Source organism: Cryptomeria japonica, chromosome 3, assembly GCF_030272615.1.
Source record: "Cryptomeria japonica chromosome 3, Sugi_1.0, whole genome shotgun sequence".
NCBI classification, from domain to species: domain Eukaryota; kingdom Viridiplantae; phylum Streptophyta; class Pinopsida; order Cupressales; family Cupressaceae; genus Cryptomeria; species Cryptomeria japonica.
Window position 1 is genome coordinate 983694086 of NC_081407.1, and position 144179 is coordinate 983838264.

The 144179-nt window shown below is 37.3% G+C and overlaps 1 protein-coding gene across 3 annotated transcripts; it reads right to left on the reverse strand.

Annotated features, from left to right (window-relative positions):
• Positions 1-7180: 7180 nt before the first annotated feature.
• Positions 7181-117083, reverse strand: LOC131076201 (uncharacterized). 3 transcript variants are annotated; one of them, XM_058013256.2, is made up of 14 exons: positions 116530-117064; positions 116345-116454; positions 76744-76806; positions 76349-76563; positions 76051-76155; positions 75828-75958; positions 75028-75601; positions 74472-74537; positions 74017-74093; positions 67905-68189; positions 53163-53517; positions 52871-53023; positions 7971-8492; positions 7181-7623 (listed from the first exon to the last, which is right to left on the reverse strand). In XM_058013256.2, exons 2-14 carry the CDS (start codon positions 116355-116357, stop codon positions 7450-7452), a joined length of 2733 nt encoding a protein of 910 aa, XP_057869239.1. In that variant the 5' UTR covers positions 116358-116454; positions 116530-117064; the 3' UTR covers positions 7181-7449. The 3 variants fall into 3 exon arrangements, with proteins under 3 accessions (XP_057869239.1, XP_057869238.1, XP_057869240.1); XM_058013255.2 differs by having other exon boundaries at positions 76349-76577; XM_058013257.2 differs by lacking the exons at positions 7181-7623; positions 7971-8492 and adding an exon at positions 9124-9472 and having other exon boundaries at positions 76349-76577; positions 116530-117083.
• Between the last annotated feature and the right edge of the window lie 27096 nt (positions 117084-144179).

The window sequence follows — 144179 nt, forward strand, 5'->3', positions numbered from 1 at the left end:
TGTATCTCGATGAAGAAACCCAATCAAATATTCACAATCATAGATGCAAAACTTAGCGAATTTTTTTGCCCATGAGTAATTACAAGTTTAACTCGAAGAGAAACTCGCCCGAGTTTTTGAGAAAAACTCGCTTGATTTTTTGAGAAAAAATCATTGGATTTTTGGCGGATTTTTCCGAAAAACTCAGAGTACAAAAAAAACTCAAGTGTAGTTGCATAAAAGGCCCAATACGTCAAAACTCAACTTTTTATTCGATTTTTTGGCTTCTATTTGCTCCTCTAGAGGCTTGGGATGTGTTTGGAAAGTGTTTGCAGGGTGATTGCAGCTAATTGGAGCTTAAAATTGAGATTTGAAGAGGATTTGGTGTGAATATGAAGAGAAAATTAGATTTTCGGGTAGGGTTTCTGATTTTCTTTTTTTAACATTTTGGTTTATTTTGCTACTTCGAAGTTCAACAAAAAACATCAATGTCATTAGGTAAACAATCTAAATCAAATTTAGATTGCAAACAACAAGATTTTCCACCATTTTTTCTAATTTTTTCATTATTTTCACAATTTTTCAAAGTTTCAAACCCTACCAATTTTTTTTAGTTTGAATCTTTTTCTTCTATAAAATGTTTAGAATCTTATATTAGATTAATTTTTTACTAATTTTATCTAATGTATAATTATTTAAAATAATTTTGTTTGTTCGTTAATTTTTTAATTAAAATATTAACAACTTGTACTTGGTATTTGTATGTGTAGGTTAATATATAATGGCAAATAGAGAAGTTGAAGCTTCAGGTTCAAGGTTGGCGCCTCCACTGTCATTTGTAGGCACTCATCCTAAAAGAGCTAGAGACCCCTCTTAGAAGTATGGCTATCAAGGACCGAAAGTTGGTTTTGTTTTTTGCATAAAATGTGAAAGAATATTTCATGGAGGCATAAACTACCTCAAATACCACCTTGCAGGTATCAATAAGCATGATGTAAGTGGTTGTCCTAAGACCACTAAAGAAATAAAAAAAGATGAGTGTCATACTCATAATTCCAGAAGAGAGAAATTTGCAAAGGGAGAGATCAAAGCTAACCATGCAAGTAGCCATAGTTTCTTCTCAACGTGCTTTAATCAACCTTGAAGCAGATGATCAAGAACTTCAAAGCATAGTGGGCTCTCTTTGTGGCCCACATATCCCCAAATCCACCACCATGATGGGCACAACTTTAGCTGCTTCTAGTAAAGCATCAACACTTGTAGCACCATCATCGTCAACTCCTATAGATAATTATTTTGTGCACAAGAACACACCTAGAGCACAATCATCATTGGAGGCAACTAGGTGGAATAGGGAGGCACGTGAGCATGAAAATATTGCATGTGCTGATTTTTGGCATTTTAATAACATCCCTTTCAATGTAGCAAATAATCCTTATTGGTTTAATTTGATTACTACATTGACAATTATAGGAAAAGGCTACAAGGAACCTTCTTGCACAAACTTGAGTGGGAGGTTAGTAACTTAGTTCAGTTGATTAAAAAATTTGATAACTTATGTTGACTTTTTAAATTTTAGTTGAATTTAAGTTATTTTTTCTTTAAAGATTAAAATTGTAGGTTTCTTATGAATGCAACTGAGAGGGCAAAAGAAGTGGTGGAAGAGCAAAAAAATGTTTGAAAAAATATGGCTGCACTATTCTTTCTAATGGGTGAATGGATGGGAAAAACCGCACTATAATTAATTTTTTGGTTACTTGCAAAAATAATGTGGTTTTCTTGAAATCAGTGGATGCCTCCCATGTAGTGAAAAATGAAGAAAATTTGGCTCGAATGTTGGAGCGAGTTGTCATGGAGATTGGAATCGAAAATGTGGTGCAGATCAAAACTGATAATGTAGCAACATATGTGGCCATTGGTAGAATCCTCCAAGAGAAATACTCCAATTTTTTGTGCACCTTGTGCAGCACATGCCCATGACCTTCTTTTGGAGGACATAGGCAAACTTGATTGGATGACACTAGTTGTAGAGAATGGAAGGAGAATCACAAAATACATCTACAATCACCTTTGGGTTCTTAACTTGATGAGAGAGTACATACAAGGGAAAGATTTGGTAAGATCGGGTATCACAAGGTTTGCAACGATTTTCTTAACATTGCAAAGCATTTTTGGTTCATTGATGGCTTTGAAACAAATGTTTGTGAGTCAAGCATGGCTAGACCTAATCTATTAAAATAAACCTAAAGGAGTGTTGCATGCATAGTCTTCAACAACCTATTTGCACAAAAAAAATTAAGAGATTGTGAAGGTAATTTCAAAAGTTCAAATTTAAATTCAAAATGAATATTTAACTTTTTAATTCAAGTTTTTTTATTATAAATGTGTAACTTTAATCTTTTTGCATTTTTAAATTGTAGGTGTCAAAGCCCTTCATTAGAGTTCTTCGCTTGGTAGATGGAGAACAAACACCAATGGAGTATCTTTATGAGGCCATGGATAAGGCCAATGAGGCTATCAAAAGTTATTATGAAGGGATCCCATATGGGAAATTATTGATAGGAGGTGGAACAATCAACTCCACCAACCTATCCATGTAGCAAGATACTTCCTCAACCCTCGATTTTTCTAATCGAATTCCTTCTCAAATCCTAGTGGAGAGGTTATAAAGGGCCTCATTGCATGCATTCAAAATCTGACACGCGATCTTGAGGTGAGAGAATTATGGCTGCATTGGATGATTATACAAAAAAAGGGGTAAGCTCCTCTCTTCAATGGCTAAGTGAAGAAAAACCACTCAAACACTAGGTGTAATATTTGAAGTCTTTCACATGCATCTTGATCTTACAAGTTACAACTATTGATAATTTGATCAAATATGTTTTGACTTTGCTTTCTAGCTCTTCAATATTTTATTTGTGTAGTCTTAGTGGAGAAATTGAGGTGGAAATGCCCCAAATATGCAAAAAAAATTCCCTTCACATCTTATGCCAACCTTGTAGAGCATTCAATTGTGAGTGCAATTGGAGCTTATTCGAGGCCATCCACACGAAGAAGAGGAATAAATTAGCCCAAAAACGCCTCAATGGCCTTGTCTTTGTTCAATATAATCTTCAGTTGCACAAAAGGAAGGTAGAAGAAACGTTATCCTCAACAGCTCCAATTGATTTGGATGATATAGATCATTACGATGATTGGACAGCACAGGAGCAGCCTCCATTGTTTACCGATTAAGACATTTATGATTTGGAGACGTAGGCAACGGAGGCGGAGGGTGGATTTGGATTCGCCTTGGATGACATTAAGGAGCATGAGGAGGTTGACAATGATGAGGAGGATTCATTGCTAGTGCCAACAACATTTGCATATAGGATGGAGGTTGACCCACATCCTGTCATGCTAAGTAAGGTGGCAAAGCCATAGCGGACAACTACAACTAGAGATACCTCTCCCCTATTTTTTACTAGAGCTAGGAAGAGGAAGATGTAAAATGTTTTGATGTAGTGTTTACTTTTAGTTTTATAAAGATAATTTACTATATTCATTTTGTTTTAGACTATCAGACATCAACATTCTACATGAAGATGTGATTTTGTACTCAATTTGCATTTAAATCAATCAAATATAACTAGACTCAACTTGTTTCTTTTATGTGCTCATTTATTTAACTCATTAGATGCATTTCCTCATTGAATTTTACAAAAAAAAATGTTTCAAATGAAATTTAAGTAGTTTTTTAAATGGTTGAGTTTTTTGGATTTTCAAGCCTTCATGAATTTTTGCTTAAGTCCCAGTTTTTCAACTATGTTCACAATCATTGATCCTCCTTGTAGCTCGCATTTATGGAATTCCATGTTGAAGAGTAGACCAATAATTATAGATCATTTGTCCTCGAACGTAAGCAATGGTAATTCTACATTATTTTGGTTTGATTCATGGAACGGTATAAATCGCTTGCTGAATTGCTAGGGATATAAACAAATATCAATGCAATGAGGGAGGCATACAGGAATTGTGTTAGTGATTATAATTACAGGAGACGCCAACAAGATGAGTTTCTCATGGAAAAGCTTTAATCTCAGCAACTCATGGATCCAATATTATCTAAGTAAGGAACTGTCAAACAAACAGAACTATCATGTTAACAAACAGAGAAGATGAATTGATATAGGGTGGTGCTAAATCGAGAAGAACTTCACTTAGGTTATGATTTGCAAAAGTAGGAGATTCAACAACGTTGGTCCTCTGAGTTTTATTGGAGACCTGATGTCCTTCTAAAGGCCAATGCATTTGTGTGGGCTACGCCCCATTATCGCATTTTAACCAAGGACAGACTCATTAATGTGTGGTTTTTTGGCCCTTATTGCTACCTTCTATACGAAAACAAGAAGAAACAACAAATCATTTATTCCTGCAATGTCCCATTGTGTAGGAATGTTGGCTATGGATGTGTCAGAGGCTAAATTGGCATGACCACCTCCCCTCCAAGATTGATGATTTGTTCCAATGTTGGCCCAAGATGAAAAAAGGGTCTTTGTGGGGTGGTTTATAGTTGGAGACTCCTGCCATTTGATTATATGGCAATTGTGAAAAGAAAGAAATGCAAGAATTTTAAGGAAAAAATCACTCATAGAAAGGATTATCAATAAGATCATTTCTAGGATTCGTGAACATCAAAACACGAGTAAGAACCGAAAAAAAAAAAAAAAAAGGGAAAATTTTCCACATGGGATGATCACATCATGAGCGCCTGGTCACTATTGAAAGTTCTCGCCCATTCTCATCAACCTTGTGAACACAGGTCTAAAAGGAAGATGGCTAAATGGACTACCTCCACTAGTGGAAGACTAAAATTAAGTTTTTACACTTAGGAGATCCTAGGGCCTCAGACCGAATAACTTGCAATTAGAAGCATACCTTCTCAAAAGACGAATAACTGGAAGAGATAAATGTAGGTTGAACAAATTTAAGATTGATATTGAAGGGAATTTACAACTTGTAATTAGAGGTGTATCTTTTCAAAAGACCAATAACTAGAAGAGACAAATGTGGATTGAACAAATTCAAGATTCATAAGGAAAAAGCATCAATAGCTGTTATAGTTCCAATAACCATTGACTTCTTGTGCACTCAACCCTTCAATTACTAACTTCAAAGAAATCAAAAAAATTATAATTAAAAGTTCATTAATAAATTTTACATGTACCAATAGTCATCCACTTTTTAACATTTTTGGACCACAATTGACTCATTTGTGCAAGACTACTAATGCATTTATACACCACTACTAGGGCATTTGTACATAAGTATTGGCAATTTTAAGTTTACAATTATTGGACATTTTTAAGTAGGTATCACGCGACACTTTGAAATGTGGAATTTTTTTATCCTTGTGTGCATCATGGATCCCACAGCTTGCATCCTTACTACCCAAAAGTCAGAACAATAGTTATAAGAAGTTAAGTCGCATATAGAGACAACAAAAAAAATCATCTAAATCCGATGTACCGTTTAAGATCTGTAGGTGCACGAAATTAGCTATAACAACTATTGATACACTTCCCTTGTTAAAAGAGATTCACAACTTACAATTATAGACGAACCTTCCCGAAACACCAATATACCTTCCCGAAACACCAATAACTGGAATAGACAATACGGGGAACAAATCCCCACAGATCAAGTTGGCGAGTACACAATTTCACATGTATACAAAAAGCCAATAACATGGCAGGTTTTCTATCTAAACAAGGGATTAATCAGAAATATAGTATCAAAATTTTGAACACCGTAAACTCTTGGAACAGTTTGGCTTCAAAAATTGACAGGGAGAAATCTTCTCCGAACGAATCGCAATAGGAAGAAATCACAATCTCCTACAGATAATCTCGCCTTTACTGATCTTCCCAAGACGCAATATGGACCATACAATTCCAAAGCCCTTTGAATCCTCGTGCTCGTTCTATTTAAACAAAAAAGTTATATGGAGACTCCGCAAGATGGCCAAACGATTAGTCATTCCGAGTTGCGTATGTGACTGCAACTCTAGCAATGTTGACGAACAGCTTCTCAATTGATTCAAAAACGGAATGCAATGCCATTAACGTTATCGTGTAGCCTTCATCTAGAACTGCATGCGCATATCCATAATGTTGCATTGTTGGAGATGTTTATCCACAACATACTCGAAACGATCGGAACGACAAGTGGGCAATATCTGCAATATATCGATATGTCCTCCCAAAGTTCCAAGGAGAGTGTCATTGCTGCAATAAGCAAAGACTCATTATCCGTTCTAGTTGGAGGCATGATATGCATCTCCACAGCAAAGGAGAAAAAATGACATGAAACAGGCAATAACCCCATGAGAGATGGGCCTAGACAAGAATATGGAGACGTTCTTTTTCTTTCAGGCCCACCCACCAAGATAATCTTATCTCCCTCCAACAGATTGAGAGACTACAAGAATGATCGCAGGGCTCCAATTCCTGTTGCACCAATGAGTCTTGAATTTGTAGCTATATATTTTTTTAATGCATTTTAATATAATGTCATGCATTGAAATATAAAGTAATCTTATGGCCTCACATTTTATCATGCATCAGTCATTATGCCGATAGGCATTATACAATTGTGTGTAAGAATGGTGTATATAAGTATGGTAAACAGTCTTTTGTTATCTTTTCTTTCTATTTTTAAGTGGATTGAATTTATGTTTATAACTATAAAAATAAAAATAAATAAAAAATGAAAAAAAGTTTTCTATAATAAAATTTTTTTAAATTTATTTATTTTTATCTATTTTTTCTGTTGGGATTTTCTTTTAATTTGTTTTTATTAATATTTGTTAATAAATGTATGAAAAGCAAAAATAATATTTTATTTATTTTCTCGTCTCAATTACCACTCACTCTGTGTTTAATTGATCAATCAATTTTCTCTATCTCCATGATGCAATCAATTAACTTTGTAACCATCTCAATCTAATATTACAATAATAATAATATCATAAATTATAATATATATAATAATAATATATTTTAAACAGCTTTTTTGGTTTAATCAAGAGTTTAATAAAAATATTAAAATATTAATATCTTAATAACAATTTAATATTAATTACAATATAATAATTTTTAAATGCAATAATGGCTTTTTTTTACTCTAATAAATTACAGACTACTTTCAGAAATCGGGAAGGTGAAAAAAAAAATTAATATCATTGGGCTGTACAAATTTTTTTATCTCAAGCTATTTTAATTGTTCAATGCTCATGTATTCATAGTGAACTTTCTTTCTTTTTTCTATTGTTTGGAAGTGACTAATCCAATCAAATCAATAAATTTGGGAGGGTATGAAAATGAGGTCTCATGTAAAATACAATGCTTTGGTATTCAGAAAAATAGCATAAGAGACTATACTGAACTCCCACATCATGCGTTTCTTTCTCCTGAGAAAGGGCCAGTACTCTCAAGGCCTTCTGAAAGCTGAGGCTGCACCCATTATAATTGCTACAACAATCCCCAAACCAGCACCCATTGTTCCCGCTATGGCTGTATCACTTATTCTGTAAGAATTGGCCACAACTACTGCCTCCCTTTTTTCCTTTTCCTCTTCAATCAACAATCTCTCTTTTGCAAGTTCCTGATAACATAATCCAGAAAAACACTGATAACTAACAGCTAAAAGAATGCAAACAATCTAAACTTTGGGGAGACTGCATTACTAAGAAAAACACTGATAACTCAAAAATTAAAACAAATGATCCTAAAGTGTAATATAAAAGATCAATAGCTTCAATTGATTAGAGCTTCTGGAAAAAAAAAATGTCTTCAATTTTACATCAACATATCAGATTATACTCCATGATCCATCATGGAGATGATGGACAAAGGACAACTTTTACACATTGTTTTCCAGAAGCTCTATTCAACTGAATCTCATGGACTGAAAACTTATTGTTTAAATTAATAGCTTTCAAGACATAATACCTCGAAGGCATAATCCTCTTGGCTGATAAGAACTTTGTGTATTATTTTCCGCAAGGTATTCACTCCTTCAACTGGTAAGATAATTTCTTTCTTCCGGAAAGGCATTTGGACAAGATTCATAGGAGCTTGAATCAACCGCTGTGCTGCCCCTTGGATCATCCTTAATGCGCATGATTCAGTTCCAGTTCCATAAACTGCATAGGCACATGAATTAAGAATCGCAGACATGTTTGAGGGTAATCCGTAAATTTCAATAACAGCACTTGCTCCTGACATTCGTTGATCTGCACTAACAGCATATTTGTTTGTGATGGCAAGGACCCATGGAATACCAGCAGCAGTAACTTCATCCATAAGCAACAGAAGTGCAGGACGGGGACGGGTGGCATTCACTCTGTGATGCAGATGAGGTATCTTGTGTGCAAGGTTATGGACAAGGACAACAAGATCAATCTTCTTGTCGAGTTCACCTCGACCAAAAGAAAGCTCCTTTTTCAGCCGACTAACCTCCCCAGGTAAATCCTGTGATCAACAATGACCATCACTTACATACGAATAATTTTTTTATTACATAAATACTCTAGTCAAAAAAAATTAAGGAAATGATCATGCATTCCCTGTCTTTTGATAACCATAGTATCAACAATAATCATCACTTACATACCAATGAAGCTTTCGATTATATAAAATCTTTAGTTAACACATTTATATAGATCAATTTTTAGAAGTCATGAAACGATCATGCACTTCCTGTTTGTTAATTACCATATTATCATATGCCAGAAATGTAAGAACCACCAAAAGGAGAACATATTGCAGATAATCAAACATTTATTAACAAATCTATAATCTATTTTCATTTTACATAAAAATTAAAAAACAAAACTATATAACAGCATTATAATAAAATGAACTTCATCAACACTAAGGTAATTACGGTTATTATGTATTATAAGAGGGCGGTGGGGGAATTGGGCATACATTGGAATGTGTGTGTGCTTATTTTCTAATGAGCAAGTTACGTTGGTTGTAACTTTTATAAGTTAATTATGTTATTAGACATTATAATTGTATAAGCCATTACAAAAATAGAAACAATATACAATTTCATACATTAATATGTTATGACATTATGTATAACATCCCCCCTTAATGAATAATACTACAGACAACTCTAAGCTTGTCTTGAAATTCTACAAAGCTATCACAAGCAAGTGATTTAGCAATCTATCAGCAATCTGCTCCTATGAGGCACAATGGTGAAGACAAATATTCTCATTATTAATCAACTGACAATCATAGTGATGATGAACCTCAATGTGTTTGGTATTGGTATAATATACCAACTCCTTCACCAACTTCAAAACACTCTTAACTTTCACAGTATAGTGAATTTGGTGTGTTTGGATCTACCTGCAAATCATGGAGTAGACATAACCAAACTGCTTCACAACCTGCACTAGGCACTGTCTTGAACTGTTTTCTTTGCCATGAAATAGCTCCTGAATTCATATAAAAACCATAGCTAGTAGTCAAATCTTTTTGTGTCAACATAACCAGCCCAATTAGAGTCTGTATCTAACAACTTGAACTCTAAAGACTTCTGATACACGATGCCACAATCAAGAGTATCTAACATATCAGCAGACTTGCTTTGCTGCTTACCAGTGAACTGATGGCAGTTGTAACAAGAACCGAGAAAGATGGCTAACAAAAAATCAAAAATCCAGTTGGGTGGATGAGAAATTGATCAAACCATGCATCAAGCGCCCAAATGCTAATTCATTGATGGTTAGTGAATCAGTGAGCACTAAAAATCTAAACCCAACCTCCATAGAGGTGTAGAAAAATGAAAAAATCTACCATCTTGAATTTCTATCAAAGATTTTTGGCATATTTCATTTGAGGAACAAAGATTGCACGATCAAGTTGTCAAAACTGTATACCTGAGAAATTGTAAAGAAGGCTAAAATATCTCATGTCAAAAGATGAGTATAAATCTGATTTGACCTATTCAATTGCATTGGCCCCACTATTGGTAATGGCTATATCATCAACATAGACAATGAGAATCACAATATCACCACCGTCTCTTTTGACCAGAGATTCAGATCAAAGAAACTTCTAAATCCATAATCTCGTAAGTATAAATCAATTCTGAATCCATACAAGAATTTGATCAGCTAGCACACCAAATGTTCTCCTTGTCCCTAGAACCATTCTGCGTCTACTAAATAAACATCCTCGCCTAGATCCTCGTTCAAGAAAATGCTATTCACATGCATCTAATACACTTCCCATCCAAAGAAGACTGCAATCAAGAGTGCTAACCAAAAAGTGAGCAGTTTGACAATAGGTGCAAAAATCTCTTCATAATTGATTCCTTCTTGTTGCAAATAGCCTTTGACAACCAAATGAGCCTCATAATTATCCAAAGTACCATCTGCTTTGCATTTCACTTTATAAACACATTTGTGTGCAATGTGTTTGCTAGCCTGAAGCAACTCCAACAACACCTAAGTATGATTCTTTGTCAAGCTCCATACTCAGCTTCCATGGTTGCTTCCCACTCTAGTCTTCCTTTTGCTTCACTAAAAGTGGTTGATTCGTTTCACCTAAAAAAAGGCTAATGAGAGAACAATTTTTTTATGCTTTTTAGTACCAAGAAAGTACTTTCTTGACCTAATGGAGAGTACATTTAATTGGATGAGATCGTCTTCTTGCATAATCCTGCAATGTGATTTAGTACAACTTGGTTTTCTGTTATTGACGTTAAGGTTTCAAACAATCAGCTTGATCCATACCAAACAAATGAAACTGATACAGTTGGAGTGAAGAAACAATATGCCATAGTTTCAAAGTGCCATTTACTTTGCATTTCACCTTATAAACCCATTTGCATCCAACGTGTTGCTTACTTGGAGACAACTTCGCTAGTGCCCACATATGACTCTTCATCAATGTACCATATTCAACCTTCATGTCTTCTTCCCACTCTAGTTTACATTCTGCTTCAGCAAAAGTAATTGTATTCACCTAATATAAGGCTAGTGAAAGAGCAAAGTCCATGTGTTCTTTAGAACCAGTTAATCTTCTCCCACATTCTTAAGTTTCTTCATTATTGAGGTTGAGGTGTTCAACCAAAGCATCGCCCTGATCCATATTAGGCAAATAAAAATGATGTGGAGTTGAAGATGAAGAAACATTATCCCATTGTATATCCCCACTAGAACTCAAGGCTTCTAGTGTCATCGGATCAAGATGCAGCAAAGAAACAACACTCAACTAGTACCAATCATATTATTTGGTACCACGTGCCTGTTATAACTATCAGTACTATCTAAACAAATATGAAAGATTGATAAAGTGATTTGACGCCAAAGATACTACCCAATGGATAGACACTCATAGTAGACTAGATGTGCTAAGGCAGATGCATAACTATTAATGGCATGTCAAAGTGTAGATGACCAAGCAAAGAAGAGGAATAGAACAAATTAAACATTTCGATGAAAATCACAATGCGGTATTTTATCAGGCAGTTGTCCAATACATGATCTAAGAGGTAAGATGTATTGAATGCCTAAGATATCGTCATGTCTACTAAGTTGAATGTTTTTTCATTGTCTTATGTGTAATATGTATACATAAAGAATGGTAGTATATAATCTAATACATGAGGTGGGTGAAGATGCAGTTGGGCAGTTGCAAGATTGCCTGCAACTCTTAAGTATGTTGGCTTCATTGATGAGATTCCTCTATGCATCATTATTTCAAATGGTGCTGCAACTGCCTATAGAAGACGAAGCATGTCCAAAAATATACCACCGATTGTGTCTAGAAAGATTGGAGATGAGTTAGACTGTCACATTAAATTACTGGCATGTGCTCTTCAATGACAATGTTGTTGATGAAACCATGAAAGCCTAATGTTAACATTGATGAAGTTACGCACTCCTAATAGTCCCAAATCCTCTTGGATAACTTAGTCTCCTTTATTTGCACATCCCTACTAGCTATGGATTTGTTAATAATAACATCAATAATATTGTGAGCTATTGATTGCTCACTATATCCAACACATTACAATTTCCCAATCTCAGTATCCAACTTATTTCTTTGTGGTCTAGAGCCGCAGTATAACCAGTTAAAACAAAAATATGGAGATGTTTCTGTTGGCATTTGATGCTGTTCCGGTGATGCTCCGGTGAAGACTGGTGATATCTGATACATGTAGATCCTTAGGAGTTGTCATTGATGGCAACTCAGCTTTCTGATCTTATCTGGTATGGAGTTTTGGTTAACCGGATGTCTTGAATAAGTTTTTTGGTATCAAGTCTGCCCGGTGAAGCTCAGTGTACAGTTTTGTGGGCATTTCTCATTTCCGGTGAAGCAGATTTTGGTTTCGGTGATCAGGGTTAGTTGGTCGAGTATCAAAAGCAGATTATCATGCAAATTCACCCTTCAGTATTGCTTCCTAAGCTTTTTTGAAGATCCGGTATCCAGTAGAGCAGTAAAACAGCATTATCTTCATTATTATTGGTGTAATGTGTGGTCTGCATTTCTTGGATAGATTTCGGTGATTGGTGATGTGTTTGAGATAATTGGCAAGACCTATAGGAAGTGTGTGAACATGTATTTTGGGTCTGGAATATGTTTTGGAAAGGATTTGAGCCGACTTGCAGCATTACACGTTTCATATTTTGATATTTTGTGAAGCCGACTTGTAGGAGATCAAATTTGCTAGTGCGGATATATAAGATCGACTTGGTTAATGCATTTGGTTGAGGATATGATGTGTGTGATGATTTTGAAACGATTGAGCACAGTGTCACGTGCGCACCTTGAGTTTTGTTGATCCAGTAATCAGTATCAGGGCAGAACAGAGCAGTTTATTAGAACAGTGCAGTGGATCACTTTGTGCCTAACCAGAACTGTTATTTGGCATGGTCAGATGCTTTTATTTAGTTCATTACTCATTGTAATCATTATCTATTAGCCTGTAAAGCAGTGAGCCTTCCTTCGGGGCTGTAGCCCTGTTTTTGTAACTAAGCAGTGAGCTCTAGGCAATGTGCCTGAATGCAAGTGTATTCCCGTTTTTGTAATATTGTTTTGCTACTGGCCATAGTGGAATGATATTGTGGGTTCAAATTCCACCGTGGTTTTTCCCTTTTCGGGTTTCCACGTAAAAATATAGGTGTTATGGTTATGTACTTGATTGCTTTGTGTTTTTGCATTTCAGTTTCTTATTTGTGCATCCGGTTGATTAAGAATAAGATTAACAAATCTCTAAATACCGGAACACTGAACACGGTCAACATACTTCCAAAGTGGGTACAACCCTTGTCTTCCTCCACGTGACATTTTGAATGCTCAATATGAATAAAAATTAAAAAATTTAAAACAAAAGAATATTAGATTTTTATTTTTTTTCTTACTGCTCAATATTCATACTTCAGTATATTAAGATCGGACATTCATAGTTAATAATATTAACTGTGAATGTAGTATATTAAGATCAAACATTCATAGTTAATAATATTAATTGTGAATGTTTGATACTGATACACTCACATTCACAGTATATAATAAATTAATAATTTAATTATTAATATTATAAATGCATGTTGATATAAAATAAAAATATAAAGTTAAACAATACAAATTAGAAACAGTACTTCGAAATTTGACGGAACCCAAAAAAATGCCAAAAACACAGACTATGAAACGTAGAAAAATAAAATTCGAAATTTTTTAAAGTATATTGTGAAAAATAAAAAATCGATGAAACCCAACAAAATGCCAAAAACGCAAACGAAACCCAGCAAAAACGGTGAAAAATTAAATATTTAAACGGCGAAATGGAAGGCGAAATGAAAAAACCCTGTTGTTTGCTGCAAATAGTAAACGGTAAACCCTATTGTTGGCTGCAAATCGACGAAACTCGTGTTTACACAACGCAAATATGTTCGCGTGATGCAAATTTGTGCTCGTGGCTGCAACCCGTGTTCTCGCGACGAAAATCTGTTCGCGTTAGGTTTTCTTTGACTTTTTGGCTGTCGTATGTGTTATGACGTCACGACTTTTAGGGTTTTTTGAGTTTTATTCTCGCGTTTTTTGATTTATTTATTATTTTTGGCCTGGAGACGTCGGGAGACGCCCTGTCAACTCCCACCCACGTATCCTTTAACTGGCAACGCATCCAATGGCGACTCCCACACAGGATACGCGAACCAATATCCGGTTTGGGTCTCCAGGGATCTAGGGTACGTTTCCCTGCAACCCAAGATAAAACCCTAATTAGGGTTTCCTAAAATTAGCTACCCCTTGACCAATGAAAAAATTACATTTGGGACACTTGTCCTTCTTGCTAAATATGAACCAACAATAAAAATAGAAGGTTGTTGCATTGTGAAGTGTGCCCTCTAGAAGCTTTTGTGGATAAGTCAGGTTCATTGAACCTAGACATGTTGACTTGGAACAATTTGATTGGTTGGAAGATGACGAGGTGGCACCTCAGCGTGTTGGATATCTTCCTTGAATTCTCCAATTTGTGTGAAGAAATTGTCTAAGTATGGAAATTTGTTTCTTCTTGTCACCATCTGATTCTGATTAGGAGCTTGTCCTTAATTCTTCAGCAGATGAAATCCTTCAAGAAGTTGTCCTGATTGCTTCCATAAGTCTGGGATTGTAGATGAAATTCCCCAAGAAGTTTGAAATTCTTTTCTATATTTTCACCAAGTCTGAGAAATTTTCTTTCTTGATGCCTTGAATTCGGAGAAGAATTCCTCTAGGCCTTCGTCATAATAGCTCTTCCCATACTTAGCCAAATTTTGGCCATCCTTATGCTCGGACGAACCTTGCTCATGGATTTGTCTTCAATTCTAAATTTGGCTTGAAACTCCTTTTGTGTTTTCTGCGACGATCCTGCCTTATCTCTCATCCAAAACCTGCAAAACCAAAAGAAATTAAGTTAGAATCCTCATTTTGAGCATGAATTTTGAAGGTTTGATGGCAAAGTGTGCTCTGATTCTCCACTTCCTCAACACTTTTACCTTTCAACAAACTGCAAACACTTAGAAATTTTAGAAACCCTTGAAAACTCAATCTGATTTGAAGGTTTGGGAGTGAAATTTGTCTTTGATTAATTAAAAAAAATGAATAACTTAGTCCCAAAATCTGTGAAATAAATGTTGAAATCAGATTCAAATTTTGGAAAATATGTGAAAATCAGACTAAGTACCTGAAAATCTCCTCCAAAATCTTGAAAAGTGGATTGAAAACCACCGAAGATGCCTTGAATTCTTGATCAAAAGGTAAGGAAACAAACTAGAATACCCCTGTCACCTTGAGAAATAGATGAAAACCCTTGTTTGCCTTCTCCTCAATGCCTTCGAAAATTTTCGAACTGCTCTAGAGGCTCTGAAAATGCTTTGGAAAACCTGAAATAATCTTTCTTTAAGTGTCTTGTTCTCCAATTTCAAACTGCTTGAATGAGAGAAATGAATGAATGATTCGCTATAAGTATAAACTCTAAAGAGTTCAATTTCTGCATTTAGAAACACAATTCATCCTTCCCAAATCGAACTTATCTTGTTTCTATTCTCGTGATCTTATTTCTTTATCAATTTTAGTTCATTGAGAAAGTTTCTATTTTTTATTTCAGTTGAGTTTAGTCACTTGGGAAAGTTCTGATTTCAAATCAAGTCTGAGTTCAGTTCAATAAGAAAGTTTCTATTTTGAGATTGAGTTGAAAAAACTTTCTTCTTTCCTTTAGCAGATTTTGAAACTTTCTTTCTTGAATTCTTTGTTCGAACTTAAATACTTGATAGCTGGGCAGACTCTGTGAAGTTTGTTTCTATTTACACTTGAGGTAGGGTGGACTTCACTGATTTCATGACTTCTTATCACCTCCATCGCGGACTTTGCCACATTCATGACCCTTCTCTTTGGGTTGGGTTGAGGAGACTTGTGCACCATTCTTGTTATTGCTTCACACCCCAAGGCGAACTTTGTGATAGTCAAGAACCAAGGTGAGGGCGGACTTCATTAACCTCATGCACCTTACATTCAACCAAGGGCAAACTTCATCCATCTTAGGCACCAAGGAGGGCGGACTTGGTGAAGTTCATGCTCATATCTTAGGCAGATTTCATCATTTCCTTGCACCATTCACAAGTTACTTCTTACAATCTTGGGCGGACTTTATCAAAGTTGTGCACCTTTCACTTAATCAAGAGTGGACTTCTCCACACTTAGGAACTGCCGGTTGCAAGGTAGGGCGGACTCACTAGCTGTTAGGAACCTTGACACATGATTCAGGGCGGACTTAGTGAAGAATGTGCACCACTTATTATTTCTCTAGGGCGGACTTCATTGAAGTCATGCACCTTGATTTGAAGGAGGGCGGACTTTGGGGAATTCTTTTCCCTCTCATTGGAGTTGGCATATTTTTTCTTAGCCAAGGGCGGCGTTGAAGGAAAGCCTTCCTTTCTAATTGCTGAGTTCATTACTTTCTTTCCCTTGCACAGATTAGACCTCAGAACTTCATCATCAGCCAAGGCGGACTTTGAGAATTCTTTTCCTAGATGCAGATCAAAGTGTTTTCAAGGTAGGACGGACTTCACCAAAACATTTCCTCATTATTTCTAAGCTTGGGCGGACTTCAGCCTTCTCTCTCCTTGAACAAATGTCTTCCTTGGGCAGACTTCCTTAACTTCATGCACCTTATGCAAAGGCGGACTTGAAGACACATGTGCACCTTCTACCTCAATCAAGGGCGCAGTTTAAGACATTTTGGCACATCCAATCAAGGGCGGACTTTGTGACTATTTGTGACCAAGGAGGGAGGACTTCCTAATGTTTGTGCACCTTTCATATTAGTCAAGGGCGGTCTTCATTGATTTCATGGCTCATTGCTTGAGGGCAGACTTTGACATCACCTTATCCATAGGGCGGACTTCACAACCTTCTCCTTCAAGGCAGACTTGAACATCTCCAGGAACTATGGAGGGCGGACTTCCTAAACTCCATGCTCTTCAAACATTTGTTGATTCCCTCACCCTTGGGCGGATTTCTTCAATATCATCACCCACCTCACCTTTCCCAAGCCGGACTTTAGCATTTGTTTGCACTTGTAACATTTGGTAGGGCGGACTTCTCCAATATCATGACCCACCTCACCTTTCCCAAGGCGGACTTTACCAACTTTGGGAACCATAGTCCTTGACCAAGGGCGGACTTTCTTACTTCCTTGCACCTCAACTCTCCACTCATGGCGGACTTTGGCATTTGCTTGCACTTGTAACATTTGGTAGGGCGGACTTCTCCAATATCTTGACCCACCTCACCTTTCCCAAGGCAGACTTTACCAACTTTGGGCACCAAGAAGGCGGACTTGGTGGATCTCAGGGACCTGTTGACGTGTATTTCATACACCATCATACACAGAATAAAATACCAATAGGCATCTTATCCTCTCTTGAGAAAATAGTCTCTAACTGCTGAAGATTCGCGTAAAGGATCAGTTAGGAAGACTCCAAGGTTCTGTTAGTAGGGTCTCTACGTGTGGACAAGCTTCCAGCGGTATGATGTGATTTGCTGTTTCCTTCAAGGGGTCTTACGCATTCTGAAAGTTCAAGATTTTACTAAACTAAAGAAACTTTTCAAAAATAACAAAAGAGTAGGGTTTGAAAGAGGTCTAATCTAGCCTAATCCTAAGAATGACTTCGTATGGACAAGACTTGGCAAGATTCAACCAACTTCAATTTTGCCATAAGATAACAACTCAATTGAAATCGATGCGATCTTCTAAGGTAACAAAATGATATTCAATACATCAAAGATCAAAGACACTACCACGAAGGTACATATCCAAGATACAATAATGATTGAAGATTAAGGGACTCAAAGTATTCTCCAGTCGACCACGCAAGGCGTTCCTACAATCAGCAAGAAGCTAGTGGTTTGGATTACGAATCCTACCAAAGATCAAGTCTCACACAATGTCCTTCAAACTAACACACTACCTTGATTGAGCATGATTCAAGTAGATTAAACAACCATGAAGATAACCAAGAAAGTTGCAACAAAACACCATAACTTCAATATTTTATTGATTTCCAAGTCATCATGTACAACAATTGCTTGAATTCCTCTCTTCAAAACTCAATCTTGCTACAAAATAAAATTGCTTCTAACTCTAATCTCTCTAATACAATAAACTCTCTGATATCTAACTGTTGACTATTGACTATTACCTATTACCAAATGAAATGAAAAATGGGGGTATAAATGGCATCCCCAATTACAATGAAAGGTCCAGATCGAAAGTAGATCAACAGACAAGATCATGACACCTAAACCCTAATTAGGGTTTGTTACAAAATGGCCTCCTTTTACTGAACAATATTAAATACATAGCCAAATATTAAATTTAGCACAAAAACCTAGGAGACATAAACCAATGACAAATAAGATGCCATGTCATCTATAACAACCTTTCATCTAGAATCTTATTCCCTTTCCAATGTTCTTTTTTAGCATATGCAATGAATCTTGTCACGATTCCTTCGATTTCTGCAATTGGAATCTCGGGAAGATTCTTCATACTCTCTTCCAAGTGAATGACCTGATCGAATGCATCTAGAAGAGCTGCGTCCCAAGTAGATTCAAGTTCCTTTGTTCTTTCAATCAGGAGCATGGTGGCAAACATTTGATCATATCGCTCATCTGTAACATTTGCGTCCTTGCAAAAGATGACCTTGATTCTATCCTCTAATTCCTGCATATCCACATCTGTCTCGACCTCGATCCTTCTGCCAAGAATGGTACGAAGTACCTCAAATACTCTGTCCTGGATCGGATTGATCACCTCCTCAACTTGGCCACATCTAACACTAATGTCCTCGAAGAAAACACTCTTCATATGGAGCAAGGTTGACCACTGAAACAAACTGTGAGATTCTCCATCCAAGATCTTCTCTTGCGCTAAAACTTTCCTTGATGTGTGTCTAATTACCTTCAAGACAGGAATGATGACATCCTTGGTATGGGCAAATGCGGCTACTATTATCATCAAATTGTGGATTATCTCAAGAACTTGGATAGCTTGATGAATAGTCTTCATCATCCTTGTTACAAATTCTATGGCCACTGTATGAGATCTATCCATCCAATTACTTGTACGTTGGACCATGTTCCTAAATCTTTCTGCCTCATTGATTGATTGAAGTGGAAGTGCTTGCACTGGTGATCTAGCTGGATCCTGACGTCCCAAAGGTTCATTGATGTGACTGAAATAAGTCCTCCATGCACCGACCTCTCTCTCAAGCTTTCTGTTCTTCTCCATTTCTTCTCTAAGCTTGTCTTTCAATGCCTCAAATGAATTAGTGGCATCATCTAAAGTCTGCTCTGCTGTAGATGGTCCTAGCTCAAATGTTTGTATATCATATTCCTCTGCTAGGATCTCACCTTCATATTTGTCTACTGGCGGTGTAGCTATCTGCAATTTCCTGGATCCAGTCTCATCTCGAATCATCTTGGACATCTTGGTAGCCTTTCTCTTCTCTGTCACTTCCTGGGAATGTCCAACAAGGCTCTCTAAATCAATTGCATTGTCCTCGTCCTCTACTACAATCACCTTGGTTAATCTTTCCTTCAACCAATCTGGGATAATCGATCTTGTTTCTTGAACTTGAATTTCCTTATGCACTATTTCTTCTTGTCTGGGAGGAGATGATATTTGATTGTCTTCTTTATCTTCATCTAACTCATAGTCTTGGAGAGATCCATCTGGTGAACCATGCTGTGCATGTCCTTCTTCCTGCCTATCGTTCTGCACCATAGACTCCATGGAATCTTCCACTTGAATTGTTCTCTTCTCTGGTCTAGAAGATGTACCGGATGATCTATCTCTATTAGCCTCTTGTTTCTTCTTGGAAGATTCTCTCTTTCCAGGTCTCTCTTTCCTCTTCGAACCTCTTGGATGGAGATTGCCCTCACTGGCACATCGAAGGTTTCCTTCACCTGAATTTCTAGGATTAGGATTGCCTTCACTCACACTAGCTCCACCTTCGACTGGTCTCTCTTCCAAAATGAAAGTCATAGCTATGCCTTGTTCTCTCAACTTCTGATGTTGTATGTCAACCCACCTGCGAGTACAAGACAAGACCGGTGCCATCAAAGTATCTAGATCCATGACCTCGGGCTCATTCCAATCTAACCTTATGGATTTGCTTTCTCGATCATAGGAAGACTGGATATGTCTGCCACTGTCCTGAGCTTGGTCGGCCACTCTGTAAATCCTGCATTGCCTGATGAAATCCAAAGGCAATCTCGAATGCATTTTCCGTTTCACTTCAAGATCATCTAAGAGATTCATCATAAAATCTTCTATTTGGTACTCATGCCTAAACTTTCTGCCGACTGTCTCCTCTAAATGTCCATGTGGATCAAAGCTTTCTCTCAAAGCAAAAGATGAAAAAGAATACAAGGCTAACTCCTTCTCTGCGTCATCCATGGCTAAAGCATTAGGACATACGTCAACTGAATTACCCAAAATAATGGGTACTGGAACTCCATTCTGATGTCTGTGTCTGAATGCCTTCACGTATGTTGCCAACTGTCTCGTTACTTCAAGTAACACAATTCTGTCTGTCGGATATCTCGGCAACATGTATGGAGGTAAAGGACATCCATGCACCCTAATATAAGTGAACTTGGGAAACTGAATGAACCAAGCACCGTACCTCTTTATGAATTCCTGTGCATCCTGAGATAACCTGTTGTGAATTCCACCTTGCAACGTCCTGGTGATGTTCATCGTGAAAGTATCATTAACTAGCTTGTAGTTGCTCCCTGGCGGATGATGCAAGTAGGCATAGGAATCACAAGCTCTGACCTCGCTGGGTCCTCTTCCAATCACTCCTCTGTGAGGTAGTCCTGCGTACTCAACACTCCTAATCAAGGCATAGATGACATATGAACTCATGTGGAAGGACTTAGTAGCCTTGAGTCTCCTCAACTGTACGTCCAAGCAATGGCTAATCATCCTAGCCCAATGTATCGTACCCTTCCCTTGAACAATCACCTGGATGAAGTAAAACATCCACTTCTCAAAATAGAAGGCATGAGGGGCTCCTGTAACTCGGTTGAGCATGGTAATCAAATCTCTGTACTCCTCCTGGAAATCAATCCTGTGCGGTGTGTTCGGGACCTTGCTTAGACGGGGACGACTCTTGAGTAACCAGTTCTTATTGATAATGCTTAGACAAGCATCTAGATCATCTTCGTACATTGATCTGGCTCCTTCTATGCTCTTGTATATCATGTCCCTGTGCTCTGGAAGATGGAAAGCTTCACTTATAGCTTCCTCTGAAAGGTACGCCAAAGTGTTTCCCTCATTGGACACGATCGTTCTGGACTGTGGATCATAGTGACGAGCACACTCGATCATCAACTCATGGCACTGAACAGCTGGAGGAAAGCCGGCCGCCTTAATGATGCCACTCTCGATTATTCTTCGGGCGACAGGTGATGGCTTGCCAATGTAAGGGACCTCTCGAAACTTCTTCGTGCTGAAGTTACCCAAGTTTGTATCTCCAATGTTGCTCCACTTCGACACGATCTTGGTCTCCACTTCTTCGATCTTTTGATCTTCTTTCATGAGAGCTGAACGACTGGTGGATGCTCCCGCCTTCGGGGTCGCCATACCTACACAACATTTCATAATGAGAAGCTAGATTTTGCAATAAATAACATAGATTAGAGAGTAAATTTTAGGAAACTTCATGATAAGTCTTTGAGTTATCATTTCCTAAAATAAAACGATTGAGCTAAGAATTCAAAATTCAAAATTTAGACTATGACGATTAATGTTCAAAATTAAAGCAATAAAGCAAAAATCGCCATACCTCAATAGAGAGCTAACTCTAGAATGCAAAATAAAAAGGATTCGCCTAGGCAAAATTGACGTATAAATAGTCCTCAACGCAATCTCTCCTTTAAAATATCAATTTCACCACCTTTTGATATGTCCTCGATGTGATCTTCAAATCAACGTTCCTCTTATCAAGTTCGCCACCCTTCAAGTTTTTTGACGTGTTCTTCAATGCCTTTGACAATTCGCTTCAAATGGAAACTTGGACTCGCACCACTTTGGATAGTAGTTCGCACCACCTAGCTTTGTAAACTCCAAATCGCACTTTCAAACACAATTTCGCACTTCCTTGGATATAAATTCGCACTTCTTCCTTTGATCGCATATGAGATGAAAATGATAATGTGAAAATAATGATTTTCACCTCTCCCTTTATAGCGCTCACCTCTTACCACCATATAGGCCGACTTTTGTGAAATAAAGCAATTTAAATGATTTTTACATAAATAATAAAGGCCAACCTCCATATCTTAGCGCTCTTTTTGATTTTTTTTTTTATTAATTAATTAATAATTAATTAAATGCCTTTGTTTTTAAATTATCAAATTCGATTTTTTAAAGGCATAATAATTAATAAATGTTAAGCGCAACATTTAAATGCTAATTTATTGAATTTCAAAAATTATCGATTTAGCATTTAAAATAAATTCAAAAAACATTTGTTTGAGCGCCAAATTTTGAAAATGAAATATACATACCTCATCGCCCTGGTCCCTGACTGAGGGACAGGAGCGATCCATCAATTTGGTCTTAATCTTTGCACTTTTGACGTCCAAAGTCTTCATCTCCACATTCAAATCGACATTTTAGCTGGGTCCTTCGAGTTTGATTGACTTGTTTGTGCGAAGGAATATCTTTAAATGTGATATCGCCCTGGTCCCTTGGAGAGGGACAAGAGCGATCCTTGTCTTCTAGCTTGAAATTCATCGTTTTTGATTCTAACTCTTCGTTCATTGCCTTCCAAATGGCGTTTTAGACCCTTTGCAACTTTATTTTGACGTGATCCTTAAAGGATAACATGTGTCTTGGCAAATATCGCCCTGGTCCCTTGGAGAGGGACAGGAGCGATCCTCATAATTTCTCCTTGACTTGGCATCTTTAATTTCTAATCTTCATTGTAGGGCGAATAATAACATTGTTTGTTCATTCCATGCTTGTTCCACTTGATTTTTACAAGGCATTTAGTCTTTAGAAAGATTATCGCCCTTGTCCCTTGGAGAGGGACAGGAGCGATCTGGAAGCTCTAGCCAAAATGTGTGATCTTTCAACCTTGATTCTTCGTTCATTGCCTCTTGAAGGACGTCCTTAATCTCACGTGCACTCGCCTTGACATGCATTTAAAGGAAAATGAAGGATCCTATGCAAATCGCTCTGGTCCCTTCCTGAGGGACAGGAGCGATATAGTCTCTTTGTTCAATTTGATGATCATTTAACGTTTAACCCCTTTGTACATCATCTTCAAATGACACCTTATACCTTGTGTGATCTCGAAAAACTTTGGCTTGACATGAATTTGAAGGAAAATGAAGAATCCCAAGCAAATCGCCCTGGTCCCTTAGAGAGGGACAGGAGCGATATAGCTTCTGTGTTCAATTTGAGGATCTTTTAACGTTTGAAGTCTTTGTATATCACCTTCTGATCATGCCTTGGACCTCATACGACCTTGCAAAACCTTGACCTTACGTGATTTTTGAGGGATTTGGCCAATATAATAAACATCGCTCTGGTCCCTTCCTGAGGGACAGGAGCGAACTTCAAGTCTTTGGGTTCATGCTTGCGTTCTCCAACTTGCAATTGTCCTCATTGGGTAAAACGTGATCCCTTGATCTTCCTTAATCACTTGATGCTTGTCAAACTTTCAAAATTTATGCCTTCATGCAAATTTCGCTCTGGTCCCTTCCTGAGGGACAGGAGCGAAGTAGGGTATTTTGTACAAATCTTTCAATGCTGACGACCCTTGATGCTTTGTGCTTGATGGAGATACCTTAAGACATCCTTGCCACCTTGTTCTCCGTCTTGAAGTGGTTTGAACTTGGAGGAATAGCAATATAATCATTATATCACCCTGGTCCCTTGGAGAGGGACAGGAGCGATCTTGCTCTTGTAGGCTCCACATCACATTGCTAACCTCTAAAATTATCTTCAACGGATTCGTAACATTCCATTCCATTCATCCATGCCTTGGGTTTGATTGTAACTTAGCAAGAAATTTGTCTTAGACAAAAATCGCTCTGGTCCCTTGGAGAGGGACAGGAGCGAACTAGGCATTTGAGGTCCCTTGTTGACATTTGGTAATCTTCAATTTATCTTCAATGAGTTCATTTCACCCTATTTCTTGCCTTCAAACTTATAACTTGCTTGATTTTCGTCCAGAACGTGCCCTATGAGGAATATCGCTCTGGTCCCTGGGAGAGGGACGGGAGCTACAATGTACTTCGCCCTGGTCCCTTCCTGAGGGACAGGAGCGATTTTGGCATTCTGGACCACTCTCCTTCATGTCGGCACTTCAAGTTATATTCATTTGATAAAACATATCTCCTTGGACATCTTCAAATTGTCAAATCATTAAAATCCTGCAAGGACAAAGCAATATTTGATTTGTAGCTCCGGTCCTTCACTGAGGGACAGGAGCGATTTTGCTCCTATAGGCCAAAATAACATGATTTCACAAGTTTAATCAATTCACGAGGCAAAAACAAATCATTCCCAATGCCTGGGATCAAAATCAAAAAACTCAAAATTTGGTCAAAAATTACTCAATTGGACAAAAAAATTCACACTTCATCTTCAACACTTAGACAAATTTAAGCTCTGCATTCAAAATTCCAATTGAAAATAGACCATTTTGGCGAAATCATTGCATTCAAAATTTGCATTCTTACAAAAGGAAACTCAAAAGCTCTCAAAATTGACTGCATCCTGGCCTGAAAAGACGGCAATTAAAACCCTAAGGCTTGACCCTAAATCCAGACAATTAACTGACTAACAAAACCCTAAAAGCGAAGCAAAAAGCGAGCAAAAAACGAGCAAAAAAGAGGGGGTCCCCATTTCAAATGGGGCGATGTGTGAAATGGTCACAACAGGACCATGACCTTGACCAAGGGCGGACTTTCTTGATTTCATGGAACCCCTTCATCATTTTCAAGGCGGACTTCATTGATTTCATGAACCACATGATCAAAACTTGAAATCTTTAAATATTTATTGCCTGACTGGAATCGCTGCTCACTAAACTTATCAGTCTTATCTATTTCAGCCTTCAAATGCTTAACTTGGGCAATAATTGATTCAGAAAATTGTGAAGTCTTTTTTTGAAAAGACAATTTTCTTATTAGGGTTTTTTTTATTGTCAAGGTGGGGGCATGACACAAAAACAGATTTCATGGATTTTTATAAACCAGATTCTGACCTGGTACCAACATACTGGATATTGCAACAGCAGAGATAAATATACCCAGAATGCCTTATCACTTCAGCAATGTGATTCTTTATACCTCAAGGTACCAACATGCTGGATATTGCAACAGCAGAGATAAATATGCCCAGATTGCCTTTAACACTTCACTAATGTGATTCTTTATGCCTGCACATGATTTCCAAACACTACCATATTGATTTCAGATCTTCAATCCTCTGAACTGCACTTCTTTCCTCAATCAGCTAAGTAAATGAGGCAGCTAGTTATCGTCTCAGAGATTGCTGTTGATTACATTGATATCATAATACTCTGTTGTAAATGTTTAAAGCTTAAACAACCATGTTCCCTTTCTTAACTGGCAATAAACTCAGACCAGAGGTTCACCCCAGCAATTATGAGATGCTGCACCACTATGCAATGACAAATCACCTTAAAAAGAGTGCAATATGAATCCAGCAATAAGAATTCAGTCCAACGTCTTCCCAAGGTTCAGTTCAAACTCGAACAGCTTATAGAGTCTGATAATAATAGAGCCTGCTGCTATGAAAGAATTCACCCAGCCAAAGTGCCCAACATCTCATCCTCGTCCAGTGCTTAGCAAAGAGAAATTAGTCAACTACCAATTACTACACCATACGCCCAGCTGTTAAGAAACTCATGCCATTGAACAAGCAATCAACTAACACAAGGAATTCAACACCTCCAAAGCCCAGTCAAAATCTCCGGTTTGCCTCTCAAATGTGGCAGACTGAAGTAGTAATTCCACGACTTCTTTAGACGCTGATAATGCTAAGTTTCATTTGATATGGGCGAACCATCCCTGAAGTGGCATAAATGATAGCTAACAAGGGTTCCATGTCACACCAAAATAAAATGAACTTCTCATGTTCAAAAAGACAAACCTTCCAGCAAGCAATTCTCAGATGCCAGAATAGACAAATTCCCTTCAACACTTCTTACCCTAGAAATGGCAGCCAGCAAGTATTCACGACAAAGGGATTAACCCACGACTTTTCCAAATTTCTTTTACACACCCATTAACATAGTTCGTGAGTTCAATATTTCCCAATGCCTAACATGATTCTTTCATGTCCCACTAAAATGTAAATCAATGAGATTAAAGGGGGCATCCAAGATACCAGAATCTTAAATAAAATCAATAATTTTTATCACTCAAATCAAAACTCTAATAATAATAAACCTTTGATGAAATATCTAATACTTCTGAGAAAACTCTTCAGGTGATAACAATATTTGACATTTATCTTTTTTTGATGTCCCCTTCCTAAGCACTTCAAGATGGTGGACCGTTAGCCTATTCAACGGGTTCCCGTGGGCAAATGAGTTAGGGTTAGGGAACTTATGATGACAGTTTGATCCAGCTTTTGGCAGTGACATGTGTTTCATTGAGCTCAGGCGGTTGAGAAATGCATAGGCCCTTTTCTAAAAGTGGTTTTGGATAGTTTTCCCATACTATTTATAGCAAATCAGCCCGGGTATCAACTAAGCCAGTTGTCAATGTTACTATTTTTAGATTTGTCGATGGATGCAGTTAATATTGTTAGCTTGATATTTGATATAGTCCAGTGCTTTTAATTTAAATAACGAAATATTGTAAAGTTAAATTAAATATTTAATTTTATTGTTTATTTAAATATTGACTATTTTATCCATATCGCATATATACACTAGATACGATGGATGCCTGGTCATTACTGCCATAAATAGGGATTTTCTGATCTTATCTCTATCTGCCTGATTGCATATATATACAAAGGGAATTGATCTGATGCTGATCGATCTACCTCCTCCCTTTATCTTCTTTTTTTCCTATGCAATGCCCATTCTTCTTAGTTTCTCCAGTGTGTCCTCCTCTATATATATCTTAATCACTCCATGTAGGTGGGTGTCCTTAGGATGTTGATTACCCTTCAGCAGTGGGCGTGACCCTTCAATCCCAACTCTTCATAAACCGCAGCCTTTAATAAGAATCTTTATTTTACTTTCAAACTAATCATTTGTCCCTTTAATCTTGTGATTACATTAACCTTTAATCAAGATTGCTTGCTATAGATAATGATCAATGTGCATAATGTCTTCAAGAAAATCGCAAGTCTTATACTAAGACGATTTTTGCAGAGCTTCTATATTCTTTTTATGGTGGGGCATCATAATTACAGTGCTGAGTTTGACAACTACAAGTAATGAATAGGTTTATTTTGAGTAGATTCTATGGCAGCCAGTTGCAAGAGATTTTATTGGTTTAATTTACATATTTTTTACTTCCTCTTGGGTGAGTGATGATTATTGTAGACTTGTAGTCATTCCATGATGCTGGTATATATATCTTCAGATGTTGCTTTGATGATTGCAATTGGTTGGTGTGCTCAAGACTACACTATTGACACTTCGAGATTAAGTGTCCGTGTGTTGTTATCAGTTTATGACCATGGAGGCATTTCCAGGATAGATAACTTCAGAGTCAATACTGCCAATATCTTCTATACCAGCCACTGGTCAGGGATTGATTGGCATCACTTTTGGAAGACCCTAAGGAGATATATTGAGGACTATGTTTTTGGATTGAGCAGATTATTCCTCCTATTGCCCAAGATCCTATGAAGTAGAGGGATAGCAATTGTGGACCTTACTCTGATGCTTTGGCAAGAGATCTTTCATGGTATAGTTTTCAGCCTTCACAAGTATCTCAATTTAGGATGGTTAAATTTTTGGGTAACAGGAGAAGAGACAGCAGATTTGGCACGATAGATTTGCATTTATAATCAAAGTGGCACAAAATCAGTATGGCGGGTCTTTTCTAAGATTGTGACCTTGGGATCATATTTGGTTTCAATTTGGATCAGTCTTGTGATTTTGGGGTTAAATTGGCATTGCTTGAGGACAAGAAGTCTTTGAGAAGGGATGACTGTAATGTCCCCATTTTTGGGTTCTCTTGCATTGCAATTGACACTGACCTTCTACGTGTGTGTCAGTCTTATCAAAGGGGTTATTTGATGTCACCAGTGAGCTCAGATGGTCTAGAGGACTCATATGATGCTTTCTGATGTCATTTTCGACTTCTAGTGTGTTCTCGATTCTTGGAGAGAACATCTATTTATTGTAAGCCACCCAGTTGGGTCCGATTTTCTTATTTATCATCTGTATCACTCCAGTATAGTTAGTTTTCGACTCCAATACTTTTCGACTATTTCCACTGTTGATTTTAGGCAATCGGATGTTAATCTACTTACTTAAATTATAAACAGACTCAGAATAAGCAGAAATAATAATAAAAGCACACAACACAAGACACAATAGTACCCTGGGAAAACCTCCCTCTTGGAGGTGGTTGACGTGTATTTTGTACACTATCAAACACAGAATAAAATACCCAAGGGTACCTTATCCTCTCTTGAATTAAGCCTCTGATTGCTGAAGATGTCGCAAAAAAGGATCAATCAGGGTGACTCCAATGTTCTTTTATGTAGGGTCACGTAAGCACCTGTGGTCGTTGTGAATGCTATTTCATCAAGGAGCCTTACGTCCTCCGAGCTGTAGGAACAAGATTTCCCTAAACTAATAAGTTCTCAAAAAGATCAAAAGGTAGAGTTTGCAAGGGATAAATTCTAATCTAATCCTAAGAATGACCCAATGTAGGCTAGACTTGGTAAGATTCTACCAATTTCAATATTGCCATGAAATAACAACCCAACTGAAATTGATGCGATTTTCTAAGGTAACAAATGATTTTTCAATTCATCAAGGATCATAGACACTACCACAAAGGCACATATCCAAAGCTCAATGACGATTGAAGGTTTAAGTAATTCAAGTCTCTCCAATTGACCACACAAGGCGTTCCTACAATCAGTAAGAAGCTAGTGGTTTGGAACGTGAATCTCACCAAAATCAAGCCCAACACTTAGTCCTTCAAACTTAAATACTACTTCGACTGAGAATGATTCAAGAAAACAAACAACCATGAAGATAGCCAAAAGAAATGCAATAAAACACCATAACTTCAATATTTTATTGATCTCAAAGCCAAAATAGATAACAATTGCTTGAAATTCTTTCTTCAAAACTCAATCTTGCTACAAAATAACTTTCTTCTCTCCAAAAGCTCTAATCTTCTAACTATTTCTTATTGCTCACTATTTCTAATTACAAAATGAAAATGAATGAGGGTATATATAGCATCCTCAATTACAATGAACGGCCCAGATCAAAAGAAGATCAACGGCTGAGATTCTGACACCTAAACCCTAATTAGGGTTTTATTACAAAAGTTCCCTTTTTATTGAACAATATTAAATGCATAGCCAAATATTTAATTTGGCACAAAAATCTAGGAAACATAGACCAATGATAATTAAGGTGCCATGTCATCTATAACAACCTCTCTTCTAGAACCTTATTCCCTTTCCAATGCTCCTTTTTAGCATATGCAATGAATCTGGACACGATTCCCTCAATCTCAGCAATAGGAATCTCGGGAAGATTCCTCATTCATTCCTCCAAGTGAATAATCTGATCAAAGGCCTTGAGAAGAGCTGCGTCCCATTCAGGTTCGAGTTCCTTGATTTTCTCAATCAGGAGCATAGTAGCAAACATTTGATCTCGCTACTTTTCTGTGACCATGTTCTCAGGTCTTTCCTTCCTCTTCGCACCTCTAGGATGAGGATTGCCTTCACATACGCTTCTGGGGTGAGGATTGCCTTCGCTTGTGCTTCTAGGATGAGGATGACCTTCACTCGCGCTTGCTGCTCCCTCTGCCGACCTTTCCTCCAAAGTAAAAGTCATAGGTATGTTTTGCTCTCTCAACTTTTGATGTTGCACATCAACCCATCTACGAGTACAGGACAAAACTGGGGCCATCAAAGCTTTTAAGTCCACAACCTCAGGTTCATTCCAATCTATCTTTACTGCCTTGTCCTCTCTATCATAGATTGACTGGAGGTGCCTGCCACTGTCCTGAGCTTGATCGGCCACTCTGTAAACTTTGCATTTCTTGATGAAATCCAAAGGCAATCTGGAATGCATCTTTCTTTTTACTTCTAAATCATCTGAGAGATTCATCCAAAAGTCCTCTACCTGACATTCATGCTTGTATTTTCTACCAACTGTCTCCTCTATATACCCATAAGGATCAAAATTCTCCCTCAATGAAAAGAATGAAAATGAATATAAGGCCAACTCTCTTTCTGCATCATCCAAAGCTGGAGCATTAGGACATACCTCAACTGAATTTCCTAGTATGATAGGTACAGGAATTCCATTTCCATGCCTATGTCTGAATGCCTTTGCATAAGCTGCCAACTGCCTAGTCACCTCAAGTAATACTATCCGGTCTGTCGGATATCTTGGCAACATATATGGAGGTGAAGGACACCCATGAACTCTAATATATGTAAATTTCTGAAATTGGATAAACCAGGGACCATACCTCTTTACAAGTTCCTGTGCCTCTTGAGATAGCCGATTGTGAATCCCGCCCTGCAGTGTCCTGGTGATGTTCATTGTGAAGGTATCATTGACTAACTTGTAGTTACTTCCTAGTGGATGATGCAAATGAACATAAGAGTCACAAACTCTGACTTCTCCAGGTCCTCTTCCAATCACTCCTCTGTGAGGTAGTCCTGCATATTCAAAACTCCTGATCAAGGCATACATGATGTACGAGCTCATGTTAAAGGATTTAGTAGCCTTCAGTCTTCTCAACTGCACGTCCAAGCAATGGCTAATAATTCTAGCCCAATGAATTGTTCCTTTTCCTTGAACTATCACTTGGATGAAGAAGAACATCCACTTCTCAAAATAGAAGGCTTGAGGAGCCCCTGTAACTCGATTAAGTAAGGTTATCAAATCTTTGTACTCCTCCTGGAAGTCGATCCTATGTGGTGTGTTGGGAATCTTGCTCAGGCGAGGACGACTTTTGAGTAACCAATTCTTGTTGATGATGCTCAAGCAAGTGTCTGGATCATCTTCGTACATGGATCTAGCTCCTTCCAAGCTTTTGTAAATCATATCTTTATGTTCTGGTAGATGAAGAGCTTCACTGATAGCCTCATCTGAAAGATAAGCCAAAGTGTTTCCTTCCTTGGACACGATCGATCTTGACTGTGGGTCGTAATGGCGGGCACACTCGATCATTAGCTCATGGCACTGGATTGCTGGAGGGAAGCCGGCCGCCTTGATAATGCCACTTTCAATTATTCTCCTTGCGACAGGTGATGGCTTTCCAATGTAAGGGACCTCTCGAAACTTCTTCACACTGAAGTTTCCCAGGTTGGTATCTCCAATGTTACTCCATTTTGACACGATCTTGGTCTCCATTTCTTCATTCCTTTGATCTTCCTTCATGAGGGTTGGACGACTGGTGGATGCTCCTGCCTTTGGGGTCACTATCTTGACACCTACACAACATTTCATAATGAGCAATATACCTTGGAACGTAGAAATATAGACTGGATTTAAGTTTTAAATTTAGGAAACTTCATGATAAGTCTCTGAATTATCATTTCCTAAATATGACTATGCAATTGGAAATTCAAAATTTCAAAATTTAAACAAGGGAGATCCTGCCGTACCTCTCTTTGAGAACTAGCTCTAAAAAAAGATGCAAAAATTAAGAAATTCGCTAGGCAAAATGAAGATCGAAGTCTTCTAGCAAATGTGCCTCCTTCATCAACTTCACCACCCTTTGGGTCTTCAATGCCTTGAGGAAAACTCGCTCCACCTCTAACCTCCAACAAAGTTCGCACTCCTTCTTGGATTGAAATTCACACTTCTTCTTGGATTGAAATTCGCACTTCTCCAAATCGCATTTAAACAATGATTGAATGATGGATTAAAATGCTTCAAAATACCTTTCTTATATAGGCGCTCATGCATTGCAATTCCCATAGGCCGACTTGGAAAATAAGCCTAAAATAAATAAAAATTAAATAAAAGAGGAGGCCGACCTTTATAAAAATATTAAAATAACATCCCAAGCGCTCTCTTTTTTTATTTAATTTAATAATAATTAATTTAAATGCCTTTGCAATTAAAAATTTCGATTTTTTAAAGGCCTAAATTAATTATTAAATGCCTTATGCGAACTTATTAAATGCCAATTTAATTAAAATATTTTAAGCTTTTTAGCGAATTTGGCATTTAATGTAATTCAAAAAAAATTGGCGCCTAAGCATGGGAGGTATTTGGGACATCAACAACATCGCTCTGGTCCCTGGGAGAGGGACAAGAGCGCCCTTTTATCTTTGGCCTTGCATTTCTTGCTTTTCGCGTTCAAAGTTTTATCCCGGACGTCCAAAATGGCCTTTTCGCTTGGAATCTTGAGTTTGATTTATTCCATCTTTGGAAGGAGTGTATCTTAAAATATTTTCGCCCTAGTCCCTTGGTGAGGGACAGGAGCGATCCCACCCTTTGCTCTTGGTTCTTGTCTTTTCCAATCGCCAATTCATGTTGCAGGGCAATCAATGATCTTCCTTGTTTGTTTTATGCATGCCAAACTCGTTTCTCCAATACCAAATGAGCTCTTCCAAGGATATTCGCCCTGGTCCTTCAGTGAAGGACAGGAGCGATTTTTTGCTTTTGAGCTTAAAATTGTCGATTTTGAGGTTAATTCCTTGTTCATTATCTTCCTAAAGACATTTCTCACTTTGCATCATCTCACCTTGACGTGGTTTTGGAAAGGAATGATTGATTCTATAGAAATCGCCCTGGTCCTCCAGTGAAGGACAGGAGCGATCTTTAGTCCATGGCACAAATCCTTAATCATATCAATATCTAATTATCTTCAAGGCGTAAAACATTGTTCCTTAATCCGTCTTGAGTCTTGCAAACGAAAGTAGCACTCCAAAATGTTAGGCAATCAGGCAAATTTGAAGATTTCACTCTGGTCCCTTGGTGAGGGACAGGAGCGCCTTAGCCCATTTCATCAAGTTTTGTGGTTTTTGTAACTTCGTTCTTCTTTGAAGCATTCCAAATATCATCGCCATCATGTGCCTTGGCCTGGATTCGACCAAATTTGGAAGGGAAGACTTGATAATGCATTTTTCGCCTTGGTCCCTGGGAGAGGGACAGGAGCGCCTTGGCCAATTTGGACTCCACTTGTGTTTTGCAATCTTTCAAAATTATCTTCAATGGATCGATTATGCCTTCCTTTACTCCTCTCAAACAAAAAACTTGCTTTTCCTTTGTCAAAAACTTGTCTTGAGGGAAAATCGCTCTGGTCCCTAGGAGAGGGACAGGAGCTTCCTTTAAAAATCGCCTTGGTCCCTGAGAGAGGGACAGGAGCGCCTTAGCCAATTTGGATCGATTTTCTCCATTGTGGTCCATTCAAGTTATATTCAATGAGCAAAACATACTTTCCTTGTCCTTCTCAAATCGCGAAATCATTTAAATCTTGCAAGGATAAGGCAAACTTGGAATTCAAGCTCCGGTCCTTCAGTGAGGGACAGGAGCGATTTTGTCATCTTAGCATATTTCCTTGCTTGTCGATTACTCAAATTATATTCAATGGACAAGACATGCCCTCCTTGATCTCTTCCAATCATAAAATTGTCTTGATCCTACAAGAACAGTGCAACTTTGAAAAACAAGCTCCGGTTCTTCAGTGAGGGATAGGAGCGATTTTGGTCCTCAAGGTCAAATCTTTATAATTTTCAATTTCAAATTTCCTTTGCTAGGGAAAATACCATCATTTTGCAAGCTATGAATAAAAGTCCAAATCCAAAAATGTCCAAGAAGGTGTGCTTTGAAGAAAATCGCTCTGGTCCCTGGGTGGGGGACAGGAGCGATTTGTCCTTTAGACAACGATTTCAACCTTTCACTACTTTTTGACTAAGCCTGGATATTCAATTACGTTCACTTCATCTTTCCTTGCGTCCTTGATGCTTCAGTTTGATCAAATGAGGCCCAAAACGAGCTAAGTAAGCCATTTCGCCTTGGTCCTTCAGTGAAGGACAGGAGCAATTTGGTCTTAAACCTTAAAAAACTTGTCATTTTTGAGTCTTCAAAATCTTCAAAATCTTCAATTTACGTCCAATCGTATCCCCTGGCGACCCTGCATAAAACAATTAAAACAAGTCAATAACCAAGATGCACCAAATATCACTTTCGCCCTGTTCCCTGAGAGAGGGACAGGAGCGATTTTGCCCTTATAAGCCAAAATATCAAAAAAATTAGGTCTTCAAATCACTTCATCATGCAGGGCTAAGTCATCTTCAAGTCCAAGAATCGGTTACCTTGCTTCCAAAATTTGGTTAGAGTTTGCCCAGACAAAATGTATAATTCCATCATTAAAATGCTAACCCTAAGACCTAACTTGAATTTGCCCTCAAAATCTTAACTGGACCCATCCTGAGACATACTTGACTTCCTGGCAGGCTCATCCTATTTCAAAATTGCAATCTCCGTGAGGATGCTTAATAATCTTTCAAAATTAGACTGGACTCGGCTTGAAAATATCAAAAGGCAACTCCTAAGGCTTAACCCTAGTCCAGACGACTCACTCACTTACTCAAAATCCTAAAAGCAGAGAGAAGAACAGGCAAAACAAAAGCAAAAGAGGGGGTCCCCATTTTAATGGGGCGATGTGTGAAATGGTCACAACAGAGGTGAAAAACACAGCAACAATTATCTCAGTTTATATTAGATCAAACACAATAGCACAATTACAACATTCCCATGCTAGGGCAGACTTATCTGAAATGCTATGACCTTGACAATCCTTCAAATGCAGATTGTTGTCACTGTAACTTCAATCGGCAGCACTGAAGGATGTTCGCTCAGCTTGGAATACAAGTTCGCCAGCCTTTAGACAGATTCAGGAACCCTCAGTGATTTGCTGATTGCAGAGATAGGAAATTCGCTGATTGTATTGATTGTAGAATGATCACAAATCATCTTGTATATATATGAATTAATGCCTCCGATAGATCATAGTCGGCCTTGTAGTTTTGGCGCCAAGAATAGGATTAGACCTTTAATTACGAGTTACATATAGGTCGGACCTAATTACAAGTTACATAATTGCACAAGGGGTTCGCCCATTTAGACCTAAATGCTTTACAAGTTACACAACTTACATGTTGTCGCCCATGATTACATAAATAACTTAAACTAGAATCTGATTCTAGCTACATATTTCAACACTCCCTCTTAGCTAGAGAGGATTTTATGAATAATCAAGTCACATAGAGGTTACCACCATGGCTACTCCCATGGATGAAACACATGATACGTTCACAATAGCTACTCCCAGAGGGTGAACGAATTCATCATGGAATTTCTTCCATGATACCCACCATACCTACTCGCAGAGGGTGGAACCACCATGCCTACTCGCAGAGGGTGGAATTTCTTCCATGATACCCACCATACCTACTCGCAGACGGTGGGACCACCATGCCTACTCGCAGAGGGTGGGACCACTTCAATGATGCCAACCATACCTACTCGCAGAGGGTGGAATGAAAATTATTACACAACAGATGAGTCTTCCTCTGAAGCTGAAAGAAACTAGCTCCCTCTGAGCCTAACAAGCTCCCTCTAAATGTTATAGCCTTCTTTTTTCAAGAAAAAATCTTCAGCCACCAACTTAGTCTCATGGCAGCAAGCTGCATCTCCATTCTTCAACCTGCGTGACTTTCCCACAGGATGTACCAAGCTCATCCACCCTAGAATGCAATCTCCGTCCTAAAAACATTCAAGAGAGGTTACCAATAGTTTAAGACTATCATACATGATTCGCTATCCAATGAATTGATAATAGCATGAAAAATTCAAAAAAAATACTTATCTCTTTATAAGTTAGTTTTCAACATAACCATCCACTTAGATCACACTGAATCATCTGATGATGGTTGCGTGGCCTTCGGCCCTCACCATCATTCAGAATCCATTCTCATCTATAAGCACTTCATAAATGCCCTTGCCACAGGAGTGTGAATTTAGTTTGAAGTCTGGACACTGCTCTGATCTCTTAGTCTGCAAAAAGGATACGGGATCTACCTTCAAGTTGTTAGGCTTTGTAGAAGGAACCTGCTCTAATACCATGTTGATTTTAGGCAATCAGATGTTAATCTAGTTACTTAAATCATAAACAGACTCAAAATAAGAAGAAATAATAATAAAAGCACACAACACAAGACACAATAGTACCCTGGGAAAACCTCCCTCTTGGAGGTGAAAAACCCAGCAACAATTATCTCAGTTTATATTAGATCAAACATAGTAGCACAATTACAACATTCCCATGCTAGGGCAGACTTATCTGAAATGCTATGACCTTGACAATCCTTCAAATGCGGATCATTGTCACTGTAACTTCGTTCGGCAGCACTGAAGGATGTTCGCTCAGCTTGGAATACAAGTTCGCCAGCCTTTAGATAGATTCAGGAACCCTCGGTGATTTGCTGATTGTAGAGATAGGAAATTCGCTGATTGTATTGATTGTAGAATGATCACAAATCATCTTGTATATATATGAATTAATGCCTCCAATAGATCATAGTCAGCCTTGTAGTTTTGGCGCCAAGAATAGGATCAAACCTTTAATTACAAGTTACATATAGGTCGGCCCTAATTACAAGTTACATAATAGCACAAGGGGTTCGCCCATTTAGGGTCAGACCTAAATGCTTTACAAGTTACACAAATTACATGCTGCCACCCATGATTACATAAATAACTTAAACTAGAATCTGATTCTAGCTACATATTTCAACATCCACAACCTGAGTATAATTTTGAGCTATGTTTTAATTAATTTTACTAAGGTAATTATTTTAATTAAAATAATTTAATGGGCACCTTAGTATTATAGCTCATTAGAACCAAGATGGAAATTTTTACATGTCGGGACATCAATAAAGTGACTTTAAGTGCCACCAATGTTTTAAAAATATAATAAATCAGTTTTTGAGGATATAAGGCGTATTTAATTGATAAAGTGATTTTATATTGTGTTTTACGAAATGTTCCCAGGAAAGGTTATAAAAGGGGGCTTGTGAGCTCATTGGCATTATCCAGTTTATTCTATTTTATTTGATTGAAACCCTTGTGATTTGGGAGCTCAAACTCGGTTCATCTCAGCCTCTGAAAAGCAAAAACCCTTTTTCCACGAGGACGCATCCCCCCTAAAAATGTAGGAGTGTCTGAGACGAGGATGTCCCACAGACATGGGAACGCTTGGGGAACGTTCATCTGCCTCCATCAAGTTTCCTTAGCCATCTCTGAGATATTTCCTCACCAAGGGGATGTTTCTCAGAAGTTTCCAGCATCAAAAATGCCAAAGGGCACTCTAGGACATCCCTTGACACCCCAAGGGACGCAATTAAGACTCCCACAGCAAAAAGTAATGTTGGTTAGTTTTTTCTTTAAAGAAAAAAGGTCACTTCAAAGGCCTAACTCTAACCCTAACTCAACCCAACACAAATTGATGATGATGCTACACAAACAAGGTTGGTTGGTATTGGTATAGATGGGCTTGAGCATGTGAAGTCCAGCAGTTTGAGTGATGAGGAGATTGGCGAGGAGCTTAGGGATGATTAGGCTCTTGAGTCTAGATTATTAGCCATTGACTCATGAATCATGAGTCATTACCCATTACTATTACATATTACTATCTAGATTCTAGTATTTACTATTATGTTTTTGAAGTTTGAAGTTTGAACATTGTTGATAACTTGATTGTAATTATGAATCATGATTATGTAATTGGAAATTTTTAAAATTCTCGTTCCAATCTCTATATTTAATGATTTTGATTCTCACTATTAAAATTTAAAAACTATTACTAGTTCAACGCAATCATTACAATGTGTTTAAATTTTAACCTTTACCTATTCCTTAAGCTTATACAATTATGCTTCTTTATCTTTTTGAAACTAATTTTTCAAGTACTATATGTATTATGTATTTCAACACTGCTCCCCCGCCACCTCCCCATCGTCGGAAGTGCCTTTCACATATCGCAGTACCCGCTTCGCTGCAATCCAATGATCAACTTTTGGGGCTGTCATGAAGCGAGAGATGTAGCTAACAACAAAACTGATGTCAGGTCTAGTGGCAGAAAGGTAGATGAGGTTGCCTACTAGTTGCCTGAATTTGGTTTCATCTACTGCAGGTGAATCAAACTTGGCTGATAACTTCAGCCCTTTCTCCATAGGTGTGGAAGCAGGTTTACAAACCTGCATTCAAAACTTGTCAAGCAAACTGCAGGCATACTTGGACTGTGAAATAAAGATACTGCCACCAGTCTACCACACTTCGACACCTAAGCAATAATGGAGAAGCCCCAAATCTATCATGTCAAAAGCTTGGCACAAGTCCTGTTTGATGGTTGTAATCAAATATGTTGAATTGCCAATAATGATCAAGTCATCCACGTAGACAACAAGAAAGAGGATATCATCACCAGGGAGTTTGACATAAAGATTAGTGTTAGAGGGATTGCGTTGAAAACCATGTTCAACCAAATACTGATCAATCTTGAAATACCAAGCCTAAGGGGCTTGCTTCAGGCCATAGAGGGCTTTTACCAATCTGCAAACCCGATGTTCCTTACCAGGAACCTTGAAGCTAGGAGGTTGAGTCATATAAACTTCTTCGTGCAACTCACCATTGAGGAATGCACTCTTAACGTCCATCTAGTGAAGTTTCCATCCAAACTGAGCTGCAATGGCGAAAAGATGACGAATGGTGCTCATCTTGGCAGTAGGAGAAAAAGTCTCCTCGTAGTCAATGCCCTCCCGTTGTGTAAAACCTTGAGCAACCAATCTAGCCTTGTACTTATCCAAAATACCATCGACATGATACTTGACTTTGTAAACCCATTTACAGCTGATAGGTTTCTTCCCAGGAGGCAAATCAGAAAGAACCCAAATGTTTATTCTTTAGAAGACTATGGTATTTTGTCTCCATAGCCTTTTCCCACTCACGAATGCCTTTAGCCTCGGAATATGTCTGGGGCTCATGGATGTTGTGGACGATGGCCACAAGGGCAAAGTTGACTGTATTTTGTTGCTTTCTCTTGCGGCAAACTGATCTATCCTCAAAAAGCTCATCATCACGAAGATCTCCTACTGTCTTGGCCCACCATTTAGGCCGGAGGGTAGAAGTACCAACATCTGGCATTGAAGGAACAACATCCCTTGGAGTTTCTGGAACAGTCATCTGGATGTGAGTTCTAAGGAAAATCAGGTGGTGCTATATCATGACCGGTAGATTCCTCATCTTCAGAGTCAGAATGCTCTAAAGCCCTCCCATCATGGGAACCAAGAGGAAGACAAACACCATGTTAGAACATAATGTTATTAGGGATCACATCCTTATAACATTTATATATAATGTTCTAATATAAGGTTATAAAACCTTATATATTATATGCTTTATAAGCATATCCCATTTGAAATAATTATAATCTAATAACTATTAGATTATTAATTATTGATAAGTGGGGGTTATTGAAAAGGTGTGACTAGTGAAGTCACCCTTCCTCCTATATTTAAGGAGGTTCTCTCTCATTTGAGAGGTGTGTGAATTTGGAGCTTTATTGTGAGTTGTATCACTATGCATCTGAGGTATTATTGGCCATGTGGAAGTATTGGAGGAGTGTCCCCAGGTTCATGTCTATTTTATTATAGACTATATTTGTAAGTGTTTTAATTAAATGATGCTTTATGGGGTTTTTTACCCGAAAGGGTTTTCCCCATGTATATCTTGTGTAATGTGTACATTTTGCATGTATGTTTCATATTTCATTTACTTTATAGTCTTGTTTATAATGATTAGTATCCTAAGATCCTAATTTCTAACATGGTATCAGAGCCTATTAGGCTATACTAATCATTTTTACAGATTATTCTAGAAGATCTATAGAACTTGATGGGAAAATTCCTTATGCTCAATCAACATGTATGTTATATCATTAAGTAATTTCAAAATACTCATAAACTCAAGCTTCCACATTCAAGTAAGTACACCCTGTGAGCCTACCTTGAGCCTAGTTTGAAAAGGCGTACAACCATTTATATTATTTTACATTAAATAAGGACAAATTTGAGATAGATTTTTTTTTGAAATAAATGATAACTAAAAATGTCCTTGTTAGTGAAAATTTATGATCAAATAACTTCAAATATTCTATTTGTATTGATAAATACTAATCAACAATAATTCTCAAAATTAATTTTAAATTTTCTAAATCAAATTCATATTAAGTAACTAATTGGTAATTCGTAAACCTTTTAATAAATTACATCATAAACTTATAATTTTTTTTTATAATATCTTGAAATTAAATAAATATTTAAAATTATACATTATTTTAAATATCATGCATAGACTTATTAAAAAAACTCCTATAAGCCTCATAAGAAGATCTTCTACTTTTCATTGTCATATTGCTTTAATCTCCATACTCATTTAAAATGAAAGACTTGTCCTTGTACGAAAGGTTAAGGAGGGCAAAATGGGTCACAACCCTTCACATATAACACATTGTGTTTCAAACAATTCAACGACTCTTAACACATGAATTTTATGTTGAAGAAGTCATTTGTGTTCCATTCACAATAGTGCGTGGAAGTAAAACATTCTCTAATCTGCTTTACCGAAGGAGCTTATCTGAGCTTCATAAATGTATTGATCGTAATCTTCGTTTTGTTCATTTTTTTCGCAATCCTTTCACATAATTGCTGCATAAAACTCTAGCGGGATTTCTATAAATTCAGATATAGAGTCTTCCCTTTCTGCACAGCTTCACGTTTGCTCCAACTACTTCGCCTTTGCTCCAAGCTCATCCTTTCCTCCGAATTCAATCAGATGGAGAATGGAAATGCTTTTGATCAAGTTACACCAAGCTATGCATCTTCATCTTCATCTGGTTCATCGCTTCCATACGACATTTTTATTAACCATTGGGGAGTCAATCTGAAACACAAACTTGCTAGCACAATCTATCATACACTTAATATGTTGAGATTGCGGGCATTTCTCGATGTAGAAGTACTTGAGGAAGGGAATAGCATACCAGTACAAGCCATACGTAGTGGACTCTGTGACTAGTTTCACCGAGTGCTTCGCTCACGAGGAACGCCCCTTAACTATTTCAGAGGATTATTCCAAGTCTAATTATGTGGAAACAATGTTTTATAGCTTGGACTGCGGTTATGAGTGCCATGACACCCCTGCTTGCTCCCTCCACTGCTTGCTCCCTCCATGGTGACCCTAGTCGCCAGGTTATGTAATAATAGAAATGTAATAATGTAGTGCACCAACTTATAATCTTTCTCTACAAATCTCATCAAATATATTTAATATTGAGAAAGATTGTTGTATTATCTTTATAAATGATACACTACATGGATAAGCTATTACAAGTCTTACGAATAAAGACGATTTTCCTTAAGCACCAATTAATGATTCTATAGAAGATGATCACAACACAACAAATCGATGATACAAACAGATCAATCATATGCACCTGATGAAGAACATGGTGATCAACCGATTACTTGAAGTTGATCAACATCAATCATACTGGAAGTCACAAATAATCGCTAATGATTAGAGGAAAATCGATCATCTCCAAGAAGGATAGTAAGCAACATATCATCTCCACCGGATAAGACAATCCATACTATATGCAAGAGCTACAAGGTATCAATACTACCATCAGCCCTTAAAGATATCTCCAGGAATCCTATAGATCGCCATTGATAAATCAATTGGTCAACAACGGTAGAGGACAGCCAACATGACATTAATCGATATCACAAAACCAATCGATAACACATGAAGAATGCGACATTGACCAAACATTGGTCGATAACGATGGTTACGCTATTGATGACTAGAATTATGAATGAATTGTGAGGAGACACAGTAGTATATCAATGATGTGGGTAATATAGAAGCTACGATAAAAGATTATACGAACGATGGGTCTGAAGATAATTCATTACCCCAGATCGACTAAGGCATATGTTGATAATGACTGAATATGATGACATTGTGAAGAATTGTTTCTTTCCAGATACTCCTGCCATCAAAGGCCAAACACCAAACACATTACCTCTGCATTGATAAGAGCAATATAGAATGAGTTTCATTGAAGACTTCTTCCAGTATCAAATAGACGAGTCGTAGGGAAAGGGACTATAGTATGCTCGGAAGAGAAGCGCAAATAGGAGAAGATAGTTATGGTATCGAGAGTGGCAACACATGGCGCTAATCTAGTAAATTCAATCAGATAAGTGTAGGTAGACCGATCCTATCAAACAAAGATGGAAATATATTAATACCTGATTATGATTAACATAATAAATTAAAAGCAAGTCTTGTTCATCGATCGGGCAAGTGGGGGATTACGCCCCTTACACCAAAGATGCGGCTCCTCATAAAGAATAAAGGGAGACCCCGTAAGGATGTGGGGGGAGGACGACAAGAAGGGAAGACTCTCTAGACCCCTTCTAAGCATATAAATTGGCATGATAATATCTAGAAGAAAACTATATACTTGAGGTCTCTTTGTCATTCTAATTGGCATGAAATTATTATGAGAATATCTTTAACTACATTTTTGATAGGGTAATTTTTGGTATCCATTGTCATTATCATGAAATTTATCTGTTTACTTTCAATATTTTTTTTTCAAGTCTTCATATATATTTAAGACCCATGGAATGGTTTTTGAATCTTTAATCAACTAACTTTACTTCAATGTGTCAACATACCCTTTCAAGTGGAGCTTCCAAATTACTTATTATTAACTATATTAGTGCTTATGTTGCATTTAAAATGTCACATACGAAGGAATAAAGGGAAGGAACATCATGAATTATCTTAATTTTTTTAGTATTTGATGAAGGATATGCATTATATTAACATTGAGGATATTCCTACTTGTACTATGTTTGATGTATGAATGATTTACTATCAAATTATCACAATGATCATCTATAGATAGAGGATAAAATATTTACCGATGAAATATAAAGGTTATTAAATATTCATAAGTAAATTTAAAAATTTCTCATTAGCATTTTTTTTTTGGAGATCCAAGTGATTTGTTATTCTATTCTATATTTGATCCTTTTTTTTCAATCATACTATTTAAAATGGGTGACTATCGCCCTTATAAACTGTCTGGGGAGCAAACCTAGAAAGGATAGCTCACCCGTTGCTTAATTTTTTGTGGATCATTACTATATGTAGTAGCATGTCTATTTTTGTATTTTAAGCAAGACAACAAATTATTTCTCATGAAAATATATGTTGATCTCCTTTCTACCAATCATTGGACTATATTTTTATAAGGAATATTATATGATCTTTGCCAAATGACAAAAAAATGATATTATGTTCTTTCTTTGTACCAAAAATGAAGTTGATTACTATGTTACTAACTATATTGTTTCTTCTATGGCGAGGTTATGCCTTCAAAACATATGGTGCAAATGCTATTACATGGATGCTGCAATACTTTAATAAGAAGACTATCTTCTATGTGTCTTTCAATCAAATGGACAAACTATGAATGTAGCTCTTGAAGAATCAATATGGCCTTGAAGATTTATTGAAGAATTCCATTTGGATACATATGAAAGTACTATATTACTTGAAGTTACTTTACTCTTTCTAGAGAATATCATTTCTAAAGATCAAAATAAACATTGAAGATCATGGGCACCTCACTCAAGTGAAAGCATTCTATAAAAAAGGCACCTTGAAGATCATGGGCACCTCACTCAAGTGAAAGCATTATATAATAAAGGCACCTTGAAGATCATGGGCACCTCACTCAAGTGAAAGCATTTTATAATAAAGACACTTTGAAGATCATGAGCACATACTATATATTATATTTTTAGCCATCACTTTGAAATCCTCTATGCAATGATTGGCTTTGAGGTGATGCCATTAAGGGGGAGTGTACATGACACCACCTAGTGGCTAAATCCTAGATTTAAGACCTAATAGGCATAAGACCTTTAGGCATTATATGCTCCAAATTCAAATAATGCTTGGCCTTAGGTGATGCCATTGAGGGGGAGTGTGCATGTCAATGACACCACCTAGTGGCTAAATCCTTTTTTTTTAAATCCTACGGGCACAGTATCGTAAGACCTACGGGCAGATTTTTTTTAAGTCCTACGGGCATATTGTAAATTCTTCTCCTTGTAAAACTTCCACTTGTAAAAGCATTGTATTAAGACCTACGGGCACTATGTAATGAACCTGGGGAGAGGCTAATTTGAGGGGACCGTGGCTCCAATATAATTTTTAAGACCTCATAGCATCATTTTTAAAACATTGGGATTATAAATTATGACAAGATGACTTTCATGTAGTCCAGAATGCATGATCTTCATGTTGGCATATATTTGTGTCCCTGTTTATCACTGTCAAAGAAGACCTACGTTACTGGGGTGCTTCATTTTTTCTTTTATGGAAATTGACATGTGATCCCCTATTAACATTAAGGGGGAGTGTTAGAACATAATGTTATTAGGGATCACATCCTTATAACATTTATATATAATGTTCTAATATAAGGTTATAAAACCTTATATATTATATGCTTTATAAGCATATCCCATTTGAAATAATTATAATCTAATAACTATTAGATTGTTAATTATTAATTATTTATAAGTGGGGGTTATTGAAAAGGTGTGACTAGTGAAGTCACCCTTCCTCCTATATTTAAGGAGGTTCTCTCTCATTTGAGAGGTGTGTGAATTTGGAGCTTTATTGTGAGTTGTATCACTATGCATATGAGGTATTATTGGTCATGTGGAAGTATTGGAGGAGTGTCCCCAGGTTCATGTCTATTTTATTATAGACTATATTTGTAAGTGTTTTAATTAAATGATGCTTTATGGGGTTTTTTTACCCGAAAGGATTTTCCCCATGTATATCTTGTGTAATGTGTACATTTTGCATGTATGTTTCATATTTCATTTACTTTATAATCTTGTTTATAATGATTAGTATCCTAAGATCCTAATTTCTAACACACCAACATCAAAAGTCTTCACAGACTGAGTCGCAAGACTAGGACTAGTATAAGGCATAAATGGACCAGTAGTCTCATCAACCACAACATCACAACTGAAAATGAGACGATTTGTCTCCACATCAATCAACCTGTAGGCCTTGTGGTTGTCACTGTAACCAGTAAACATAAGTGTTTGGCTCTTTGAATCTAGCTTAGCACGCTTGGTGTCTGGAATCGAGACATGAGCGGTAGAACCGAAGACTTTCAAATGGCCCACTTTAGGATTGTGTCCTGACCAGGCTTCTTCAGGAGTCATCTTCTTGACGGCATGTGTAGGTGACCAATTTAGAAGGTAGACTGCGGTGTAAGCTGCTTCAGCCCAGTATTTCTTAGGAACATTGCGATGCTCTATCATAGAACGAGCCATTTCAATAATGGTGTGATTTCTACGTTCAACAACACAATTCTGTTGAGGGGTGTATGGTGTGGTGAGTTGGCGTTTAATGCCATGTGTAGCACAAAATTTAGAGAAGTCATTGGAACAAAACTCCCCCCCATTATTTGACCTTAGAGTGACAATCTAAGAACCGGATTCTTTCTCAACTAAGGCCTTAAACTGCTGAAATTACCTGAACACATCTAATTTATTTTTCAAAAAATACACCCATATTTTACGACTGAAATCGTCAACAAATAACAAGAAGTACCTGCAACCAGTATTAGATGGAGTGTTCATTGGCCCACATACATCAGCGTGAACCAATTGAAGGACCTTGGAGGCTTGCCAAGAATCACCATCTGAGAATGGTGTCCGATGCTGCTTTCCAACTTCGCAGGCTGCACAAACTCCATGATTTTGAGTTTGAATCTCAGGTAGACCAACAACCAAACCCTCCCGATATAACTGAGAGAGATAGTGCACGTTTAAGTGCCCATAACAATTATGCCAAAGTGTTCTCATGGATGTACTCCGAGCAACCAAAGCGTGTTCCTAAGAATCACCGGAATCAGCAAGTCTATACAGACCATGATCCTCAAGTCCCATAGCAATTGTAGTACGAGTCTCCCTATCAACAATGCTGCAAATGGATGAATTGAAGACAATATCTAAATGAGGAGAATGCCTCATAATCTGGCTAACGGAGAGGAGATTATGTTCCATGCCTGGAACATAGTAGACATCAAGAAAAATTAAATTTCTACCTCCTGAGTGAATCTGAACAGTGCCCTTACCAGCAACTGTGTACTCTTCTCCTCATCCGAAGATTACTGAATCTGAGAATGGTTCAAATTTCGTGAACCAATCCCGACGATGAGTAAAGTGTCGCGAAGCCCCTGAATCAATATACCAGGCAAAACAGTGTATTGGATTTGCTGTTCTCTTGGCCATAAAAGCATAAATTGCAGATTCTTTCTGCTCAGAGTGCTCTGCGACATTTGCCTTTTGTTGAGACCCTCCGTGCTTCTTCTGTTCAAAAGCCAAACGAATTCGACACTCGGCCTTCATGTGACCAAACTTATGACAATAATTGCACTGAACGTTCTTCTTGCTGTCCTGAGAAGAACCAGAGCCTTTTGACTGAGAAGATGGAGCCTTCCCTTTGTTCTTCGCAGAAGATTTGGCAGAGAACGCTTGCTCAATGGAGGAACTGCAACCGCTTCCAAACTGTTGGCGCCACCGATCTTGCTGTAAAAGCTTGTTACAAAGATCGAAAAACTTCAAATCGATGTCAGTGGAAGTGATATTGAGCGTTTCGATGAAATGCTCATAAGATTTGGGCAAACGTTTTAGTGTGATGACGACCATGTCCTCTTCCTCCATTGTGCAACCAATCGCCTCAAGTTGGTCACGGATGTCCTTGATCTTGGTCAAGTGATCCTGCAGAGGTGTCCTCTCGTCCATCATAATCGAAAAGAGCATGTTCTTTAGAAAGAATGCTCGGCTCTTCTTAGAGGTTTCATGGAGACTCTTGAAATGGTCCCATATCTCCTTCGTTGTTTTGTCAGACAATACCTGAGGTAGTTGCTCATCGGTGATGAAGAGTTTAATGAGCATGACGACTTTGCGGTTGCGCTCATCCCATTTGTCTTGATCTTTTCCGACAGTTGTTGGACGTTGAGACATGCCTAGAACAACTGCATCAAGACATCGGTACTCAAAAATTGTTAACATACGCTACTTCTAGGTGTTGTAGTTGTGGCCGTTGAACTTCTTGCTACTTTTGAGCATTATATTTGTCAGAGATGCCATCCAAAGATCGGAAATTCACCCAGGACTCGCCAAACTCGGCGAGTCCGAGTACGATTTATGCCCCCGAATCTGGCAAGCTCGAACTCGAACTCGTCCGAGTCCAGGGGGTGAACTCGCCAGACTCGCCGAGTTGGCAAGTTTGGCCTAAAATCACCAAACTCGGCGAGTCCAGTGCTTGAAACTCAGCCACCGGCTGAGTTAAATAAAATAACAAAAAAAAACATTTTAAAAAGTTTTTTTTAAATGAATGATCGCATCTTTGTTCACTACAACCTCCGCCTGAGAATGAGAAAAATTAGGGTTACAACATGTCAACCAATAGAAAAATAACACCCGACGCCTTTATTAAAATATAAAAGTATTTTTGGCTGCCCCTTGACCCCACCTTGAGGGTGCTGCCCCCAAACCCCTGTCAAAACATATGGGGGGAAACTATGTCGATAGTAGGGAAAATTTAACCTCCGAATCTGACACTAATTGGATCGACCAGGTAGATATAGAGGCTGAGACTGTAGCCATGGCAAAGGAGGAGCGAAGAGCACGAGCAGAGACAGGAGATTCAGAGGCAGATAGTGACACAGATGTTCCTGATGTTGGTGAGCATGGCATGGTGTCACGGGGAGCAGCTATTGTTGTCGAATCATCTAGGACCTACCTTAGACGCCTTCGCAGGGGGCCGGGGCCGGAGGGTGCAGGCTCCTCTGAGCCATAGGCTTGTAGTTGTATTACCTTTGGTATTTGTATGGAACATTTGATGATGATCATATGATGACATGGATTTTTTATTCCATGAGTTTTGTAATATCGTATACATTTGACTATTTATATATCTATGTTTGTTATTTCCTTCAGCTACAATTTGCATTTATGCTTATGTGATTGATGTATACTTGTATATGTAATCAAATGAGTCGAGTTTGATGATGTTATTGTGTCTTTAAGGTGTATTCAATGAAGGGTGCATGAAACAAGTTTTAAATCTTTAAAAATCTCTAAATTTCTTGAGTTTTTCACTTTCCCAAGTCCAGCTGAGTTTGATTCTGAGTCCCGAGTCCGAGTCTGGGTGGGCCTTGCCGAGTCCAAGCAGAGTCCGAGTCCTATTTCTATGATGCCATCACGTACCCTGAGGTCAAACTGGTGAAGGCACGAATTCCAAGGGACAAAACCAGTAGATGAAAACAGAGGATTTTTAAAGAATTCTGCAAGTCAATTTCTTGAACACAAACTGAAACCCTAGCACGGTTTTCAAGGCAAAAAAATTCCAGAAGACCCAAAAAATTTTGAAAGCAACCCAGTTGAGGTTTTGAAAAACCCAGCAAGAATCTGCAATCAGAATAAAATTTCGCCTTGAAACAAAGGGTCAAAACCCTAGGCGAATGTGCAGAAACCCTAGGTAGAAAAAATTACAGACCCAAAAAATTTTAACCCAGAGAATTGTGGGAAAAACCCACAACAATTTTGCAACCAGAAAATGCGAACACACTGATAGCGCCAGGAAAATCGTGATTTTTCAATGCCAAACCATAGTCGCAAGTAGCCGCAATCACGTGAAACCGAAAACTTGTGACGCGAAAAAACGTGAAAGGAAATTCGCGTATCAGGAAAATCGCAGAAAAAAAACTATCGGGAACGCAAATCTACAAAAAAAATGCAGAGAAACTCGAACCGCTGCAAAAACACAAAAAAAAAGGCAAAAACTAAGAGCCGAAAATCGCGGAAATCGTATGTAGGGAAAATCCGCGGAAATCACGAAAAGAAAATCACGTCGTCTGGAAAAAAAGTGCGCGGGATGAATCGCAATTTTTCTGAAAAAAAATCGTGCCAGAAAAATAATAGACATGGGTAGGGCCGAAGATAGCAGGCTGAGGGTGCCAAAAAACACGAAAATCGTGATTTGCAAGTTGCGATTTAGGTATTTTCAGCAAAAAATGCGGAACAAGGCGCAAAAAAAAACCTTACGGGTGCGATTTTTTGAGACAAGACACAGACGTGGGTAGGGCAAAAATGCCCTTGAGCAAACCCACGAAAACCGACGCAAAAACAAGAGCCAAGCATAGAAAACCCTAGACGGGTTTGGAAGAAATTTCGAAAATATTAGAATAGGACAAGATTTTCGATTAATTCCCCTTAGCCAAGCTCTGATACCATGTAAAAATTAGAGATGATTCACTGGTGAAAAACCTAGTTACTATTATCTGAGAAAAGGTTACAATATATAGAGATTAAAAAATGTTGTAGATATTAATGAAGACACCTACTTCTAACTACCTGTTACTGTAGGCATTTAAGATGTCTAACAGCCAGTTACATTGTTGACCATCAACAGTAATAATATTAAATATTATTCTAACACTCAAATGGTGTAGGGTGATTAGAGGGCACAATCTGAGGTTATTTCCAATTTATGGTGTGTTCTCCAAGATTCTTGGAGAGAGCATCTATTTATAGTAAGTCACCCAATCGAGCCCAATTATCAGCATCCATCATCAATATCACTCTTTTGTAGTCAATTTTCAATTCCGATGCATTTCGGTCATTTCTGCAACTTGAGTGCAATATTGAGCTATAATTTTTTACTAAGATTGTCATTTTAATTAAAATAATTTAAAGGCACCTCAAAATAATAGCTCATTGGAAAGAGAATGGAAAGTTTTAAATATTGGGTCTTAATTATGTGACTAAAGTGCCCAAAATAGTTAATTATTTTAATAAATCACCTTTGGGGGATATACGATTTAATTAAATTATAAAGTGATTTTATATTGTACTTTCCAAAACGATCACGAGATTATTAAAAGAAGGCTAAGGTCTCATTTGTGAGATATAGAAGAATTTAGAAGAATGCTTATTTCTCTATTGAAGAAAACCCCAATAAATGATTAGAGCTAAGGACGAAAACCCTCACTTCACTAAAGTTCCACAAAGGGATCAACAAGATACTAAAGGTTTCAGCAGGGACGAAAACCCTCTTTCGCGATGCATCTTTGGAGGTAAATCCAATTAGAGCTTGCATTTGTTCTAAAGCTATTTACAAGTTTTGCACTAGTTTTCTACGATTGGAGAGTTCATTGAAATTTGTGAAATCTTTATTTAAAGACATTTCTAGGCTGTTTCTGATAAGAAACTTCATGGCTGTTTACTGTTGATATTATTATCTGGACATTTTGATATTAGAATGCTCTATTATAGAGTAAGTAGTGATTATCCTTTGCTAGTTTAAAGTGGTCAATTTCATCCTTGGTTTTGAGGCATCTTTATGATCTATTGGGTGATGTTATCATGGATTTGAAATTCATATTTTGCTAGCATGTCTATACAAATCAGAGTGTGTAAATATAACGATCAAACTTGCATATACAAGCAAGGATGAGCAGGTGAGAAGGTGTGAGTGAAACTCAGACTACCCTCCAAAGATGTAACACTTGTGAGCTCAATTGACAAATGTGTGGGCAAGGGGCAAATATGCTTGCACAAAGTGTCTCAAATGATGATATGTGTCTCAACCACATGGGGTGAGATAAAAAAGTATGAAAAAACCTTACATAAACTTACGCTATTTACACTAACAAAAAATGCCTATGTCCTATTTCCAACTTATGGGCATAGTTTTTCTCTACATTTATGTCAAAGTTTTGTTTGTGAAGCTTTACTTACTAGAAGTGCATGATGGATTTCCTTTCAAAAATACCCCAAATCTTCAAAAGCTGCCCTCTAAATTTTGTCTCAACCTTATAGCACTTCTAGATGTGAGTGCGACTAGAATTTGTTTTAGGCCATTCACACAAAGAAATGCAATCAATTGGCTTAACAACACCTCAATGATCTAGTCTTTGTGCAATACAAGCTTCGGCTTTGCACAAGAAAGGTGGACCCCTGCGTAGAAGCTTATAAGCTTGGATAACATTGATCTTTACGACAACTAGCTTGTGTAGGATGCGAAGACCTCCATGTTCATAGAGGACATTATTTTTTATTTCAAAAGGCAAGTTATGGAGTGTGTAAGTACAGCAAAATCAAGAGAGTTTGGACTGAATGACATCATTGTAGATGATGACCAACATGCAATAGAGGACTTGTCACCATCTAGTACAAGGGTGGAGTTGCAAGGGCACGCTTCTAGGCGAACCAAGGCAACGCAATTGAATTGAAGAGTAGTTCTAAACCCTCTCCCCGATTTTTCACTAGAACAAGGAAGAGGATCTTGTAATTTGTATCTTGCCTAAATATGTAATTTATGAAGATGATTTTCAAACACAATCATAGATTCATAATAGTCATCAGCTAGCTATTATATTCACATGATAATGCAATTTTGTAATTTTTATTTTTTTTGTATTAAAATCTAATAAAAAATACTTCTCTGACATTTTATAAACTCATTTGATTTATTTTGTAACTCCATTTCACATTAAATTTGTGTTTTTAAGAAATTTAAGTGTTTTATTGAGTTCTCGAATTTTGCCAAGATTTATCAAAGTCCAAAAAAATTTGGACTGCTAAATCCAAGTTTAGTTCAAGTTTGTGAACGATGGTGCCCAATTGACCATTTGAGCATCATTGGATCTTACACACTTCCCTTGTAACCGTTTTTCATTCAAATTCCAGCCTTCACATTCCATCCTCCTTTCTGCACTAGGGCTACTACAAACTGGATGAAAGGTGAAGTTTGGTAGGGGTACCAATACAATCACCATAAGATTATTTTCCATTAATTCGCTTTTGTGGGGAACAAGGAAATGAGGGACAGGAAAAAGGGTAGAAGAAAAGGAAGGCATGCACAAAAATAAACAAATTAGCATGAAAATTTAACTTGAACGACACATGGTTTGCTCTTCAAGATGGAAGATTTTTCTCGAGACCACATTAGGATTTAGATCTTACGTATAGGTATTTTGTCCCTTTTAAGTACATGGGGGCCCATGGAGATAACACGTCCTCCTATTTAAGGAGATAATAGAGAACTGAGGAATAGGGATGTGTCACCATTGAACACAGATATGAAATGTATCTGAGTATGTAATCACAAGTGTCTATATGGAAGTGACATAGAAGAAGAAAATGCTGTTACGGGCATGGTGCAATGTTAAATCAGCCACACAGATTCAAGTCCCTAATGGACCATTGAGTTTACTGACATGGACAGAGTTAATGCTTGTTGATGAGATCCATGTCCATGGTCTCACTAGTTGGGTCCAGTAAATGCCCAGAACTCACTAATAAAAAAAACATTGCAGAAGAAAAATGTGCAGGGACGCACTACCTAAGATGTTAAGAATACCTGTAAGTTCACTCCCACAGAATCAATGAAGCTGATTCCTCCAGCAATATCTTCTTGATAATTAGTTTCTGGAAGGATATCCTCATGATTAAAATTTGTCATTTCTCGAACCTGTCCTAATAATGCACGATACAAAGAAGTCTTTCCAGCACCCTGCAGAACTGACAAATAGAAAATCAAATGCTGCTTGCATTATGAATGAGGAATAAAACTGATACAGCATTGACTTATGATCGGAATATTCAAATATTTCTGCAGTAGTTTGTCATTGATTGTGACGATTGCATCATACCTCTAATCCCAATAGTCTAACACGACGAATTCTCAAATGGGCTTTCTTAGATGTTGTCACAAAGTCACTGCTACAATAAATAACTACTTCATTAAGGTCTTTAAGTTTACTCTTTGCAGCTTCATCAGAAAACCCATATCCAGTAGTCAATGTAGACTTTATAGGATTCGCAACATGATTGGCAAATCCTTCTGCCAAAGTTGCACTTGAATGTAGAGATGATGCCCTCTGTTGCTGCATTGGCACTTGTTTAAGAGGTGCACCAATTTGGATACACATTTTCTGTAGCATAGGCCGTGTTCCATAACTAGAAAGAGGTGGAGCTGGAGGGAATGCTTTCACTGTAGTTGAACGCCTGGAAATCATGAACAAATGATCATAAAAGAAGAAAACAGTTGTTGAGAGGAAAGTAATGTAGATATTTCACATAACTTAAGAACTGAATATCAATGACAAGGTAATTGAGAAAAGCCTAAGTGATGCAGATGTCAAATTCATGTCTATGGCATTCACAAAACTCCAAGTCCTTAGTCATGAAACATAATTACAGTGTTCCATGGGGGCAGTTCCCAGATGGTGTCCCAGATGTCCCTTGTGCATTCCTTTTTGTCAAAAAAAAAAGAAGAGCATCCCCATAATGCCCAAAAAGTAGTACATCACCTGCTTTTATAGAATGTCCCATGATGCCCTGGCATCCCCAGGACAGCCAAGGGGTCATCACGATGTCCCTCGACCATCCCAGGGATGTGACAGCCTACAGCATTTTGGTGCATAAAAAAGTTAAACAAAAACAGCAACTACTTACTTTGCACCATTCTAAATGCTGGCTGTGTCAAATGCATGCTTCAATGTGGCTTATTGTATCAAAATATTGAGCAAATTTGTACTTTCTATTCAATACATGTGGGCAGTTTTGCTTTCTATTCACTGCATGTGGACAGTTTTGCATTTTATACAATGCATGCAAACTCTTTTGGACTATTATTGTTTGAATTTTTATGAGTGTTTAGTTCCAAAAAAAGAATAATAGAAAATCAGAAAAGGATAGCTACTATTATGAGTTTATTTGGTCAATAAAAATAATCAGATTACTCGTAAATCCTACTTGTTAGCAGGATACAGCACCAACAGTAATATTTAATGCTTCAAAATAAACTTTTAAGCATCAAAGCAAATAAAATAAGAACCAATTTAAACTAGAATAATTTTTAACTTATTTGGGTTATTTATTTATTTTTACTATTCAACTACTAGTTTTAAGTCAATTAAAATCTCTACCATCCTGAAACTTAGAGAAACGTAAAAAACATTTCTCTCGATTTGAGTTTATCAAACAGAACCATGAGTTCAAATATGCTACATTCTAGAAATTCAAGAAAAAAAACAGTCTATTTTAAGTCAATTAAACCTACTAGTGTTTTCATCATTTTCCTTAGACAAATTGTTGTACAAAAAAATAGTTCCACACACTTACAAAGGACATCCTTACAACCATAGTTCACAGACAGAGATTCAAAGAGTACTTGGCAAGCCAAAAAAAATTGACTCAAAGAGTACTCGGCAACTTAGAAAAGACTTAGATTTTTGAAAAAAAACATAAATTTATGCAAATTAAAAATACAAAATGTATCAAATGAGTTTGGTGGGGATCTATGGGGAACACCCCTCACAAGGTTGAGGGGCAGTGCCCCTGTGGCAGTCTGGGGACAACACCCCTTGTGAGGGTCTTGTTGACGTGTGTTTTGTGACCACACCAACACAGAATAAAGTTTTCCAACAGTCACTTTATCATCTCTTGATCAAAATCAAATGTATGCAAAGTTGCAAGAAGATCATACATTGACTCCAAGGTTCCAACTACATACTAGTGACTTTATTGTGGATATAGAGTCGTTTGACTTTAATTTTTGCTGGTAATCCAAGGGGACTTACGTTTGAATCATTCTTTCACTTCTTTACTATGGTTGAAACTTCATCACCGGATATAGCAATTCTACGATGCTTTTGCTTCGAATGAACTGAATTGGAATGAATAGAAATTAAAGGGGAAAGGGTTTAGGAAGACTAAGCTAAATCTAAGAACTCAATAGAAAGCAATGCTTCGGATGAGATCAACCACAATTCACTTCGCCACTAGAAGACAACTACATGAAGCGGGTGCAATCTTCAAAGGTTGTGCTTGAAGGATTTTAAACCATTGATGAACACCATCAGAGAACAATGTTCACCCCACAATTCAAATTAAGCACACACATAAAATAGCTCAGTCCAACCTTGCACTGTTGATAAATATCATCTATTAACAAAAGGTATGAGCAAGCGATCTTGACCTTAAAACACTGCAATCAACCTTGTTCATCTAAATGCTTGAAAATAAATTTCTATTCTAAGTGAGGAAGGTGAAACCATGCAAGTTTTGAAAAATAACTTAAGAAAACACCATCAGAGAACAATGCATCAATGTTATTATCTCAATAGCTTATCGCAACAATTTCATACAAATCTCCCTTCTTTACAAATGAAGGGGTCACCCCTATATAGGCCTCCAGCCTTGCTTACATAAAAACCCTAATTAGGGTTTGACCCAAAAGATTCCACACACATGATGCAACAAGGTGGGAATAAACATTAATGACCCATCATGTCCATTAGCAATCAATTACATTACTACCAAAAATGGTGTCCATTGTGCATAAATGCACCACCATCTCCATAATCAATTACATGCAAAAGATGCTCCACCATTTCATTAAGTACAACAGCTTCCATGCAATGAATTAGCCGCCACCTTAGTCAAATATTCACAGTAATGAATGCACCACCATGCTGCCATGCACTCAATAGATTCTTGCCATGCAAGTGGACCCCGCCATCATAGGATCTTCTATAATTTTTCGAGTTGTGCTTCTTAATACGGAATATTCTCTTTGCATGTTGCAAACTCATCCTTTAAAAGAATCTTTCCATTTCGGGCTCACAAAAGACATTTTGGAAGATTTTCTTGCCTTGGAAGAATTTTAACAATCTTTTCCACTTCTAAAGGATTCCTGTACACCTGGAAATTTTGGAAAGGGAAAATCTTTCCAGAGAGATTTTTTGTCCTAGAGGAAAATCTTTGTGTTCCTATGCACACTTCATCTTGAAGGAGATTTCTAACCAATCAATCACTTTTCCTATTTTTTAGGAATTTTTCATTTTCAAGCTCCAAAATTCAAGAGAGTAAGAATTCTCTCTCTTGGTCAATTTTTCCCATGCCTTGAAATTCTTCATCTTCGGCGCAATTCCTCCTTGAGGAAGAAATTTTTTGAATTTTGAACTTTTCTTTGTGAACCTTGATTTTCACATCCTGCTTCTAACCTTGGGCACATCTTGAACTGGAGAAGAAATTTTGGAAATAAGTTCCTTGAGGAAGAAATTTCTTCATGCCTTAGACAAATTTTACGTTTTTCATCTTCCTTAGGCATATTTGGAAAAATCAAGAAAGTTCCCCCATTTAGAGCTTACACGTCTTATTTTGTCTTTGAACGCATTTCACCTGAGAAGGAAATTTAAAAAAAAAATTGGATTTTTCCTCCTTGGCCATGAATTTCACTTCAATTTTGTCCTTGGACATTCTATCCTTGCCAGGGGCGAATTTCATCTTGGAGGAAGAATTTGGACAATTTTGGAATTTCCTCTTTCACCTTGATTTGGTGCTCCCCTCCTAGACTAGGAGTTGAATTCACCTTAAGCAAGAATTTTGAAAAAACTTGAAATTTCTTCATTATATCACTTTGGCGCCCGACCTCCATGCATGGGCGGAATTTCGACTAGGTGCAAGATTGTGTCGTTTGGAGGAAAATTCCTCCACAAGGTCATTTTGGCACTCATCCTCTGACTGGAGCGCATTTTCCATTAGGTGGAGGAATTCTTCCTCGGAAAGAAAATTCTTCCTTCCATTCTGGCGCCCATACTTCAACCATGGGTGGAATATGCATGTTGTATAGGAATCTTGCCTGGAGGATGGAATTCTTGCATGATCCCTATTTGGCACTCTCACCAGGACTTGTGCGCATTTTTCATGTGATGGAGGAATTTGGTTGGAGGAGGAAAATTCCTCCACAAGGTCTTTTTGGCACCCACTCCATGCTCTTGAGCACTGAAACCATGTAGTGGAGGATTCTTTGTCTTGGAGGAAAACTCCTCCAAGACCTTCATTTAGCGCCCTTCCTCTTCTGGAACCCAACTTGGCCATGGAGAAGGAACTCACTAGAATTTAGCCATTTTTTCCTGACTTAGACATTTTTTGCTCATTTTCCAAATTTGGAATGCCATTTTTGGATTTGAAGTGGATTTTCGTGCCTTGGAGATTTTTCGTGCTTTTTCCAATTCAAGAAAGAATTTCACACAATTATTTCTTTGATCAACAGCCTACTTTTTTCAACTTTCTGGATTTAGACATGGATTTTCACAAATGCTCTGTCTTCAATGTCAATACCACTCCCTGTGTTGAACTTCCCAAAAATAGACTTACTAAAAATAGTGAGTGCTTCAAAACATCAAAATTAGGGCAAACCGAGACGGTATGACACTAAAAATAGAAAGTTTGATTTTTGGCCAAATAAAGACAATCCAAGACACAATGAAACTTACTAAAAATAGTAAGTGCTCAAAATTCACCCAAATTTCACTGGTAGCTTCCTTGAAGGGCTTTGACTTCAATGCAATGTTCAATTTTTCCAAAACCCTAAGGAAAAGACCTGAAACCTAAGTCTAAAGGGAAAAACCCTAAAATAGACCTAATAAGTTCCAGACAACCAAATTTGCTCAAACGACTTGCAGACTTGATCAGAATTCATCAAAAAACATTTGGGACCTAGGGAGCCTGAAAGGATTGATGCAAAAAGACCTAAAGAACCAAAACCAAAAGACCAAGAGGACCTAAAAAGTAGGGAGTCCCCATTTGCAATGGGGCAATGTGTGAAAACGTCACAACAGGTCTAGGGGCAACACTCCTAATAGGTCAAGGGGCAATGTGCCCAGCATGTTCCCTATTCCAATATACAGCAAGGTTGAGGGGTAGAGCCCCTACCACCAGACCTAAATGAAGATCTTCAAAACTACGCAGACCTTCATGGCACATACCATTTTCATAATTATTTAAAACACAAAAAAAATGATGCTTATTAAGCCAAGAAAACAGAATTTTTGCAGTAATTAACCCACACTTGTTTCTATGATTTTTACATGTTGCTGGCACAGCGAGTCAACTAGAAAAACTCAGGAAGATTTTATAAAAACTAAGCTAGTTTTTCTAAAAACACAGCAAGCAAACCTTGTGAGTATTCACGGGGCAAAATATCTCTCAAGCATTTAGAAACTCATCAAGTTTGTGAACTATGCTTACAACGTCCCAAAATAAAGAAAATTTTGAGTTAGCATGACTATTGCCTATGATTTACCAATGAAGAACCCATGAATACAACATTTTCATCCATTTTTTAGAAAGAATCAAAAAAATTATTCAGGTCAATGAATGACCAAAGTACTTAAATGGGACTCAAAAGTATAGCAAGTTAGAATAGTTAATAAGAAGTATTAACAGGACCCCAACAACCAAATGAAATAACAAGTATCTAAATCTAAATTTAAGATCAAAATGCCAAGACCAGGTGTTGTACACCTTGCAAATCTTTGTAAGAATTTATTATTGTAATATGTTGTAATATTTGGCCTTCGTGAACAGGGAGGCACCATTATTATAGAGACATACTAGACCACTTGGAAGTTGTATCGTGATAGGTGTATGAGAGCATTGAAGGCAAAGGTTACATGTCGACTAGATGGAGCATCTTGGACTACCTATTTATAGCCATGTGTAAGAGAGTATAATGAGGGCAATCAATGCTCCATGGTGCAGTGCTTGAATTGATCATTTGACCCCCTTGGTTATAATAGTCAATATTCAACATTGGGAGTTACATTTTATGTTGGGTGTTGGGAAGAGTTACACTTGGGGTGGGATGCATGAGTTGATGGTGGATTAGTTCGACTATGACTTGGCTTACAGTTTTGAGCCTGTGAGCTTTAGAACCCATTCGTGGTAAGAATTTATTATTTTAATGTGTTGTAATATTTGGCCCTCATGGAATGGGGTGCCCCTCTTGGATGAATCCATCAAATTCCTATAGAGACATACTAGACCACTTGGAAGTTGTATTGTCACAAGTGTATGAGAACATTGAAGGCAGAAGTTACATGTACAACAAATGGAGCATCTTTTGCCAACTATTTAGAGTTGTGTAAGAAAGTTGTAAGAGCACTAAGAGCAATTGATGCTCCAATGTGTAGTGCTTGAGTTGATCATTTGACCCCCTTGGTTATAAGAGTCAATATTCAACATTGGGACTTACATTCTATATTGGGATGAGTTACACTTGTTGTGGGATGCATGAGTCAATGGAGAATTTATTTTAGTATGACTTGGCTTATAGTTTTGAGCCCATGATTTTGAGAACCTTGTGGTAAGAATTTATTACTTTAATGTGTTGTAAAATTTGGCCCTCATGGAATAGGGTGCTGCCCTTGGATGAATCCATCAGAATCTGCAAGAGACACATTAGACCACATGGAAGTTGTATTGAGACAGGTGTATGAGACCATTGAGGTCAAAGGTTCCATGTAGACTAGATGGAGCATCTGGAACCAGCCATTTACAGCCAAGTGTAAGAGAGTTGTAAGAGTAGTAAGAGCAATTAATGCTCCACTGTGCAGTAATTGAGTTTATCATTTGACCCCCTTGGTTATAAGAGTCAATATTCAACATTGGGAGTTACATTCTATGTTGGGTAGAGTTATACTTGTGGTGGGATGCATTAGTTGATGGTGGATTAGTTTGACTATGACTTGGCTTATAGTTCTGATCACACAATTTTGAGAACCCATTTGTGGTAAGAATTTATTATTATAATGTGTAATAATATTTTGCCCTCATGGAATGGGGTGCCAACTTTGAAAGGATTCATCAAATTCCTCAAGAGACACACTAGACCACTTGAAAGTTGTATTGAGACAAGTGTATGAGAGCATTGAAGGCAGAGGTTACATGTACACTAAATTGAACATCTTGGACCAGCTATTTATAGCCATGTGTAAGAGAGTTGCAAGAATAGTAAGAGCAATTAATGCTCCAATGGGCAGTGCTTGAGTTGACCCCCTTGGTTATAAGAGTCAATATTCAACATTGGGAGTTACATTCTATGTTGGGAGGAGTTACACTTGTGGTGGAATGCATGAGTCAATGATGGATAAGTTTGACAATGACTTGGCTTATAGTTTTCAGCACGTGATTATGAGAATATTAGAATAATATTCTTTATTGTTAATTAATGGTCAATGATGTAAATATTGTAAATTTAGTTTCTTTCTATTTTTTTACGATTGTTTCTTTTAGAAACACCGTTGTTGTTAAAAAAATATTCGAAAGGAATATTTTAGAAAAAATTTCAGAAGTTTTTTCGAAGTTTTTTCTGGGCGATTTGTTCTTTTTTCGGCATCTACAAATGCTTTATTTGGTGCGATTTAAAACTCTTTCCTTTGCAGATTTGTAGTGGCCTTGAGCGACGAATTTCATGGAAAAAATCGTGAAGTATTTCACGATTTTTTGTTTCGACCCACGACTTCTCTTCTGCGTGCGTTGACGCGATTTTAAATCGTGATTTTTTTTGGACACCACGCGAATTTTTTCGCGATTTCTGGGCCTTTTCTGGCGTCAACTAGGGTTTTCGTTCTTCTGCAATCTACAACGACCTGCTATATAACCTGCGCGATTTTAATCAAATCACATCTTTTTTTTCGCGCAAGGGTTTTGTGTTTCTGGGTAGATTTGCTTTGCGTTCGCGGATTAATTTTTTTTACAACTCTATCATATTCTGGGATTTCCTGCTAAATCACCCTTGCATTCTATGTCGACCTAGGGTTTTTTACACAGCCGACTAGGATTTTGTTTTGTAATCCTTCATTTCAAGCCGGATTTGCATTCTGATCACAAATTCTTGGTGGGTTTTTCGCAAGGATTTTTGGGTCTTTGTCGGTTTTTTCTAGGTTAGCCGGAAATTTTTCCCAAAACCCGTGTTAGTCATAATTCATTTTTTTGAAGTATGTACCTGCATCTACCTCTGCTTTAGGATCCATGCCTCGAATTTCGTGCCATTGCCTTTGTTTTTAATGTTTTTGTGCATTGGAAAACGTGCAAGATGGCGTCATTAACCAGCTTAATGTTGGAAGGCAGACAGAGATTCAAAGGCAAAAATTATAACAGTTGGAAGCAACGCAGGATGACAATCTTCGAATATCACCACCATGATGATCTTGATTTGGTCAAAGAATCTCGTCCTGCTGCAGCCAGATCAGATCAAAACAAATGTGATGATCGCAATAGGGAAGTAGTCATGCTTCTTAAGCTCTCTGTCACAAATGACCAGCTACCTCTGATTGCTTCTGGCAAGTCAGCCTCAGAAATTTGGAAGCATCTGAAAGAGTTGCATGAGACATCTGACAAAAGTCGGGCATTCTTTTTGAAGAACCAGTTGTTCTCCATCATGATGGAAGAACCAGTTTGTGACAGGAGCATCTCACAAAGATTAAGGACATTCGAGATCAGCTCGAAGCTATTGATCGGAAAATGGAGGAAGAGGATATGGCAGTAATAACCCTAAAAAGTCTACCAAAATCCTACGAGCACTTCATAGAGACTCTCAACATTACGTCTACGAATGTTGATTTGAAATTTCCAGAGTTGTGCACCAAACTTTTGCAGCAGAATCGCTAGAAACAATAGTTTGGTAGCGGTGCCACTCCATCCTCTTCAGAGCAAGCATTTGCCGCCAAATCCTTTCACAAGGATAAATGCAAATCTCAATCATCTCAGTCTTCTCAGTAGAAGGGCTCTAGTCAATCTCAGGATGGTTCGAAGAAGAAGGTTTAGTGCAACTATTGTCACAAAATATGGCCATATGATTAAGGATTGTCGTAATCGCATAGCTTCCGAACAGCGGAAGCATGGAGGGTCTCAGCCTAAAGCCAATGTTGTTGAGCACACAAAGCAAAAAGAGTCTGCCTTTTACGCCTTCATGGCTGAAAGACCCGCAGACCATGTGAAATCTTCTGCTTAGTATATTGATTCTGGTGCTTCTCAGCATTTCACTCACAGGCGTGATTGGTTTACAGAATTCTCTCCCTATACTGATTTAGTTATTTTTGGAAGAGGTGAAGAGTATACCGTTGTCGGGAAGGGCAACGTTCAAATACAATCTGATGGGAGGAATCTCAAATTCCTCAATGTATACTACGTTCCTGGCATGGAATTGAACCTTCTCTCTGTGAATCAGATTATGCAGCATTCTCCTCAGCTTGATGTCATCTTCATTGCACATAAGTGTTCGATTGTTGATCGTGCGACACGCACTACTGTTGTTGTTGTTGGTATTGAGGATCATGGTCTTTACAGACTTGTGGATACAAGTGATTCTCTTGAGCATGCATTCGCAGCAAAATCTTCCTCTATCACCCGTCTATGGTATCAGCGATATGGTCACCTGAACATTCATTACCTTGCTCAGCTTGTTCGAGAAGATTTGGTACATGGCCTACCTAAAATTCAAACTCAGAATCAACGAGTTTATGAAGCTTGTCAGGCTGGGAAGCACAGGACACCGTTCAAGGATGGTGACTCATGGCGAGCATCTAAGGTACTACAGTCGGTCCACGCTGATGTATGTGGTCCAATGAATACTCCTTATGTTACTGGGTGTACGTATTTCTTACTTTTTGTTGATGATTACAGTCGTAAAATGTGGGTGTACTTTCTTAGACAGAAATTAGATGTGTTTCCTGTATTTCAAAAATTTAAGGCCTTGGTAGAAAACGAGTCTGGTTGTTCTATTATTACTCTTAGGTCTGATGATGGGGGGGAGTTTTGTTCTACTACTTTCTCCACTTTCTGTGATACACATGGCATAAAACGTCAGTTAACCACACCATACACCCCTCAGCAAAACAGCGTTGTAGAACGTCGCAACTGCACTATTACAGAAATGGCTAGGTCTATGTTGAAACATAGAAATGTTTGTAAGAAGTATTGGGCAGAAGTAGGGTTTACTATAGTCTATCTCCTTAATAGGTCTCCCACTCATGCTGTTAAGGGGAAGACTCCTGAGGAAGCATGGACTGGTCGCAAACCCAAGATCAACCATTTGAAAGTTTTTGGCTCTCTCGTATATGTTTGGATTCTAGAAGCCAAGCACTCTAAGTTGGATTCCAAGAGTCAGAAGCTTATGTTTACAGGATACAGTGACAACCACAAGGCTTGCCGACTGATTGATGTAGACACTGATCGTCTCATCTTCAGTCATGATGTTGTCTGTGATGAAGATCGAGGACCATTTCAGCTTTCCTCATCTGAACAGAATTCTGAGGATCAGCCTTTGAAGGCTTCTGATTTAGGTGTTCGTCTTCCATTTGGTTCACCCGATGGGAGGGATGATGCAGATTTTGTATTTGATGATGCACTACCTGAATTTCCTCTGGATGATGCTAATCTTCCACCTATTCCAGATCCTCTTCCACCTCCAATTCCAGTTGTCCCTCCTTCATCTGATGTTGGCACTTCTACTCTCCGGCCGTGGGGCTAAGACCATCAGTGATCTTTGTCCTGATGAGCTCAATTAAGGGTCGATCTTCCAGAAATCAGGGCAAGCAGCAAAATACAGTTAACTTTACTCTCATGGCCAACATTCATAGTATTTATGAGCCTCAGATCTATACAGAGGCAAAAGGGATTCCAGAGTCGGAACGGGCAATGGACGGAGAATACCAGAGCCTTCTAAAGAACAAAACCTGGGTTCTCTCTAATCTTCCTCCAAGGAAGAAGCCCATTAGCTGTAAATGGGTGTATAAGGTTAAGTATCATGCGGATGGTACTTTAGATAAATAAAAGGCCAAATTAGTTGCTCGAGGATTCACACAGCGGGACAGCATTGATTATGAGGAGACCTTTGCTCCTACTACCAAGATGAGTACAATTCATCTTCTTCTCGCTATTGCAGCTCAGTTTGGATGGAAAGTCCATCAAATGGATGTTAAGAGTGCCTTCCTCAATGGGGAGTTGCAAAAAGTCTACATGACGCAGCCTACTGGTTTTAAGGTTGTCGGCAAAGAACATCAAGTATGTAGACTCAAGAAAGCACTCTATGGACTCAAACAGGCTCCTTGAGCGTGGTACATTAAGATTGATCAGTACTTGGTTGCTCATGGTTTTCAGCGTTGTCCTTCTAACAGTAACCTGTATATCAAACACTCTGGTGATGATATTCTCTTTCTTGTTGTCTATGTGGATGGCTTGATCATTACTGGCAGTTCAACACATTTGATTGCAGAAATCAAACAAGACTTGTGCAAGGATTTTGATATGACACATTTAGGGCTCCTCCATTATTGTTTAGGTGTTGAGGTTTGGCAGACTGATAGTAGCATTTTTATTTCTCAATCTAAGTATGCCAGAACTTGCTTGACAAGTTTGAATATAGGATTGCAAACCTGCTTCCACACCTATGGAGATAGGACTGAAGTTGTTAGCCAAGTTTGATTCTCCTCTTGTAGATGAAACACAATTCAGGCAACTAGTGGGCAGTCTCATCTATCTTACTGCTACTAGACCTAATCTCAATTTTGTAGTGAGCTACATTTCACGCTTCATGATAGCCCCCAAGGCCGATCATTGGGTAGCAGCGAAGCATGTGTTGCATTATGTGAAGGGCACCTCTGGTTATGGACTTTTTTACACTAGGAGTCATGATCCTAGACTCAATGGGTTCACAAATTCAGATTGGGTAGGTTCGGTTGATGACAGGAAGTCAACCTCTGGATATGTGTTCAGTTTGGGATCTGGTGCAACCACATGGACTAGTAAAAAGCAACAGGCAGTGGCTCTCTCCTCGACAGAAGCAGAGTATCAAGGAGCAGTTAAGGCAGCACGTGAGGTAGTTTGGCTTCGTCGGATGCTTGCGGATATGCAGATATCTCAAGCAAGTCTGACTCCCTTGTTCTGTGATAATCAGGGAGTGCTCAAACTTGCCAAGAATTACCTCTTCCATGAAAGAACCAAGCACGTGGAAACTCACTGTCATTTCATCAGAAAGCTTGTTGAAGACAGTTCAGTTCAGTTCAATTGCTACATGCTCCAACAGTGGAGCAAACAACAGATTTTCTCACCAAGTCGCTAAGTCCAGATAAGTTTGCTAAATTCAGGAGGCAGCTTGGTGTTGTTGACAGATTGACCATTAAGGGAGGGTATTAGAATAATATTCTTTATTGTTAATTAATGGTCAATAATGTAAATATTGTAAATTTAATTTCTTTCTATTTTTTACGATTGTTTCTTTTAAAAACATTGTTGTTGTAATTCTTTATTAATGATCTTCATGATCAATTGTTAATACAACTAACTTTTTACCAATTACGTCTCCGTAATAGAGAACTCATTTGTGGTATTCTGGATCTCCCTAGCCTATATATTGGATGCTAGGTGTACACACCTAAAATTGTCCTAGCCTAAATAAATAAATAATAAATAAATATTTTATTTATTTAATTATTTTATCCTAAGCCTTCTATTGATTAAATAGATTTTTATTTATTTAATTAATTCACTTATCCTCTTCTAGTCTTTCCCTACTAAATAAATATTTTTATTTATTTAGATTATCCTTTCCCTATCTATTTAATTAATTCACTTATCCTCTTCTAGTCTTTCCCTACTAAATAAATATTTTTATTTATTTAGATTATCCTTTCCCTATTAAATAAATATTTTTATTTATTTAAATTATCCTTTCCCTAAATTAAATAAATAAATATTTATTTAATTGATCCCACCTCTTCTATTAATTAAATAGATCTTTATTTCTTTAATTAATTCATTAGCTTTTTCCCTCCATGACGCTTGTCATTTATTTCTTCATTTTATCCTAACTACCCTCTTATTATTTTACCATTTTCCCTATCTACCCTTTAATCCTAGCCGACCATTTATTCTTTCGCCTCTTAATCCTATCCCTCCATTTTCTAAGGTACGCTCTATATAAGAGGATCCTTTCATCCTTGCCAACCCTAAGAACCCTAACTAATGTGATTAATCAACTTTCAAGCAATCAAGCATCTACACAACCACAATCCGTTATTTGTTGACCTCTTGTGCGCAATACAAAATCTGAGAGCAACCATTTCAAACAAGATCAATGGAGATAGGAAACAATGGAGCTCAAACCCTACTAAGCATGTGAATGATATAATCTTTCTATTATGTTGATGTTTTACATATTTTAGGTTCTTCATTGGTGTATGGTGGATTCTTAATTATAGAACTAGGGTTTTATGTGGTTGGATCTTTGTGGGTTTTACAAGAGGTTTTTATCATTCCATTTTCACCATATAAACTAGGGATGGAGATTTTATAGTGATTTTATTTTAGGTACATGCTACTGAACTAACTCCAAAAGGTAGAGTTGAAAATCTTCTTTGATAGCACTGCTAGTCTATTGTATTGTAACATTTCTTCTTTCTATTACAATTGGAGTGTGTTGTTATTGGTTTTTTTCCTGTAAATTTGCGATGGAGATTGATGATGATTTTATTACAGGTAAATACTGCTGAAATGACTCCAAAAGGCAGAGCTAAAGATCTCCTTTCATAGCACCATTAGTCTATTATATTGTAAAATCTCCTCTTTCTAAAATAATCTTTGTGTGCTATTGTGTTGGTTTCTTTCCTGTAGGAGTTCCCCAGGGTAAACATTGTGTGAATTCTGTTACTTGCATAATTTCTCTAATTACTGCTATCTAATTTCCTTTAGAAAATTCATAACAGATATATTTTCAACCTCTAACAAATTACCACTTTTTGGGTCTGCACAATATCCTTGGCAATTTCTCTTCACTGCATCTTCCTGTTTCTTGTTCTACAGTAGTGGAAAAACAGAGAAATATTAAAGGGTAATTGCAAAATACTTTGCCATGTGCCTATTTGACATCAGAAGGATATCATGGAAAAGAATATGGCTATTCATCTCTGCATATGACTTCTTTTGCAGAAATGAAAATGCCAGATTTTAGAAAATGCCAAAAAAATCAGTAAAATGATATGTCTACTCTGCTTTCATATACTGGTTTCACAACTTACAGATTTTAACACTGCTGACGAACAACAGAAAGCATTTATACTCAACTAATCTGTGTGCCTATAAATCCAGAGGATCCTTGCATATTATAGGTTACCCATCACAGACTCAGAAGAATGTATAAAGAACACAGGTGTCATATGTAAATAAATCAAAAGATGCTTGAACTTCAATCAACCTGCTTCTTCTGAAGCCACCCTAATGTAGTTATGAAGTTTTCTTAACATAATATTTTTCTACATTTCTTTTAATAGAAATATATGTGAAGAACTGCATGCCTCTCACAACAAACATAAATAAATAAATCTTAATCAGCAAGCTTTTGCAAACAAGTATTATTCACTTTGTTTTGTAAACAAACATAATTTCTTAGATAGCTTTTGCAAACATATTATTGATCACTTTGTTTTGTTTAAAAAAATATATATTCTTAGAGAAAATTTATTATCAAATTGTAATTGATTTTTTAAAATCAAAATCCAGAACAAAGTGAACTATGATTAGCCACCAGAAAAAGAAGGGAAGCTCACCACTGCCCATCTACTTGAGCTTGAACATGAGTACACATGTGCAACCCATATCCATGGACATCCACCCTCAATGGTTCGGAACCATTTTTCTCACCAAGAACACCATTCCAGCCAAGTGGTACAATAGAGATGGCTGTTCGAATAATATGTGTCTCTGCAATAATTCCAATTTCAACGGTACCTGCATATGGAAATCCCAGCCACTGATGTAAATTATCCTGTTGTGGAAGGTGCTCCACCCTAAAAGTCTGAAAAGATTTGTCAGACACACAAAGCTCGCAAATCCTGCAAAATAAATCCAATATTAGATTGGATTTTTAATTAAAGCTCAAAGCATTAACGGTTTTAAATATAATTTTGCATAATACCTATAATATTTAGATTATAACTCTCGCTTTAGGTATGACTCTGCAAGTAGTAGAAGTACAATTTCAGTTTTCATAACTAGGTAAGAAAGTAAGCTATAAAGTGAAGAGCACATGGTTATACTGAGAGGGGGGGGTTAATCAGTATAACAACAAATTTCACCAACTTAAACTTTTTCAACTTCAATTACATGTATATAGCTTATCTTATAAACATATTCATTGCTGATCAACATTCACATGTAATATAACTGTTATGAACAAAATAGAACCCAAGATATATACGTGGAAATCCTTACGGGAGAAAACCTTTATCAATACTTTTATATATTTCTTCTTTTACAATATTTGTAGGCACCAACCCCTAACTCTGTTTGTGAGCACCAATCCACTGGAAGTACCAACTCCCAAATCTGATTTGTGAGCACCTACCCACTAGAAGCACCAACTCCCAAATCTGAATTTTGTGAGCACCAACTCCCAGTTCAGAATTAGTGAGCACCAACTCACTTCATATAAATCAGAATTTCCACCTTTACAATGTTGCTATAACAACGGATGATGGACAATTTGATCTTCTCAAATCTGTTGTGATGAATATTACTAATCAGTCACATAAATCTGATCATAATCTCCTCATAACTCTGTCATAAATATGTTCTCAAACTGCGCATATAAATCTGCTCATTAGTCTTCTTTATCTCTGCACAAAATGCTGCATAATCCTCCCACTATCTCTGCATACTCTTCTCTTCTATCATCATCAATATGTCTTTATAAATCTGCACACATTTCTCTTTATATCTACATATACATAAATCTGTCATACAAATCTGATCATGGATTCTTCACAAGTCTGTCATATAAATCTGTTCATAATCTGCCCATATGCCTGAGACTACTCTTCTCACAGTCTTCTCATAAATCTGCACTTGATCCTCTTTAAAACTCTCTTTATACCTTCAGCACTATACACTGCTCGCCTACAGGTGTATATAGTTATTATCTTCTCAACATATATACACTCACAACTCTCTTCCTCTTTTTTTATATTTTCATAGTTCACACATAATACCTTTCTCACATTCTTCTCATACTCACTGTCTTATAGTCTGAAGATTATTTCAGACTTATATACAGACCACACACTCTCTTTCAAAATTTTCTTTTCATTTCTCTAACATGCACCGCTCATATATGTTCCAGCATAAAACAATACACTCTACACATAAAGGTCTTCTTTTATTTTTCATACTCTCTGTCAAATGTATCTTTTCATAAATTCTTTACAAATTTGTCATATGAATATGCTCATTAACTTAGGTCTGATATCTTCACAGTCTTATCTTTCATGCCAACATTCTTCTTATTTCTGCAAGATTCTGTCTGTTATATTAGCATAGTCACGGTCTGAAGTAAATTCAGAATTATGTTACATCACTCTCTCTGTCTTTTATTATTTCTTTACACACTTAATATTCTACTTCTATCTGGAGTATAATTTCTGAATTATACTCTCCTCCTAACTGAAAGATAGTTTCAGAATTATATTCTGCTCATTCCAACCAATACACTTCAGTCTGTACTTTCAGAATTTTAGTATTCTTGTGTATATTAAAAAAATGTATTTAATACATACACACTAGCATCTTCTTTTTCCACTTTTCTGAGCATTCTGTGTTTCATTCACTCACAACTTCCCATCTCATATTCTTATTGTATTTGAATCTTCTTTGAAAGAATACGACTCCTATAAGAGAGACGATGCTTCACAATAGATATATTCTTTTTCTTACAAATTATATCTTCATACCTCCTTTGAGACGCCTCCTTTCGTAAATATTACTCTTCCAAATAAATCGTACCTTTTTGCTGACTTGTCTTTAAATGACATATTATATTAATTACTTGACAAACCTTTCTTATCTCAAGCGCTGCCTTTTGACCTTGAATAAGACAAAAAAGTTTACATTTTTGAATAAGACAACATTGCATATGAGACAAAGAATTTGTCTTTTAGTAAAACAATTTGTCCTCATGTGAAGAGCGCTGTCTTTAAGAATATTAATCACTAATATTAATCACTTTCTTTTGTGTGATAAACTTTGCACCTTTTCATGTATAATAATCGTAGGTTGTCATTTGGCGAGTCTTCTTAATCGCATCTTTCTGGGAAAACATTCTTTAACAAAAATACTCGTATTTCCTTTAATGAACCATATCATTTGGAAAGCAAATACTGTCTTACCAATATGTTAATGATTATTGACTCAGTCAGTCATTACGATATATGAACGTTTATTAATATTGACTTGTTGCTTCCTTTTGTTTCTCAAACAAATTGCCACTTCTTATCACTGTTCTTTATTAATGAATATTGTAAATGTATTTCAATTTTCAATTCAAGGTGCAAGTTACATTCAAGGTTATTTTTTTCTTTTCAAGTATATGTTAATTCACAATATAATAAATCTGATTATTATCTGGTATGTTGCAGATGGAGAAGGAGCATTTATCAATTTCGATGTTCTTCTCACAATCACCGATCAATATATATATATATATATGCCAATAAGGAGGATCAAGCAATACCTTGACCAGTCATGTCTATTAGACATGACCGATCAAGATATTACTTGATCGCACCTCTTCAACCATAATCGCATTTAACCGATACCAATCGGTGTGCATATAATTAACAAGTAAAACTGATACCAATCGGTATTCTGTGCTTTACGATTTGCAACCGATATTAATCGGTAGTTAGGCATTGGTTAAGAACCCGATGTTGATCGGAATTTGCATGCAAGGTTATATATATATAAATCGAAGAATAATCATCAAATAAAGGAATGATAACTGAAGTCTTATCATAGTCTATCGATGAGATAGATGATTGAATGAGAGACTTCATTTATCTCTCATTCAATCATTTATCTTACCGAGGCTATCATGTATCAACAAATATCATGTTTGTTTCAACTGCTACTTTACATGATACTTCTAATATGCGTATCAATAATTCTTTTCATAATCGACTGCTACCTTTGCTTAATATTATTAAGGCATCATTCTGCACGTATCAATTTCTCCAATAGACTCGTTGCATTTAGACTTTTAAATGATTAAGTAATTGTTTGTTCTATGGACTGCTTACCAAATCTCTGCCTTTGTATTAGTCGTTCAATTGCTGCTTATATTTGTAGTCGATGCCATTTATTATTAAGTCACTGCTCTATAACACTGTACCATGTAAGTCGATTCCTTTGTCATCATGGATCACTTGCAATAATCGTAGACCAACTTCTTCAATCAATGCCTTCATATCATTTAACATTAATCACTGTTGCAAATTATAACCTGCTCATTATTAATTAAAGATGAAGTCGTCTCTTTGGCATCCCAGACCAAAAAAAGTCAACCAGCAATCTTCTTTCTTCATGCAAGTCTTCTACAAACGCTTGTTATTCCATAATAGGCAATTATTTCAAAGGTTGGCTTGTATCTTATGCCTGTGATCTGCCCTTGCATAGAATCTATCTTTGAACAATTCGATAGTGACACTATTACTTCTTTTAAACTGGCATTATTAAAACTTGTATATGGATCAAAGCCTATAATGTGTGTCAACAAACGAAAAGGCCTCACTTCACTGCTCAATGTGTACTTCTGTTGGAGACCTGCAATATAATGAGTAATATACTCTACAGTAACAGGATCATGCAACAGTCAATCTATGATTTTGAACTTTGACATCTATGACTAACATTGTCTTCTCATATTTGACATCAAAGACGTCTAATTCCTTTGACATCAATGACAACATTTCCATCATAAAGATTATCAAACACAATCTAAGTCACTCATGTATGGTGTGTTTAAGTTAATACATAGTTACCTGAAGCGCAGTGGGAGAGGCCAATTGCAAATATTTTTAAAACTTCAAACATTCTGCCTCATAGAATGGGAATGTTTATGATCTTTTTCAGCTCAAATGAATTGAAATTTTGGCATTTTGCAGGAGTGTGAGGCAAGGCTAAGCCAAAGTGAATTTGAATAGAGCATTTACTGGCTGAGATTGACAAAATAAGGAAGTTTTTCTTTTACTTGGAATATTGTGAAGTCTGTGCTGATCAATCTTTCTTCGTTTATTTATTTATTTTAATTTGATTTGTATTTTTGTTGTTCATGCCATGAATTTGAACTGTATTTACCATGATAAGTGGGGTATGGATACTGGTACAGAGACGGGAATGCCAATGAAACAAGGTTATGAACATGGCGATGTTACAAATAAATGTAGTCACCAAAAATTGTGGGTACATGACAGGGATGTGGTCTACCTTCCTATAATAGAGTTTCCTGGTATCTATGCTTATATATAATGTATACCTACATATATGTAAGTATATACACATAATATACATGTACTTGTACACATATAATATATATGTACCTGTATATAGATATGCATATATGCATACATATATTTAGGTATATGTGTGGGTATGTATAAACACTTACATATGTGTACATGCATGTTTGTATATATACATATACCTATAAATAATACACTCACATACATGTACATACATTTATGTATGTATGTATACACACAATTTGTAATTATGACTTTATATATGTATGTATGTGTCAATGTTCCTGTAATGTCCCCTTTTTGGGATGAGATGGTTTATGATTGGATTAGCCTATTATTGGCCCTCGTAGGCTAATGAGGATGGTTAGAGGGTCTTTTGAGGGTTGTGTCATCTCCAGTGCTCAGAGTTTTATAGATTTGGCCTTCGTTCGACTTCATTTGGACTCTGTTTGCTCTACTTACTATTTATAGTAAGTCAAAAGTATTACAGATGGACCCTTTCTATTTTTAGAAAGTGTATTTGTCACATGGGGAATTATGAGGAGAGACTCTTGCTTCAGACAGCATGTTAAAATGTTGTGTACTTGGGGAGATATTAATATTTTTGTGGCCAACTTAATATTAATTCATTAAATGGCTAAATATAAAGTTATAAATTAACTTTATAAAAAATCACTTAAGTGAGGGTCTAGACGTCATGAAGAGGGGGCCAAAATATTTATTAAATTAAGAGCTCTTTTCCCTAAGTTTGGATGAGATATTAAATGAAACAAAATTATATTATTTTTTATATCATTTAATGGCTTAATTGGAGAAAATCGAACATGCTTGGAGAAGGCTTATAAATACATAGAAGTTCGAACTAGAGGGATTATTCTTGGCATTTTGTTTGATGAAATTTATTCTGGAGAGCAGCAGAAACGAGGGTTTCTCAGTTGCAGCAAACAGGGTATTGGAGAACGAAAAATCTTCAGTGTTACAGCCTTATGAGTTGGTGAAAGATCCAGCGAGTTTGGCATTTAGGAGAGCTTCATTCAGATATTCTAATTGGGCATATTGAGGAGATTATTCAGAGGGTTTCAGTGCACAATTCATTCAAAGGAATTCAAGGACAAGTGCAGATCATTCTCTTGGGTTTTTTGTTATCATAAATGAATATAACCAGATATGCGAGCAACACTCAGATATAGCCAATAATATAGCAACCATTTAATATTGGTAAATGTTAATATCTAGCCTGCCTTATGTTACCTGATTCAGTCAACATGCACATTTTTTCTAACATTTATCTGAAAACAAGATGAAATATAAGAACAAAACAAAGGAACAAACGAAGTATAAATTAGATGGGAAGTGACCAAAAAATTACCTGTGAAAACGAGATCTGTAGGACTTCATGGAATGTGCTTGAAACCTCTCCTTCAATTCCGTAAGGACAGACTGAACCTGCGCATGCCTTTGCCAAGGACAAAGCAACTAAGATAAAAGCATTCAATTTGTTCAAATGAGAAGCAAGAGCTACAGATTTTGATGAAAGCACACAAAGAATGAAAAACTTTTACATAGAACCATCCTCTTCCAGAACTCTGCACTTTAACTTAAGAAAATAAATATGGTAATAAACTTCATTTTGATAATAAAGAATCTTGATATAATCTTTCCAAAATGGACAATACTGTGACACTAAATTTATAAATCATTCTAACATTACAATTCCAAAATCTAAATACCTCCAGCCCTGTAGCGAAGATAAGGGGGATAAAAGTTCAACTGCTAAATATAACATAAATATTTTCAATTTTGAAAAGTTTGTCATGTTCATACCGATGTTAGACTAGCATATTCTGAAGCAGATAACGGTTCCACAGATGATTTTGCCAGCAAATGCAGCTGAAAGATACAACAATGATCAGAAATCAAGATACAAATTGGCAAAGAATACACAATTAAAACAGAAAAATGACTCAATCAATATAAGACCATAGCATCAACACCATATATTCTCCTTCAATATCTATGCACTAAATTGTACTTGGCTAAAAATGCATCTGTTCCTCAGCAATTTTACAAATATCCTAAACAAAAATTGAATGAAACAAACTTATGTAGCTATAAGGATGCACAAATACATTTGAGAATAAGCAGACAAATGCCTGAAAGCCAACAAATTATCATGATAACAACCACTCAATGAGTCCACATGAAGAATTTGTAATCAGATATTTTAGAATTCATTTTAGATTCTCCATAAATTCGTGATAAAGACAGATGATATATTACATAATTACTTCTTTTTGAATAAATATGCTCTACCCACACAGATCAATTATAATAAATAGGCTAATAGCATTAACCATAATTTTGAAATATATGCCTTTACCTGACCAAAAGGAACATAAGTAGGGAAACTGGGAATTCTGTGCCATTTTAAATTTTCTCTACCTTTCGTTTCCTTTGCTCCAGCCAATTCATTTTTCCTGAAGGAGCTTTCATCCACATTAGGAAGTTGTCTAACAGATAGGCCATCTGCCCCTTCTTGGATTTCTAGTGATTGTACAACTGGTGATGAAGATTCTTTCGAACTTGAACCCAAGTTTCCTTGTTCTGAAGTCTTGGTCTCTTTTTTACTTCTTCGAAGCCAATCTAGTTGTTTCTGAACTCCTGATAGAGGGACCAATCTGGACAGTCTCTGTAAAGAGTTTTGAACAGGACCTAGACCCAATACCAAGCTCTCATCCTCAGTTTGCTTAGATTTTTGCAGCCTTTCTCTATCAACATTTGACTGATTACCAACATTTTCTGAAGAGGAATTAAAGCTACCATACTGAGAATTATTTTCTGATAATTGTCCAAAATAATGTTGAAAGTAAGCTGGCGACAAAATTCGAGGTACTATATCTTCAGGAATGCAGTATGTCCGAAAATGAAATTGCCAATGATTCCCATGAACATAACTGAAACATAGCACAATGATTCAGTGCTGATACATACCTTTATTTTATATATATATTATATATATATTATAAATATATTAATATATATACAAGAAAAGGGAAGAAGAGAAGAGTGGCAAATTCTTCTCATGTTTTAATTTCCAATATAATATAGGAATGTGAGTGTCACCCAGAAAGAACATTAAATTCCACAATAGATTTCCCACTATAACAGTAGAATACTTACTCTCTTAGTTTAGCATTTCCAACAGGAGGTTGTGAAAATGTAATGCACTTGATGGGGATGTCATACCCATCTTTCACTAACGAAGCTGATGGAAAAGCCCTTAAAATAGCAAGCGTTGCTAGCACTGCAACCTGCAAAGATGGAACATGCTGATAAATAAATCATAGCCTGGAAAGAAACAGCCTTGCTTGTCAAAGAGTTAACATAAGGTAATTGTGCTTACTGCTCCACCCATCGAATGCCCACAAAGTACAAGCTTTAGATCCCTCTTTTGTGCAAGTCTGTATAGCTCTACAGCCGGAATACCTTTGGCACGGCCTAGAAAACCCTGCCACATGATTCTGACTAACTATGAATCTAAAGATGAAACATTTTACTTTGAATAGGAGATTAAATTGATTCCTGATCACTAAATCAGTAAATCTTCCTATAGCATAAATGATACAACATAATCATACATGGATTGAGTGAGGACCAAAAATAAGACAAATATCAATGTTTTAATTGCTATGTTAACATACCCTATGGGCAGCAGGAGTGAAAGCACCTTCCTGTTCCTTTCTTTGCAGTATGGATCTCTCAGGATTTGATCCTAACCGACCACCCTGATACAATGTCCCTTTTTGGCTACTTGCTGCAGTGACTTCACTTTCTTCACTTGATCGACTTTCTTCATTTTGTTGATTATCTTCCTGAGTATCATCCTGAAAGACAGCTCCTTGGAATATGTTTGCATCTGTTATGAAATCCCTACACAGTTAACATTCTCCATCAAGACATAATAATAACCAACACAATAAACATGAAAAACCATGCAGCAATGATCACTCTATCAAAGTATTGCAATAAGTGGCATAATATACAATTAAATTTAAAAGATTTATCATGAATATATATGTTGTGGTAACTGGTTCACCTGTACTGTTTTGTTCCGATGAAAGAAGCAAAAAGGGTGTCACCTGCTTCTGCCAATAAATACCTGCAAGTGACAGAGGAGCAAAACAATTTAACATGCAGTATTTGAAAAATGTCAAAAAGAAAGTTGTAATAACGAATCCACAAGATCTTCATGAACATTTAAACTTATGCTCCCCCAAGTTTCCAGGATGGGCACAGCAGGGGACAGCAGGGTGTGTTTTTGGTACAGGGGTACTTTTTGGCTATTTTTTAGGGGGCAGCAGGGGATAGCTATTAAAAAATAGGAAAAAAATTATAAATATAAAAAAATGTCAAATATTGATATCATAACAATGATAAAGCATTAGTCATAGGCATTATAGAAGCTTAATACATAACATTAGATTTGAATTGACATTTCACATGAAAATTGACAAACAAATTAACAAAATTTAAATACTTTCACTATCAATGTGAATATAAATTACATTAGAATTACAACAAAATGCTCAAAGGCTGCAAGTTTCAACTATGAAATGACAAAAACATAGAAACTATATAGCTGTTCCTAATCAGCAGATGCATTTCGTAGGTTTGTATCAAAATCAATGCTCGAGTTTGAGTCACTACCAGTATAAGGGGCTACCTCAAGCAATGGAACCCCAACCAACCCCTCCTATATCTCCTCCTCATCAATCTATACAGCATCTTCAGCATCAACATCCCCACATAAGGCTGGAGTCTGACGATACTGAGGGATTTATCAATCCTGTAGCCGCAAGGCACTATGTACAACAACCAACTTTACGATCATCTAGAGGTAAGGTTGTTCCTCTTGATTAATTGGATGAAGCTATACATGGACAAATTGCTCCGTGCAGTTGAGAAACTGGGAACTTGTGAAAGAAGATGAATGGCAAGTACCTTCAGCTCTAGTGCATCCTTGCCATGTCACGTCCACCATCCAATAGGATCAATTTGAGCTAGTGTAGCTCTATCCAACTTTGCCTTTGGTTTGTTAAAGGTTGAACCAAAAGGATTGATAAATGCAAACCATTGTGTGCAAAGTAAAGCAGATTCCTCTTCAAATATACATTTTTCAAATCCTTTCACCTCTTCACCATGAGATGGAGGCAATCTTTCAGACTTAGCTACATATCATTTGGGATTTAGAGCATAGGCTGCCATGTGAAACACAATGTCCATAGTGTCCCACTATCGCGTCACAATAGGCATAAGATGCTCCTCATATATCCAAAAGTAGGGTTCTTGCTATGAATTGCTTGCTTAATTTGCCCAAACATGCTATCAAAGGTCTCATAAATCTCTCCAAGACTAGGAGTCAATATCGACATATCTCAATACTCGCATAATAGGCTCAATGGAGGAGAATACATATCTACAATTCCAAAACATTAACAAAATAACATTTTAAAGATTCAATCATAAAACCAGCAATTTTCTTACATCATTGTGAACCACCAATTATCATCAAAAAAAATTCATTCCACACTTCTTCCTTCGAGTGTGCTTGTCTATGGCCATCTATCTGTTGTGACGTTTTCACACATCACCCCATTGCAAATGGGGACCCTTGCTTTTTTGCTTTTTAGGGTTTGTTTTTTGGTCTTTTAGGGTTTTGTCAGTTGGCTTTTGCATTTTTGAGTACTGTCGGGGAGATCAATAGGATAGCAGGTCCTGCTAGAGTGAAAGTCCTGATCCTGAAAATTTGGCTAAGTCTGAAAGTCCTGATCCTAAAATTTGGCTAAGTCTGAATGTCCTGATCCTGAAATTTGACTAAGTCTGGAAACTGAAAAACCTCAAAAAACTAGATTTTGCAATATAACTCCTGGAGGTCTGAAACCACTCTCAAACATCCTGAAAGTATATATGGAATATAACTTAAAGTATAAGAATCTATCTTATACTTAAATGTTATATTCCATAAAAATTATCCTGATAGAGAGTTCAAAAAGTCAAATTCTCCTGTCCTTCACTGAGGATCCAGAGCGAATTTCGCTCCTGTCCCTCTCCAAGGGACCAAGGCAAAGCGCTCCTGTCCCTCACCAAGGGTCCAGGGCGAAAAGGCTTATTTGAGTCATTCCTGACCTTGTTTGGTCAAATTGGAACATCAAAGGCATGGTGGAGGACGAAATGAACGTGATAGAGCATCCAGACTTGATCAAAGACAATGAAATGATGGAGTTTTTGTCTACAAAGGTAAAAGCGCTCCTGTCCCTCACCAAGGGACCAGAGCGATTTTCTTTATATGCACATTTTTAGACCTTTCTTAGACTTGAACTCTTATTCATGGCGTGTAACAAGATGATATCTTCCTTAGCCAAGACATTTCATGGTGAAAAGTGAAGCATTTTGGCCTAGAGGGTAAAATTCGCTCCTGTCCCTCACTGAAGGACCGGAGCTTGAATTCCAAATTTGCATTATCCTTGCAAGATTTAAGTGATTTCGCGATTTGAAGAGGTCAAGGGAAGTATGTTTTGCCCGTTGAATATAACTTGAGTAGGCCACAAAGAAGAGAATCAACCCAAATGGCAATAGGCGCTCCTGTCCCTCTCCAAGGGACCAGAGCAATTTTCTCACAAGACAAATTTTTGGCAAAGGTAAGGCAAGTTGCGCGTTTGAGATGAATGAAGGGAGGCATAATCGATCCATTGAAGATAATTTTGAAAATTAGCAAAGCACAAGTGAGCTCATAGTTGCAAAATCGCTCGTCCCTCTCCAAGGGACCAGGGCGAAAAACACATTAGCCAGCCTTCCTCTCCAGATTGGGACGAGTCCAGGCCAAGGCACAAGTTTGGAATGATATTTAAAGTGCTTCAAAGAAGAATGGAGTTGCAAGGACCACAAAATTCGATGAAAATTGGCTAAGGCGCTCCTGTCCCTCTCCAAGGGACCAGAGCGAAATCTTCAATATGCCTAATCGCCTAACATTTTGAAATGCTACTTTTGTTTCCAAGACTCAAGATGGAATGGGGAATCATGTTTTACGCCTTAGGAGTAACTGAAGGTCGATGTGGTCAAGAGATTGTGCAATAAACTAAAAAGCGCTCCTGTCCTCCACTGAAGGACCAAGGCGATTTTCTATAAAATCAACAATTTTCCTCCAAAACCACGCCAGGACAAGGTTGTGCAAAGTGAGAAATATCTTTCGAAAGATGATGAACAAGGAATTACCCCCAAGAATCGACAATCTTAGGCTCAAGTGTAAAAATTGCTCCTGTCCTTCACTGGAGGACCAGGGCGAAAATCTTAAGAGGATCAATTTTGCCTTGCAAAAAACGAGTTGAACATGCACTGAAGGGACGAATGAAGCTCATTGTTTACCTCCAAACTTGAATTGGTGATTTGAAAGATAAGGACCAAGGACAAAGGGTGAGATCGCTCCTGTCCCTCACCAAGGAACCAGGGCGAAAATGTCTTAAGGTACGCTCCTCCTGAAGAACGAATGAATTAAGCTCAAAGTTCCCAATAAAAATACCATTTTGGACGCCAAGGATGAGGTTTTGAACGTGAAAGCAAGGAATACAAGGTTTAAAATGCAAGAGCGCTCCTGTCCCTCTCCAAGGGACCAGAGTGGGGTTATTGACATTCGTTATTTTTTACCATGCTTGGGCTTTAATATCCTCCAAATCGCATGAAATGCCAAAATCATCAACTTCGAAATATTTGAAAAAATTAAATTAAATTGGCATTTAATAAATTGATTTTAGGCCTTAAAAAAATCAAATTTCTATTATAAAGGCATTTAAAATTAATTTTTATTAAATTAAAATTGAAAAGAGAGCGCTTGAGGTATCATTTTTATTATTTTATTAAGTTGGCCTCTTCCTTTTTTTAATTTTATTTATTTTTGGCCTATTTTGCCAAGTCGGCCTATGGGGAGGTGAAATGGTGAGCGCTCTATATATTTGGGGTGTGTTTTTCATTATTCAAATCATTCATTCATTGTTTCAAGTGCGATTTGGAGAGGCAAGTAAGGAAGTGCGAAAGCTGGCCTATTTGGAGCGAATTTTCTTTAAGTGTTGAAGACTTAAGGTGGTGGAGTTGATGCTTGTGAAGACTAAAGGAGGCGCATTTTGCTAAAGGGAGTCTTGATCTACATTTTGCCTAGCAAATTCTCCTATTTTTGCATCATTTTTTAGAATTAATTCCCAAGTGAAGGTATGGCGTAATCACCTTGGCACCATTTTTGAAGATTTAAATTTTGCTTTGAAAATCCTAAATTAGGAAATGATAACTCAAGATTTATCATGAAGTTTCCTAAATTAGAATCTTGAATCTTCCTTTCTACACTTCAAGATATATTACTAATTGTGAAATGTTGTGTAGGTATCAAGATGGCGACTCCCAAGCTCGAAAGATCTACAAGTCGGAAGACTCTCCTCAAGGAAAATCAAGCCAGATCAAGGACGATCAAGCAAGGACAAGGACGACCTTCTTCGATCCAGCCTAGCATCGACAAGGGCGACCTCTTCTCCAATCCAATATTCCAAGGCGAGGTACATCAATCCTTCTGCACATCAAGGACACAAGAAGTTAGAACAAGGGGTCGTTGAAGAAGCGGATAGTTCCAGATGAATTAATTAAAGCTAGCTTCTCAACAACATCAAGTTGAATATTTACCAAGTTACAAGTGTCAGACGAGGTGGCATCCTAGTCATCACTTCTCCAGTCAGTGTGGTCCACCTCAGCATTTCCAGATTCAATGTACCTAACTCATGGAAGGTGGCACAAACTCCGATGTACCTACCCCAACTATCCATTGGTGGAATTTTCCAGAGAGGACATGTGTCCAAGCAATACAATTTTATCATTGGTCAAGCATTAAATGTTATGTAATGGTTGTAACAAACCCTAATTAGGGTTTTCATTGTTGAATCTTGGCCATTGATCTCGAATTGATCTAAGCCATCGAATTGTATTGAGGGCACTATCCTGGCATTTCATTTTGTAAAGAGGGATAGATAGTTAGAATATAGTTGGAAGCAGTTAGAAGATAGATAGAGAGTAGTTAGAAGGTGATTAGCTAGTTGATAGAATAGCAATTAAAGTAGAGTAGAGAGAGAAGGCAAAGATTGTTGCCAAGATGTTGTTGTAAAAGACTTGTAACTTCATTGAAGAAATGGTGAAATTTATGGGTCGATTCGACAATTTGCATGGTCTCTATACTTCTCGTATTTGATTTCATGTTATTAGATGAGTGGAAGAAATGTGCTTGATTGATGGTGGAATTCGTATATCCATACTACTAGCAGTTTGTTGATTGTAGACTTGCCTTGTGTAGTCAACTGGAATCATTCAGCTTAAGCTTAACTTCAATTGTCGCTTCTTCATTGATATGCATCGACTTGATGGTGTCTATGCCTGCAGTGATGATTTGAACATCATAAAGCTTTCCTTCGAAGATCGCACTAACCTTGTGGAGATGGTCCTGCGATGTCAAAACAAGACTTAGTTAGAATTTCATCAAAGATCATTCATTGCTCCTACATTCTTAGTATTAGAATTAGATCCTTTCCTCACCCTCCTCTTTTTTCCTTTTTTTTCAAATCAAAGCTAGTAAGAGCCTGTGTTCCAGCAATATTCAAAGCAAATCAGACGTTCAATCATCAAATGTAAGTCCCCTTGTGATTCCAGCAAATCACATCATACCACAGAGAGCTTATCCACACGTAGAGACCCTACATACAAGAACCTTGAAGTCATCCCGATTGATCCTTTTCGCGACATCTTCAGCATTCGAAGGCTTTACTCAAGAGAGGATAAGGTACCCTTAGGTATTTTATTCTATGTTTGATAGTGTACAAAATACACGTCAACACTATCCCACTTTGAATTAACCACCATTAATTATAAAGCCTTCTAGACCTCTAACAAAATAAAATAGCGTGCATATCTAATATCCACAGGCTTGAGGAATACCTTCCTCGAAAAAGTCTTGATCAAAGCAAGTGAAGTGTGATGATTGCAAATTTACATCTACACAAATCTAACCTCTAGCACCAATACCTTCACCCAATCTATCTTCCCAATGTCTTTCAAGGTATTATTCAATGCATAATAACAATAATGGGGTCCAAAAAATGTGATTGTAAGCACCTCCACCATCAAGCTAGCTAACTTTCATACATAGACTGAATAAAAAACTACTTGTACAACATTAGAGGCTCCAACCCCTTCTATGGCACCTTTCAAAATTGGAAATTGGAAATTTGCATCCTTCCTCTTCCCTAAACAATCAAACTTGTGAAAATCATATTGATGAGAGGCAAATGTTATGATGATAGAGCATCCATCCCTTATCGAAGTTTGTCTCATCTCTTCTGTCAACACACTTGCCTTGTAATGCCCCTTTTTCTTGAATGCCCTAGATTTTGTTGGGAAAATAGGTGTTGTACACCTTGCATAATAATGTTTATAATTGTAATATTTTATTTATTATGTTAGTTGCACATGGTTGGGGTTTCGAAAGCTTTCATGGTTGTAATTGTAATGGTTGCATTGTTGATAATACATGGTGATAGATGCTTTTGGAGGCAAAGTTTTTCCCTCACAAGGGATTTCCCAGGGTATATCTTGTCTCAACTTTGATGGGTATGTTGTACATTCCTTGCATGTGGATTCTGTGTGTTTATTTGATTGAAATCTCAATTGGGTTATGTGGAATTGTTATATTATGGCTGCAAGTTTCTTTTCAACACACTCGCCTTGTAATGTCCCTTTTTCTTGAATGCCCTAGTTTTTATTAGAATATTTAATTATATTTTAGTCACCTATATTTAATTCCTTGTTTAATGGTCATTTAGCTTTTTAGTTAATTAGCTTTTAAGCTTTATTTAGCATTTAGCTTTTTCTTTTTAGTTAATTAGCTTTTAAGCTTAATTTAGCTTTTAGCTCTTTAATCTTTTACTTTAACGTTATGTTCTAATTATAGAACATCGTCTTGTAACCTCTATATATACGTGTGTGTATCGTTCAATGTAATCATCCGATTATTGAATCATTCATTCAATTTATTTTTCATGGTATCAGAGCGGGTCAATGGGATTCTTTAAAGTTTGGTGAATTTTTTAATAAAAATTCATGGCCTTCTTTCTAGAATATTTTCCAAAATTTTTTTAATTGTTTTTTTATAAAAAAAATGATTTTTCTTTTTTGTGGGTTTCAAGGGTTTCTTGTTCGTGGGCGAATTTCTTTGTGCTGGGCAGCAGTTCATGTTTTTTTAGGGTGCTAGAGATTTTCGGGCCTGCAACCTGGAGATTTTTTTTTTGTAGATTGAAAATTTTCCTAGGGTTTTTGCAATTTTCTACTAGGGTTTTGACCCTTCAATTCAAGTCGAAATTTTATTTTGCTTGCAGATTTCTGGTGGGTTTTTTGAGACCTCAACTGGGTTGTCGTCAGATTTTTTTGGGTGCATCATTTTCCGTGCCTCAATTTTTGAGCCATCGGATCTGTATTTTGATTTTAGATTCTTGGTGGGTTTTTCGAGAGCTTTTTGGGGTTGATCTCAGATTTTTCTAGTTGCCTTGTTTTTCGTGCCTCAAATTTTGTGCCAGCGAATTTGCCATGGAATTTTAAAACAGTCAACGATTTCTGCTAATTCTGTGGGCGTTGTTTATGCTGTACATCCAACCTAGGGTTTCTGCCCTTTTTTTTTTTTGCATTTTTTTTGGAAAAAAAATCGTCAATATTTTTCTGTTTTTTTTCCAAAAAAAAAATCATGGGTATTTTTTTATTTTCTACAAATTATTATTTTTTCTGATTATTTTCAGGAAAAATTTCAGGTTTTAAGTTTGCAGAAAAATTTTAATTTTTGGGTTTCTTCCAAACCTCGAAATTCGCACCTTAGAATTCGTGCCAGAATTCTCCTCCAGGGTTTCAGATTTTTTATGCGGCTGCTTCTATTCTGATTTTTAATCAGAATTTTCCATCTCATTCTTTGTGCCTTCACTAGGTTGACCACGTTCAACCTCAGTTTCTGTGATGGCATCTTTGACCAACATCATGTTGGAACACAGAGAGAAGTTCAACAGTTGCCACAACACCTGGAAACAGTGCATGTTCACGATATCTGAATATCGTTGCCTTGATCAGATTGATTTAGGCCAAACCTCGTCTTACAAGTCCCAAGGTTTTCATGATTTTTTCCTGAAAAATTGTCTGTCGGTTTTCTGATTTTTTCCACAAAAAATCATGGGAGGGTTTTCATGATTTTTTCCTCAAAAATTGTTCGCAGGGTTTATAATTTTCCCTTAAAAATTATCTCATCTGTAATCCGCGATATTCGCATAAGATTTTAGTTATCTGGGTTTTACCCTTTTTTTCCACAAAAACGATGATTTGTAACCTTAGATTTCTTGGTTTTTCAATTTTCTCCTCAAAATCGTAAATTCTCTTTTCGAGGGTTCCTATTTCAGGGTTTGACGGTTTTTTCCTCAAAATCGTGCTTTGTTGCAGTTAGTTTGGGTCGCACCTGCCAGGGCGAACATCTGCAACCGTGGTATCTTGCAATCAATTTTGGAGTTGGTACTCTTCTGCAAAAGGGTTTGCTGATTTTTTCCTCAAAATCATTGTTTCGGGCTTCAATAATTCGTGTTTGGCAGATCTCTAATTCCCGTGTGAAGGTTACATTAGCTTGGATGGCTTTTGGTATTCTTGGTCATTAACACTTTTCAGATCCAAGGAGGGTCTCCACCACAGCAGAGTGTTCTTTTCATTTGTGATCAAAAGCCTGTTGACGTGTATTTTGTACACAATCATACACAGAATAAAATACCGACAGGCATCTTATCCTCTCTTGAGAAAATAGTCTCTAACTGCTGAAGATTCGCGTAAAGGATCAGTTAGGTAGACTCCAAGGTTCTTTTAGTGGGATCTCCACGTGTGGACAAGCTTTTTTAGTGGTATGATGTGATTTGCTGTTTCCTCCAAGGCGTCTTACGGATTCAAAGGCTCGAAGATTTTACTAATCTAAAAGGAACTTTCAAAAATGGCAAAAGGACAGGGTTTAAGTAAGTCTAATCTAGCCTAACCCTATGAACGACTTAGCATGAATGAGATTTGGCAAGACTCAACCAACTTCAATTTTGCCATAAGATAACAACTCAATTGAAATTAGTGCGATCTTCTAAGGTAATAATGGTGTTCAATGCATCAAAGACCAAGGACACTACTATGAAAGTACATATCCTAGATACGAAAATGCTTGAAGGTTAAGGACTCAAAATGTTTTCCAGTCGACCACGCAAGGCGTTCCTACAATCAGCAAGAAGCTAGTGGTTTGGATAGCGAATCCTACCAAATATCAAATCTCACACTTAGTCTTTCAAATTAACAACTACTTTGATTGAGCGTGATTCAAGTACATCCAACAACCATGAAGATAACTTATGAAATTTGCAACAAAACACCATAACTTCAATATTTTATTGATTTCCAAGTCATCATATACAACAATTGCTTGAATTTCTCTCTTCAAGACTCAATCTTGCTACAAAATAAAATTGCTTCTAACTCTAATCTCTCTATTACATCAACTATTATCTCTTACACTTATTCACTATTTTCTATCACAAATGAAATGAAAAATGGGGGTATAAATAGCATCCCCAGTTACAATGAAAGGTCCAGATTGAAAATAAATCAATGGACAAGATCATGACACCTAAACCCTAATTAGGGTTTGTTACAAATGACCTCCTTTTTTACTGAACAACATTAAATACATAGCCAAATATTAAATTTGGCACAAAAATCTAGGAGGTATCAACCAATGAGAAATAAGATGTCATGTCATCTGTAACAACCTTTCATCTAGAATCTTATTCCCTTTCCAATTCTCTTTCTTAGCATATGCAATGAATTTTGTCACGATTCCTTCAATTTCTGTGCTTGGAATCTCGGGAAGATTCTTGATACTCTCTTCTAAGTGGATAACCTGATCAAATGCATCTAGAAGAGCTGTGTCCCAAGTAGGTTCAAGTTCCTTTGTTTTATCAATCAGGAGCATGGTGGCATACATCTGATCATACTGCTCATCTGTAACATCTGCGTCCTTGCGAAAGATGATCTTGATTCTATCCTCAAATTCTTGTATATCCACATCTGTCTCGACCTCGATCCTTCTGCCAAGAATGGTACGAAGTACCTCAAATACTCTGTCCTGGATCGGATTGATCACCTCCTCAACTTGACCACATCTAACACTGATGTCCTCGAAGAGAACACTCTTTATATGGAGCAAGGTTGACCACTGAAACAAACTGTGAGAATCACCTTCTAAGATCCTCTCTTGTGCTAAAATTCTTCTGGATGTGTGTCTTATAACTTTCAAGACAGGGATGACAACGTCCTTGGTATGGGCAAATGCAGCTACTGTTGCCATCAATCTGTGAATAATCTCAAGAACTTGGATAGCCTGATGGGTGATCTTCGACATCCTTGTAACAAACTCAATGTCCACACGTGGAGATCCCACTAAAAGAACCTTGGAGTCTACCTAACTGATCCTTTACGCGAATCTTCAGCAGTTAGAGACTATTTTCTCAAGAGAGGATAAGATGCCTGTCGGTATTTTATTCTGTGTATGATTGTGTACAAAATACACGTCAACAAAGCCCTACAGTGTCTTTTGTAGGCTAGTTAGTAGATAGAATAACCATTAAGGGAGGGTATTAGAATATTTAATTATATTTAGTTCCTTGTTTAATGGTCATTTAGCTTTTTACTTAATTAGCTTTTAAGCTTTATTTAGCATTTAGCTTTTTTTTTTTAGTTAATTAGCTTTTAAGCTTAATTTAGCTTTTAGCTCTTTAATCTTTTACTTTAACGTTATGTTCTAATTATAGAACATCGTCTTGTAACCTCTATATATACGTGTGTATATCGTTCAATGTAATCATCCGATTATTGAATCATTCATTCAATTTATTTTTCAGTTTTGCACTAATATCAAATTTCCAAGTAGGAGATGGAATAGGGTTTTGCACCAACTTAGATTACACAAATTGAGGGCCTGCAAATATGTTAGATAATCATTGAAAACATAATTAAATAGATATCTTTGTTAGAAGTATAAGCAAAACATAGATCTCATTACTAGGGTTTAGGAACATTAACTTGATTATAAGATAGACATAACTTAATGATGGATCTCAACCATAGGGAGGCTAAGATAGATGGTATGTTAGGGTGCCCGAATATTCCTCTACCCTAGGCCCAAGAGCGAATATTCAATCCTCTTGGCCTCACGGGACCATTCGGTCGCCACCATGAGGTGGAATATCTAGTGAGGGTTTGCATAGTTGTTCCCCTCACCATTCTTCCTTTATCTTCCCCCCTATGATCTGAATTCCTTAATCTCATGACCAATCATGATAGGGAAGTCAAAACGATTACAGTAGGGTGTCATGAGATCCTTCACTCCTAAGCCCAAGGGCAACACTCCTTGTGCACCCTTGGCCTCAAGGGACCATTCGGTCACCACCATGAGGTGGCATACTTAGGAGAGGACCACACCACTGTTTCTCCTCTGTGTATCCCCTTATTCCTTAATCCTGATTGATAGCATTAATCATACACATAGAAATCATTATTTCCTTCATCTAGTATGTAAGAGATTAAATTGTTGTATGCCTAAGTTGGTTATCAATGTCAGATGTGATGTCTTCAATGATATAATGTGTTGATCTTCTCTTTTGGGCACCCATGCTTATCAGATCACTCTTCTTGATCTATTTGATGCCTTATGAATAATCTACTCTTTATGAGCAGCGATGCTAATTGTTTTCTGCTCTACTGAATGATATTCCTTTCATTGTTGGATTAGTCTATTGCAACATATTGGAAGTCATGTTATTGCTCGTTGTTGACGTGTTTTTTATGGCAACGCCTAACACAGAATAAAGTTGCCTAACAGTCATGTCACTCTCTCTTGATCAAAGTACGACTGCATGCTAAGATTGCAGGAAGTTCAAACAATCAACTCCAAGGTTCCCTTATGCTACGGATGTGACTCAGTTGGCTGATGTGAATGCTGGTAATCCAAGGGGACTTACGTTTAAATCATTCTTTCACTTCTTCATTGTGGCTGGAACTTCATCGCCGGATATAGCACTTTTGTGATGCTTCTGCTTAAACTGTAATGAACTGAAAATAAAGGGGGAAGGGTTAGAAGGATCTAAATCTACTCCTAAGGACAATGATATCAATAAATAATGCTTTAGTGGACAAATTCCAAATAAACCAAGCTCTGTTTTGCCAAGTTTAACTACAACTCCGCAAGAACCAATGCAATCTACTGAGGATGTTAAAGAATTTTCACATTGAGAAAATGCATTTGAATACCCAACACGATGCAATCCAAACGACTATTCACAATTGAACTTAGCACAAATTTGGTGGTTCAAGCTAACTTTACGCTCCAACTTATAATCAACAAGATGCAAAAAGTATGAACCATGGAAATTCATCAAACACCATTACATTCTCCATTGAAATCAAAGCACTATACTACTACTCTAAGTGAGTGTTGACGTGTATTTTGTACACAATCATACACAGAATAAAATACCTAAAGGCATCTTATCCTCTCTTGAGAAAATAGTCTCTAACTGCTGAAGATTCGCGTAAAGGATCAGTTAGGTAGACTCCAAGGTTCCTTTAGTGGGGTCTCCACGTGTGGACAAGCTCCAGTGGTATGATGTGATTTGCTGGAATCACAAGGGGACTTACATTGAACTTCCGATCTGCTTTACTGGACACAGGCTCTTACTAACTTAGATTAAAAAAATGGAAAAAGGATAAGGGCGAAGAGAGGATCTAATCCTAATACTAAGAATGTAGGAGCAATGATTTGATTTTTGATGAAACTCTAACTAGGTCTTGTTTTGACATCAATGGAACATCTACACAAGGCTAGTGCGATCTTCTAAGGAAGCTTTATGATGTTCAAATCATCACCGCAGGCATAGATACCATCCAAGTTGATGCATATCAATGAAGAAGCGACAAATTGAAATTGAGCTTGAGCTGAACGATTCCAGTTGACTACACAAGGCAAGTCTGCAATCAACAAACTGCTAGTAGTATGGATATACGAATTCCATCATCAATTAATCACATTTCCTCCATTCATCTAATCATCTACCATCTAAGATTGAAGACTTCAACAAGAAACCATGCAAATTGCAAGAAAACGACATATTTCACCATTACTTCAATGAAAATGGAGTTTGTTTACAATCAATGGCAACAATTTCTTGCCTTGTCCTCCTATTCTACTCTCTAACTACTTTCAACTATTTCTATACTATCTCTAATCCTCTAATCTCTCTCTCTAACTCTAATTCTCTTTTACAAATGAAATGTTTGGGCTTATATAGTGCCCACAATACAATCTGATGGCTTAGATCAATTCAAGATCAATGGCCAAGATTCAACAATGAAAACCCTAATTAGGGTTTGTTACAATCATTACATAACATTTAATGTTTGACCAATGATAAAATTGTATTGCTTGGACACATGTCCCTTTTAGAAAAATTGACCAATGGATAGCCAGGGTAGGTACATCGGAGTTTGTGCCACCTTCCATGAGTTAAGTACATTGAATCTGGTCATGCTGAGGTGGAACACACTGACTGGAGAAATGATGACTAGGACGCCACCTCATCTAACACTTGTAACTTGGTAGATATTCCTCTTGATATTGTTGAGAAACTTGCTTTAATTAATTCCTCTGGATCTATTTTGCTTCTTCAACGAGCCCTTGTTCTAACTCCTTGCGTCCTTGATGTGCAGGAAGATGATGTACCTCGCCTTGGAACGCTGGATTGCCCTTGATGATGTTAGTCCAAAGAAGGTCGTCCATGTCCTGGCTTGATCGTCCTGGCGAAGACCGTCCTTGATCCGGCTTGATTTTCCTTGAAGAGGCCTCCATTTGATGCATACACAACATTTCAAAATTAGTAACATGATTTTGCAATACATAACATAAATTAGAGAGCAAATTTTAGGAAACTTAATGATAAGTCCTTTATTAATCATTTCCTAAAAAAGACTGAGCTAAGGAAAAACAAAATTTCAAAATTAAGGCAATGACAATGAACAATTCAAAATCAAGACAATAAAACCAATATCGCCATACCTCAGGAGAGAGCTAACTCTAGAATGCAAATGAGAAAAATTTGCCTAGGCAAAATTGGAGGAGTAAAATAGTCTTCAATGTGGTCTCCTCAAAATCGACTTCGCCACCTTTGGATTTCAATGTGATCTTCAAGTATTGCCTTAGACGTGGTCTTAAATGATCTTCAAATTTGCCCTTGACAAATCGCTCAAACAAATCCTCCAAGTCTTTAGCAAATTCGCCTTAATGTATCCTCAAGTTCGCATTTGGTGTGGTCTTCAAATTCGCACCACCCTTTGATAACTAAGCGCCACCCTTGGTTTGAATTCGCACCACCTTCGAACACACTTCGCACTATATTCGCCTCTCCTCAATTCGCATGAAGAAAGGTAAAAATGATTATGTGAAAATGAAAATTTCCACTCCCCTTATATAGCGCTTCACACCTTTTACCCACTTTGGCCGACTTGAATAAATAAAACCATTTTTTAAATGATTTTCAATAAAATAACAAGGCCGACTTGCTTAACTGAGCGCTCCAAATCGATTTTTATTAATTAATTAATTAATTATAAATGCCTTGCGTTTTTTAAATGTGAATTTCGATTTTTAAATAAAGGCAAAAAATAATTAATAAAAGATAACGCCATATTAAATGCTAAATAAAATGGATATTCAATTTTTAAATCGATTTAGCATTTGAGGAAAATTCGAATTGTTTATTTTGACGCCAAAACTGGAAAACAAAGGGACGTACCTCATCGCTCTGGTCCCTTGGAGAGGGACAGGAGCGATCCATGACTTTGGTCTCGATTTTTGCATTTCTTACGTCCAACTCCTTCATCTCCACGTTGAAAATCGATCATCTCGATGGTCTTTCGAATTTGATTGCCTTGTGTGCGCATATGGGTGTCTTTTAAGTGCATATCGCCCTGGTCCTTGTCCAAAGGACAGGAGCGATCCATGTTTTTCACGTTCATCTTGCATCTTTTAATTTCGATCTTTCATTGTTGGCGAATAACATACTTTACTTGTTCCTTTTGCGCTTGATTCATTTGTCTTCATTATGTGTTTGGTCATTTTAAGGGGTCATCGCCCTTGTCCCTTGGAGAGGGACAGGAGCGATCCATGTCCTTTTCCTTGACCTTGGCAACTTTACACTTTGATCTCCTTTGCAATGTCTTCTAGACGCCGTCCTTCGCTCTTCCTAACCTCGTTTTGCTTTGATCTTGAAGGAACGTGAGTGTTTTGATAAGATCGCCCTGGTCCTTGTCCAAAGGACAGGAGCGATGGGAGGCTTTTACATTGTTTGGCGATGTTTGGACGTTGAAAACCCTTGCGAATTATCTTCATACGATGCCTTGGACCCTCTAAAACATTGCGAAGTCTTGTCCTTACGTAAATTTTGCATGAAATGACCAATGCATTCAACATCGCCCTGGTCCCTTCCTGAGGGACAGGAGCGATCTAGGCTATAGGGTGCGAATTTCATCATTGCGACGGCCTTTGAATGTTTGTGCTTGCTAAAAAAAAACTTGGATCGTCTTTGAACTTGCGTAGGAAGCAACATCATCCTTGTATCGCCCTTGTCCCTTGGACCCTCTAAAACATTGCGAAACCTTGACCTTACGTGATTCTTGCATGAGTTGATCAATATACCTAATATCGCTCTGGTCCTTCAGTGAGGGACAAGAGCGAAATTGACCCTCTAGGCAAGAACTTCATCATTTCATTGTTTTTGATCAAGTCTGGATGTTCTATCATGCTCATTTCGTCCTTCACCATGCCTTTGATGTCTCGATTCGTCCAAACAAGGTCAGGAATGGCTCAACTAAGCATTTTCGCTCTGGACCCTTGGTGAGGGACACGAGCGATTCGCCCTGGTCCCTTGGAGAGGGACACGAGCGCATTTCGCTCTGGACCCTTGGAGAAGGACACGAGCGAAATTTGACTTTTCGCACTCTCGATCAGGACATTTTTAATGGAATATAACTTAAAGTATAAGTGACATTTCCTTCTATGTTTCTTCTTTCTTATACTTTAAGTTATATTCCATATATACTTTCAGGATGTTTGAGAGTGGTTTCAGACCTCCAGGAGTTATATTGCAAAATCTAGTTTTTGGAGGTTTTTTCAGTTTCCAGACTTAGTCAAATTTCAGGGTCAGGACATTCCAGACTTAGCCAAATTTCAGGATCAGGACCTCACTCAAGCCGGACTTGCTTATCCATGTGATCTCCCCGACAGCACTTCAAGTTATATTCATTTGATAAAATGTACCTCTTTGGACCTTTTCACATCGTCAAGACGTTAAAATCCTGCAAGGACAAAGCAATATTTGATTTTAAGCTCCGGTCCTTCACTGAGGGACAGGAGCGATTTTGCTCCTGGAGGCATTTCTGTGCTCATGAAAATCTTCAATTTATATTCAATGGAAAGATCTCGCCTTTCTCCATCACTTCCAATTCGTAATTCATCTTGACCCTGCAGGAATAGTAAGATATTTGAAAACGAGCTCCCGTCCTTCACTGAGGGACAGGAGCGATTTTGCTCCTACAGGCCAAAATATCATGATTTTACACATTTTATCACTTCACAAGGCGAAAACAAATCATTTGAAATGCTTAGGATCAAAATTCAAAAAAGTCAAAATTTGGTCAAAAATATTCAGTTGGACAAAAATTCACATTTCATCTTCAACACTTAGACAAATTTAAGCTCTGCATCAACATTCCAATTGAAAATTAGACCATTCTGGCGAATTCATTTCATTCAAAATTTGTATCCTACGAAAGGAAGCTCAAAAAGCTCTCAAAACTGACTGGATTTTGGTCCGAAAAGACGGTAATTAGAACCCTAAGGCTTGACCCTAAATCCAGACAACTAACAAACTAACAAAATCCTAGAAAAAGCAAAGCGAAAACGAGCAAAACGAGCAAAAAACATGGGTCCCCATTTGCAATGGGGCGATGTGTGAAAACGTCACAACAGTGAGGAAGGTGAAACCATGCAAGTTTTGAAAAATAACTTAACTGAACCAAAGTTCCCAGACTCGGACTCGGCAAGGCTGACTCGGCTCGGACTCGGCAACGACTCAGCAAAATAAGAAAACCTTTGCAATTTAGAGATTTTTAACGATTTAAAACTTGTTTCATACACCCATTATTGAATTAAGCTTAAAGACACTATAACATCATTAGATAGAAGCTAATTTGATCACATACATAAACATACATCCATCACATGCGTAGAAATGTAAATTATAGCTGAAGGAATTAGAAAACATAGATATATAGAGTTATAAATGATGTCCAATGTATATAAAATCCATGACTTCAAATGTTCCCAAACATATATGTAACTGTAAAGTGTAAACAAAAACAAGTCTATGGCTCAGGCTCTGACTCAGCCTCGTCTATCTGCCTCCTACAAAGGCGTCTAAGGTAGGTCCTAGATGACTGAGTAGCCATAGTCTCTGCCTGTGATGTGCCAGTCTGAGTAGCCATAGGTGTTGTCCCTGATCGTGCTCTATCCTCCTCCTCTGCCATAGCCACAACCTCAGCCTCTTTGTCTACCTAGTCAACCCACTCAAGGTCCTCAGCAGTGAAGACTGGATCGGTGGACTCAGTGAGCCAATCGGACTCGAGGTCGACTTCCTCTAGAGTGATCGGAGAGAAGTCAGCGTCCAAAATCTGTCTGGTCCTAAGACGGAGGTTGTAATGAACAAAGACTAGATCATTCAACCTCTCCACACACAATCTATTTCGCCTCTTCGAGTGGACGTGCTCGAACATGCTCCAGTTGCGCTCACATCTAGAAGCACTGCATGGCTGGCTCAATATGCGAATGGCAATTTTTTGAAGGTTTGGGGTTGAAGGCCCAAACATTTGCCACCATCTATCTGAGATGAGGAAAAGAAAAAAAAAATAGTCTCATTTCCAACTTTAAAGGTAGATTATAAAATGAATAATTAAAATGCATAAGTCACGACCCTCGGACCCGGCGAGTCTCCCTGACTCGCCAGGTCCGAGGGTCGTGACCCGGCCGAGGATCGTGACCCCGGTCAGGGCACGACCCTCGGACTCGACGAGTCAAAGAGTGACTCACTGACTCAGCAAGGCAGGCGAGTCATGCCCCCTAACCCGTCCGAGCCCGAGTCAGAGTCACCCAGCCCGCTGACTCGAGTGACTCGCCATGAGTCACAAAACTCTGAACTAAACACCATCAGAGAACAATGTTTCACTGTTATTATCTCAAAACTTATTGCAACAATTTCGTATAAATCTCCTTCCACTTTACAAATGAAGGGGTCACCCCTTTATATAAGTTCCATGCCTTGGCTACATGCAAAACCCTAATTAGGGTTTTCCCCAAAAAGATTCTCCACACATGATGCAACAAGGTGGGAATATTCATTGAATGCCCATTATGCCCACATACAATTAATTCTTACATGCCCAAAATGTTAATTTTAGGATCAGATTGTAGAAAAAAATAGCAATAACAGAAAGCAAAACAATGTGCACAAGGAACACCAAGAATACCCTGGAAAAACCTCCCTCTTGGAGGTGAAAAACCCAACTATAGATCTCAGATCTTATTATACAATACTCAGAAGTATCTTACAATATTGCTTCAACACTTGAAGCAATCAGAACCAGCAAACTATGCACAATAGGATAACGCCTTCAACCAAGGATATACAAATGATAAATTTATCTCTAAGAATAGGTATATATTGTTAAGGAGGTTCACTGCCCCAAAGATAGTGTTCGCTGCTCTAGGATGAAGATCGTTGTCATTAATGATAGTTCGGAGCCTTCAAATGAAGCTCACTATCCACAAGATGAAGTTCGCTACCCTTGAGGATAGTTCACTATCTCTAGAATGAAGATCGTTGTCATCAATGATAGTTCGAAGCCTTCAAATGAAGCTCGCTGTCCACAAGATGATGTTCGCTACCCTTGAGGATAGTTTGTTGTCTCTAGAATCTTCTTCACTGTCACTGCAAGATGGTTCGCTATCCTTAAATTATAGTTCACTGACTCAGAGAACAATTTGTTGAATGAAGGAGATAATTTTCTGATTGAAGACAATTCACTAAGTGTGTATGGATACAATGACTAAGCCTTGTATATATATGTGACTCAGCCTCCCAATTCACTCTAGGTCGGCCCTTTCAACTTGGCACCAAAACATAGGGTTAAGATTACAAGATACATAAGATAGGGCCTGCCCTATTCACAAGTTACATTCAATATAGGACCACAAGTTACATCGCCCAATTAGGGTCACACCAAATTACAAGTTACATCTATAGGGCCTGTCCTATCCACAAGTTACATTATATATAGGTCTTGCCCAATATTCATAGCAAGACATAATTACAAGTTACATGTATTTGGGCCCAGCCCTAAGTGGTTCGGATTGCATGAGAGGTAATACATAGGAATTTTAATTGCCATTGACAACATTAAAATTCAATAGTCAGGTATCTGGGCTAGCTACAATTTTCAATACTCCCTCTTAGCTAGGGAGGATAGCTGCCACTTGTCATGATCCATTCATGACCTTCATCTTGCATTGTCCACAAGGATGAGTGTATAAACTCCATAGAGTATACCTGTAATAAAACACATAAATATCATGAACTCATTTCATAATGTCCATCTTGCATTGCCCGCAAAGGATGGATCCACCTTGCATTACCCGCAGAGGGTGACTCCACCTTGCATTACCCGCAGAGGATGGAAGAGGTCTTACAACTCAGCCTTCTCCCAGATGAAATATACAATGTCACCTTGCATTGCCCGCAGAGGGTGGAAGATGCAAACTAAATTGCATCACTAGGATTGCCCGCAGAGGGTGACCCCACCTTGCATTGCCCGCAAAGGGTGGAAGATGCAAACTAAATTGCATCACTAGGATTGAGACTCCCTCTCAATCAATACTGTGTTCTCCACAATTTCAAGCTTCTCTCTGAAGTACTCAAACTTCACTTGAGCTAGACGCTTCGTGAGAACATCTAAAACCTATTCATCAGTGCTGATATATTTCAGTTGGATGGCACCTCTTTGTGCCATATCACGAACATAGTGATAATGAGTTTCCACGTGTTTTGACCTGTCATGAAACACGAGATTATTAGACATACAACTCTGATTATCACAATAAATAACAGTGGATTCCCAAGGTTGTCCAAACAACCCAGCAAGAAGTTTGCGAAACCAAACTGCTTCTCTAGTTGCCACACTTGAAGCTATGTATTCAGCTTGAGGAATGTTTCTTACTGACCCAAGAGATCATAGCGGAACCCAAGCTGAAACAAATTCCTGAAGTGCTTTTTCTGTCAATAACACTACCAGCCCAATCAGAATTAGAGTAGCCTTCCAAATTGATCATTGTGTTGATTGAATACTTCAGCCCATAGCCAACTGTTCCACGCAAGTATCTCAGGATGTGCTTGGCTGCCACCAAGTGAACATGCTTTGGATGGTTCATGAATTGGCTAAGTGCACTCACTCCATAGCAAATATCTGGTCTAGTGTTAACTAGATACATCAAGAATTCAATCAACTGCCTGTACTCTGAAGGATCTGCAAAATCAGAATTAGCTACAGAAATACTCAACTTCTTTAAGTTAGTTTCCATAGGAGTAGATATAGATTTACAATCCATCATATCAATGATATATTTTCTTGACTAAGGATAAGATCTTTGCCATACTTCTAGTTCTAAACAGTAATGCAATAGGCCTAGATCCTTCATTCGAAATTCAGTGGCTAATTCTTTCTTACATCCAATGATGAGACTATCTCCAAGAGTTAGAAATAAATCATTCACATATATATAAGAAACAGAATTAGCAGTTCACTATTGAATACTTTTAAAGTGAAGATTAGAATCAGCATCATTCTTGCAAGATCCTAAACTAATCAAATACTTGACAATATTCTCATACCAAGTTCAAGAAGCTTGCTTAAGACGGTAAAGAGCTTTTCTTTAATCTGCACACATGAGATTCTCTATCTTGATTCTCATAACCTTCTAGTCATTCAATATCGACAACATTAAGAAAAAAGTCTTTATATCTAACTTCCAGCCTACAGCATTAGCTATAGTGGTTCTAATATTAGTATATCTAGCAGCAAGAGCAAATGTTTCCTTCTAACTATGAGCTACGCATCTAGCTTCATATTTTCAAAAACTTCCATATGGAACTCCCTCTTGATTCTTAATATAAAACTGTGGTAATCAAGTCTCATGAAGATTGCATAATATAAGAATCAATCAAGGAAGGCGGCCATAAATCAAAGATGAGAAATGTCAATCTTTTCCTTACTTCACTTTTACGAAATGGACCCATAGCACAATCATTATGATCAATGCATACCTTCAAGTGAAGAAACCAAGCTTCCTCTTAAGCTTGTAGGCATGGTAATTCAAGAATCTCTTGAAGAGAAGCATCAACATGAGTAACTTATCTCCTTATTGACTAGACTTCCACCATTGACAACATATGCCAAGATTGCTCAAAAGGATATTGCCAGTCTATGATCAACTTCAACCATAGTGTAAATACACAACATTCTAAAATTGTTTTCCATATTTGAATAACAGAGAGTTAGCTAAATCAGAAAACTAAGGCAAGTGTATGACTTCAAAAAACATTTTACAAAATCCATAAGCAAGGTATATAAGCCAAATTGTCTTTCCAACCAATGCGTAAAATCAAATATGAGTATCAACCACTCAAAAAGGATACACATTGTAGTTGAGCACAAGCATATGATCGAAAGCCAACTTCAATAAGTTATATACCTCATTCATCTTAGGTTTCATCATCAAGAGAATATTTACTTCAAATAATGTAATAGGCAGTATGCTTAAATTGAAGAGATAATGTCACGCTTAAATTGAAGAGATAATGTCACAATGAATATTATGTGAGGATGATGAAAGCCATGACAAAAAATGCATTAGAGCTAACGGCAATCCTCTACACAAGAGGAGCAGAGCAAGGTTAAAATAAAAGTATAACAAGGATCATGAGAGCTTTTACAAAGAGCTGATGAGAACCAAGAGTTGCACAGTCACAACCCTACATGACAACTTTATCCAAACATAAAACACTCATAGAACAGAAGATACAGCCCATAAAAGATTTGATGCAAATCAAGAGACACACCATAAGAGTATATAATTCCAAAGCTGCAAGACTATTGATCATTTCAAGACTTCGATAGAATACGGTGTATCAGAACTATGCAGCAAGTATCATAGAGGATCAGATCATAATATGAAGATAGTAAGGTCATCATTGGGCATAGATACTAAATAGGATGACTAAGACATCTTAGCTTTACATGCCTACCACACCAATAACTAAGGTTCCATGTTTCTGAATCTCCTATAAATTTATTCATCTTCCTATTTGTGCTTGCTATTATATCCATCATAATACTCCTAGATTTATATCTGAATACACATGTTTAAGTCTTAAGTGCCAAGGATGTATTTAGATCAATGCATAAACCACATCAAATAGGTTGAGAGATAAACATACTCAAAATAGAGAGTAGGGCATAACTAACTTCAATAATTCAAACAGGATTAGAACAAATTCTTAACACAAAAACAAAGCTCGAACTAGGGTGATTGTTACAAACCCTAGGAAGATAGTTATGCAACCCTTAGAGGAATACTGAGATCTGAAAACAAGTGCACAAACCGCCATATGAAAGCACCCTCAAATGAAGTAGTTAACAAGCAAGAGTACTTTGTGCACTAGATAAGACACCAATGACAATAAGGCAATCAGATGCAAATCTCCAAACCAAGTGGACCCTACAATTGAGAATAGAGGAATGAGAACACCTGAAATCTTATTCTTGCTATCATCCCATCGACGCCCTCAAGTTGCCAACAGGTATATTGTCCAAATTTGTTGCCGATTCATGCTAGCCCTAGTCCTACAAAAGAAGTAATACAAGATCTACCTTCAAGCTGTTAGGCTTTATAGAAAGAACCTGCTCTGATACCATGTTAATTTTAGGATCAGACTGTAGAAAAAAATAGCAATAACAGAAAGCAAAACAATGTGCACAAGGAACACCAAGAATACCCTGGGAAAACCTCCCTCTTGTAGGTGAAAAACCCAGCTATAGATCTCAAATCTTATTATGCAATAATCAGAAGTATCTTACAATATGGCTTCAACACTTGAAGCAATCAGAACCAGCAAACTATGCACAATAGGATAACGCCTTCAACCAAGGATATACAAATGATAAACTTATCTCTAAGAATAGGTATCTGCTGTTAAGGAGGTTCGCTGCCCCAGAGATAGTGTTGGCTGCTCTAGAATGAAGATCGCTATCATTGATGATAGTTCGGAGCCTTCAAATGAAGCCCGTTGTCCACAAGATGAAGTTCGCTACCCTTGAGAATAGTTCGTTGTATCTAGAATGAAGATCGTTGTCATCAATGATAGTTTGAAGCCTTCAAATGAAGCTCGTTGTCCACAAGATGAAGTTCGCTACCCTTGAGGACAGTTCGTTGTCTCTAGAATCTTCTTCATTGTCACAGCAAGATGGTTCGCTATCCTTAAATTATAGTTCACTGACTCAAAGAACAATTTGTTGAATGAAGGAGATAATTTTCTGATTGAAGACAATTCGCTAAGTGTGTATGGATACAATGACTAAGCCTTGTATATATATGTGACTCAGCCTCCCAATTCACTCTAGGCCGGCCTTTTCAACTTGGAGCCAAAACATAGGGTTAAGATTACAAGATACATAAGATAGGGCCTGCCCTATTCACAAGTTACAAGTTACATTCAATATAGGACCACAAGTTACATCGCCCAATTAGGGTCAAACCAAATTACAAGTTACATTTATAGGGCCTGTCCTATCCACAAATTACATTATATATAGGTCTTGCCCAATATTCATAGCAAGACATAATTACAAGTTACATGTATTTGGGCCCAGCCCTAAGTGGTTCGGATTGCATGAGGTAATACATAGGAATTTTAATTGTCATTGACAACATTAAAATTCAATAGTCAAGTATCCGAGCTAGCTACAATTTTCAACACAAAATGGCATCCACTTGTGCATGCCAGTTTTGTCTTGTCCTGAGCTTTGGAGAGAGAAAATCTTCTTACTTGGCCAATTTTCCTTATACCTTGAAATTCTTCACCTTGGGCACATTTCTTCCCCGAGGAAGGAATTTCTTCAAGCTTTAGCCAAATTTAACACTTTCTTGGAATTTTGTCCTGAAGGAAGGAATTTCCAACACTTAATCAATTTTTTACTTTTACTGGAATTCTATCCTGAAGGAAGGAAATTCCAACACAGTCATTTTTTTCACTTTTCCTGGAATTTTGTCCTGAAGGGAGGAAATTCCAACACTTAGTCAATTTTTTCACTTTTCCTAGAATTTTGTCTTTAAGGGAGGAAATTTCAACACTTAGTCAACATATTTCCTATCAGACATTTCCAGGCCCGTAACATTCCAGCTATGTATGTGCATCATCGTAAAAACTTATTTGGAGGAGGGTTTTTGGTTCTTGTACAATCTATTGAAGCATTCAGGAACCTCATTAACTTTCTTACTATTATCATTGGAGAGAGATTGTCTATCAAATGTTTTTCTTTTCTTTCTCAATTTTTTACTAACCACTTCAATGAATTGCTCATCATTACTACTATTAACTAAGCCATCTGAGCCAAAGGGTACAATCTGCCTATCAAAGGAACCGTCCACCACGGAGTTCATGATACCAGGTAAGGGATTACTCACCCTCAAATCATATGGGACTAGGGTGGCATTTCTTAAAAGATCAGCCTTCTCCTTAATATTTGCAAGAGCAATCTATTGGGCGTTTAACCTGGGTTGGAGAGAGGGATTCACAGCCCTTCCTTGATCAAGGAAATGAGGATCAAAATGTACTGATTGACACTCGCCAAGGTTCTTGGGGGGATCATTAATGAGGGGGGGCTTGAACAACCTCATATTCATCCTCAAACAGAGGATTTGAAAGACTAACAAATTTATTTCCATTACTATCACCAGTAGAGCATTCTAGGCCAGATTTAACAGTCTCTTTACCCATGTCGGAATGAGTATCCACAGGTACAGAGACCCCCTCTTTCGAGGAGGAAACAACTTTTGGCATTCTGCTATAATCACTTCTCAACTTATTAGTATCATCAATATTAAAATTAGCATTGTGAGATTTCTTCAGAGAAGGGCAGTCTTTTCTCAAATGTCCATTATTTTTACAGAAGAAACATGCCCCCAAATTACCCAACAAGGACACTTCCCAAGCATAGTTTTCCCCTTCAAATTCCAGAGAGATAATGTCAGGAAACACTATCTCGGGGTCAAGAGCAACGAGTGCCCGAGCATTCAAATGGGGGAGGGTAGTTCTCAAGCCCTCGACTTGCAGAACGGAGCCCAGGGACTTCAAAATCTAAGAGATGAAAGGCCAAAATTCGGGCTGCAGATTTTCAATTTCAACCCAATTGGGGGATGAATGAGCAATAACCTGCTCTACATTCCCTTTGGGGGACCAAGGAAAAGCCCTAAACAAAGAGCGCCCGACATTCCAAAAAAAAATTTCAAGACTCTATCTTGCATATTATGAGATTTAAAGAAAATTAAAAACAAGCCCTTCTGAATCATTTTGCAGAAATTAACATGAATTCCTAATTTTTTACCCCACACATTAGCAATCCAATCATCAAAAAATTTCCTCGAAGGCAACGATTCTCTATCCATGCATACAAAGAAAACTGCAATATTTCTTAAACGAGATTGCTCGGCCCTAATAGCCTTAACCATATCCTCATTAGGCGGCAGGGAGAGGGTTTTCAACCCAAGAGGACGAGACTTACCATTTCCTCCTTCTCCGGGGTCGTCCGCCGCTATATCATCCCCGGGTTCACGTCTATCTCCATCGATTGTGGCTCCTCCCGAGGCGGTCTCCGTGTCCATGCGCTTGGGCCTACAAAAGGATCCATTAAAACATGCAGAAGGCGGACAAATGGTGGCCGAATGCTCTGAAACCATGGCCTTGTAAGAGAGTTTTTCATGCTCTTCCTTCTGCAGACTGACGGCCTCATTTCCCAGACCCCCCTCATTATTAATGATGCCATTCTCATCATTCCTTCGAGAGGGATCTTCATTACTCAGACTACCCATCAATCTCGCACGAGCATCCTCAATGAAAGGGCACGAACGAAACCTAAGTCCAGAGGCAAATCGGCACAAAAGAAAACAAGCATGCCGAAGGAAGAAGAAAAATAAAGAAGAGAACAGAGCACGACAAAGGCAAACACGATGCGAAAAAAGAAAATCAATCCCTTCAAAATTAAAAACCGCACGGGGAAGAGGACACGCATCACACGATAAGACACCACGATGACCTCACAAGCGAACGCCAACAGACTGGCTCGAAATCCGAGGAAGGTGACAGGGCATCCTCCCTAGATCCATACAAGTTGCAGAGCGCCTATGCCAATCCTATTGTAATCATATCACATGTAATAGTATCCTAGCTAATTAATTTCATTATTCATAGTTCTTAATATAGATAACAAACTCTGCTACTATTTCAATTTTAAGGGAGAAAGTTTACATATGTTATCAAAGCGCTTAGAGACCAACTACAATAGGTTCCCTCAAAGTTTACAGATCCAAGCCCTTACCTATCTTGGGTCTATACCCTCAAGGCTTATGGGTCGCTGATCCCCACCCTATCTTGGGACTTAACCTATTGCTTGGATTTAGACTGCCCCTCTTTGGAACATCTCAATTCCATCTTCTTAAATACCGAAAGCAATAACATGATTTAGACTATAAGTATATATATTTCTTATGTATTATGAATATATATATATGAAATTAAGTATGACTGTCATACATGTTGCAGTCCATATTATTATTACTATTAATTCTGCATAAGAACATTATTGGGCTTCATATATTAAGCATACTTATTAAAAAATATAATATTATCATAACTGAATACTATTCATTATAATATTTAACTTAAGATTCTAAAACTAGTTTGGAAGACAAAACTTATCTGGATAACTTCCTCCGATTTGTATACCTGACGTATATGCCTTAATGTTACAATTTGTCGTCACATATAATCTGATTAGTCTTCAGTCTGATATATATATATTCTGATTTATTTCCCTGTCTTCACATAATTCTCTTCCTATCATATAGATTATTAATACCCCCATTGTCTGAAAGCATTAGTTATATTTAAAGGTTGTGAGGCCAGACAGATCTGACATGCGTCAGATATGGTCTGCCACTGCATAGGAAATTAGGAATGACTGACATACTTATTGCAATCTATATTAATATTAATATTAAATTCTGCATAAAACATTATCAGACTTATTACATTTTACAAACCGCCCCCCCCCCCCCAAGTATTTCTATCTTAAATGACATATATATATTATTTTTACCCTTACATGGAAGGGCCACATCTCTTTGCATTGTTCACGTATCACACCGCTACGTGAATGGTCATGTGCATCATATTGTAATTATCGATTGGCATTGGTCAACCAATTCAAACCCAATCATTGAATACTACCGATTAGTTAATAACTATCGGTTAGACTAAATATCGCTGTGTCAATTATAAAGCGATTTAATACAGCTGATTGCTAATGACTATTAGTTAGATGAAATACAGATATGTGAAATAACAACTTAATACCATCGATTAGTTAATGAATATCAGATGTGATGAATTGTTTTATAAGTATCGGTCCATTATGGTTTTAAGTTTCTTTGATATGTGTCACCTAGTCTCTTCGATACTTGTTACATATTATCATTTAGTTTTCTGATCTCATCAAAATATCTTCACAATGTCAATAAAGAGGAATCGGGCTGTATTGTCTTCAACCAATAAGCTATGACGGACGTCTTGGTCTGCAACGTCTTCACTGTCCTTGTATAATCACAGTATATAGTGTTGTTTCTATCTATCTATCTATATATATATATATAATGATCAAGGAGGGGTCATGACAAAGCACCTAACTTTGTTGAGTTTTGCTCTTTGGGGATAGTAGAGTGCCTAAGGCAAGAAATTTGTTGCTGAAGAGTCAAGATATTGCGAAATCATTGAAGAAAAACTTGCAACAGGCACAAAAGCAGCAAAAGTTCAATGTTGCATTGAATTGAACACAATTTCGAGGTGGGTAATATGGTTTACTTGAGGCTCTAGCCATATAGACAATCCACTCTTAAGAAGAGTGGGTCAAAGAAGTTTAAGCCATAGTTTTATGGTCCTTCCAGAGTCTCCAAGAGGATTGGAAAAGTAGCTTATGAGCTACAGTTACCAGCTAGAAGCAGAGTGCATAATGTGTTTCATGTGTCTAGGCTCAAAAAGGCACTTGGGCATAATGTGATTCCCTCATCAAAGTTGCCATCATTAGATGAGGACAGGAAGTTAATCTTGATTCCATAGGCCATTATAGATTACAGCGAGCGTACTCTGCAGAAAAAGCTCATAAAAGACTACTTGAATAAATGGAAGAATGTAATGTCCCCTTTTTGAAATAGGATTTAATAAAAAATAATAATAATAAAATTAAAATATAAAAGAATAAAAATTAAATTAAATTAAAATATAATATCATTAAAATTTAATTAAGTTTAATGAATGGTCAAAAGGCATGAAATAAAAAGTTGTGACTCCCTCCAACATGAGATATAAAAGGGAGAAGATAACTTCATTTGAAAGGGGATATGGAGGAAGGAAGAAAGAATGGAGCATGTGACTTAAGAAAGGATTAATGGAAGGAAGAAAGGAATGAGAAGTAAATAAGGAAGTGACTCTTCCAAAGGGTGCTAATTGTGAAAGGTTGTCTCTTTCAAAGGGCAAAAAATTGCGAAGGGTTGTACTATTTCAAAGGGTAATAATTGTGAAAGGTTGTGACTCAAAAGGTAGACATGATGAAGAGGTGTGACCTCTCCCTCACATTGGAGATATAAAAGGAAGAAAATTTCATTTGAGGAAGACATCCAAGGGAGATCCATTTGAAAAATAATTTATTACTCTTAAAAACAGCAATGGAGGGTGGTGACTCAATTCTTATAAAAGGTGGTGACACTTTCACCAATAAACTATAAAGGAAAATCATTCCAGGCATTCAAGGATCTCTTATCAATCATCACTCATAGATCCACAAAAGCAATCATCAATTATCAAATCAAGCAAACAATCAATCAGCAAATTAAATCTATCAAATTAGCATTCATTCAATCATCATTCACCAATATATCAAACCAGCATTCATTACATCATCAATCATCAATCATCAGTCATCAATCATCTAATCAACAATCACTTAATCATCACTCACCAATACCTCAAATCATACAATCAAAGGAATTCATTCAATTAATCAATCATTCAACAACAATCAACAATCATCAAGTGAAATGGAATCATCAAGTCTGATTTGGAGAAGAATTAAGAAATAAACCTAAATTAGAAATTAAGAACAGCAGTCTATAATAAAAAGGAAAGTAATTGGTATGCAAATATTATTGTATTAATCTCCAGATAAATCTCTTAGGAAGATGTTGCAGTACCGATCTTCCATCATCAAGCATGCCACCCCAAGTTGGATGGAATGGAGGTCCTGCCATACTTGTGGGCCAAGGGGCCGAATGACTCGGAGGCTCGTTTTGTGCCCTTGAGCTTGGTTGAGGAAGATAGTCTCCCAGCATCCTAACAAGAAATATAAGATTAGTAATTATTCATTTGATTTTCCTACAAACAATCATATAAGGGATTAGTGAGGAAACGTGGTAGGGAGATGCAGCTGTACCGGTTCCCTCAATTAAATAGACCACCCCAAGTTGGTTTGCTTGTGGGCCAAGGGGTTGAATTGACTTGGATGGTCATTCCGCACTCTTGAGCTTAGTTATGGGGGCAGTCTCTGAGCGTCCTATCGTGCTTTCCCATCAAATTCCTAATATGGTTGGCTGTTGGAAAAAGTTATAATATGAATCCCAATGCATTTAGGATGTTTTATTTTCAATAGGGATTATTCATGATCATAATGTTTGATGTTAATGATGTTGAGACATGGACCAGCTAGGACTCGAACCTAGGACCTTCCATACGCTGCTGGAGTGCTCTACCACTGAGCTACTGGCCCCTTTTGGACCAGTCCATCGTCGGTCCGGGTGTGGCTTATTTCCAACACCAACACCCCCCCTTAAGCCACACCTCTCGTGTGCTTGGGGCTCCTAGCCTGGACCTAGCTCTGGTACCATGTAAATGTTATTGCAATTTCCAATTTAATGAACAAGTTATATGCAAGATGGTGTATTTAAGATTCTGGTATCATGACTATGACAATAATATTGTTGTCTTCAATATTGTAACAAGAATAGTAATAATATTGAAGATCTTTCTTTGCTGCAGGTATGGAGGATGAACATGTATCGATTTCAATGCCATCCCCTTTCTTTTGAATGGTATAATCCTATGTAGAGTAAGATTATGAAACCTCATAAGGAATGCTGACCATCATAAGAAATGAGATGATAGATATGGTAACTTTATCTTCCCTAGCTAAGAGGGAGTGTTGATTCAAGTAGCATCGATCAGATAAAACCGTATACCTATCTATTTACATCAAATGAAGAAAGACTGTAATGCAGATATATGATTCATATGAACGATTTATATATCGAACCTCTTCATTATCGAATTGCAATTAAATACATGTCCAAAACATTACCAATATATAATCGGGTCATATTAGAATTGACCTGAATTATATATCGGTAATGTTTTGGACATGTATTTAATTGCAATTCGATAATGAAGAGGTTCGATATATAAATCATTCATATGAATTATATATCTGCATTACCGCCTTTCTTTATTTGATGTAAATAGACAGGTATACGGTTTTATCTGATCAATGCTACTTGAATCAACACTCCCTCTTAGCTAGGGAAGATAAAGTTACCATATCTATACGTTGCTGGAGTGCTCTACCACTGAGCTACTGGCCCCTTTTGGACCAGTCCATCGTCGGTCCGGGTGTGGCTTATTTCCAACACCAACACCCCCCCTTAAGCCACACCTCTCGTGTGCTTGGGGCTCCTAGCCTGGACCTAGCTCAGATACCATGTAAATGTTATTGCAATTTCCAATTTAATGAACAAGTTATATGCAAGATGGTGTATTTAAGATTTTGGTATCATGACTATGACATTAATATTGTTGTCTTCAATATTGTAACAAGAATAGTAATAATATTGAAGATCTTTCTTTGCTGCAGGTATCGAGGATGAACATGTATCGATTTCAATGTCATCCCCTTTCTTTTGAATGATGCATATATAGTAAGGTAGTCACGATCAAGTGGCACCTTGATCAGACATGTCCGACCAAGATGTCACTTGGTCATGACTCTTCCAAATGTCAACCGATCCATTCGGTGTCTATGATAACTAATCGGTGCCATTGTAAATTATAACAGATCGATATAAACACACCTGATAATGAATCGGTATCAAGTCAAACAAGCCCGATAACTAATTCGGGTCAATTCTAATATAACCCAATTATATATCGGTAATGTTTTGGACATGTTTTTAATTGCAATTCGCTAATGAAGAGGTTCGATATATAAATCATTCATATGAATTATATATCTGCATTACCGTCTTTCTTCATTTGATGTAAATAGATAGGTATACGGTTTTATCTTATCGATGCTACTTGAATCAACACTCCCTCTTAGCTAGGGAAGATAAAGTTACCATATCTATCATCTCATTTCTTATGATGGTCAGGATTCCTTATGAGGTTTCATAATCTTACTCTACATAGGATTATACCATTCAAATATGAAGTATCACCTAAAAACGTGATACAAGGGGTTAGTCATATTGTAATGACATGATATCACCTAAGCACATGATGTCAGTATTGCCTACACACGCAATACTTAAGGATAATCATATGAAAATAATTAAATTTTCAACATATCCAAGTTGTGATAAGTGCACTAGCATTCTATTTCAAATGTAATATCACAACACAATCATGGCACATCCATGACATACCAGAGATCCTATCACGATAACTGGTTTGAACATCATAAGATCGTCACCTTATGATGTTCCCATACAAGTGTACAATATTTGAGAAGTCGTCACTTCTTGAATATGAACACAGGGGGTTACACCCATAGAAGTCCTAACACGACAAAGAAGTTTACACATTAAACATCTTATTAATATGCAAGTATAGCTTACAAAACAGATTACCTTTCTATCATACCCAAACCCCTTTTCTGAAGTGATTAACCTTCACTTTGGAAAGGGGTTTGGTCAGAATATCTGCAGTCTGGTCTCCTATATTCACATACTCCTATTGGATCACATTTTTGTCTACCATATCTCACATGTAATGGTATGGAATCTCAATATGCTTGGATCTATCATGGAACACTCGATTCACTGAGAGTTTTATGTAGCTTTGATTGTCGCAATGGATAATAGTAGGTTTCATAGGATCACCAAACAATCCCACAAGTAACTTTCTAAGCCACACTGCTTCTCGGGCAGCCATGGAGGCCGCAATGTATTCGGCCTCGGTGGAACTTTGCGCTACAGAAGACTGCTTTTTGCTGATCCAGGATATCATAGCTGATCCCAAACTGAAGCAGCACCCAGAGGTGCTTTTCCTGTCAGTCACACTTCCAGCCCAATCTAAATCTGTGAATCCGTGTAGATTAAGATCAACTTTCTCATACTTGAGACTAAGATTTAAGGTGCCTTGTAAATATCTCATAATGTGTTTTACTGCAACCAGGTGTATCTCCTTTGGCTCACACATAAACTGACTCAAAGCATTCACTACATAGCAGATATCTGGCCTTGTATTTACCAGGTACATAAGAGACCCAATCATCTGCCTGTATAGAGTGGGGTCAGTAGAAGGTGATTCTGCTGCTGCTTCTTTAAGTTTATGAAGATTGGTTTCCATTGGAGCGGTCATGGGTCTGCAGTTTAGCATTCCAAATCTCTTCAGGATGTCCAAGGTATACTTGCCTTGGTTTAGAACAATGTTATTAGAATTATGCCATACTTCCAACCCTAGGAAATAATGAAGGAATCCCAAGTCCTTCATATCAAATTCTTTGGATAGATCTTTCTTGCATTGATCTATAAGGTGATCTTCTCCTGTGATTAATAAGTCATCAACATATAAAATCAATATTAACATATCACCTTTGTTCTGTTTGTAGTAGAGATTAGGATCTGCATCATTTTTAGAGAAGCCTAGTTTTGATAGATATGTGTCAATTCTTTCATATCAGGCCCTGGGAGCTTGTTTAAGCCCATATAGAGCTTTCTTGAGTCTACACACATGAGACTCTGCATGATAAATCTCAAACCCTTCAGGTTGCTCTAGGTATACTTCTTCAGAGATCTCTCCATTAAGAAAAGTTGTCTTTACATCCATTTGATGTACCTTCCATCCCTTTGCTGCTGCAATGGCTAGCACAGTCCTTACTGAGGTATATCTGGCTACGGAAGCAAATGTTTCTTCATAATCTATTCCTTCCTTTTGAGAGAACCCTCTAGCTACAAATCTTGACTTATGTTTTTCAATACTGCCATCTGCTGCATGTTTGATCTTAAAAAGCCATTTAGAAGAAACAATAGATTTCTTAGTTGGCCTAGGAACAATCTCCCATACATCATTTTTCATTATGGATTGATACTCCTCAGACATAGCATCCTTCCATACTTGATGTTTAAAGGCATCAGTTACATTGTCAGGTTCATTTTTAGATAGATCATTCATAAGAGCAACATAGCTAGTAAATTTATTAGGCTTTTTGCTTTCTCTGAAGGTTTCTGAAGGAGCAGCAAACCTCTGAGCTTCTTCTACTGTTTTGGTGGCCCATAGTGGTCTTTTCTTGAGATTTCTAGGTGAGTGTTCATTTTCATTTTCAGTTTCATCTAGATTCTCCTCTGAAACTCAAGAGCAGGATCTTCATCTAAGTTAGAAGTAGGGACATAGATTTCAGGTTCTATGGAGCTCTGAGCTCTTTTGAAGGCTAAGTCCTCCTCAAAGATTACATCCCTACTTAGTTCAATATTTCTTTGACCAGGTACATAGATTTTGTAGGCTTTGGAGGTTTCACTATATCCTACAAGCATTCCTCTTTTTCCAGAAGGCTCTAGTTATAGTCTTTTTTCTTTAGGTACATGGATATAGACAGGACACCCAAATATCCTAAGGTGGCTGATATCTAGCTTAATTTTAGTGAATACTTCCTCAGGAGTTTTATCTTCAAGATGGGAGTGTGGGCATCTGTTATGTATATATATAGTGGTGCTGGATGATTCTGCCCAGAGATTTGTGTTAAGGTTTTGATCTAGAATCATGGCCTTGGCAGCTTCGACTATAGTCCTATTTTTCCTTTCAGCTACCCCATTTTGTTGGGGGTTATAAGGTATATTAAGCTCCCTCTTAATCCCATTATCTCTACAAAATTATTTAAACGAATCTTATGTGTATTCTCCCCCATTGTTAGTTCTTAGGGTTTTAACTTTGTTTCATGAGTAGTTTTTAGTTAGTGATTTAAATTCTTTAAACCTGGAGAGGATCTCTTCTGATTCTTTACATTTCAAAAAGTAGATCCAAGTCTTCCTAGAGTAGTAATCAACAAATATTACATAATACAAGAATCCCCCTAGAGAGGGTACGGACATAGGTCTACATACATCAGAATGAACTAACTCTAGAACTTTACTAGTTTTCCTAGTACTATTTTGGAATGTACCCTTGGTATTTTTACTTAGGGCACATCCTTTGCATGCCCCTAAATGATCTTGCTTTAACTTGGGTAGACCTGTGACAAGGTTTCCCATTGAAGATAAAGCCCTAAAATTCAGATGGCCTAATCTTCTATGCCAAACTTCATTTGCATTAGTGGCTTCATGGATTAGGGCTAGGTTGGGTTCTATGCACAGCTCATACAAATAGCCCTGTCTCTATCCAATGGTCTTTGCCTTCTTGATGGAAGAGTTCTTTGGCCAAGCCAATACTCTGTTGTCCATGAATGTCACTCTGTATCCGTTATCTTCCAGTGTCGATATAGAGACTAGATTCCTTTTGATGTCAGGGTCATATAGTACTCCTTCGAGCCGCAAGGATATGCCTGTCTTCAATTTGATGGTGCAAGTTCCCATTCCTCTAACTGGATGTGTGGAGTCATCTCCGATGGTTACTTCCTCATCACTCTCCTCTGTCATGGAGTCAAGTACTTCTCTAAACCCTGTGATGTGCCTGGATGAACCACTGTTAATCACCCATGAGTTGATCTTGTTAGAATCTTGGCTTGTGAGTGCCGAGTAGAGTACATATTTTCCGAAGTCATCTTCCCCTGTAGTCTTTCCTGCTTTGGCAAATGTAGCATGTTGCTTGGTTCTTTCCGGGCACTTTGCAACATAGTGTCCGAACTGATCACATCTGTAACATTGGATGTGAGATAAGTCCTTCTTTGAAGTGTTCTCGCCTTGACGACCTTTTCTCTTCCTAAACTGCCTTTTCTTGTTTTGCTTGGTGGAGTTAGTGTTTAGGACTTGTAGGTCTTCATCTATATTCTTATGTTTCATTCCTTTCTTATTCAGTCTAGATTCCTCTTGGAGACAGTCATCTCTTAGTCTTTCAAACTCAAGATATTTGTCCCTTGCACTAATGCCCTGGACAAATGTTTCCCATGCACTAGGTAACCCATCTAGAGCAATGAGTGTTAACTCTTTGCTCTGGATCTCGTATCCTAGGGTTGCTAGTTCATCTCTTAGAGTTGAGATCCTCATGAAGTAGGCGTTTACCGTCTCTCCTTTGTTCATGGTTATATGATTGATTTCTCGTCTCAAGGCCAGAGTTCGACTTGCATTTGATATCTCAAATGTGTTCACAAGTGCTTTGAACATTTCAAAAGCCGTTTCATGTTTCTTTATAATGGGCATTATGTTATTTCTCACCCCATCAACAATAATCTTGATTGCTTTTTCATTTCCTTCTATCCATGATGCTTTGTCAGGTTCAGTCTCTAGTTCCGTAGATTCAGTCTTGATAAAAGTTTCGACTTTGCTCTCCCTTAGAATCGTCTTGATTCTGAACTTCCATGCGGAGAAATCATCACCCACACCAAGTCTATCTTTGAATCTCATAGCATTGGCCATTAGAGAAATAGGATGCTTGATATAAACTAGTTCTTAAATTTTCCACAAAATTGAATAGCCTCAGGTTCGATAACTTGGCTCTGATACCATGTTGAGACATGGACCAGCTAGGACTCGAACCTAGGACCTTCCATACGCTGCTGGAGTGCTCTACCACTGAGCTACTGGCCCCTTTTGGACCAGTCCATCGTCGGTCCGGGTGTGGCTTATTTCCAACACCAACAAATGAATTACAATTTTCTAAGTTTAATTGCAATTATGTAATTTAATCATAGAATAATCTTTGTAAATAAATTGTATTGTTTGAATTGTTATTTTTGGGCAAAAATAGGTATATCCCCAAAGGTGACATTACAAAGAACTTGTTGGTAAAGGATGCAATGTGAGAAAATGAGCAAATCTTACATCATCCAAAGTTGGAATTGCTTTGGGACAAGCAATTCTGGGGAGGGCAAACTGTAACATCCCCTTCCTAAGCACTTCGGCATGGTGGACCGTTAGCCTATTCAATTGGTTCTCGTAGGCTAATGAGTTAGGATTAGGGGACTCATAATAACAATTTAATACAGCTAATTTGGTGATCACGGGTGTTTTATTGAGCTCAAGCAGTGGAGATTTGCATAGCACCCTTTTCTGGAGTGGTTTTGGACAATTTTCCCATACTATTTTTAGTACGTGTCAAGTTGTACACCAGCTTGGTCAGTTGACAAAGTTTCTATTTTGGGAATGTCAGTGGATGCATTGGATATTGATATTAAGATTTTAATGTGGTTTAGTGTATTTAATTTTAATAACATTAAGTTATAAAGATGAATTAAATAATTATCTTTATCATTATTTAATTTTTTTATATTTGTCTATATGGGCACCCAAAGTATTTTAAGTGTTTTATGGCAAATATTAATAAAGCAGCTCTATGGGATTGAGCGCCTCTATTGGAGACATAAGGTGTTCAATTAAAATTTAAGAAGGTGTGAAACCTAGAAGGAATGTGGGGGTTTTGGTCTCTTCACACTTGGTTTATTATTTTGAGAGCAGATTTGGCTGGTTGAACTTTTTCATCATGTGGCTTTGTGAGGATGAAAACCCTCGCAAGGAACATCCTCTACATTAGTGGAAGGTCTAATCTAGAAGATTCATTGATGATTTCACTCAGGAATCACAGTTGGGCTTTATTGTTGAAGATTTCTATTTCTAATCTCTATTTAGAAATCACAGAAGATCAGAAATTTACTGTGAAGGCAAAGTTGGAAGCATTGGAGATATAATTTACGGATTATACATCTTATTTTATTGGCTGTACATCCTAATAGCTGGTCGCTCTATTCATGTGGCTGGTCGTACAGGCTAGTGAAGGGCAATTTGATTTCCTCAAGGTGGCATCTGGTTTTCTGGCAGGTATCTTGGAGCATTTTGGATGCCTAGGGTTTGGCAATCCAATCGTATTTAGTTTGCAACATTTGGAGTTCTTCAGGAGGTGATATCTAGGGCTTATGAAGCCAGTTTGTTGGGTTTCTGCTGTTTATCATCATTTGAAATCCGCAAATAAATCTGTCTGATATTGCATTGTAATGTTATTTCACCATCTGGGTATCTCCAGTTTTGATGATTTATTGCTGTTTATGAATACTTCGAAAATATTATATTTGGGTTGTTATTTCAATTATTTCGTTGCTGCAAATAAATCTATTGTTATACCACTTTCTACATCTCCATCTACTTCTATAAAACTATTCAAAACGGAAAACACAAAAAAAAACAGGGTGCATATTACACGACCAAACTCTTGAGTACATCCAATAGCAGGTAAAAAATATTAGGTTAGGAGAGAACCCTTAGAGCTGGAAGAGTGACTGAGATTAAATCCTTAAATGCGGTTGAACAAAATTATATTAAAATACACAACTGACCAAAGTTTGTCAACACAACTCAAAGTACATCCAATTATAATAAAAAAATAGCAGGGTAGGAAAGAACCCTATGTTCCTATGAACACAAAAAGTGAGACTAAAACAAAAGAAAAAATAAGCAATGCAAGAGCAGGTAAAACCAAAGCAAGGAGAGGATCCCTCAAGAGTCTCTGTACAATCTTACAAACAGTGATACCTCCCTTGAATTTAATTGTAGATTAACAAACTAAAGATAAAATGCTCCTCGTCCTCTACCTCCCCAAGAAAACAAAGGCAGAAAAACCTACCTCCACATGGAATATGGTGATCTATTCCAACTTACAACTGATGAGAGAATGCACTCTTAGATACCAAGAGGGATCCTCGTGCCATTTAAACAAGCATGTTGAATACACCTAGGAGGAATAATGGTGCCATTCAAAATCTATGAAACATGCTTGACGTAGAAAGTCATTCTGGGGCTAAGAGATAATGTTGAGAGAAGTCTAGAAGTTTTGAATATACTATCTGCAAAGTCATTCTGGGGCTAAGAGATAATGTTGAGAGAAGTCTAGAAGTTTTGAATATACTATCTGCGTACGTCCTCTCTCTAGCCACCCATTGATCGGCTTACTGAGTAAACAGAAAGGAGAAGCATCCAGTAAGTATCTTAAAGAAGGAAGCTGATAAATAAGGTAACGAAGCAGACAAGTTACAGAAATTGATTGCATCGACACCTAGTGATAAATTATCGATTAAAAAAAGCCAATTATGGGAATACGTGCATGCCAACACCTAGCGAATCTTAAATGAGAAAATACTCTCTGAAACAACTAAATTACAGAAGTTCCATTTAGGATCTAGGAAAGATTAAGGAGAGGATCGATCTGAAAACAGAAGAGTGTTTCACAAATATAGCCAAAATAAAATTGGTTTCGTTTTCCAGTTTGGACAAGCCTTTGAGACAGGTTTTGCCCCACATAAGCATACCAGATGACCACAAACCCCCTTTAGAACTATAAATTGCAACAAAATTCCTCAAACTAGCAGGCGGACAAAAGAAACGGAGGAAACACTTGTGTGCATCCAATGTATAACACTTTATAGTTCACTGAGATCAGCCATTGGAAAGAGGAGCACAATGTATTAGAATAGCCCTAAAGAGAGAAGTAAAGTACCATGATGGTCTTAATTATGCTAAAGATACTGAATAAACAAAATTGGAATATCATGATTTGCCAAAATCAATAAAAATTTGGAAAATTACAAAAGAAAACAGAACGTAAGGGCAGTACCTGTGAGGGACATGGTCTAAGCACGGCTGAACTCGTTTCAAATTTACAAGGTACCCGCCAAAATCTTCCTTGAATTTATTAACCGCGTCGATCATAACAGCCGCGTCCCTCTGTGAACTGATGTGATCAGAAACCCTGTTCCAAAGCTTGAAAATGAAATATATTCCGAAGCACAAGATTCTAACCTTGTAAACGCATTCCGAAAGAACCATGGAGCACAATATATGCTGCAAATCGGTAATTCCGTCTGCTTTCACGGCTATGCACAACGCCTGGAGCTCCTCAATTATTCGATTCCACTCTTCCTCCAACTTTTGCTCTGCGAGCCTTCGATTCTGTTCTTCCAATTTTCGCTTCCCTTCGTCAGATGGCAGGGTTTCTAAGCCAAGTTTCCGTCGGAACCATGCAAGCTTCGAGGTTTCCATGATCATTTATTTATTTACAGGCATGAGAACGTATATCTGTTTCAGGGCAACAAATTGTAAGCTGCAGATATGACAGCTTTGCCACGCAATTCGACCAGATGCCCTGCGTTTTTATTAGCTCTAAGCCGGCGGTCATATGAGCTTTATATATGTTCTTCGACGTTAAGCTTTTGGAAAACCAAAAGCTAACGTGTTTCCGTCATTGTCCATTGTCCATGCAGAAAGAAAAGAAAGAAAGAAATTTATTTTAATGTTCACGAGATTTAATAAAATCTATGGAACAGCATATCAGATCTAACTGATTTCTCTGAATCTGTCTGTTTTTTGTGTAAAATGCTGACAAGTGGTCCCAACCTCTCAACAAAATCATTGCTGAAAAAATCATACCCAGATCCCTCAGTCAATAATTTATTATACTTGTCCCTAACATCTTTGAAGGCGTTGCACTCTAAAATGAAGTGTTTTTCGGTTTCAACTTTCCCAGATGTGCAAAAAATACACACTCTTTCCTCCCAAGTTTATTTTGGTCTTTTCCAACAACCGGTTTCACTACGGAGCTGATGCGAGTTAGTTCTTAATTGAGCAATAATACACTTAGCTTTCCACGAAATATTAGCCCTTATATAAGCTTTTTGATGATGATCAAAAGTAGGATTAAACTCCGTGATATAATATTTTTTCTTTCTCGCTAACTCATTACCCCAAGCCCATTTGTGAAACTTATCCATAACAAAAGTCTTTATCCCTTTACTATTTGTGGGGCACGAATTTAGGTAGATATTCCATTTACTCAACCATTTGATGTTTTGTTGCATCCAAGTCTTCTTTCTTTTGCACAAGGTGTCATTGAAAACCGCTTTAGGTCATATGCCTTCCTCCATTTGCCCAATTCTTTTGATATACCTAATGAGACGAACCATAGCAATAGCTTCAATAGGAGCAGCCCCAATCTCACTCAACATGATATCATAAGGAACCGTATTTTTAATCTTGGACTTGCTTGTTATCAAGCGCTTTTGGATTTGCTCAATTTGCTTCCACTATGAACTTGAAGTGTTGTTGGCCCATAATTCACAACCATAGAGAATAACAGGAATAACTAAAAGCCCAGAAAGAGTTTGGGAGGCCTTCCAATCCCAAAGCTCTACTTATCTACATCTGTTATGAAGAGCATACCAAGCTTTCCAACCACCTAGGATTCTCTTCTTCCTGCAACCATCCCAATTTAGATTTTTGTTGAAGTCAATCTCAAGATATTTATAGTCTACAACTTCTTCAAGAATACTGCCTTCAAAGTAGAACTTATGCTGGTTTCGTTTCTACTTATTAGAGAAAACCATGATTTTTGTCTTGTTGATATTGACTTGCATCCCGACCGTTCTGCAAAAGTGCTCTAAAACATACAAATGCTCTTGCAAACCAAGAGTTGTTTTAGCAATAAGAATGAGGTCTTCCGCATAAAGCAAAAGTTTTATCACAAATTCACCCAGACGAACACCATCACCATCCTGAGAGTTTAACCACTCTTCCAACTTGTCAATGTATATACCAAACAACGTAGGAGATAACGGACACCCTTGCTTGACCCCGATATCGCTTCTAAATCTTTCAGAGAGACCATCAGAGGTTCTAATTTTGACTTTAATCTCCTCATAAAGTCTATGGACAGCAGCTCTAAGATGAATAGGAATCCCAAGATCTTCCATTCTTTTCCAAAGTTTAACCCTAGGGACCGTGGCAAAAGCCTTTTTGAAATCAACAAAATAGCAGAAGATCTCTTCTTTCTCTTCCCATCTTTTTTCAATTAAATGTCTCAAAGTGATACCATGATCAACTGTGGAATGCTTAGGTCTGAAACCAGCTTGCCCTTTTTCCTGCTTACCATTATCTTCCGCCCACTTGCTAATTCTATTCTCTATCATGCTACCAAATAACTTTGCAAACAAATGGTTAATCATAATGGTCCTGTAATTAGAGGGATTATTGACATCTCCGCTCTTAAAAAAAGAGGAATGGCAAGACTAGTAGTCCAATCTTTAGGAAAACCCTGTTGTATGATGTTGTTAAAAAAATTCATAATGTGTGGCACCAAAGATTTCAAACCCCACTTCAAATATTTCGCTTGAAGATCAACCAAGTCTTTAGATTTTCCAACACCCAACTTTTTTAAATAATTAAAAATTAAAATATAATGTTATGCAACATCCAAATTTATCATTTTTTAAATAATTAAAAATTAAAATATAACGAGTTTTTTTTTCAACTAATTATTAAACACGGTTAATGGTAAATTTATGGGGTCTCTCCATGTCGTTAGTTCGAATGTTTTTTTCTAGGAATTGTTTCTCAATAGGTTTTTATAGAAGTTATTTAATTCAAATAATATTTTTTAATAATCTACTAGATTTTGGAATTATTTTATTAATAATTTTTGAGAATTTTTTAGGTTGGTTTGAATCAGTGGATAATATAATGCATTGCAAAGTTTACAAATTGAATGATTTCGAATCTTGATAGATACAAAAACAATGTCAAATTTTAACTAGCACGTCATTATTTTTTACTACTAATGTTAACATCATGTTTTGCACCAAATATATGATTTTAAATCAATGATTTTCAAATGTTTGTAGCCTTAAATAAAGCAAGAAGTGAAAAAATAGATGGGTTTCCTATAATCCTATCCAAAATAAGAGTCCAAACACATCAAATAATCATAAAACCTTGAAGAAGAGGTGTCATTTGTTAATACCAAGCATGCCAAAGAAGCAAAATAAATTACAGCAAACCAACAAAGAGACTTTAGTGAACAATTATAAATAGAGCAATAATCAATAAGCTTGAGTCGCAGCCAAGTAGGAAGGTCAAGATTGATCATTATGAACAAGTTGGAGAAGCTAGGAGGATTTCTTGGGAGGAAAGGACCCATGTTGGGACACATTTCAATTTTGATTTTCTTCCATTGTTGTTTTGTCAAGACAATTTACAACTAAGCTCCATTCTCAAGAGATATGAATAAACCATATAGCTTCAAATTTAGGAATAAGATGAAGAATCTACTCAACTAAAGTCATCAATCTTAGGGAAGACTCATGGACCATATTAGCTCTATTCAAAAGAGAACGAATGATTAAGAAGTCTATTTCATAATTTATATCTTTTTTGTCAACCTAGCTCATAAGCTTTTACAAGTGAAAAAAGAATAGCAAGGGCTTTCATTTAGTTATGGGTGTCCATCCCCGTAACAAAAGAGAATAAAAGTATAACAAACCCATATTCAACATATAAAATCCCTCTAATCTTGGAAACACTTAAATTGCCATGAGAAGAACCACCAATATTTATTTTAAGGAAACCTAAAGGGGGAGACCTTATGAAACATATTCAGCTTTTTAGAAGCCTATAAGGCTAGGTAAGAGCAACATGAAGGTAGAGTGTGGATTCATGCTATGGAAGCAGTCACATCTACTCTTCATCACATGATAAAATTCATATACAAAAACAAATTGTATACAATGGAAGTTGATAAAAAACTGTAAAGTTGTTTACAAACAAAGTAGGATCTAGATCTCCTCTAAATTCTACGATTCCTTCTTCAACCAAAGTGGATAAATTGTCTCCTATTAATATCACTCCTTTACCTAAGGAGGCACTCTCTTAGGTGATGATTGGGGTATGTTAGACTCTACATCTTCCTTTATTGGAGATTTTAAAGCTTCGCCATCAGAAACTGAGACTCAAAAGGGAGCTTTGATGGCATCTACGAAGTCTTCAACTTCTTCTAAATAGTATAAGATTAATTTCATATCTACTTCTTCTTTAAAACAAATTATTTTGATTCTTCTTCTTCATATGACATTGAAACTCACAAGTCTCCACCGTTTTTATAAAAAATGGCATCCCTTTATGGTCATCATTCCATGTCTTATCTAAGAGTGCATATAGAGGCAATAGTTGTGGTATTAATAAACAAGGAATTAAAGTTCCCATAGAACCCAACATGCATGAAGCTTTGTTTGGTCTTCATTAAAAACCCACTAAATTTTCCCACCAGCCATCTCTCAATGTGAATGTGATATCTACTTCTAAATCTCTTACTCTAATTAAAACTAATTAATTAATGTCAGTTCCACTTTTAGCATACCTTCGTTTGACATCTTTTGAACGAATGATTCTTTAGTTGAATTCATGGAAGCTTATTAAAACCTTCCTAGATACCATCATAATTGTGGATTTATCTATTGTCTAAATGTTAAAGCTTGCTTTAGGAAAGAAGCTGAATTATTGAATGATACCTTGGAAATGACTCAAGCACTCCCTCATCCATTGGATGTTTATAACATAGTACTCTTATTGTAGGAGATACTATTGATGTCTTGATGGATCCAAATAATCCTTAAAAGGTGATTAAAATTGAAAAATGCTTAAATGTTGATGAACATGACCATTATTCTCTTCTACATGAACCTCCTAAAATTTTTGCTTGGACTTATTTGGGCATGCCTAGTATTAGTTATCATATTATGACCCATAATATTATGTTACATCTTGATGCCAAGCTTGTTAAATAAAAGATTTGAAAAATGAACCCTAAGATAGCTTTGATGGTTAAGGTTGAGATTGAAATGCTCCTTGAAGTTGGCTTTATTTGCCCTATTAACTCTTCTCCTTGGATCTTAAACATCATTGTTGTTGCTAAATCAAATAACCATATCCAAATGTGTACTACTTTATGTGATCTTGATAAGACTTATTTAAAAATGATTTTTCCTTTCCTGACATTGACATGATTGTTGATTCCATTGTAAACCATGTCTTATTTTCCTCTGTGAATGGATTACCTAGATACAACCAAATTATCATTATTTCTCAAGACCAATATAAAATAACTTTTATAACACCTTAGGGAACATTATCTTGGGTAGTCATGCCTTTTGAATTAATAAATGCTAGTGCAATATAACAACATGTTATGAATCTTATCTTTCATGATTACATGCATAAAAATCCTAGAAGACTATGCCAATGATATCTTGGCGAAATCCATTTTGTGCCAAGATCATGTTAAATTCCTTCCTCAAGTCTTTGAACACACTCGTAAATATACACATGCACTTAATCCTCATTAATGTATATTTGGCATTGATAGTGGAAAACTATTAGGATTCATTGTTTTGCATCATGACATTGAGGTAAATATAAAGAAATTTGATGTTATAGTTAGCACGCCACCTCCTAAATACATTTCTCAACTTGATAGCTACAAGGCAATTTTCTAGCCATTTGTATATTTGTTTCACAACTAGCGGATCAAACTTTTCCTTTTAATCAACTTCATAAAAAGGTTAGTACTTATAAATGGAACATGGATTGTCAAAATGCCTTTGATTATTTAAAATGTTATTTAGTTAATCCTCCTATCTTACAACAAGCAATTGTTTATCATTTGTTTCTTCTTTACACATCTACTTCATCTAATCCTCTTGTAGCATTATTGTTGGATTTAGCTGTGAAGCCACCCAAGATCAAAATGATTGAAGGAAAGCAAGATAAGAATCCAAAGATGAAAGAAAATCAACAATCCCTTAGCACTGAACTAGACTCATAATCAATTGAGCTAGTGATCTTCTTAGCATAGGGAGAGGTGAGGGTTCTTTATATAGGAAACTATGGGCATATAATTCCAAGAGGAATAACAACTCCCAAAAGCCCAAAATGGGAGGGAGTTTTATCACCTTGGTAAATGCCAAATTCATGGTTATGCCAACTTAGGTAAGAGCAAACAAATGGTTATGGGAGGTAGCCAAAAAATCCAAAAGAGGGTGTGACATTCAACTACCCAAATGTGGGTGTGAATGACACATGTGATTGTAGAATTATGCCACATGTCCTCATACTAACTATTATAATATAACCTAAACAAACTTAATAATGTGTGTAGGAAAAATAATTATTCCCTAACATTAGAGAAAATAAAAATGTACACTAACACCCCCCATTAAGTGTAGCTTAGGTAGGTGTAAATACACAAAGATAGGTCATGACTACAAGGTTATGTTAGGTACCCATGTACAAAACAAGCTCTCACAAATTAAGAAAAGGAGAAAACCTAGTGAGACAAAACTCCTTCTAACAAGAGAGAAAAGAAAACAAGTTTCCCAACACAAGAAAGAATACCATGTAAGGAAGAAGCCTTCTTTGGAATAGAAAGGATAAGAAAGACTATGTAGCCTTCCTCCATGCAGTCGACTATACCGATGGTTGATGCTCAAAACTTGATGTAGAAGATGGATCATGATCATTGAACAACATTCCTCCCCTTAGGAAGAAACAAAACCAAAGGTGTATGAAGAACATCTTCCCATTCTTGAAAGGAATGTGAAAGAAGAAAGTGCAAGATGTATGAAGTTTCTAAAAACTACTAATGTGTGTCCATGTCAATGTAGAAAAATGTCACAATCAAATCAAGCGTTCTAGGCCACATTGATGAATATGACAATCTAGAACCTAGTAGAGATGTATGTAAAACAAGATCCAAAGATTCAAGTATCTCCTCTGAAGATAAGGAATCCTCCTCCAAATTTTGATCAAAATTATCCACAATCATGTCAAACTGTAAGGAATGATCATGTGGAGAATGAACAAGAGGATCCAAAGGTTCCTCCATAGTAACTAAACAAGAATCAACTTCATCAAAGAGCATATGGATATCATCAATAGTCTCTCCCAAATTTGAAATATGAGACTCCACAAAAAAACCTGCAATGTCTGTCAAGTAGTCATCCCATGTAGTTGGATCACAAGTAGCAACACAAGTATCCTTAGAAGCAATAGTAGGTGCAAAAGAAGGAATACAAGGTTCAATAATTGGATGTGATGTAAGTGTATATTTTGGAATTGGAAACTAAAATATTGTAAAACCTAATTGATTCAACCACTAAAACCTAGTTCTACAATTAATCCAACATACACCAATGAAGATCCTAAAATCATGTAAACAACAAAAATATAAATATTATACCTTCACATGCTTCTAGGGTTTGATTTCCATTATTTTCCTATCTCCATCGATCTTGCTTGATATTGTGGTCGTTCTCAATATTTTGTGTGCACAAGAGCTCAATAGATAATGAATTGTGGTTACAATTCGACAGAGTGTAGGTGCTTATGCTCAAATTCATATGAAAGCATAGGGAAATGAATCTCTTTTATAGAGAACACCCTATAAATGGAGATCTAGGATTAAAACGTGGAGGGATAAATGGTCGTCTTAGATTAGACAATAGGTAAAAAAATAGAAAATATTAGAGAGGAGGTTAAAGGTAAATTAAGGGATGAATGACAAGTGTCATGGAGGAAAAAAGCTAATGAACTAATTAAATAAATAAAGATTTATTTAATTAGTAGAAGAGGTGGGGCCAATTAAATAAATAAAAATATTTATTTAAATAGGGAAAGGCTAGAAGACGGTTATTGAATTAATTAAATAGATAAAAATCTATTTAACTAATATAAGGCTTAGGATAAAATAAAAAATATATTTAATTAGGCTAGGACAATTTTAGGTATCTACAGTAAGAATACCCAAGCTCAAGTAACCAAAGTTCTCAAAATCAAAATTCACACTAGGAGTGTGATTAATAGCCAAAGGATCAAGACCATCATTATTTGCAAAGTTTGAAAAGGTATATAACTGAGATGCATGATCAACCATCCCAGTAGCAATCATTTCTCTTTTTTCCAAGTCTCAAATGATGACTGAATTAGGTGTGAATTTCATAGTCTTCTATATTTCACCATGAGTGATTTGATAGATGGAAAGAAGGTTGTTTGACAAATGAGGTAAACACAAAACATCATTGAAAGTACCATCACTAATATTAATAGAGCCTTTCCCAATTACACCCATGTAAGTGTTGTTTCCCATCAAAATAGGTGACATAACACAAGGCTTGAAGAAGAGAACATAGATTATGTAGAATCCATATGATGAGAAGCTTGTGAATCTAAGAGTCATCTCCCCAGTTCACAACTTTCATTAGCACAAAGGCTTTACCTTTATTCTTCACTACTTCAGAAGCAAGTCTTGTATGACCTTTTACCTTAGTAGATCCTGATTGTTTTGAATGGGAAGAAGACGCTGACTCAGACATTCTAGAAGGAAGATCAATGTTGTTCTTCTTTGGAAGATGTTTTAGTTCATCAATATCATTCTTATAACAAGAATGTTCTCCATGTCCATTCCTCTTGCAATATGCACAACTAGGCTTCTCCTTCTTAGATGAATCATCTTTTGAAAATGATTTATCATGTGGTTGATTTGTATGTGGCTATTTCTTCAAGTTCTCTTGTTTCTTGTTAGACTGTCCTGACTCCTTCTATCCCTTAGGTTGAGTAGCCAACAAGGCCTAATTCTTTAATGGATTAATGAGACCCATAGAAAGAAGTTTCTACTAAATTCATGTATCAATATCTTTGAAAAAGATACAAACGAAGGCTTAACATAAGTTGATCCCATAGTTAGCCTGTGAGTATGAAAGCTATCTAAACAAAAGATGAATATCCGGGACCAAGTTTGTTTAGTACATTATAGATCATCTGGATTTCCTTTTTCTCAATGCCATACTCTTTACATTGCGCTCTCAAATTATTAACCTTGGTTATGAAATCCTGGATGTTGTGAAAGTTCTTTGGATCAAGTCTCATCAAATCATCATCAATTTGATAGCCTCTAAATTCATCTATTGTACCATAGAATGTTTTTAACTTTTCCCAAGCTTCATGTGAATTCTTACATGCTTCAATCTGAAACATTAGATCAAGGGAAACAAAACTACAAAGACTGTTGGCATTATGTGAACCAGCATGAGCCTTATGTAAACTGGCATGAAGACATAATGATATTGTATGTTGTCATTGATGTCAATATGAGACATAGTGTGAACCGGCACATGAGATAAGTGAAGAAAGAGGTACCGGCATATGTGTGAACCGGTATATGCCAAAGTGAAGCAGCACATTTGTTCAAAGTGAACCGGCATGCAGTTATGGGAGTCGGCACATGGAAGCACTGTATGACTACCGGTTGGTAAGGCAGCTTCCACTTCGAGGTTTCCAGTTGGAGTATCTCAAGTCTGTGTGACTCAATCGGTGATCTTTGTGTGATGAGTTAGCAGTATGATGGAGGACAGATCGTGTTGCCAAGTAAGCTATGTGCGTGTGAAGGATCTTGCATGAAGAAGACTATTCCTATCTACCTCAGGAACGTGCGAAGTCTGTCAAATGGTGATAACGCATGATGGGTTATCAGGCGCCATGAAAACGATGGATAATGGACGATGGAGAATGTCTTGAGATCAACTCAAGACTGGTGCATTTAATGCAGTATGTTTCAACGGTCAGGATCAAACCGTTTGAATTGCTCAACCTAACAAGTTTAGGGTTTTAGGTTTTTGCTACCAACCTATATGTTCCCTATAAGGTCGATGTTAGGTTTTTGTCTGAAGTTGTTGGCAAAAGTTGTGAGTGTGTATCCAACGAAAGTGATACGAGATTCTTGCCAGACCATAGGAGAGAAGAGATACCTGCAAAGTGAATGTGCAGAAGGAAAAGAGGAGCCTAAGCGGATCTGTATTAGTATTAAGTGTTGTTAACAGATCATTGTAATACTTCTTGATCTCTAACCACTTCAACAGTTGTAAAATCCCCTAACAGGGTAGCCTTAACTAGCTTGATTCAAAATCCCTTAAATCGAGTGGTCTTAACTGGCTTGCTGTAAATCCCTTAACTGGGTAACTCGAAGCTAATGAGTTCTGAGAAGCTAGAGAAGCTTAGGAGATCCTTTCAGCTATTGAGTTCTTAAAATCCTCTAACAAGGTGACCCTACCGGGTTTAACCCTTAAACCGGGTGATCCCTAACAGGATCGGTTCCTACCAGAACCTATTGTAATGTTCTTAACCGGACAAGGCTCCTAACAGAGCGGACTTCTAAAGAGTTCAAAAAGTAGCTTGTGGGTATTCATCCCCACCGTGGTTTTTCCTAGTTGGGTTTCCACGTGAAAAATATGTGTGTCATGTGAAATGCTTTTGTCTTGTGATGCTTTGTTTTATCTATTATGCACATGAAGGTTCTATGTTTTATGCCTGTCTATAAAACATATTGAACTCACTGTTGTGAAGATTTGATGGTTAAGTCTACTAGTTCATGCATGTGAATATTATGATAATGTGGTATTGAGCTAAGAGAAAAGCTTAGTGAGTGACTGGTTCATGACTGATTGAGCTATACTGGATGTTACTGGTTGCACTCTATTTTACCAGTATCTCTGTTTATCAGTCATTGTGAGTGTTTGTTGTCAAACCGGTTTTGGACTGTATTTGTGTCTGTACTAATTCACACCCCCCCCCTCTCAGTACCGGTTTGGTACTAGTGGTTCATCATTGAGTTATCAATTGGTATCAGAGCGCTCCAAGTCCTCTGTGTTGTAAGCTTAACCACTTGAGGAAAAGATCCTAGCCAAACGATGAAGAGGGAAGGTCAAAAGTTCAACAGGGAAAACTTTGGTATATGGAAAGACAGGATGAAGATATTCATCAAAAGCATGGGTGTTCAACACTGGAGTTATGTTGAAAATATATATGTTGTTCCTACAGGTACTCTCACCGATGACCAAAAGAGAGAGATACAAGAAAATGGGCAAGTCATGGAAGCCCTCATCAGTAGTCTATCTGACATTGAGTTTATTGATGTTCAGGACAAGGCAAATCCCAAAGAAGTATGGGATGCTCTTGAAAATATCTATGGTGGTGATGAGCATGTAAAACAGGCTAAGGAAGAGAGCTTGAGAGGAAAGTTTGAAGACATGAGAATGGTTGAAGGAGAGACCATTCAGCAGTATGGAATAAGAATCAAAACAGTTGTTGGAGAAATAAAGAGTGCAGGTGGAAAAATAGAAGATTCCACTGTGGTAAGTAAAATCCTAAGATCCTTGTTGCTGGTCTATGCAATAAGGGTTGCTGCTATTCAGGAGCTGAGATCAATAGACAAGTCTAAGGCATCCTTGGACTCCATCATAACCAAGTTGACAGCCTATGAGCTGAATAGCTTTGATGGTAGTGTTCAAAAGTCAGAATCAGCTTTAAAAGCTTCTACTATACCATCCAAAAAAGGAAAAGAGGCTAGCACTATTGGGGAACCTAGTCAGAACAGAGAAATGAAGGATGAAGAGTTTCTGATGGAATTTGAAGCTCTTCTAGCCAGGAGATTCCCAAAAGGAACTGGTAAATACAAAGGTAAGCTACCTTTGAAATGTTTCTCCTGCAACCAGATAGGACATATTGCTATGAATTGTCCTAATAGTGACAACAAGGACAAACCGGAAAGGTTCAAGAAATTCAAAGGAGGAAACCAGAGAAATTGTTTTGTGGCAGTTGATGAAGGTGTCACAGATGAGGAATTAGAAGATGAAGAGAATGAAGACATTGTGTTCATTGCTATAAAGGAAGATGTGACAGACAAGAAGGCTCTTGTCTCCTGGTTTGATGATTCCAATGAGTGGATCATTGACAGTGGCTGCTCTCACCATATGACTGGTGACCGAAGCAATTTTCTATCATTAGAAGAGTATGATGGTGGTGTGGTTCGCTTTGGCAATGATGCACCATGCATGGTCAAAGGCAGAGGGTCCATCTCCTTGAATGGAAAGAGTAGTGCTGACAATGTGTATTGGGTTGATGGTTTCAGACACAACCTTCTAAGTGTTGCCCAGTTAAATGACAGTGGACTCACTCTGCAATTCAAGAATGGAGTTTGCAGAATCAAAGGTAAAGATGGTAAATTGGTAGCCACCGGCATGCAGACTAAAGGTAACCTATTTCATCTAAATGCTAATATAAGTACATGTCTTATGGCTAAGCTTGATGATAGCTGGATATGACATAGGAGATTCTGCCATGTGAACTTTGACAACATTGTGAAGGCTAGTAAGATCAAGGCAATTAGAGGGTTGTCGGTGCTGAGCAAACTGGATAATACCTTGTGTAGAGAATGTCAATTAGGGAAAATGTCTTCCTCAACTTTTAAAGGTAAATCTTTCACTGCTGACAACTTGCTTGATCTTGTGCATACTGATTTATGTGGTCCTATGAAAACTAGAAGTGTGCAGGGTGATAGGTACTTCATGATTCTCACTGATGACTGCTCAAGAATGATGTGGGTCACATTCTTGAAAGACAAGTCTAAAGCTTTTGGGAAATTCAAAGCTTTCAGAGCATTAGTGGAAAAGGAAAGCGGTAAAAGGATCAAGTGTCTCAGAACTGATCAAGGAGGGGAATTCACTTCTAGTGAATTCAACAAGTACTGTGAAGAATTTGGCATCAAGAGACAATTGTCTACCCCTTGGACTCCACAGCAGAATGGCCTAGCAAAGAGGAATAACCAGACTGTGGTTGAAGCAGCTAGAACTATGTTGATCCAAGGAAAGGTTGCTCACACCTTTTGGAGAGAAGTGGTGAGCACTGCAGTTTACACTATGAACCGAGTACTCATCAAAAAGGGCAAGGACAAAACTCCTTATGAGTATAGGACCGGTAAGACCCCTATGGTAAACTATTTTAAGGTATTTGGTAGCAAATGTTACATCAAGAGGAGTGAACATCAGGGCAAATTTGAAGCTAAATGTGATGAAGGAATATTTCTAGGATATTCCACCAAGAGTAAAGCTTTCAAGTGCTACAACAATAGGACTCAGAGAATTATGGAAAGCGTCAATATAAGAGTTGATGAATCCTTTGAGAAGACTGAGAAAACCGACAATGAGCAAGTTGTAAATGAACCAGTTGCAACCTTCTAGGAACCGTTTGTCAGTCAACCGAGCACCAGTAACAATGTTCCTGAACCGGTGAATGTTGATACTGATGAAGATAAGGATGAAGAAGAAAAGCAAGAAGAACCAATTAAGACCATTCCTCAGTATGTCAAGTTGAATCATGATCCCAAGCAAATCATAGGTGATAAGGATGCAGGAATCCTTACCAGAAGAAAGATCAGAGAAAACTTATGTATTATCTCTGAATTTGAGCCTAAATCATTCAAAGAGGCTCATAATGATGAAGACTGGATCAAGGCAATGGGAGAAGAACTTGACCAGATAGAGAAAAATGGTACATGGTCCTTGGTACCCAGACCAAAGCATAAAAATGTCATTGGCACCAAATGGGTGTTCAGAAATAAGTTGAATGAGGATGGCACAGTGATTAGGAATAAAGCCAGACTGGTATGCAAAGGATATGCTCAAGAAGAAGGTGAAGACTATGGGGAAACCTTTGCTCCTGTAGCTAGATTGGAAGGAGTTTGTATGCTTCTTGCATATGCATCTTTTAAGAGATTCAAGGTATATCAAATGGATGTAAAATCTGCATTCCTAAATGGTGTACTTGAAGAGGAGGTATATATTGAGCAACCAGATGGGTTTACCCTATCTAAAGACAGTGACATGGTATGTAGGCTACACAAAGCCTTATATGGTCTAAAGCAAGCACCTAGGGCATGGTATGAGCACCTACATTCCCATCTTGTGAAGATTGGATTTGAGAGAACAAGTGAAGATAGCAATATCTACTTGAAGTCTGAAGAAGATCAGATCTTGATCTGTGAAGTTTTTGTTGATGACATCATCTTTGGTGGAGATGACAAGATGAGTCATGAGTTTGCTGATGAGATGAAGAAAGAGTTTGAAATGTCACTCATAGGGGAGATTAAGTTCTTCATTGGACTGTAGATCCAGCAGATGAAAGATGGAATCTTCATCACTCAGTCCAAATATGTCAAAGAGGTGTTGAAGACTTTTGGCATGGAAGATAGCAAACCGGTTGGTACATCGATGGTGACCAGTTGCAAATTGACAAAGGAGGATGATTCCGCACTGGTTGATGAGAAGGAATACCGATCAATGATTGGTAAGTTGCATTATGTAGTGCATAGCAGATCGGATATTGCACATGCAGTTAGCATCACTGCAAGGTTCCAGAAGAGTCCAAGAGAATCTCACTTGAGTGCAGTCAAGCAGATTCTTAGGTATCTGAAGGGAACAATTGACTATGGATTGTGGTACCCATACAACAATAATTTCAATCTGAAAGTATTCACAGATGTTGATTGGGCTGGTAATGTGGATGATCAGAAGAGCACAACCGATAGTGAATTCTTTCTCGGTGGTAGATTGGTCTCATGGATGAATAAAAAGCAGAGTTGCATCTCTCAGTCTATAGTGGAAGCGGAGTATGTTGCAGCTTTCATAAACTGCACTCAGACAATCTGGATGAAGCATGTACTAGAAGGCTTCAAGATCCCTGTATCTGAACTAGTAAGTATATTATGTGATAACACAAGTGCTATCAATATATCAAAGAATCCGGTTTTACATTCTAGAACCAAGCATTTTGAGCTTAAGTATCATTTCTTGAGGGAAAAGGTTCAGAATAAAGAGATTGCCTTGGAGTATGTGTCCAGTAAGGAGTAGTTAGCAGACATATTCACCAAGCCTCTCCCAAAGACAACATTTGTGCATTTGAGAGGTGAATTAGGGGTATTGCCCCTTCAGGAGGTGAACTAAAAGTGGTTGTTCCACATCAGTCAGGTACTGGATAGACAAATCTTTGGTTGATTGGTGTGTTTGAGGATGCTACTCCTCAGGGGGAGCAGCATGAGGAAGCAGTGATGATTGTACCTCCACTTTGGCATTGTTGTCAAAGGGGGAGAAGAAGTGAAGCGAAACGATATCTGCAGCAAATGGGGAGAAGATGTGAAGCAGAGAAGATATCTTTTGTATATTGCCATCAATGCCAAAGGGGGAGATTGTTGGCATTATGTGAACCAGCATGAGCCTTATGTAAACTGACATGAAGACATAATGATATTGTATGTTGTCATTGATGTCAATATGAGACATAGTGTGAACCGGCACATGAGATAAGTGAAGAAAGAGGTACCGGCATATGTGTGAACCGGTATATGCCAAAGTGAAGCGACACATTTGTTCAAAGTGAACCAGCATGCAGTTAAGGGAACCAGCACATGGAAGCATTGTATGACTACCGGTTGGTAAGGCAACTTCCACTTCGGGGTTTCCGGTTGGAGTATCTCAAGTCTGTGTGACTCAATCGGTGATCTTTGTGTGATGAGTTAGTAGTATGATGGTTGCCACGTAAGCTCTGTGCGCGTGAAGGATCTTGCATGAAGAAGACTATTCCTATCTACCTCGGGAACGAGCGAAGTCTGTCAAATGGTGATAACGCGTGATGGGTTATCAGCCGCCATGAAAACGGTGGATAATGGACGATGGAGAATGTCTTGAGATCAACTCAAGACTGGTGCATTTAATGCAGTATGTTTCAACGGTCGGGATCGAACCATTTGAATTGCTCAACCTAACAAGTTTAGGGTTTTAGGTTTTTGCTACCAACCTGTATGTTCCCTATAAGGTCGATGGTAGATTTTTGTTTGAAGTTGTTGGCAAAAGTTGTGAGTGTGTGTCCAATGAAAGTGATACGAGATTCTCGCCAGACCATAGGAGAGAAGAGATACCTGCAAAGTGAATGTGTAGAAGGAAAAGAGGAGCCTAAGCGGATCTGTATTAGTATTAAGTGTTGTTAATAGATCATTGTAATACCTGTTGATCTCTAACCACTTCAACAGTTGTAAAATCCCCTAACAGGGTAGCCTTAACTGGCTTGATTCAAAATCCCTTAAATCGGGTGGGCTTAACCGGCTTGTTGTAAATCCCTTAACTGGGTAACTTGAAGCTAATGAGTTCTGAGAAGCTAGAGAAGCTTAGGAGATCCTTTCAGCTATTGAGTTCTTAAAATCCTTTAACAAGGTGACCCTACCAGGTTTAACCCTTAACTGGGTATCCCTTAACCGGGTGATCCCTAACAAGATCGGTTCCTACCAGAACCTATTGTAATGTTCTTAACCAGACAAGGCTCCTAACAGAGCGGACTTCTAAAGAGTTCAAAAAGCAGCTTGTGGGTATTCATCCCTACCGTGGTTTTTCCCAGTTGGGTTTCCACGTGAAAAATATGTGTGTCATGTGAAATGCTTTTGTCTTGTGATGCTTTGTTTTATCTATTATGCACATGAAGGTTCTATGTTTTATGTCTGTCTATAAAACATATTGAACTCACTGTTGTGAATATTTGATGGTTAAGTCTACTAGTTCATGCATGTGAATATTATGATAATGTGGTATTGAGCTAAGAGAAAAGCTTAGTGAGTGACCGGTTCATGACTGACTAAGCTATACTGGATGTTACCAGTTGCACTCTATTTTACCGGTATCTCTGTTTATCAGTCATTGTGAGTGTTTGCTGTCAAAATAGCTTTGGACTGTATTTGTGTCTGTACTGATTCACCACCCCCCCCCCTCTCTCAGTACCGGTTTGGTACTAGTGGTTCATCATTGAGTTATCAAAGACATCCAAGAGCTTTAGTTTATTCAAGCATCCATTTTATCTTTTCCTAGCTTATGTAGGTTCAGACACCTTTTGCTCAACATATGGAGTATATCCTAGTTGTATTAGTGTGTTCCATACATGTTAATTCCAAATAGCATAATTATATGGTGTGAGCAAAGGAACCTTGGAATGATCCATGCGAACAAGAAAAGAAGAGCACAAGTAAGAAGATTAGAAAACACACACCAAGAAAGACCCCCCCTTTTTCATTGAATCAAGAATCCCCCCAATAAAAAATTATTGTGGCACTTTATAAATCAGCATGTTTACAATACTAGAGTTATTTTTCAAAGCTTTACAATGTTCAAACATGAACTCAAATACTAAAAGTACAATAAAATCTCAAGATGAGAACCTAAAACTTACCCTAATATGTGGTGCTTAAAAAAAACCAGCTTTCAAAAAAAGAATCACCTCAATATGAGGTCATATGTGAATTTCACATTCATTTGAAGTTGCAAAAAATGAGGATTGTCCTCCAGATCTGATGAGAAAACTAATTTTCTAAAAAAATGGGATCACTTGAGCAAAAACTAATTGCGCCACCATGAAGAGTGCAAAATTTTACCCCAAATAATAAAAAGTTGTGCTGAAAAATACCTCCGTACAAGTGAGAATAGGCCTTTACAAGATCAAGTTCAAAAATGAAAATTCCAATAGAGCGGGGTCCTAATTAGCAAAAAAACAACTCTACCAATTTTAGAAAAATCTAGCTAAATACAGCAAACCACCAAAATTGGTTGAATCATCGATAAAGTTTTGTACCTTTTGTGAAAATTAAATCTCCAACTGTAGATAAACGCCATTCGATTTTGAAGTTCCATCAAATTTGATGAATTGCCAAATAATTAACCAACAATAAGAAAATTTCTAAAACTGACACCAAATTTGAGAGACTCACCAAATATAGTGAGGGCACTGAATATACTCATGAAAGTTGAGGTTGAGGAGGGGTGCACAACAAAATGGGCACAAAGGTTGAGACGTAATGTATAAGTCAAGGTGGATTTGAAACAATTTCATGACAATTTTTTGAAAATTTAAAACCAAAAAAAATGTTTTTAGTATTTAAAAAAATGAAATAAGGGCAGGGGGTTGAAGTCACACCCATTTCGAATGGGCAGGGGTTTTAATGCTCATACGCAGGAGCCAAGGCTTAAGGCCCGACACACTAAGCCCAAGGGAAGGGGTTCACAATTAGTCATAGTGTGGAGCTCAATGATCAAAGACATGAGGCAAGCTTTTGGCAAGGATTACACAAAGATTGGGTATGGGATTAATGCAAATCTTATGCATGGGCGTTGAAGTCATGAGGCATACGTGGGTATTGGGTAGCAGCTAGCAATGACTATGTGTACCATTGTTGGTACGGGGATCCCAACCAATGCTTGGGTACCGTAAAAATATTTGTACATTATTTTTTGGCTTTTTAAAAAATTATTATTATTATTATTACAATAAAAAGACCTTCAAATTTTTAATAATAATTTTTTTTTTGAACGCAGGAATTTTTAATTGTTTTGAAATTTGTACCTATTATGTAGGTGGGGCAAATAGCTCTACCTGCACAAAATTTCTTTGCCTTGAATTTGACTTGTCAAAAATCATGAATTGATAATAAATCTTAATGTTTTGGGGGTCTTTTGGACACGATGGCACAATTCATTTGACATCAAAATGCTTTGAAATATCAGCGAATGAAAGCTTTGCTTCACACCTTCACCAATTTCGCATCTAAAGTCTAATTTGAATGAAACAAAAGGCAATTTTGACTTTCTTAGCTGCTCTGAACTCAATGGTGAGCTCAAATTTCTTTCAGGAAGCTCCCAGAATACCTACACTTGAAAGAAAGAGACAGGAAACCCCTCAAAAACTAAACTTATTTCAAGCTTTATGATTCTCAATGCTATCATCAGATGCATGAGAAGAGCATACTTTGCCTTCAAGAATAAAATGACTCTAGATTTTTAATAAGAATGCTAACCTATAACTCATAGCTAGCATTGATACCATGTTGGACATAGTTGTGAAGCCACCTAATATCAAAATGACTTAAGGAAAGCAAGACAAGAATCTAGAGATGAACAAAACTCAGCACCCCCTTAGCATTGAACTAGACTCATAATCAACTAAGCTAGTGATCTTCTTAGCATAGGGAGAGGTGAGGACTATTTATATAGAAAAATATGGGCATATAAATCCAAGAGGAATAATAAATTCCAACAGCCCAAAATAGGAGGGAGTTTTACCAACTTGGTAAATGTCAAATACATGGTTATGCCAACTTAAGTAAGAACAAACAAATGGTTATGTGAGGTAGCAAATAAATCCAAAAGAGGGTGTGACATTAAACTAACCAAATGTGGGTGTTATTGACACATGTGATTGCAAGATTATGCCGCATGTCCTCATACTAACCATTATAATATAACCTAAGCGAGCTTAATAATGTGTAGGAAAAATAATTATTCCCTAACATAAGAGAAAATAAAAACCTAGACACTAACAATTATTGGTAGAACATGATAATGATTATAAAGAGTATGTTGTGTATTGCCAAAGTTGCACTTTACTTGATTATGAAATTCAATATTTCACAATTGAGAAACAATATCTTGCTCTTGAATTTAAAACACAAAAGTTGAGACATTGCCTTCTCAATGTGAAAAAACAGATGTCATTCTAAAGTTTGACCCATTGAAGCATTGTTTCTGTAAAATAGATCTATTAAGAAATCTCACTAAATGGGTTGTGTTGTTAATGGAATCCGCCCTTAAGTTTTTTCTCAAAATGCAATTAAAGGCCAAGCCTTGCTCGACCACTTAGTTTATGCTCCTTTATGTTTTCTCTTCTAAAACAAGACTCGTTTACTAATGATCTTGCCCTTCCTTTAGATGTTGAAAAATTTAGGGAAATCTAATTCATCTATCCTATCAACTCAATTTATTATGTACCAACAACATTCTCAGGTATGAAGCTATTATTGTTAGTTCAAATACTGATAGGGAGGATACCTTTTTAACCATCAATTAGAATTCTTCAATGGTTGCTTCTATCTCTTCCTAGGGTCCAAGTCTGTCCCTTTAGACTTCTGAGGGCTTCCCTACCATTTGTTTGCTTATCTCACCTTCCTCGAGCTCACAAAGTAAGCTTGCTCACTATATCTTTGCAGGGGTGCAGGACACACACACACACACATGTGTTCTCTCTTTGCAAAACCACCCATCCTGTTTGATTTGGCAAATACACTCCTTTCAGCTACACAATGTCTAAGTTTCAGGTGTATAGCCTTTTGGATCTTCTTCTAGTTCTCAGGAAATTCCTTCCCCTGCAAGTTATCTCTTTCAAGGAATTGACACCTAGCCGAACTATCACCAAGCTCGCCTAGGTTCAGTATGCAGGAATGACAATTTCCATTTCCTGGTTTCCCCCTACTACTACTCTACTCTTACTGTACATTTTTGGCTCTTCCTAAAGAACTCTAATGTCCGCGTGGTTCCCATGGTGGAGGTTCAAGACAGAGCCATATTTACACAGTGAGATCAAAACAGAAATGAACAACAAAAAGGAACTTTAATTACAAAACTATAATGAAAAACTTAATCAAAATAAATAGTACAACGATAGAAAACCAGAAAACAGACTATATGTATTTCTTTTAGTGCTTCAACCTTCCAACATCCAACATCCAACCCTTTACAAATTCCCTTTGGGTCTTTAGTACATTTCATCCGTCATGAAACACAGACGGTTTCAAACTGAAAAACAGTTACAAAATGGTCCATCGACGTAGCCATAGAACCTGGCTTCCAACTGCCAATGTCAACTTTTTGCACTTCACACGTCCTATCGAGTCATTGGGAAGACAATAAAACTTCACTTGCGATGGCCGATGACAAAGTCCATCTTTTGCACTTTTCCCATCGAGTGTTGGGATAGCAAGAAATCCCTTCGTCCGATAGCCGATGCCTTTCTCTGCTTGTTGGGCGTTTCTATCGATCTTCAGGAAGATAACCGAAAAGCTAATTCGATCGTCTGAACTGCTCGATCTCTCTTTTGTGCTTTGCCACATGGCATTCACTGATTGGTTTTGGGGGATCTACCCTGACATCTCAGCACAACCTCTCTAACCACCCATAATGCTCTTCTTTTTCACTGGGTCCCACCATGGTCACCAAGTCGCGACAGATAAACTCCGATCATTTTTCCATCGTGGTATATCAACAGTCGTCTGATCCTTTTGGAAGTTGCAGGACTTGCTCACTTGTTATCGGCTAGCACTTTCCTATCGAGTCCGCAGGATAGCATAAAAATACTCTCCACAATATCTGATAACTCCCATCGGGTCTTTGACGCAGCGAACAACTTTGAGCGATATCCGATGGCTCATAGATGTAGCCTGCACAATCTCCACCCGATACTCGATGCAACCACTCCAAACCTATGCTTTCTCATCGAGTCATCGGGTTAAGTGTGAACCACTCCTACCAATACCTGATAAACCTACTCCAACTCGGGCGACCTCATCGGGTTAAGACTTGTTGATCCGGGTAGGTCTTGCCGATAAGGAAAAACTTCAAAAACTGCAAACAAAACACCAAAAAGTATTTACATGACCATAGGAAGGTCTTAGAAGCCAAAATTGCTCAGGAGAATTTCAACCCTTAGGTGCTCCTGCACCATACTCCCCCAAAAACAAAGAAGTCAAGTGACTGCGCTCGGCAGCAAGGAAAGATCAATTCCTGACTTCACAAAGTCTGATTCAGGGACCCAGGTCGCTTCAGAATCATGTTTATGCATCCATTTTACCAAATGTTCCATGTAGACCTGTTGTCCAGTTTTCTTGAGAACGCGGAAATCCAACACTTTCTCAACCTGAGGCATGGAAGAAGAAAGTAATGGTAGATCGACAAGTGATTGTTGAACATCTGAAACTCGCGCATCCTTCTTGGGAAGTTGTCCCTTGTAGACAACTAAATCTTCAACATTGAAAATGGAAGACAGAGTAATATCAGATGGCAAATCAATCTTATAGGCATTAGAGCCATACTTGGATAAAACTTTACATGGGCCTATTCTCGTCATTTGTAGCTTGCTAGGAATCCCTTTCTGAAGTCGATCCTTGTTCAAACGTACCATCACCAAGTCTCTAACCGAAAATTGCACATCTTTCCATGTGGCATCAACTCTTGCTTTAACTTTCTGTGAAGAATCTTGGAGAGTTTGCCTGACTTGGTAATGAACCTCCTTCATAGATTGAGTGACATCATCAGCTTGACCATTTTTGTGTGACAAATTACCAAGATCTCATAATTCCATAACACCTTGTGGGTGCATACCATACACTATCTCAAAAGGACTCTTCCCAGTAGACCTATTGACACTATCATTGTACGCAAACTCTGCCTGGTGAAGAACCTGATCCCAACTCTATCCATACTCTTATGCTTTTCTTGGATCACATTTTCCCTCATCGATCCTTTGGGAACACACAACTGTTCACCTTTAAATAACAAACCATTCTGCAAGGTAAAGTCAACATATTCATTATGAAAGCGATTATGAAATTCTTGACAAACCTTGTTAATGGCTGCAAAATCTTCATCATTGGGGCACAAATCCTTGAAGTAATCAACTCCAATACTCTGAATCTGCACTTCTTGCACTGTTAGTAGCCTTCTACTCAAAGCATCTGCTACTTTATTACACTGCCGTTTCTTATGCTTAATAGAAAAAGTATATGCATGTAGATACTCAACCCATTTAACATGCCTATGACTCAACTTATCTTGTGAATTCAGAAAAATTAAAGCTTGATTATCTGTGTAAACAACAAACTCCTCAGGTAACAAGTAGTGCCTCCACTTCCTAAGAGCTTGAACAAGAGCATACGCCTCGAGATCATAGGATGAATACTTCTTCTTGGCTTCATTGAGCTTCTCACTAAAGAAAGCGACAGGTCTATTCTCTTGACTCAAAACAACACCAACTGCTATATTACTGGCATCGCATTCAATTGTGAACAACTTGTCAAAACTAGGAAGAATGAGTACTGGTTGTGTAGCTACCTTTTGTTTCAAAAGTTCAAACCCTTTGTTAGCTGTGTGGACACCTAAAATTGTCCTCTCTAATTAAATAAATATTTTAAGCCTAATTCTTCTATTAATTAAATAAATCTTTATTTATTTAATTAATTCATTTATCCTCTTCTAGCCTTATTTCTCATTTAAATAAATACTATTATTTATTTAAATTATCCTTTTCCTAAATTAAATAAATATCTTATTTATTTAATTGATCCCATTTCTTCTATTAAATAAACAAATCTTTATTTATTTAATTAATTCATTAGCCTTTTCTACCCATGACACATGTCATTCATCTCTTAATTCCTACACTACCCACCCTCTCATTATTTTCTTATTTTCTCTACCTACCTTCTAATCTTAGCCGACCATTTATCTTTTACACCTCTCAATCTTATCCCTCCATTTCTTATAGTGTCTTCTATATAAGGAGATGCTTCCTTCATTATCAACCCTAATCGATCTTTGAAGCCTTCTAGCATTCGAACTTTCATATACGATCTAGCTATCAACCACATTTTCGTTCTTTGTTGAGGTCTTGCGCACACATAAAATCTGAGAGCAAATATATCAAGCAAGATCAATGGAGATAAGAAAAATGGAGATCCAAACCCTATTGGACATATGATGGTATAATCTTTGTGATTTTATTTTATTTGCGTTGTCTTAGGTAATCTTCATATGTTATGATGGATCTTTGTTGTTGTTAGGCTAGGGTTTCGTGGTTGAATTCATTTTGTCTTTCAATATTGTTGTATCCATTTTCACCATAAACATTTTGGCACGCCCCGTGGGACATGGATTTTTGTTAGATCTGTGTTTTTTGTAGGTTTTTCTAACCCTGTATTGTTGTTTTGTAAAACAATTTGGAGAATAACCTTGTGCAGCTAGGGTTTTGGACACAAAATCAAGATCTTGGAGAGATTTGATCTGATCTCACAAACGGCTTGGAATTTTTGCACCAAACGTTTTTTGCAGGTTGAAGATAGTATCAAGAGCTCTCAATCCAAAATTCAGAATCTTTGGAGCACATTTGCATTTTCCATGAATATTTTATGAATTTTCATAAAAAATCAATTTTGAGAGCAAATGAGATAATTTTTTGGATTTTCTTACATTTTTTGAAATCTCTCAGAATTATACACAGGATCTATTCTTTGTGATTTTAATTTTGATGCAAAATATTTTCTAAAAAATTAGATCTTTAAAAATTAGGGGTTTTCACTATTTTGATCAAATCTCACAAACGGATTTGAATTTTGACATCAATTTTTTTTCGCAGATCCAAAACATTATCAGAGGTGCTCAGTAAAAAAATTCAGATTTTTTGGAGCATATTTGATTTTTCTATGAATTTGTTATGCATTTTCATAAAAAATTAATTTTGAGAGAAAATGAGCGATTTTTTCGGATTTTCTTATATTTTTGGAAATCTCTCAGAATTATATACAATATCTGTTCTTTGTGATTTTAATTTTGAAGCAAAATAATTCCTAAAAAAATGGATCTTTAAAAGTTAGGGTTTTGCATTATTTTGATCATATCGCACAAACTGCTTGGAATTTTTGCAGGAATTTTTTATGAAGGTTTGAAATGATATTAGAAGTTTCTAGTAAAAAATTCAATTTTTTTGGATCAATTTTGCATTTTCTATGAATTTTTTATGACTTTTCATAAAAAATTAATTTTTGGAGCAAATTAGAAACTTTTTTGGATTTTCTTACATTTCTGGAAATGTCTTGAAATTTTGCAAGTGGTATGTTTTTAATGATGCAAAATAACTTATATAAAATCAGATCTTTGAATCTATAAAAAAAACGTCCTGTCAAAGGCTATTTCACAAAGTCTTTTGGATCTAAAATTTACCTAACTTATGTGCTTGCAGGAGGGGTATTATTGAAAAACTACTAACAAATCTTTGTTGCAGAATTTTGGCAAGGGTTTCTTTTGATTTTCATTGTGTGCCTTGTTTTCATAGATTACTAAACAGTTCAATTGGTGCACTAAAATTGAACTAGTGTATTTTGTGTCTTGAGCAATAGGCTCTTTTTGTTTAATCTCCAGAGGGCATGTCTCCCCGTGTGGTCATTAGGACTACTAGTGAGGAGAGAACGACCCAAGTGGTAGCGAGGAAAACCCACCTCTTCCAAACCACTATAAATGATTGTATCCATGGTGAAAGCCATGGGTAACATGTGTTGATTAGTTCATACCGACACTATGTCTCCCCATAAACCCGTTTGATCAAATTTATTTGATCAGTTGTAGGGTGTAACCCCTAACGGTTGGGAGTCTTCTGTATTTACAGAGCTGAAAGTGCCGCATATATGGCCACATGAGCAGATGTCCTTACTAGCACCTTTTTATTTTAGAAAGCCCAAATCCTTCTAGTTGTTGGGGCAGGAGGTTGAACCTCTGGAGCGACCCACACACATACGGTTCTTAGTAGAGATACAAAGTTCACCACGGGGAGTTTTCATGGGGACTGATGCTTCATTGCCTCGGAGAAGTGAGTGTCGAGGGTGGAGCCAGTGGGGTCAAGCATCTAAGTATCCGCTCTGAATAGCGTAGCCTCAGGGGAAACCCCATTTGGGATCAACAACTATTGTCCTGGCCAGCCATAAGAATTGTGCTTGTCTTCTTTTGAACATTCAAACATTCAAGACCGAACATCATAACATTGTGTCTTTTGTGTCTTCAAGTGTATGCAAAATATTTTTATATCAAACATCACACTTTCTTTTGAGTCATTTTGAGTCTAAACACTTGCAAACATTGAGTCCTCATCACCATTGTGTAATCTTGTTACAAAAAATAGTCAATTTTTTTTTATTTGGTCACAACAAACAACTTCACAAATTGGAAAAATTTACAGTCCAATAAACAAGAGCAATCGGTTTCGGAATTCTTGAGCTTCCTAAGTTATTTCTCCAGAATTTCATCTAGCATTCAACCTATCTTTGGGTCTCACAAAGTTCATCATTTCTTTACACCTTGCATTACATTCACATTTGTCTAAACTTGAGTCAAAAGGTCACTTGCTTGTCCTCATCTCGCTTTGTCAACACACTACATACAACATCATTTTGCTAAGTGGTCCCTCATCAAGGTCTATCCCCTTTAGGTCTCATTTGGTCTTACTTAGAGTCAAGGTCAACTTACCTCATCAAAAGAAACTATCATCTCTTTGGAAGCCACACCTACTCTACTACATACATACTTGGTCTTACACTTTGGACATTGCAAGTACACCTCATATTCATTTACATTCCATCCAACTCTTGGTCTTCCATACTCTTTCCATTTTCATCTAGTCTCACACATCTTGGTCAATACCTAGTTCATGGTTGAAACTCGTTCCCAAAAATCTAGGAGAGAAACTAAAGAGGCTCAAGATTTCGCAAACATGAGTGCCTATGAGTATGTCAATGATGTCTTTTTCAATTCTGATCATACCACATTACCTGAAATGGAGGCCTATAGAAACATTCCAAATATTGAGAACATGGACACTATAAACAACAATGATACACACGATGACAATATGGACAACTTTTCCGTACATTCAGCAGAAGTGGAAGACTCCATTATGGATCCCCATTTTAATCGATTGGTTGAGGAAATAATGAGGAGAGATAGACAATATTTTCTACAAGTGATGGCACAAAGTGGAACCAAGATCCCTCATGATTTTGACATGTCTCAAATAATGGAACATCAACCTTTGCAACAACCTCACCTTAACATGGATCAAAGGAGGCCTAATAGTTGAGGCAATAGAAGACCACATATGGTACCTAAATCACTATCATCTTTATTTCAAAAACCTGAGGTCCCACATACACATGGTCAATCATATGATACTCACCTTCGCAGAACATTATGGAAGTCTTATGCAGAAAAATATACTCAATCACATGCCAATGCTAAGGACCAACCACCAAAGCAATTGGATATCCAAAGGCACATTCAAAATTTGGACACAAGGAAACCCCACGTCAAATTTGGGGGCAACACATTAGAAAAAACTCATGACATGCCTATAGAGTATGGTATACATGGATAAAACAGATATTCCATTCCTCATCACGACTCTATACCAAGTGGTCCTTATACGCAACATCATTATATACCTCCTCCATATGAACATGTGTATGATCAATATCATCCATATATGCAACATTCTCCTCCTCCACCCAGTGGTTCAGGCATGGGGTATGGTCCAAGAAGTCGGTCTCCACCTAAGAACAATTTGGAATAGCAAATTAAGGACTTACAAAAGAAAATGGAGGACATAAATACACCGAAGCCAACTTACACAATGAGAGACATATGTCCCTATCCATTTGACAAAAGCATTCCAATGCCTCCATTTCCTACACACTTTGTGACACCTGAGTTTGATAAGTACAGAGGAAAAGGGGATCCTAAGGCACATATAAGACAATTTTTCACTACTTGCATTGAGGTAGCAACAAAAGAGACATATTTGATGAGATTATTCCCACAGAGCTTAGGTGATCAAGCTATGGAATGGTTCTCCCAAATCCAACCTAGAATTAAGTCATGGGATGATTTAGTAGAGGCTTTTATCCAACATTTCTCATACAACATAGAGACAGATATATCAGTCACCACTTTGTGCAACACCAAGCAAAAGGATGGAGAATCTTTTTCATCATTTTTACAAAGATGGAGGAATCTAGCCAGCAGATGCTCTTGTGAAATTCCACAAAAACAAATGGTAGAGATGTTCACCCAGAATGTTAACAAAGACATTGGTTATGACCTAAGAAACGCTTGTTTGTCCAC

Coding starts and splice junctions, on each gene's coding strand:
- LOC131076201 (XM_058013255.2), bottom strand. CDS start 116,775: ATGATCATGGAAACCTCGAAGCTTGCATGGTTCCGACGGAAACTTGGC. Junction 53,024..53,162: donor TTAGACTATTGGGATTAGAG/GTATGATGCAAT, acceptor TCAGTTCTGCAG/GGTGCTGGAAAGACTTCTTT. Junction 7,624..7,970: donor AAGAGGATTATGCCTTCGAG/GTATTATGTCTT, acceptor TTATGTTATCAG/GAACTTGCAAAAGAGAGATT.